This window comes from Polyodon spathula, chromosome 25 (genome assembly GCF_017654505.1).
Source record: "Polyodon spathula isolate WHYD16114869_AA chromosome 25, ASM1765450v1, whole genome shotgun sequence".
Taxonomy (NCBI): domain Eukaryota; kingdom Metazoa; phylum Chordata; class Actinopteri; order Acipenseriformes; family Polyodontidae; genus Polyodon; species Polyodon spathula.
The window spans coordinates 7,931,766-8,074,509 of NC_054558.1; the positions used below are offsets into that span (position 1 = coordinate 7,931,766).

Sequence of the window (142,744 nt, forward strand, 5' to 3'; positions counted from 1 at the left end):
GTACTTAATTTATAAATCTTTTTGCACAATATAACCCTTACCCTATCCCTATCCCCCTAACCCTAGCTCACCAAACCCTATCCCTTTTCTGATACAATTGTGTATTTACATACATCATGCAAAAATATTTACACATTAAGTACATTGTAACTATGCATAATAACATTATAGTAACTACTATGTAAATACACAGTCATTAGAGACACTTTGTGTAACCTTTGCGACCTCCTCCTTAGTTTAACAGGATTATTTATGGCATAGCAGAACTCCCTCTAAAGTAATTCTATTAATTAAAATATCGTTGGATGTTTTAAGTATAACAAGGATGTTAAAAAGCATAGACAATTTCAGGCATCGTTCCATGAATATCATCATTGTGATTTACACATGTGCAACATCTTGCCTAATACAAGAATGTCCTCATGCAGCACTGATGAGCTAAGGTTTTTAGTTCCTAATTTACAGATCAGATGTGTGAAAGAAAAACTACGCTTGCCCTCTGATGAAATTATGCAAATTCTGTAAGGTACCAGGTGAGTACAGGGTGACTTCATTTTACCAGGTAAAGCCCCCCCACCAAACTGGGGATCCTATATAAGGTAGATATCGGCTAGTGTCGTGATCAAGAACAGAGACGAAGGATCCCCTGTCATCAAGAGCCGGTAAGGTGGATTGCTAGTTCATGAATGAGTTATTGTAATATATTGTAATAGTATATTGCAAACAATGTTACACTGTGTTTATAATACCTCTTACTTCAGTTGGTTATTGGCAGTTAAATAAATAAATACAAAGTTTGACTTATGAAGAATTTGAATGAAGTAAATATCCTTGTTTTAAAGCTTAAAGTGGATATTATTCAGTGTCAGTAAGTAAGAATGATAATAACAGTGTTGTGTGATAGACTGCCCTTTCTCCTATTAGAACACAATAACATTGCTTTGGACCACAGATTGTGCCACGCATTGCCCTTTTCTATTAGATTCTGCTTTAGTCAATATGTTTAAGTCAAAATTAAACTTTTATAGTTCAGCTTTTTTAACCTGACTTACAAATATAATTGTCTTTATTTATTTTATTTGTTCGTAATTTTGTTTTGAAGCTCTCATTCTTATCCAGGTGCTGTTTTCCTAACTTGTTTTGTTTCGGTTTAGATTATTGTTATTATTCATTGATATTATTATTAGTATTATTATAATAAGTTATTGCTGTTTTATAATTGTTACCCCTTCTACATACTGCATCCTTTTTTTCTGTTTGAGTTGCTGTGGTATGAAAGGTGCATATAAATAACATTGAAATTGAAAAATAGAATGGATTGATCCAAGGACTGAGCCCTGAGGCAGATCAGACCCAAGTTCATAATGAAAAGCTGAATATATGCATTGCTTTGACAGACTCACCTGTCTGGAAAACAATGAGGACCGTCAGTGCCCTTTGCTGTCTGCTTGCCGTATCCCTTTTCGTTTGTGGGGGGTCTGTCACAGCCAAGCAGATGCACTTTGGAGAATGTGCCTTGAACCTTCACCTGCACAATTTAAGGGAACATTTCAACGAAATGGACAGTTTAATTGTAAGTATGTGATTTAAATATCGATATCAGAACCTAATTGGTAACACACAGTATAACTACACTGTATTTAGACATGTGGTTACATGGTATTTGCATTTTAATGCACAACAACATAGTAATATATGTTATTACACTCCCAAACACCTACACTGTTAATATGTGTGTTATTACACTCCCAAACACCTGAAATGTTAATTTTGTAACTAAACATATAGTAACATTGTAACTTTACTACTAAATGTGTAATTACATTGTTATTACTATCCACTAGACACTAATATTATCTGGCCATGGTTGTTATTAGAGGAAGGTTCAAGATCGTATTCTTCTAAAAGCAAAAGGGGCATATTTTGAAGAAAGTGGAAAAAAAATGTGTGAAATGGTACAACTATTGCTCCTTCCGAACGTGACAGTATTATGTATGTGTTTTATTCTTCCCAGAAAATATGCCCAATTGCTTCTCTTGTCTGCTTTTATGTATTATGAGTTATATAATAAATCAATATTTGCTATAATATTCCTTTTCTCCTATTTCCCCTGTATAACAGCCGCAAGGTGATTCGAGCGTTGCACTTCTGGACAGAGATGCACTGAATGATGTAAAGGTACTGCATTCTTTGGATCTGAAAAGTGGATCGTGTCGGTAACATTGTTATTATTAGGCTGAGCCAGTGATATCCAGCGTAACCCAACATATTTCCTGTGTTTCCCCCACAGCCCGCGGAGAGCTGCTGCTTCTTGCGCCAGGTGCTGGCGTTCTACCAGAGAAGCGTCTTCAGTCACTACACGTCCAAACACCCCATTGTCAAGAGACGATGCAGCAGTCTGGCTAACAGCTTCTCCAGCATTGAGAAACCTCTGACTGAGTGTGTAAGTGCAGCTTGCAGTCAACACCTCCACAGCATGGGGCTATTCCATTGATCTGACAGCTATGCCATTGATCTGACAGCTATCCCATTGATCTATCAGCTATTCCATTGATCTAGCAGCTATTCTATTGATCTGACAGCTATTCCATTGATCTAGCAGCTATTCCATTGATCTAACAGCTATTCCATTGATCTGACAGCTATGCCACATAGAGACACAAGTAAAACTTCTCTCTCTTATTTGTATTTCCTATTCCCGGGGATTAGCACCGACGCATGATGTGTTACTGTGGAGAAGAAACCCGGCTGAAAATGAAAGAGCTTCAGAGCACTTATGACAAGGTATGTCACTTTGAGGACTGTGGATTGGGTGAACAATTGATAATAAACACACAACATTCTCTTTTCATGACTTGTTATAAATGTTTTTTTTTTTTTTTTTTGGTTTTCAGTTGGATGCTCATACAGCTGCAGAGAAAGCAATCAGTGAAATCCAGATTTTATTATCCTGGATGGAAAAACCTCACGACTACTAACAATGCATCTGTTTCCACGGTGACGCTCTAGAGCTTTTCAGAAGCACAATAATATGTTTAAAAAATGATATATTTATATTCCTATGCTGTTTAACTGGTTAACTATATTTATACTAAATTAAGTAAAACATGAATTTATTGTTAACTTATGTTTATATATTTATATATTTATATATGTATGTATTTATTTATTTAATATTTGAATTAAACACGTTACTGTATCATGTATTTGTATGCGGTAAAGTAAGTACACATTGTACACAAGTATTTAAACCCCTCTATGCATTTTGTATTTGGTATTATATATTTTACTGCTGTTTTAAGCAAACTTGGATTACACTATGTGTGTTCAAAAACGAATAAAGATATTCAGCATCCAAGGGTTTCGGTTTTGTCTGCATTCAGTTTTATCTTCTCTCATGTTTAATGTATATCCTCTGTAAGTACCACAAGACCTGACCATAACAATGAAATATCACTTCAGTACATTAAATAGATGAGATGCTTTACAAAAGAGACGTTTCAAGTATTGTCTATGGACGAGCCTGTTGAAGACAAGTTTGAGACCCTTTTCTCCAGTCAATTAAACTCAGTTCACCAGCTGTAAAACAATGTGAAGAACGATACATGCATGAAAATAAAATAGCTCAGAATGAACGGGACACGAGTACAAAACAGTTCACTTTAAAATAACATGTTTTTACAACACAGCATTATTTCCAATGCAATGTTATTACGAATAAGTACAGTGTGCTTAATGTGTACATCTTTTTGCATGTTTTATGTAAGTACACAATTGTATCAGAAAAGGATTAGGGTTAGGGTTGGGTTTAGGGTTAGGGATTGGGTAGAGGTATATCGTGGGAAAAGATTTGCACATTAAGAACATTGTAACTACGCAACTGTTATCATACAAGAAAGAAAACCGATTATACAAAGTTTAAAACAGTGGAAGACATTTGTATTGTACTTTAAACACTGTTAAAGCTGAATGAACCACATGCAAGAGGCAAACCCTCAGGCATATACAGGTGTGACACAGCTGTTTGGCGTTGTCAGTTACAATATAGGAAATTTCACTGAAAAACCAGACAGCTTCCTTGTTGTAAAACTTCTGAGTTTAAAATGAGTTGTCAGCATCACAGGGATTGTCAAATTACACAGGCTCCCCAACCCATTTGCCTAAAGAAATCTGCCAGAAGATAATAATGTTCCGCGCAGTGATTCCCATCAGTCAGGTATTACATTTACAAACATATCCTTCAATTGAGCTCATCAGTCTTAGTTATCACAGCTTGAAAACCATAGACCCCTTTTCCCATTTAAAAGTGAGGAAGGACTGCTTGAATGGATGGTAACCCTTTACATCAAGTGTCTCTAATTACTGAGTATTTACATACAGTGCCTATAGGAAGTATTCACCACCCCACTCCCCCCCCCAGGACGTTTTCGCAGTTTGTTGTGTTACATCCTGAAATCTTGCTGCATTTAAATGGAAAAAAAAAAATCCAATTTAAATGCATCAAGATTTCAGGTTGTAACACAACAAACTGTGAAAACGTCCAAGGGGGGGGTGAATACTTCCTACAGGCACTATAGTAGTTACTTAGTAAATATGTGTGTGCTTACACATAATTACAGTATTACATCTAACAATAGAACCCTAACCCTATCCCTAACCCTTTTCTGATACAATTTTGTACTTACATAAATCAGGCAAAAATATGTACACACTAAGTATATTGTACATATTCATAATAACATTGTAATTACATGTAAGCACACACATATTTACTAAGTAACTACTATGTAAATACACAGTAATTAGAGACACTTGATGTAAAGGGTTACCATCCATTCAAGCAGTCTTTCCTCACCTTTAAATGGGAAAACGGGTCTATGGTTTTCAAGCTGTGATAACTAAGACTGATGAGCTCAATTGAAGGATATGTTTGTAAATGTAATACCTGACTGATGGAAATCGCTGTGTGGGACATTATTATCCTCTGGCTGATTTCTTTAGGCAAACGTGTTGGGAAGCCTGTGTAATTTGACAATCCCTGTGATGCTGACAACTCATTACAAACTTTTAATGTTTTACAACGAGGAAGCTGTCTGGTTTTTCAGTGAAATCTCCTATATTGTAACTGACAACTCCAAAGAGCTGGGGCACACCTGTACATGCCTGAGGGGTTTCCTGTTGCATGTGGTTCATTCAGCTTTAATAGAGCGAACTTTCTAGAATTGGTTTTCTTACTGCTATGACAGCAGCTGGGCTCCAGATATCTATTTGGCATTTTAGAGATAGGGTCAGGAAGGGTATAAACAGGGATCTGGGGCCTGTTTTACTTTTCCTTTTCACTTTTAAAAGATCAAGAAAACTAAATTTCAGAATTTCACATCAGCCCATTTGGCATTTGACTGATGTTATCAGTATGCTTCCTATTTTTCGATATTAATCAGTAAAGCGTGTTAAACGTCGAATTCCCAAAAAATGAGAGTTTGACTGAAATTAAATTATATAGGACAAACGTCGATGAAACCACTCGCTATTTTTTAAAATTTTTGTACCAAAAATAACAATTTACAAATCATCTCTAGTTTGTTTAGTTTTTGTACTTACTGTCTGTCCCGTCTCCGTTCCACTTTGAATGGCTAGGGGTCGCTGTCAATCATCTCAGTGATCTGTTAGTATAGTTTCACGGTCACTGTCATTTCATCCAGTTCTGACAGATCTCGTTGACTGAAGCAGCAAATGACTATCAATCATCAAGGCCTTCACCGACTGTGCACTTTCATTTGCCAGCTCAAGCCTGTCATTCAAAGCGCCTACTTTTGAAATTAGCAGGTTAAAGTGTACGTTGGGTTTTGCTTGGTATGCAGTGACATTTACTAGTTTGATTTGAAAATGGGGCACAAGAGGAAAACACTTAATGAGTATTGTGCACAATCCCCTGATTGGTTAATAAAGACAGCTGTCTCTGTAACTCAGTAGATCAATTCACCAGCTCTCCATAGCTGTGACCTCTGGAGGCCTGGGTTCGAATCAGGTTCAGATCACAGGTAAACTGGTAGGGTTTGTTATGAGGGGAGGGTTGCAAGGCATCAGCTGTCATTGTTCTTCCCTGTGTTCACCAGCACCAGCGTTTTCATAAATAAATGGCTACTTCTAGGTTTGTTGTGTTCCTAAATCTTGCATTATTTAGAACTGTTTGCAACCTCACCACCACTGAGCAGCAATAGAAGTTTGATTTCGGGGTGAAGTCACACCGGGTTCCGTTCGGAGGAATTGTTCTGAATTCAGAGCGAAGTCGTTTGGACAAACTGACCGTACAAAGATTCCCTCTAGACCAGAGGTTCTCAAACTTCTTAATTTGTCAATTAGTCAATGTGTAATGTATATTCACTGTAAGTACCGCAAGGCCTGACCATAACAATGAAATATCACTTCAGTACATTAAATATATGAGTTGCTTTACAAAAGAGATGTTTCAAGTAATTTCATGGTCACGTCGACAGATTTTTCACAATGTGGAAACTGTTTCTGTATTTGCATATTTTTAATTTGGGGAAATTAGCGTACTGGTGTAATCTCTTCATCCTTTCATGTTAGCAGTTCTTAACCGGAAAATCAAGGAAGAAATACAATTCAATTCCAGGATTCTTATTTGGGATGAATGCACTTACAGTATTGCTTTGGGTCTTTGCCATTGCTTCAGGCTTGTATCATAATGATCCCAATGAAATGTTCTAAAGTTGCAGTATCTCTCAGTAAATGTTACATTCAAATACATTCTGCATCAGAAGACAGACCCCTTTGACGGTCCAGTTTATTTACATTGTCCCAAGTGTATTTTTTTACTATCAGGACACAGGCTCTTGAAAATCTTGAAATTTGCTTGCCACTATATCATGAGCCAAATATATATTTCCCTACTACTACTTGCACCAGTGTGATGTTATAAACTGCATCCTGAAACCATGACAGAGTTCAGGGCTCTGTTTTCTCCCTGATGGCCTTCCCAGCGCAATCAGCACGCACAACTTTTGAATTAATTTTGTTTATTCATTTATTTAAATGTTATCTATTTATTGGAGTTAATTATTTCAGTCTTTTCTGTTGAGTCCCGTTGGCATAATCGTGTTCAGTCTATTTATCCATTTACTTTCTTTTATTCTTCTATATGCCGTATTGTCTAATTGTAGCTGTTCTAATGCCACAAACTTTACATCATTTATGTCATGCATTCATTTCATTCATTTTTTTTATTTCTAAATAATGAAAGGTTGTTCTGAATTCTTTTATATAAAGTTGTTCCAGTCTCTCCAACATATTTCATTTCATCACATTTTTCACAGGCTATTCCATAAACTGTATTGCTATTTTTACAGTAGATATTAGTATTTAGCAGATATGTGTTGTTCTTGTGTTTAATTATATTACTTCAATTACTTGTGTCCTTGTATTTACACACTTTAGATGTACCAGTGCAAGTATTTGTAGAGCCTGTTCTGTCAATTATTCTTTTATGTTTACTGTGTGTGCGTGTGTGTGTGTGTGTGTGTATATATATATATATATATATATTATATATATATATATATAAACACATATATGCTAAATAAACTATGTATTATGATTGAGTGTAATTAAACCTTATTCCTAACCCTAAAATGTGACAGGTGTAGTTCAGCTGGTTTTTGATTTTTATTGGAATTTATAATAAATATTAAAAAACATAAATTACTACTTATTTATAGGTACTTCATCATGATACAGTTCAAATGCTCCTTCAAATTTCATTTTGCTAACTCTGGGTTTTTCTCTAACAGTCAGCATCTGTCATCGTGACAGTTACCTGCAGTCAAACTTCCTGAATGAGCCCTGCTAGTGATTTTGGTGATGCAATCCTATTGTCTGGTGTTCAGAGCAGGAACCTGTGGATTCCAAAATTCCAGCAGGCAGCCTTTAAAAGGATGAGGAGGACCATGAGGAGCAAGAAGAAAGCACGACACAGCTGAACCAGGCAAGCTCAAGCAACATCCAGTCTGCTTTCATCACAGGAGGTAAGGACTTCAAATATATACTGCAACAGCTATGTATATCACTCATTGTGTGCTTCATTGTTAAGTTCCCTATTGATGTATCGAATTTCTAAAAATGTAAATAACCAAAAGCACGTTATATATATATATATATATATATATATATATATATATATATATATATATATATATATATATATATATATATATATATATATATATATGTATACTATTTAAGTAGCAACACTTGAAATAGCAGAATATTTTTTATATGTTGCAGTAACTTGTGGTTTATAATTGGAATTCAATCTGGATTGAGACAAGTAGAGTATGACATGTTCAGTCCTATGTAATTACTTTTGAATTGCAGACACATTTTGGCATAGTACATATGTGTATGTTTCTTTTAAATGTATCTGATACCATATATTAAGATTATTTTAAACTGTATACTATATTAGCAATATCTAATAGCATATATAAACCCTGTACATCAGACCCACAGAGCCAGACTGCCCTGTTTCACAGAACAGTCATGTTGACTCTCTAGGCACTGGAGTAACTTGAGCTAACCAGAACAGCGCTCACAATATCCACATACAATATTATCTGTTAGAAGGAACTTCAGCTATATTGCTGTACAATGACTTGGGAGTGAGATACGGTTGCTGAGGTTGTGATTACATTCTGTGCTGTTTGTCTGTCCCGCTCCAGGTTCTAACACTGATAACAGCAATGAAGTTCTCGGGCTCTTTCCTGTACCTGGTTACCTTGGCGCTGCTGGGGCATGGTGTGCCGTCTGCAATGGGACGAAGGCTGCATTTTGGGAAGTGTGTGGTCAGCGTCCAGATTCACGAGCTGAGGGACTATATCAGTGAGATAAGAAAAACAATTGTAAGTCATTATGATTAAAACTGTGTGCACTATACTAAACAAAACCTTTTTTTTTTTAAATTCAAATTCAAATTCCCATGCAAAACTGGAAAGAAATGATATAGAAAAAGTTTAACAAATAGACTACTGGTGCAAATTATATGCACATTGTACTGTACACCAGCATCTGGTTTTGAACTGAAAAAACTAAGAAAGTAAATGGCTCTATGTTTACATCTTAGCTCTCTGCCCACTCAATGTTTTGCCACTCCTATACAGGACCAGCATAAACACTTGTAACTTCCAGTTATAAGTTGAATTGTCTTGTACTTCCTTAATGCTCCTGTTCCGCAGTATGACATGTTGCCCAGCTACCAGAAGGATTAGCCTGGGGGTGTTCAACACAGACAAGCTTAATAGATTCCCCCACTGCAGGGTTTATAACAGAAATCAGCAGTCTATAATGACCAGCTGGCACCTCTTACACACAGTACCACACAGAGCATTGCAGTGACTGGAATTAAAACCCACCAGTGCCTTACTGCGTATTCAGCTGGTATATAAACCCTCAGCACAGGTTTACAACAATTACATTGACTAAGATCTGTTTTATATGGCTTGCTTCAAATGGTTTCTTTAATGAATGCATGTGTTACATTAGGTTGGTGAAGACGGGAATTCAGGTGTTCGACTGCTGAAGGAACATGCATTGATGAATATTAAGGTATGTGGCCCGCCTTAATTGAGTGAATGTGTGTGTGTGTGTGTGTGTGTGTGTGTGTGTGTGTGTGTGTGTGTGTGTTAAACACTAACACCCCCCACCTCCCATCTGAACAGTTCTGTGACATCACACAATGAAAGAGCCATAACGTTTATTGTCTGTAATTATACAGCTGTATACTTGTGGAGAAAAGGGGTAATGTGTTTACTGTCCAGCAGGTGGGGGTAATGTGCTAAAAAAATCCATGTTCAGACAGAAACATTGCACACAGCCACCGTACCACTACTGTCCATTTTACTGTAAGAGCTACAGAAGGTTCCACGTGATAGTAATATACTTTGGGGAGTATTTATTATTAATGCTGTCAATGCACGTTGACTGAGCTTGTACAGAAGTCAAGTGCGGTGTAATTCAACATGATGCGTTTTGCACACAGCCCTTGGAGAGTTGCTGCTTCCTTCGTCAACTCTTGCGGTTCTACATGGAGAGCGTGTTCAACCACTACACCCCGAAGGACTCTCAGATCAGGAGACGCACCAGCAGCCTGGCCAACTCATTCCTCAGCATCAATCGAGACCTGCGCCAATGTGTACGTGCCCTTATACTACTGGAGCAGCTTCCAGTAGAATACACAGCGCCAAGCAGTGAGGGCACACTGTTGGTATTACCTGTCAAAACAATAGTAAAAAAAACAACCTTGAATTGAGAATTTAATTCTTGGACTGCGGGCTGTATTCGACAAGGCATTGCCTGTGATTGCATAGAATTGCAACGCTATAAAGAAGGCCTGGTTTAAAAATAAATAAATAAATAATTAAATAATGTAAATCTAGCAACATCACAATAAAATGGATTTTAACAAGCAATATATACATTATGTCCTGTGTATGTAATATACTGTTTGTAAATGTAACACTTTTTCTTTTTCTGTTTTTGGATTAGCATGCACATCTGCACTGCCAATGCGACGAAGAAACCAAGATGAGAATTGAAGCTATCCAGAGCACTTTTGAAAAGGTACATCGTGATATACATCACTTTGTCTGTATGCATGCACCATATGCATGTAAAACGCAAAGCACTCTCCACTGTACTTCGCTTTATACTGTATGTAGATCAATGCATGCATTCCTCAATGCAAAGACTTATTAGGTACCAGTTCTCTATATAAGTCCATAATATCTATGATGCATTTGCTTAATAGCTAACCTAGAATCAGCTTTAAACAGACTTCTTAAGGCTGATTGCATGGAAGTGTTGCTGGGAAGCATATTACTGCTGCACTGTGCGATACTGATAGGCCTCCCCTCCTGACTTAGTCTTGTTCAATATTAGGAAACTGTTGACAATATAAATAATCCCTTTAAGCTTTTTAGAAACCTGTTTGACTCAGTCTTTTTATTATTATAATTCTAGTTGGATGTCAATGCTGCCACTGTGAAGGCCATTGGTGAGCTGGATTATCTATTGGACTGGATAGAAACACACCACTGAAGAAACTCATGAATAGCCCTTTCCTGGACACTAGATACATAGATAGACAGATAGATAGATATATATATATATATATATATATATATAATATATATATATATTATATATATACTATATATATAGATATATATATATATATATTATATATATATAGGGATCTAGGTAGATATATTTTTTAATTTAATGTTATTTAAAGTATTTTTTGTTGGCGTTCTTATTTTGCTATGGCATGTTAACTTAAACTATTTATTAACTTTTTTTACATATTTATTTAAAGTATTTATATGAAAATGTAAGCTGTTATACAGTTGGGAATTTAAAATTGTACATGTGGATTGAATGGATAGAATTTGGCTTTGCTATTTATTATCAAATAAAATAATTTGAAATATAACTGCAGTATTGATTGAATTTGTATATAACATGGAAGCTTTGGCCTCAGAGCTGTATGGCAAGCCAAATTATCATTCAGAGATATCTCAAGTTCATTTATAGATATCTCTTGAAGTGTTTTTACAGGTATCTCTAAATATTTCAATATATCTTAAAATGCAATTTGAGATATCTCTAAATGATAATTTTACATGCCATACAGATCTCCTTGGGATTCAGGCAATGTTATGGACTGTTTTAATGAATGTTTTTTAGGGTAGTTTATTTATCTATCTATTTATTTATTTATTTATTTTTAAATCCCATTTTTGTTATCCAATCAGATTTTCAGTTCAATTTTGATCAACTGTTCAGAGATGGTTAGAAGTTGATTCACGTTTTCCAATAAACTATTTAACATAAGAGAATGTTTACACACACACACGAAATAACAGACCTAAAAAAAACCCATTGTAAATAGGGAACACAATTTAAAAGGAGTTTGAGCAGCTGTACAGTTCAGTATTCTCTCACCAGATGGCGCCAGTGATCTTTGTCTTGCTGAAACATGTTCGAGTAATTACGCAACTTTAAACACACGCAACACATGAAACCTTTCAAACGTCTCTTTTAAATACGGTACACGGTCTTTTCGCCATATCGAAGCTGTGCTGTGAGGGTCTGTAACCTGATACGAATCTAAAACGAATGCTTAATAAAGGGGCTTGTATCTGGTTCCTCGCGTGGTTGGTTTCCGCAACAGTTCTGTTTGCTTGTCGTTAATGTATTGCATGGCACAGCCACATTCCAGGATCGTTGCTGGTGTTTGTTTGCGTTTCGTGTTTTATTTTAACAACTCAAACGTTCTTGAAATGCAGGTTTTGGGTGTGACTTGCAACACCCACTTCCACAGCCGCGAGAAGAATAATGTGCTGTACAGACCTGACATTAAAGAGACCGCGAATTGTTAGCATTTCTCAAACGCACACGCTGTAGCATATTCTGAATGAAGGACTGGCTTAGGTCAGAAAAGCCATCACGCATCTAGAAACCAACCATTCGGCACACTTGCTGCTGGAGAGAGGCTCAGGGGTGTGAATGTCATGGACGGGGGATGGCTCTGGCCAGGATTCATGAGGTGCCTTTGGCAGAACGAATCCCATAAAAATGCTTGTTACCTGACAAAGGCAATAGTTAGAGTTCCTCTTCTCCCTTCAAGTGCATCAAAAGCAAGGTGTGCCGAGTGCTAGACCAGCCATGGCGCAACTTCAGTTGCTATGAACTTGATGTCATATTCAAAACAGTATGAAGGTAGGCTTACTCAAAACTGTGTCCGTACCACTACGAAACAATCAGATTTGAAACTTGGAGATACGGTAGCCTTATTCCATTGTGACAGAATACATGACATCGTCATCGCCCAGTAAAGAACAGTAAATATTTGGGCCCCAATTGACACGCTTTTTGATAGAATTTTTGAATGACGTTTCAAGTCAAGTGATCCTTATCACGTACCTCGAGCTGGTGGGCAGGCCAGCCATATATCTGATTCACTTAACGCGGTTTCAGACCTTTAAAATAGTTTAGTTTGCTTTTATGAAAAAAAATGGTGAACACTTTTCACTTTATAGGTTGCCGATGGTCATACAATTGCAGAGAGAAAAAATAAAAGACATAACGCAACGAAGATTAGGCAAGTGACTAGCTAATATCAAGGGCAGCCCTGAAGGAGTGTAGCTACTTACCCTCAAGATAATGTTCATTTCATTTTAGGTGTGTTACTTTTACCGCATTAATGAATAGTAGGTAATCGTAGTTATTTGAAATGTTCAATAATGTATAAAATTCACACATGAGCCCACCAACATGGCCGCCGTCTCTGTTAAGAACGGTTGCTAGGTGATTGATGACGTCATCGAAAACGAGCTATTACAGAAACTCACGCGTGTGGAATCAGAGCTGATGTCAGACTAGGGAGCTGTGTCACTTCTGCCTGCCTAAAACAGTGCTTGCTCTTCGTATGGTAGAGGGAGGAAATGCAGTTTGTTTAATTCACTAAAGCTGTGATAGGCTGTTTTCTTCTAATACAAATATGAAGCAGACTTTGGGAATGTGGCATTCCAACTCTTAGGTAAATATGTTTGTTGTCAGCGCTGTACTATAATACTGTGCTTGGTTATTGTAGAGTGCACGGTGGTAGGGGTCAGGGCTGGTTGGTGATGCAATCAAATCATCAAAGCCCGATATTTGCTTCCTGCAAGGGAGCCGGCTCTTGTACAGCGGGTTCACATCCTATCTCCGCTGTTATTTATTGTGTTTGGAATTACACTTAATGTTGACCAATGTATCACAGAAGTAACGGTAAAGGTTTTAAGTAAGCATTTCATTCCACTGCTGCTTGCTAATATTAGCGGGAAAAAGTAAAATACATACAGTAGCAGTTCCTTGTGGAAAGGTCAGGAGATAACAATGATTTATATCAGTAGTGGTGCTGTATAGGTCCGGGAGGCAATCACTGGGTTCTTTGTTAGTGTCACACTTTGAGCGATTGGAGCTAGCATCCCAGCAAGCAGAACATACTATATATAACATGGCAGGTCCCGATATTGAAGTGATACAGCCACCTGATATTTCTTTGTATCAGACAGTTTATATCAGATGGCTTGTGTCCATTAGCTGGCATGGGATTGAAGTGACATCAGGCTACGCTGTTTGTCACCTGATTCCTGCACTCAGCCCTGCACAATGCACCCCTTTCATTGGGAATTTGATTCTTGTTAAAAGCTTGCTGCAATACAAACACATTGGAGTGGCACATTGCTTAACATCTCTTTGTCTGCTGTGCCTGTCTCTGCAACTAATAGCAAAAATTATCATTATTGTCATATGACAGCTGGAATCTCTGCCATTTGTGGTTACATGCTGTCATCCTGTGATAACAAGCCACAGCATTGTTTGGATGCCGATCGCATTTGTATTTAAATCCAGAACTAGAGGATACGGAGTGTAGCATTGCTAGCATCCACTTCTCTGCTCAGTAAATCAGGAGAAAAGCTTGAAGCTCACAGCATTAGAGGAACGGAAACAGCATCTCGAACCACAGATCCCTTTTAGAGACGTTCTTATTAACTTGGGAATGCAGTCTAACAGCAGTGCAGTATCCCACACTTAAAAAACAAAAGACAAAGTGGGATTTATTTATTTAGAGTAGTTTTAAAGGTCTGTTTTGAACGGCTAACAATATAGACAATGGATGAATGCAGTTTCAAACTGATTGTGAATTTGTTTGGCTTTTTTGACAGTGGCAAACTCCCCACTGCACCGAATCAAACACCCTAAAATAGCAGCTGATTGACGCAATGTTTTCACATGGTAGGATTGATTTGATGAAGCCGTGCTTTAATAAGCAGCCCTGCCTTTCTGCAGCATGTTTAACATTAAAAAGAAAGCAGTGGTTGTCAGAAAAGGCGGGGCAATATTTACCAAACACACTGCAACTCCATTCAGTACTCACGAGGGGTGTTAGTAAAAAGAGCTGAGAGCAAACACAAAAACTTCCAGAGTAACAAGGGGGAAAATGAGCTTAGCGGTAAACAGGTCAGTAAGAAACCCAAACCGGTTCCCCTGGTCTATTAGCAGCCCTGAACAGAAAAAAAAGAGATGCTGTCTCAGATACGCATCTTTCCTTCCGTATATGGGTGAAGTTGAGGTTCTCATAGTTCATATTCATTACCCAAACAGGACTTCAGCAGAACACAGGCCTGCTTGTTGATACCTGAGCCCTGCGCTGATAGGAATCCTTCAACTTCCCTTTGCTGTAACCTAAAGACAATTTAAAGGGGAAAGCAGAATAACTGAGAATAACCACAGAGAACAGCTCCGACACCTGAACAATGCACTGAAATCAACCGTTTATACATTCTAGGTTCCACATCAACTTTACATGAAGTGTCTCTAATTACTGTGTATTTACATAGCAGTTCCTTGGTAAATACATGAGCACTTAAACAATGACAATGCTATTGTGCATAGTAACAAATGTACTTAGTGTGAATGTTTTTGCTTGATATAACCCTAACCCATTTCTGATACAGCTTTTTACTTAATGTGTAAATATTTTTGCACATTTTATGAAAGTAGACAAATTGTATCTGAAAAGGGTTAGGATTACGGTTAGGGATAAGGTTCGGGTTAGGGTTATAGCATGCAAAAAGATGTACACATTAACATTGTAACTATGCATAACAACACTGTAATTATGTGTGTATGTGCACGTATGCATTTAACTAAGTAACTACTATGTAACTACACAGTAATTAGAGACACCATGTAAGGTGTTCCCTTAAATTTTTTTTGATGATGTCATAAGCAATGTCTCTCGAGAAAGAGTGTTCTGTTTTCTGAGCATCACAAGTGCATCATCATGCGAACGCAGTTAGAGTTCATGATGTATTAATAACAACACGCCTCTATAACATGACAATGTACCCCTTAGAGTTTAGTCATTGGAACAGTTCATTGTCAATCTTCTGCGCCCCGGATGTTATCAACAAAGGAGCTGCATGCAAACTTGACATTGCAGAGACCCAAACCCACACCTCTCTGTACCCCACACACTCACTCAGTGCGTGTCAACACAGTGGAACTGCAATAAAACCCTTGGGTCAGCTTTGCATTTTCATTGTATCAGCAGCCATGATTATAAAACACTCAATGATGCATTTCCTTAGATGATAAAATGCACTTCTAAACTATCAAAATGTTTGTAGTTGAATTTTACAAGTTTGTTTAAGTGCTTACTTTTATTATGCTGCAAATGTAAAGGCCCAATTTTAGATTTTACTAGGGTATACATACAATGTATTATTGTCTATAGATTATTTTTTGTAGTTAATCCTAAAATCAAATTCACATTATTTCTAATAAATCAAGCTGTGATGTGCTTTGATTTAATCCCAACCCAGATTGTTTTATTATTAGTGTTTTACAATCAAGCTCATTGATCATATACAGCAGGAGAGGCAGGTGTGTACAAGTGCTCATTACAATAATCAGAAATAAACTGCAAGTGCTGGGTTCAAACCCAGCTCATGCCCTTGATCTGGAGGCTGTGTGGTCCACAGGTGAGAGCTTGACAGTCTCTATGGGGATACTTTACAATAGAGTCACAATTCCCTCTTTCAGCGTCTTGCCCTCATTCTCAGAGATGGACTGGAACAGGTTCCATCAGGGATCAGCCTGTTGCTGCAGACACAAAGTCGGGATTCCTGTGCTGTTGCAGGTTTCGGATGGCTGAAAAGGCGTTGCCACTCGACAGGTTGGGTAGCTTTGCCAAACCCAGAGGGAAGGGTGCCGGCCCCATGCTCTTGCTTAAAGGATTGTACAGCCTGCTTTGTTATTCCATTGAGCGAGCTGCTGCTATAACAGGCTCCTTGGACTGATTCATGCAGTTCTATTTATGGATTTTACAGGTTGGGCGTCGATGGAATGCCACTTGGTTCTCAGCCGATAAAAAATGAAAAATGTAATATTCAAGGCAACATTTGTTCAGCTGCTGGTTGCAGCTGCACGATTCATCAAATACTTTAAGATGCCTGCCTCAAAGTAGCATTGTACTAGATTTACAATCTTATTGAGTAATATAAAGTTTGTCAAGATCATTTTCTACCATTTTGTGTAAAAGCAACATTATAAGTTAAAGTTACAAAACTAGTATAAAACACTAATGCACACATTATAATAACACCAGCCTTCAATTTATTCAGGGAAATATTTATTTGCAAAATCTACTTAATATTTAAATGATGTTATACATACATTATACACAATCTTAAACAGTTCTGTAGCTTTAAAATCCCATTGCAAGGTCAAGTTTAAAACACTGATAGAAGTAACAGACAAAAACACAGACAACTTCATATGAAACTTCAAATGGCATCGTCTTCTGAGTACCAGTTAAAGTGGCAATTCACTGATACCTCATATTAAAAGGAGAGTTAATGAAATCATAAAAAGTACATTTAAAAAATGACATAAGCCACAGATCCATAGACAAGCGAGATCTGCTACGATATGGATAAAACGAGCATTTTAGGAATTCAGTTTGAAACATATTTCCTTTCTCTCTCAACACCAAACTACTTCTCAGAAAAAAAACTTTTTTGGTTGATGAATTGGCATTTGACTTGTTATTATTATTACTGTGTGTTCTATGGCATTGCCTGTCTCTTAAAACACTTGAGACACGCATGTTGTAACTCAGACAAGGACATGTATTTTACACGTGCTGATATCCCCAGACCTGCACTTGCTTCTTCCATTCACAGGAAAGCGCCACTCCCTCGCAGACTGGACTTCACAGCACACTGAGCCAGAGTGGCCAGTGTAAATATTAGAAAAGATTAAATAATCTAATTGAGTACAGATACATACAGGGTCATATCGGAAACATTTACTCTTAAAGATCAAGATATCATTTCAAAACACTAACAATGAACACAATAGTACTAAAAATAAACTTCATCTACACACACACACAGAGCTTAGAATACTAAAGTAAGTGTGATAGAGAGAGAGAGATTCTTTGGCAATTACCATACTAATCTGTATCTAGTGTTTTCAGTTTTATAATTAGAAACAAATGTCCACACTGCTGAGAGGATTCCCTTTAGAGATAGCCTTTGGAATTATAGAATATAAGAGTTTTGTTGCAATCTGGGAGTCATTAGCTTAATGCTGGTGATCTCCATAACCCTGAAATGGAAAAGCCACTTGACCTAATAGGTCATTAGGTCAGAGGTCAAGTGAACCGACAATTGTACCCAACTTTGCAAGTATGAAGTCTGTATTTCAAATAGTTCCATGGGGTTTTCATAACACAGCGTTCTCTGGTGAGTTCCTGGTTCGGTTGTGTGAATGCTACTATTAATCCCAAAAGGAAAAACTACTTATCCTTCCTCATCCTGTCTCATCCAAAAACAATGCACAGGAATGTATACACATGGCCTTCGTTATGAAATAGAAAACATTAAGCAGCAACTTTTCAGTTTATTTTTAACATGACAGAAAGTTTCATATAAGCGTGTGAGTGAACAAAACAGTTTTCTTTAACATATATACAGTATATATCTGAATCTCCTTGCACCATCAGGAGGGCTTTCAAGTTTAATATGTTTTTTTTTTGTTTTAGAATCAGTTTTCAGTAAAGGTGGTTTGCCAGAGAAACAAAATACTTCTGCCAAATGTAGTTATTTTGCCTTAAAGTTTTTTGTTCTAAATATTTGCAGAGATGCAAAAGGCATTGCTTTGCCTCAAACATCCCGTTAATTGTATGATTAATAATAATAATAATAATAATAGTAATAATAATAATAATAATAATAATAATAAATAGACTTATACCCTCAACCCTTTGTCGTTTTCAAAAGACCTAAGATAGAGGCATCTATTCCTTGTCAGCCCATTACAGTCTAAGATACAGCATTCCCATTTCCATGACTGTCCGGAGTGCATCACTGACAGCATTGCTAATCCTTCAAGAGCCCCAGCTTCTTCAAGGCCTCCCTCCGGTCCTCCCCAGTTCTAGGTGTGATCTGCACACTGATGCCCTGGGAGCGGGGCAGCTTGTTGGGGCCGTGAGGGGCAGGGAAAGACCTCCTGATGTCTTTGGGGAGCTCAGTCTTCTCTTCCTGTTGGATGTCAGCGAAGTCCTTCCCAGTCCCTAGAGAGAAAGGGCGTGGCCTGGAGTTTCTGATTAAGCTAGGCGATTCCAGGAGGGTGTTGGGCTTCAAGTTGGACTTAACAGATGTGTCGACCACGTAGCTACTCAGCCCCATGCCAGAGCGCTCCAAGGTGGCAGCTTTGAAGCTTGCAGGTCTGGCTGGGGAGCGCTTGTCAATCATGGCAAGCACGTCACTGTCTGCCCGTGGCCGCATGTTGCTGCTCCTGGGCTTGTCCTCGACTTTGGCCGATAAGGGTTTGGCTTGAGTGTCACCTCCTGGAAGCTCCATGGAGCTGTGGTGGTCTGGTAAGTGGAAAGGACTGCTGTGCCAATCCTGCTCAGGCTCACCTTTAAGCAAACCAAGTTTCAGAAGGGCCTCCCTTCTGGATCTCTGGGGGTCACTGATGTGCGATTGATGGTGAACGATCTTCACTGTAGAGGAGGGGGTGTGGTTTGGGCTGCTATGCTCCACAGTCTCTAGGGAATCCTGATTGTGAAAAGTAGTTCCTCCTCTTTTTAAGGACTTCATTACGATGTTGGAAGGCAGTCTCGTGGGTTTAGGAGCAGTCGGCGGGCCATGCTTTGTGTCAGATGGTACTGCTGTTGACGGAGAAGAGTCCAAGCGAAGAAATCTAGATGTTGCAGGATTTGGCTGAATGGTAGGCCGTGCCCCCAGTCCAGTCAGAGAGTGCTCTGGTCTGGTAGAAGATTCAAAAGTTATCTTGTTCCTCTCATGCTGGCCTCCTGAAGGAGATGACCTTTCAGATCCTCTGTGCTGAGCTCTGGCTTTCTCCAGACCATCTCGAAAATCTGCTGGGGGTGTAGTCACCCCCAAGTTGGTCTTGGAGGGGTTCCTGACGTGACCACGGGAAGGCTTGGGATCCAAAGGCATGCTCTTTGGCTTCTCCACTTGCAGGCTTGCCTGCTCTCCCAGCTTCTCCGGATGAATTCCTGAAGCAATCCCACTGGGGTCGGACATGCAGCTCTGGGAGCGGGGAGACAGCTTAATGCTCTCTGGTGCTTGTTTCAGCCCAGCCTTGGGTAAAGTGTTGGGGCCGCTGTTTGCCAGCAGCAGAGGAGCAGGCACGAGGGCTTGTGACATGGGGCGGCTGCCCTTGCTTCTCTGGAGTGCTGGGCTGTCGTTGGCTGACTTATATTCACCTAGAAGAATAAAAAATAATAATTTTAAAACATTCTGGCAAATACACATATACCACCTACATATTTTCGGTTTGGTTAAAGAGCTTGAGTGGTAATAGCCACTCTTTAAAAAATAAATAAATAAAAAAATCTGGTTGTTAAACTCAATATTTGCACTGTGTAATGTTTAACCACACTCTAGGTTTGCAGAGAAACATTAAAAAAAAAAAAAAGTACAGTTCAGTAAAATGTTAATGTTTCACAGAGCACTGTTAATCTTTAATGCAGGGATATTTGCTCTTCTTTGCCATCAGGGACCACGCTGCAAAAGTTCAAAAGTCTACAAAACGTTTTCAATACAGAAATTCAATAAGTTACCCATGACTCGTTTTTTATTAATGCTAGCTTGTTGACTCAGTACACACCCTCCAGTCTGTAGCTCCCGATAGAAGAGGACAGGTACTCTTGCTTCGACGCCACGTTGCCAGTGGACGGTTTGTCAGACCTGGTTGTCTCATCAGTGGACAGCCCACTGTCATTTCCCTCCGTGTCCAACGAGTCTATAGTTTCTTCCAGGAACATGAGACAGGCTCGCTCCTCGGCAGAGAGGTACTCCAGGCTGTCATCACTCTGGTGGGGGTGGAACAATGGAGCTTTATTTAAAACAGGTTCCCCTGATGATGGTTTATTGGGCTCAATTTAATATTAGCAACAGCTGCTACTAGCAAAAAAAGTTAAAATGCTAATGCATTGTAGATCACTGGATTTCAACTCAGAAATCATATTTTAATTCATATATTATTTCTCTCATCTTGGCAAACTTCTCGTACCCCATAGAGTTCACATAACAGTCTTAAACATTTCTAAAAATTACATTTTAAAAATGACTTGGACTAAAAGTCTTATTTGGTGGTTTGATGACATTGAAAACGGCTTTTGATTGAAACATTTAATTTGCCCTCCCTCCTGCCCCTCTCCCCTCCTCCCTTCCTCTCCTCTTTAGAGCTGCTTGTGTTGTGCAGCTTTTTGTAAATGGTAAAAGAAATGTAAATTGAATGACAAACATCTGGACTGGAAGTCTTTTTCAAGGAGTCTGGCGGCTCCCGTGCCAGGGTAGATGTTCCCGCACTGGCCCTGTGGGTCCGGTACTCACCAAGGCGGAGTGGTTGGAGTTGAGGCTGACCACGCTGTCACGGCTCCCCGCGCTGCCCACGCTCGTGATGGAATCCATGGCATCCACGCCGGGCCACGTGTCACTCTTCGGCATCTCACAGAAAGGAAATGAAGGAGGGAAGGGGGCAGCTCCTAACCAGGGGCCTGTGCTGATTGGAGGAGAGCTTCACTGAACACACTCTGCAGAGACACAGAAACAAACACTTGAATTTAATACTGACCTTGGATACGGTTTTAATTCTGGCAATTTTTTTGCGTCACACTCGTTTAACCATCACTGAAATTAAAGTGTTAGAGCGTTGGATATGCGAGTGCTGACTGTGTGTGTGTGTGTGTGTGTGTATATATACACACACACACACACACACACACACACACACACACACACACACACACACACACACAATATATATACATATATTATATACACAAGCATATATATATATATATATATATATATATATATATATATACACACACATACACATATATACATATATATATATATAATATATACACACACACACACACACACATATATATGTATATATATATACACATACACAAGCATATATATATATATATATTATATATATATACACACACACACATTAGGGCTGCGATTAACACTTTCATTTCTTTGGAGATACATTTTGTAGCGCATGTTAATCGCACTCCTCTGTCTTGACCCTCTGGGCAGACCGTAACTCATTCCCTGCATCATCATTTTAATATACTCGAGATGCTGGCAGCGTTTGCATGGGAAGTTAGTTGTATGCACTGTTAACTGCGTTATGGAACAAGGTACTAAAAGTGAAGGACTTGTAAATGGGAAGTATATTTACTGTCAAATCGAAACTTTCAGTATCACAAACACAGGTGACGTCTAATCTGAATCACCACCTGCATGCTAAGCGTGCTTTCACTTCTCAAAATACGCTTTCCAACAACAACACAAGAACTAATGAAACCTGTCCGTTTCAATAGAGTACACTTTCAGAAATTCAGGATCACTGCAAGCCCATGAATCAAGAGAAGTATGATAAGAATAATAAAATAAATGAATTATATATAAATAGTATTCACAATTAAGGCAAAGCTTTTTTTATTTTTTAAACAGCAATGAATAACATCCTTTACCCTGTTTCCTTTAAAGAAAACTGCTAAGAAAATATCCAGTATAATTTGAAATGCATTAAGGTGATAATAAACTGACTCCACTGTGATTCAGCAGTTGGTTCAAACAATTTAACAGCAAATGCTGGGATTTTACTGTAAAATTCTGTGTAAATAAATATAAAACTATAAAGAAGAGACAACAATATGAATCTAGAAATAGGACAATAGGCTTTTTTATGCTGGGTTGTTTTTTGAATAATAATAATAATAATAATAATAATATACAGATATACAAATGTCACTTATATAGCGCTCTGCATGCAAGCATTCCAGGAAGCTTTACAAAAGAAATATATAAAAATGATGTGTCTAATATATAATCCGGCCACAAAACAAACTGACCCAAACAAATACAGTTTTCAGACAGAATTAAAAAAAGATTCAGTTGTGCTAGCATTCCTGATATGAATCAGGAGCAAGCTCCAAAATCGTGTGTGTAGTGTTTAAGATGGCTGGTCATGATTTCACAGTTAAACAAACAAACAAACAAATAAAATAAATAAATAAAATGGGTAGCCTCGTTATTCAGGGAGCTCCAGTGGTCCTCTCTCCGAGGCCCTCCACTTGCTTGATTTCAAAGTGCTGTGTGAGGCAGGGTACGATTGTCACTTTGCGTCAGGGCCGTTGTGAAGGTGCACTGTTTTCCTGTTTATGCTGTTATGACACTGTCAGGGAGCTCAATTACACCCTGGGTATGAGTTTCCAATCCACTAGCTAAGCCCTGCATCAAAAGAAAGCTGATCTCTGGATTTCATGCGTGTGTTTTTTTTTTTTTTTCACTCCCTGGCTACCTTCTGCACAAGCAGGGCAACACAAGGCTTGCATTTTAACAAACCTGAACAAAAGCCCTAGACCAGATGACCTCAAACCTACAAACAGCTGCCAGGTATTGCATGTGTCCAGTCATGATATTATCAGCCTGTGGTTCCTGTAAAGACAGAAAAGCATGCCTATGCCAATTACACTTTAGCTCATTATGACACTGGCATGCTGGTCTGTGTGTTAAAACAAGCTCTCATTACCACAGACTAGCCCATCGCTCTCAGATCATAATAACCTTATTCCTGAAACCTACGCGTATTAAGCAATGACTTTACTTTATGTGAACACAGTACCCAACACCCTCTAAAGATGGAAGCCTCCTTCTCAAAAGCAAAGTGTGAAACTCACCCAGAGAATATTAGCAAGCTGAGGCTACATTTAAATACTGCAATTCCACTTGTGCACATTTCTGAAACACAGATTCAAATTCATGACTTTATGAAGTCAGCCCTTAGTTGTTTATCTGCCTATGAAAAACCGACCCCACCCTGAAACAAACACTGCACAAGGGTCTTTGGCAGCACTCTATCATCATAGTTCAGGATCTAATACGTTTAAACGAATGACCTTGTTAGTCAGCAAGCACAATCTAATCTTAGTGTTGCAACACCACAGTTTTGATGTACAGTATACAGAACAAACAAAGAATATTCAGCAGTGTATACTTTGCATGCATCACTCATTGATACCTAACACATTGCATTAGAATTGCTGCATGTCGTTAAAGATTATCTTCAAATTACATTTTGTTTTTTGTTCCTCTTATTTTGATGGTGTTTTCAATAGCTCATGTCTTGCTTGTTGTCTGTAGTGAAAGGTGCTTTCACCCGAGTTCAGGTGCGGATCTTTAATTCTGCTTTCCTGTCAGACATGTGTAAACCAGGCTAGATCAGCCAGAGCCAGCACTGAGGGAGTACTTTAAGGATCAAGTTTACTTTTGTATTAGGGCAATGCTCAGCCGTGCACTAGATGGCGCTAATTCGTAATGCGTTAACCCTTTCTAGTCTTGAATTATTTTTGTTGCACTGAAGAATGCAAAATTAATTTAAAAAAAGAACTACATGTGAACAGCGTATATGTTAACATACGGTGTTAAGATAAGGCAGGACCTTCAGGACTGAATGGGTTAAACACACTGATCTAGCTTAGGTTACAGATCAACCAAACTAAAAAGGAGTTCCAAAACTGGGATCAAAAGAATCTCGACACGCAAATCACAGCATTTGAACTGCAACAACCTATTGTTGTCTGCAAGAACCAAGCAGAACGCAAACACCATGAAAGTGCAAAAGGACAACAGCAAGTCAAAGCTTTCAAAGTGTAACTGGAAGCTACTTCATCTGACACAGTGAAAAAAACAAAAGGCACAGCAATATAGCTGTGTGTATGTACACAGGACTGTGTGTTTACACTTACCATAAAATCACGACAATTGTTTTCGTGAAACCAGTTGAATGAAAAATGACTGGGTGTGCCTCAAATTAACAAGGAGGTATTGTGTCCCATCTTTCAGTACAAAAATCTGACATTAAAAAAGCCTCAAGGTTTGTACCCAATATTTTCCAGTTCTTGTCACTTTACATGATTGCAAACCAGACTGTCAAGCAGAGGAAAACTATTAGGAGATCAGTCTTGCTTTAAAATGGCAGAATAATCTGCCTAACCCTTGCCGAGCACTGGGGAAGCATTCCTGAAGTTCCAGTTCTATAGCACAGTAGAGCACTGTATAGACAAAAGAACAGTACCATATTAATTCTGGAATGTTACCAGCAGAAGTGAGTGGATCAGGTTAGTTAGCCAGAGACAACCCAGCATTGAGATTTAAATAACATAGAAAGTTTAAAATATAAAAATGCTGGCAAGCCGATTGCATGACACCAAGACTATATGAACACTCCAAATTATTAAGAGAGGCAAGAATATAACTTCCCCTGATGGTCACCATGTGCAATATGTACTTGAATAACGAAATCTTTTGTTCAGTGGTTTCAATTTAGAATAAACAAGAACAGTGGAGGGGGCAGGTTTAACAGAAATCGAACTAAAATTAAAGAAAAAAATGTGCTCATGTTTAGATATAGTCTGAAAAGGCATATTACACTGCCGACTCTGGGAATTCTAGTTTAGTGACTTTATGAAATTACAGAAAGCGAGATTCAACATTTCTGATGGTGGTTTCGAATGAGGAACAGAAATGCATTAAAGCTTAACAGAGTGTACAGTAAATGAACAGAAAAGTTGAATCAAAAGATGAGATTGTTAAAGAACAACCCTGGGAATGAGGTGCGTAATGTTTTTCAGGGATAAAAACCCCAACAATAAATCATGTACACTAACACAATAAAAAGCTTTGGGAAGTAATTGCTATTGTGTTTGCTCACTAAGGTTTAGAGCTGTAGAGCAGTAAGCATGATGATTTCTATTTACAGCAGCACTAGGGGGAAAGGTTACCTGCAGTGTGCAGGGATAAACAAGAATATCGTTCCACTCCTCATAGCAAGACTATAACTTCCCACAATGTCACCATGCACAACGAATAGGAGTCTTATTTCCATTCTTGTTCTGTTGCAAGGTAAAACAAACAACAAATGGTAGAACCTCACAGAAGCACAAACTAGGTCAGTGGTTCTTAGCTGGTAAAGGAAGACCTACAGAGCATCAAAGTGCAGCATATATTTTGCAGCTGGATGCTCTTTAAAACACAGCAATCTTTGCGTGCAGGGATGGAATTAAGATGCATAGCTGTTTCATCCATTCCAGGTTTTAATGCATGCGTGATTAGACAGTGCTTATCTAAAAAGCTCATAGTAAAACTGGGAGTGGATCAAACTGCCATGCAATGGGAGTCTTAGTGCCATCCCTTAATGTGTATGCGCAATGTTAGCAAAATGTATCTGTTCCAGATGCATTGGCAGACCAGCTAAAGAAGCAAAGTAGCATCAGAGACACCAAGGGTTTATATCTTCAGCTTGGACATGGCAGTTGTAAAATACTTAATATTTCTAAATTAGCTAAACATTGCAAACATTTTGATAAAATTGGTTTTTGATGTGGTGCGATAACAAAGGGATGACTGGGAATCATTTGAAATATTTCCACTGCTAATTAATTTCCCTTAAACCGTTAATTTTTTTCATCACGGATTTTTTAAATAACCCCCTTAATTATTATTTTTTTACTAATTAGCAAAGCAGGTATAGATCATAATTAAACGCTATGCACAGCGCAAGTAATATTCGCAATGATTTCTTAAATATATAACAACGATGACACCATCTCCGCAATTTTGTGGAGTGCCTTTGACTCTGATATTCGTATCGTGGATAGCATTCATGAATATTAATATTATTCATATTAATAAAATAACTATTTTACTTTCCTTTCATAATAATAATAATAATAATAATAATAATAATAAGCATTTTTGGTTTTTTTGTAATAAACCAGGTAGTTTTTTTTGGTGCGTGTTTGTATTTATTTTATTTTCTCTCTTGGGGTTTAGCTTCCCAAAATAAGAGAACCCAAATCGAAGTTAATTTCTCGGGTTTTAAGTTACAAAATTCAATGCCATTAATGAGTACTTATAGTTTCATATCAAGTGAGGTGTATATAATATATATATATATATATATATATATATAGATAATATATATATATATATATAGCGAATAATTAGAGCGCTTGCTTAAAACTCGATGTTTTCATGCTCTTGTTGAAACTCTGCTGGTAAAAGTCTTGTTTACCTACCTGGACGCAGTTCCAGCTAGCCCCAAAGACACTGCTGATGGTACACTGTATTCCACAAAACGTCCGAAACACGGTGTCCTTTAAAAGCAACCCTCGTCTTGGCATGGAGCACCTTTGCCAGTCTCTCGGTTTCTGATATGACTCTGTTTCACCTGAGCAGGTAATACTGCATACCACTGACTCGAGCTTGTCTTTCTACACGTCTTCCCGAGAGACCGCTGTGGCCACGCCCACTGGAACAGGTGCAGGCTATCACAAGAATACCTGACTCTTCACTTCGGGGCCTCGCAGATAGACAGATAGACAGCTATATTTCTGTTTTTATTGTTATTGTGTGAAAGGCGAAGAACAACGCATTTTAAACATAACCGTCAGCGTTTCCTTATCAAACCACACGGCCTGCAGTTGATACTCTTGCGTCAATTTAAATCAATTGCTTTACATAGATGTCAATTTGAGATTGCCCAGAGCATGGAATTATACAGTTCCTTTTATTAGATTTTTTGTTTAACCCTTTATTTGTCCAGGGAAAGTCCAGTTGAGATTCGAATCTGATCCAGATCTGGTGTATAACAAAGAAGCACACACATGCATTTACATGAGCACAGCCAATAGACTGATACTAGCACACCGCATAATTCTTTATTAAAAGTCGTGTGTTCAATAAACAAATGAACAGTTTAAAGGAAATGATACTAAGGACCCTGCTGTAAAGTAAAAGCACAATGTAAGAAGTAAAGATTGTTACTGTGAATCAATATGCTGCAATCTGTAAAATAATGTTTATTACTATTCCCTTCATACTATTTTCACTCATTGTAAACCTCTTGCAAGTCTCAGCGCCCCCTTGTGGTAGTGTTGGAAATGACCATTTGAACTTTTTAAACTTTTTGTGCTTGTTAATGATAGACACAGGAATGAGCCCACATTCTTGATACCACCATTTCATTAACTAAAATGTATAAATGATTACCAATTGTATATATGTTGGTAATACACTAGCACTAATCTTGAGCTACATTACTTCAGGTGACAGAGGGTGATCTTAGATTAGGGTTAATCAGAGTCTGTGAAACCAGGTGTTTGTGACATTCATGTCATCTTACAATTAAAATGCAGCAGCCTTACATGTGTCTTTATGCTATGACTGGTTCTCAATTAGTAACTGGCTCACCAAACCTCCCCTCTTATATAATGTCTGTTTCGTTAATTAAATAAGCTTTGATAGCCATGAAATCCCCTTTAGCTGTTCCAACACAACCCCCTCTAATCTGAGACAAAAAACCCTGAATAGAGCGTGTTCTTGTGAAGAAGGGTGCGATCCAGCAAGGGTGACCTGTTTTTTTTTTTTTTCTCACCTGCCTCACGTTTACCTGTTGTTGGAGTAATAAATGCACACATCATCAATTCACACCTATGTATTTAGTGCAGAAAGCCAGAAAACTACCCAGCACGGTTCAGTCTTATTTTATTAACATCATAAATATCACCAGGCATGGGTTCAGTGATTCTTAAAGGCATGGGTGGCTATTGAGAGTTTAATTACATGATACATATTCCACACAACATACGTGCATACAAGTGTTTTACTCTGCAGATAGCACAGCGCCTGGGCTCATCATGCAACGCTGTCGTTTGATTGTCCTTGACAACGACGGCAGTGTGGTTCAAGAGGTACAGTATTTTCCCCAGGGTAAATGCCAATGAGATTGATTTCTGCACCAGCCCAGTTACTGACACCTGGTGTTTGCGGACTAAATCAGCCCCTATGTTGCAGCTTCTTGGTGCTAAAGTCCCATGGTTGGTTTGATGTTTTTCTCCTAGTATTTCCCAGATACTGGTCCATGCAAATACAGCATGTTGTTAATCTTCTGCACGTCCACATGTCCGAGTTCATCCAGGATGTATTTAAGACCCAAACGGTTTACCTTAGCAAATTCCAACTGCTGTTACTGTAACTCTAAAACCACACGTTTTCTCAATTCTCATATTTGCTACACCAGTTATACACACATTACATGTGCAAGAAATTGTTTTTCATACAGAACAACAAACTCAGCAGTCAAAATCCTACACCTAAAACCAACCATTCAGTGGCAGATCGTCATCGGCACCTTGCAATCCTATTAGAAAAAATGCAACAGCTTAGTTATAACTTAAAGGCTAATCCATGTCGATCACCCATTGCTTTAGCTTATTCATAGCAACCCACTCTGGAAACTGAAGGTTACCATTGGAACTAAGAGAGTAAATAAAGAAAAGCTGCTGGATAAGAATACGGTTTTGCAGAGTCAGTATGATATAGCTTAAATTGCAGCATGTGTGTTTACAGCACTTGGTAATTATAGTAGTAATATTGAAAGCAGGTGGCGCTACCTTTTTACAAGCTATTTTCAACAGTCGGTGGAATGCTTCACTGATAAGTGCTTGAGCCAGTTTTCAAAGTAAACAGAAACTATTGTCTGTAAACAACAAAACCTCTTACCGTTGCAAATCAGTGGTGCCCCACTATAGTGGACCTCATCCAAAATAAAGGAATACCAAAAAGGTCTTCCAGTTAGACTTCAGTTAATCCCGTGTCAAGGCACTGTACTCTGAATTGTTTGGGGAGTGTGTTTGCAGCGGTGCCTGTGTTTTATTCAAAGGGCAATTACTGATTTTTGTTTTACTGATGCAATACAAGTAGAAAATCCACAAAACAAAGACTAGGCGTTATCAGAATCAGTACTGGTCAGTTAGAAGAGTACTAAAATCTGAGAGAAAGTCAGACGCCTTTAAAACCACACATTGCTCAATCACGTGCATGCTGTCTCTCTGTCATGGTGCAGTGGGTTGAAACGCAGGCTTTGTGGGCTTGCATCCTAGAGTGATCCCTGATCTAAATCCAGATCAGCTCCAAAGACGCATTGCACGCATGGATTCTGACCTATTTGCATATCATTCCAGTTCATAATGTAACCCCCCCCCCCCCCCCCCTGCCCTGGAACAAAGGCATTAATCTTGATGATCCAGAATGGAGTACCCCTGGATTAGGGGCTGGGGGAGAACACTCACTCCAGATTTCAATAAGAGCTAGGTTGCTGCCCTGAACAAAGGCAATTAATCTTGATGATCCAGATGGAGTACCCCTGGATTAGGGGCTAAAACTCACTAATCAATGTGACACTATGCGAAAGAGTCAAGTGCGAAAAAAGCTGGACTAAGTTTATTCAAATCAATGTGTGTGTGTGTGTGTGTGTGTGTGTTATCAAGTCAGTATTTAAAAACAATAATAAAACCAGCAGCCTTGTTCTTATTTTGCCCTCAAATATTATGGCTATGTAATACGACAGAGTTCACAATATGCAGTGTTATGTACAGTATACATGCGTATAAGAAGATTCACGTGCCAGTTTCAGGAAAGGAGGGCAAATATGATCTTCACAATGAATAACTTTATCAACTTTTTATTTAATTCTATGCAAAATTCATCCATTCACTATGCTACCATTGCTAAAACAAAATCAGCTAAGATAATATCTAGAGGGGTCTATTATATTTAAAAAGGCTCGTTAGGAATCAAACAAAGGCTACTCCAGATGCTGAATTAGAAATGTTTTCTTTCAAGTACAGGTTCACTGTGTCGTACCGGATTCCTTCCATAGTCTCAAAGTGCAGATTAACCTGAGGAAAAGGGAATTGTTTTTTAAACAGTCATTGTGTTTTTGTTTTGCATTCTCCAACCCTGTTCCAGATTGTAGCAATCAACAAGGGTTCCAAAACGCTAGCGTTCTACCAGTTAATGATCCTGCAGAACTCCTGTGAAGTATTCCAATTGACTTACTTACAACTCTGTGTGTGTGTGTGTGTTGGTTTACAATGAATTTGCAACACTTGAACCAAACCAGACTATCACAAAAAATAGGCTGCAGCAATCAGAGATTAAATAAATATTTAGAAAAATAAATAAATCAATAAAAAGCACCTGTGTCTGTACTAGTTCATGGTACTGTAAACGAACGGCTTCTCACACTGCCGGTACAAAGCAATGACAAAATGGTTTCTTACGCAGCAAGCAAGGGAGAACCTGGATTAATTTCTGTATAAACGACTCCTGCTTTAATGCTGGGCTGATTAGCATTCAGGCAAGCCGCAGAAGCTGCTGAAAACATTATAGTGAGCTAGACCGGATTATTAATGAACTTGATGCAGTTGCAGGCACTACATCTTGTTCTACCTGTACCCATGTTATCACAGCGGTAAAGTAATTTTAAGCACATTTCTGCACCTTAGATAGTTGATGTTTCTATGGCACTACATTGGCCAGTTGCAGAAAGGTTTGGTTCAGGTTTGCAACATTTTTTGAAAATAACAATCTAACCCCATTGTCCATAATGTGCTGTTTCAAGACAAAAAAAAAAGAGAAAAAACTGAAAAATCCAGTAAATCCAGTACTAGTTAAATTAATGCTATTTATAAATCTCACAAATGGTCCAAGTTTCGAGTTATCATCTCATGGTAAAGCTAACAGGACTGTGGCTTTGTTTCAAGCACCGTAATGTGATTCAGTACAAAAAGCCATGTCTTTACAGTCAACAACAGTTGTTCAGTTAGTAAAAGCATTAATACCCTCAGCAGAGGGCCTCACTTGCTAGGACACTGGCCTCGTCTTTCGTGAAGTGCCCTTAACTCAAGGGGTTTATTACACTGACTATGTTGTCAGACTATTTCATATGTTACCTGTTTAATATCCTGTTACATGTGTTCTCTATCAGTCCCTATCGCAAATAAGCTTTGCAGCCATTTTCAATATTCAAACCGTCTCACCTCTCTGAAGTTCAGCTTCCGGAAGCAGCTGTACAACCAGTTAGCAACCATGGTAAATAATGATGGAAGTAGAAGCAGTAATATGCAAGGACAAGGGAACACACACACACACAACAGGGTATTTAAACAGGGGTGACATGCATTCAATATTGTGAACACGCACAGGACAGCCTTGACTTTCGTTGTGCTCAGTTATCTAGCTATCCAAGACAAGTGCTTCTCATGCAAACAGTGCAAGTGTAGCTCTCTGCAGTCAAGGTTAGCACTGGCACTCCATCGACTGCAGACTCCACCAATGCAGATCTCAGATTACCGCTGCAAAACTGTATTGTAATTAATACTAAAACGGTGCCAAACTAGCAGCTGTCTTTAAAAAAAACTAACAATAAAAAGCAATATTTTGCAATGCTTGAAGTCTAGTGATTGAAACATCAAAGTTAAAGTAAGCTTGGTAATAAAGTGTATGCTTCAGCACACAGTTCAGAATTGTCGTGCCCCCTGAAAAGAGATTGTAAAGTATGACAGGGAAACTGTAACAGTAAGTTTAGTTTCAATATGGTAACCTCCCATTATTTTGCAAGAGTTGCAAATAACTATCTTGTAAAGAAACTTCTGAATAAATTACAGCAGACATGCATTCAAGTGTCCAACACCAATCCAACTCAGGGGCAAACTTCCCAGTGAGAGCTTGTTAACCACAGAAGGTTACACTGTGTAACAAAAAAAAAAAAAAATGTGTTCCTGGGTAGTAAGTGTTATTTCCCAATTGCTTATGTTATTTCCTAATTGCTTATGCCTCAAAAGTATAGAAAATGGCTATTATTCCCCACAAACTTTGCTTTTGTGACCAGGACAGTGATATTTCAAAATATCACTATTTCCAATGGGAAACGGGCAAATGTGTGTCTTCTCGTTCACATAAAGTCAGAAAAAAACAACATATGAATCCAAATGAACATGTATTTATACAAAAGTAATACAAAAATGACTACAAAAGATTTAGAAATGAGTAGTTTTTCAAGAGTTACGATTATACTGTAAATACCCATAGGAAACTTAGTTGGTAATTTACAGTATAATCGTAAATCTCGAAAAACTACTCGCTTCTAAATCTTCTGTAGTCATTTTTGTATTACTTTAGTATAAATACATGTTAATTTGGATTCATATGTTGTTTTTTTCTGACTTTATGTGAACTATTAATACTATTAGTAAGTATTTTCTATACTTTTGAGGCATAAGCAATTAGGAAATAACACTTACTACCCAGGAACAAAAATTGTGTTACATAGTGTTATCAAAGTGTCAGTGACTAAGCAGAGGTACATTGTTTTTGTGATAAATTCCTAACATGGTTTAAAACACAATATGTCTGGTTTCAAAGACCTTGACTAGCACCAACAACATACAACCTTAAAAAACCATAATTCATGCTAATTGTGGTCTTTGAAACCAGCCAATACTGTAATAACAATCAATAATAAAAACAGTAATAATATATTTTAAAGAGGCTGTCCTGGCTTTGTAACCATGGTGGATTTAGTTTCCTTAACACTGACTAATATCTTTGTTTAGCTTAATTATAACCCCAGAGTACTGCTGGGACTGTGAGGTAGAGGAAGGGGCCTCCTGGACAGGGAGGGTCACACTTCTCCAAAGTTAGCGTGCCCGGTCTCCTTTGCGTGATCGCGGGCCTCTGCCTGTCCCACCAAGCCTTTCTGGCACACCATGCAGTGCAGGGAGAAGCGGTTGACATCTGTAAACTGCCGCATCCTCCTCGCCTCGTCGGCCAGTTCCAAAGCCTGCGCCAGGATGACATCGTCGCTGGTGGAGAAGATGGTCTGGGCTGGTGCGTCCGAACCGGGCACCACCCTTTGAAGGGGGTCGTAGTGGATCCCATTGTAAATCAACAAGACCCTCTTGGAGAAGCCTCCATCCTCCCCAAAGCGGTCCACCCTGACCGTCTGGGTGTCCACCACGCAGATCTCACACTGGTAGAACTTGGACAGGATGGACACCTCGATGGCGCCCCCCCAGGTGTCATCCCTCCTGATCCAGTCGCAGTACTCCTGGTTGGATTTCCCCAGCACTGCCTCCGAGTAAGAGCTGGGATCGCTAGCCACGATCTGTGCAATCAGGCCCCGCATCTCTGGGGCACAGGAGGGGTCGTAGACGCCCCCTTCCACCACGAAGAACACGCTGGTGAAGAGGCAGGAGTTGTCCGCGGGGACCACACGCCTTGCTAGCACAGGAGAGGAATCCTTCGGCAGGCTGGGGGTGGCATTGGACTTCGAAACTCCTAGAGGAGGCTGGGGCTTTGGTTTATTCTTCTCTTCTTCTACAATCAAAGTGTCTCCTGCAACAGAATTCACAATTCCAACAAAAGCATATACATGTACGAAATTTGTAGGCGGTTTTCTAATTCTGTACGCAGTAGTTCTGAAACAAAATGCCATTTATATGTGGAAATGTTTGTCCAAGTTTCTTTTCAGCATTACTATACATCCTTTTAATGAGGGTTGTGGATGATTAAATTATTATTATATTTTTGCAATAATTTAGTGACCAATTATTATTTTTAGTTATTCCCCCCCCCCCCCAATTTGGAATGTCTGGATGATTAAATTCTAATGCAAACAATGTTGTCTCTTCTCGATTTTCACATGAAAGTCCAGAAAACTTTAAGTAACTTCTTCATACAGAATACAGGCTGGCTACTTTGTACTAAGCATTGTTGCAAACTTAATCGTTACTACTGGAACTGAAAACCAGAGAGGGCTAAGCAAACCATTTAGTCTCTATGATGCGCTATGTAACGGATTAAACAAGGGGCAGCACTTCACTCAGCTTCATATGTTTACTAGGGCAGCAGCAGCTGGTTACCTGACTTGATGGGGAAGTCCTGCAGATGGACGTCGCCATTGCTGAGGTCCAGGCTTGATGGGGGGTAGCCGGCCATGATCTTCTGCACCTCGCAGGGGATTCCTGTCAGCTCAGCCACCTTGTCCTTCAGCTCCTGGACACAGGACAGGCTGGTCAGCCCCTGCATGAGGTGAGTCCCATTCTTGGCCTTGCAACGCAGACGCAGCATCCTCGACACACACAATTCTACCAGGCAAAAATAAAGAAGTGATCAGGATACCTCCAATCGACGCAATTGTTTTCTTTAAAATGCAATTGTTTTTCAAGACTTTCGGGTTAACATTGTGTGCGTAACTGTGGCTTGAGTTGTTTTAGCCTCTGCGATACGAACGCTCTGCTCTCATTGGTCCTCCAGTGGGTTCTGTAACAGTCAAGTAACAGTCTTTGAAGGCAGAATGGGAATTTAAATGTTTATGCTGCGCCATGGCAACTGAACAACATACACAGACACGTTAAAGCTCTAACCACAGCAGTGATTTCGTAAGAAAAGAACTTCAGAAATGAGCAATACAAACTGAGCCACGGAACAGGCAAACCCTGTGACAAACGGGCTCCACCCCAGGCTAGCTTAGCATTAAAGACTCATTGCCTCTTCTACAATCACTGACAAACTACCCAAAAAACAGACTCAAGGGTTTTGCATTGCCATCACCACAAACTGTGACCGCTTTTTTTTACAAAAATAAATAAACACTGTAAGCTACACTGCATTCTGCTTTACAGGGTTTGCAAACGAAGAACTGAAAATGTCTTGGTAGTGAAATACTGCTAACATGATATTGACCACTGTTAGATGTGAATATTCTGATAATAAGCAGGTCAAGTTTGGATCTATTAGGTAATTCGAATGTTTTTTTTTTTTTTTTTTTTTTAACATTTCCTGTTCCTACACCAGTCAGTTGAACTGAACTAGATTTAAAAGTTAACACTAACCCCAATCCCCAAAAAATACGAATTCACGATGAGTACCTCGATTTTATGAACCAGTACCAAGGCTGTTTATCTGATAAACAAATACTCTCTACGATCTGAATTTAACTATACCATGGAAACATCTAAGCATGCTTACTCTTTACAACAGCACATGAAACACCAAGCATGGCTTTTTTATTTCAGCAAACCTCCTCTGCTCCACCCAATACCTGAAAGCACTGTATATACACAACCTGCTTTACATTCTACTAATACTGGTGCAGCTGTCCTAGCAAGTGCTTAGCCTGTATAGAGAAACAGGACAGAGAGAGGCATCTGCTGATTAGAACTTGAGAACAAAGAACTCTTGATTTTAAAGCTGATGCAGAAAATCGAACTGGTATACATTTCAGAAGCGCCACAACTCGTTCTACACGAAATAATCACAATACAATTACTCAGAGTGGGATACACCCTGCTTAAAAAAATTTAAAAAAACTATCTTAGTCTTACTAGACGTTACTAATGGTATCTATTCCGCATGGTCTATGAACATTATTATGATCATCATTATCAAAGTGACTAAAGACCGTGTTGGAGTTTCTCAGTTATTACCAGTACAAATTGTACTGCCATCACGAACCACGAGATAGAGAGATGTATTCATGGTTTATTGACATTAGGTTATATAAGAGTTATACAATTATGTGCTTCTCGCACACCAATCAACTGCTTTGATGGCTGCAAACAGTCCTATAAATTATTGGTTGTGACATCTGCCTAGTAATTATTATTATTAAAGTATATTAATTGTTTCACACGTTTTTAAACACGGCACTTAATCTTGAAAACATGGTGACACTTAATTGACAAATTATGAAGCGCGCAAAACATATACTAATAATATATAGTACTCGGTGGTACATTAACAATGAAATATATATTACATTTACAAAACAATATACAAAAACAGGCTAACTCACATTCAAGTTATGTCATGTCACACAGGCAGGTGCAATTGTTTTGTGCACGACATAATAAATCCTTAGATCACCAGTACTGAAATAAATAAATAAATATTGATAAGCAAAGCGATATTCACTAAGTTGACAGCGCACAACAAAGCACCCCACTTAGCTGCTGTTGTCACTTATGCTGCAAACATGCAAGCGCTCAATTTCACAGACACTGGCAATGTGAACCCATGTCTCCGCCACCAGTTATTTTAACACATGTTATATTTATGATTAAAATACAACTGAAGTTTGTTTTCACCTGCAATCTCTCAAACCCGTCTCTACCGGAGACAATGGCTGCGTTTGCAAAGCGCAGACTTTTGAGAGTCAGCGCAGCCTTTGCGTCAAATTACGTGAGTCTGCGCGCACGCCGTGATGAAGGAGGGCAAACTGCCAGACCGCAGCCGGAACTGACGGCAGAGGAGCGCAGAGTCTGCGCAGCCGCTGCAGATTCTCAAAGGGGCTGCGCTGGAGCAGACTCGTCTTCAAAACACAGAGGGGCGCAGAGAACCACATGCAGGATTAGTGATCGTGGTAGCGCCACCTGGAAATGGGAGTGCGAATAACACAGAGAAGGAGCTTGAGAAATCACAATTATTGTTGTGTGAATGACAAGTGCCGGTATAATTATGCTTTTGCATTTCATTTTCAGACGGGACTAGTAAAACTATGGAGGATGTTCCATGCCAAAATTAAAAATAAATAAATACACGAATAAATAAATGAATGAATAAATAAATACATGTCCATGTATTTATTTATTTCAACATGTATTGTACAATTATTTATTTATTTATAATTTTGGAATGGAATATATTCCACGTGAAAACGATGTACATAACTTGAATTGCTTAAACAGATTCCTAATACAAGATGGTCTTGGGTGACTGACATAAGTGACTTTGCATAATTTATTTACCAGTCTAGTTATAATGGAGCTTCATGGGAACAGTGAAAATATAATCTTCTGCAATCAGAAAATCGCTCAAGTCGGTCTCCATGTTTGCTCAGTCGGTGCTGGGAATCCTCCCAAAGCTGCCCGAGCTCCGTCTACGCAGACTCCTGACTGCAACGCAGACTTTCTAACGCGAACGCAGCCACAGGCTCGTTGCCGGCTCAGTGTGTGCGCCGACCTGTGACGTCTACGCATAGTTACTTATGGGCTGAAAAAAAGTAAGCCAACATTGTATATGACTTATTAAATAATACTGTAGCCAGTATTTGGGTTGGTGTAAACAAACTGGACAGCCAACGACGTATGCCTGCATTACCAAGTGTATAGATCATGCTTGACACAAAGTAATAATGCATCATTCACAACTGCAGCTCTGTCCAGACTGTGTTATTTGTCAACAACGACTCTGTTTTTATAGCCCCAGTTATTAGGGTCATATACCCCTTGAGATTATGATTATCCTTCCAAATCAAATGACGTTGAACTCAAGAAGGGTCCGAATCAACGTCACTTGTGACGTTTTGAAAATGGGAGGTCTTAACCTGTGGCTGGGTGTTGAAGATGTCAGTCCCTGCAAGGAGGAAAGGTGAGCTCTGGTTTTAATGGCAGGCTTCATGTTCCCGGTTAACAATGAACAACTCATACATAGCCTAGTAGTTGGAATTGTTCAAACTAGCCACGCAGTCGAGGAACAGCTGAAAATACACGCTATTCATTTGAGTGGTATCGATTCTCATACCGCTTGCAAAATGAAACACAGTTTGTGTTAGTGCTATTGTAAAATATATAAAAGTCTTAGACATGTTGTCTTTTTTCTACTCTGATGCATTATGAGCATCAATAGTTTACTCAAGGCATCCACTAGTGTTTTCTACTGTTATTATAACAACCTTGACTTGCATAAAGAATGAAAAACATTGAGGGAAATAGCTCGCATCACTTGATTTTCAAGGTGTGTTATCCAAAGCATAATCAACAAGTACAGAGAAACGTCATCTGTAATAGACAAACCCAAGACTGAAAGACCCAAAAAAGCTGCCTTACGAGGATGAGCAGTACTTGAAGATAATGTCCTTAAGGAATAAAAAGAAGACAAGGGTTGAATTGATAACAGAACTGGCAGAGGGCACAGTTGTCATTGTCACTCAAATCAACAGTAGGAAGGTCACTTGAAATCAGGATGTAAAGGATGTGTTGCAGTAAGAATACCTCTGTTAAGAAACAGGAACAAGACTAAAAAGCTATAATATGCACAAGAACACAGAAATTGGACTATGGAACAATGGTCAGAGGTGCTTTGGACTGTTGATGGATGGACAATGACACCTGTGCCTTCTGCCAGTTCTGTTTCCAAGTATTGCTCATGCTTGTTAGACAACTTTTTGGGTCTTCCAGTCCTGGATTTGTATATTTATATATATATATATATATATATATATATATATATATATATATATATATATATATATATACAGTGCCTTGCAAAAGTATTCAGACCCCTGACCAATTCTCTCATATTACTGAATTACAAATGGTACATTGAAATTTTGTTCTGTTCGATATTTTATTTTAAAACACTTAAACTCCAGATCAATTATTGTAAGGTGACATTGGTTTTATGTTGGGAAATATTTTTAAGAAAAATAAAAAACTGAAATATCTTGCTTGCATAAGTATTCAACCCCTGTGCTGTGGAAGCTCCCAGTTTGCACCGATGAGAGAAATTGCCCTAACAAGGACACAGTTACCTTACCATTGGCCTCCACCTGTGAACCATTAAAGTTGCTGTCATATTTTCTGGATAAAATGCCCACTGTTGAAGGATCATTGGTAAGGCTGTGAATCTGAAGGAAAATAAAGACCAAAGAGGACCCCCTTGTAAATAAGCATTATGCCTGAATGTGTGCTTGCCTGGTTAAGTCAATAGTAATAAATAGAACAGGATAGGAAAGGAGAAGGGAAGAGGCTTTAAAATACATTTGCAGCACCCAGACAACCAACAGGATCCCCCGCAAGGTGGCTATTTGATAACGTCAATCAACAGTAAACAGGTGCAAGGTCCCAGTTTAAATGTAGGGATTGGTGCTGCTAATTAACAGCTAACCCTCTACTTACTCAGCAATCTGAAAATGCTGACTAGGAACACTCCAGGAGCCCGCACCATATGGCCGCAATATACACACAGGGTGCTGATGCTTGTAGTACGTGAGCAGATGCTGAATCAGCCCTCTGTGAGTAACTGTGTTTGCACGAAGTAGTGTGTACACACCAGGTGTTGATGATCGCATTTTGCTTTTGCACACGCAGGCAGCATGACTCGGCCATCATTTCGCTCCGTTTGCTGCAGGAACTGTTTCTCTGGACATTTTCAGAAACAGCGAGCGGGATGTCTTGTTTTGTGATGGTTCCGTGCTTTTTTTTTTTTTTTTTTTTATATAGCTGACAGAATAGATGCAAAATGCTAATGAGAATAAATATGGAGGCTTTCTGCTGGACCGGAAAATGAAATGACCATTTAGAACGTACAGTAAAACTCTCCAGCCCATGCAATAGACAGAGATGTAATTCTGCTCTTGAGACAGCAGAGTGCGCCCAAACACAGATACTGTACAGTGGGACCTGCACAATTGTGGCTTCCTGTTTTTTTAATGTGTTTTAATGCATTATATTTAAGGTACAATTTACTAAATTAGCATATGTTTAGCCATTTGAAGTGCATTAAGCAGTCTGCACAAACCGGTTCTTATGCATGCATCATTTCTTATTGGTGTAACGTTGCCATTTTTAAGGGAAACCCATTCCTTAACTTTAAAAGGGTTACCGCAGGCATAGTTGTACTGTATGTCAAAATGTGTTGAGGCAAGCTCTGTACTGCTGCACTTCTCAATGTGTGATCCAGGGTACCCTTTCAGAAGAGATGACCCGTTCAGATGTGACTGTCTCCTAGTGCAAATTTCAAACAAACAAACAAGTACACACCAGTATTTATGTAGCATGGCTGGCTGAGCAGGAGCATAACCAGTTGGAGCCAGTATTAGCAGGTTTACGGTAAAAGGCTGTGACGTTGGGATGGCATCTTCACTGTACCTCCTTGTGCAACGCGGACAAGGAAGGTCATGTAGCAGCGCAGAAACAGCTTCCTTACTCTAGATCCTGTTACCGGCACATTGGACTGTCTTGCTGTGCGAGTGACTGGCTGAGATCCACTGGGAGGCCTGAGGAAGGCTTGAGAGGAGAGAAAAGAGTAGAAAGGGAGCTGAAGACTGCTGCAGTAACCACACACAAACAGGGAGAGAGAAAGTCAATTTACCTGTGATGTATCTTTTCATCTCAGAGTACCGCACTGGAGCTCAGTGACCGAGTGAATGTCATAGTGTATGCCGTTCTTGATTTCATTGATCTTCAGATAGACAGAGCTTGATGGAGACTTGAATAGAGACACCCACACCATCCATGGTTTCTATCTGCATATGCTGAAATTAAAAAGGATTTCTGTGGGTCTGTGACAATGAATACTCCCGTTACTGGTGATTTTAACAGCCAGGATGATGTGGGCGACTTCATTTAAGCCAGGACCTTTTGCAATATATTAAAAAAAGCTACTGTACTAATTCTGCAAAATATCCTCCTCAAATGCATGTAGTAAAGGATCATAGGAAGATCTATGCTATAATGAATGATTTCTTTATTAGGATACATATTTTAGCTGTGCAAATAATAACTGATTTATAGACCTTCAATAATAAGTTGCTGGTTGCTGTTGAAAAGCCTTCTGTTAATAATGTGCTAAACTAAGTCTAGCTGTCGATTCTTGTTAGAGTTATGAAGATTCCTCGCTTCTAGAGCTCTCGGTCCCCAGGTGTTCCGTTGGATTGTCAGTCTGTCTGTCCAGCTAGCTGTCAGCGTGGACAGTATCATTAGAGTAGAGACATGGCCACGGATTCATGGCAAGAGGCTGGAAAGACCAGGAAAAGTCACTTCAGATCCTGTGAGAAAAAATCCTGTAAGTATGATTTTTGTACACTCGGAAAGCAGACCTTAGTAACAGTCCGGTTTGTTTACATCATCCAAAGGTTTCTTTTGCTCTAAGCTCTTACTTGAAACCTGCTAAACACATCACTTAGTTAGACAGCATGATCCTACCTGTATAGCTGGAAGTATTGCTGGACATTTCAAGAAGAAAACCTGAAATTTAACAAGTGGATTTGCTTTTTCAGTATTTTTATGTCTCTAGATATCCATTTAAGTGACCTATCACAACCTGAGCAGTAGTTTTTCCAAATGGTAAGCTTGTAATTGAGATGTACTGCATAACCCTAAATAAAGGGGTAATGCACACTGTCAATAGAGGACTGGTGCAGCTCAATGTACCATCAGTATTTACAGAGGCTGAACGAAGACATTGGAAACACCTACAATATGCAGAGCATACTTTTATGTAAATCAGCTGCAGCACACGAGACTGATTCGTTTGCGTAGTTATGCAAATAACATACCTGCCATGCGTGCTGTGTCATATAAAAGCTGCATCTCCCTGTTGCTGTGGCAGCGTTCAAGACTGCAAAGCTGATGGACTTTGATCGAGGGTTGATCGTTGGCATACCTGTGGTCGTAACTTTTAGCTTTTGAAAAATGAAATCTCTAAATTGAAACAGCTCGGAAAGTTTTGATCCTTTTAAACATGAACTTTATTTATTTTTTTTTTTTTGTCAACAGTCGTTTAGCTTTAACTGGGTGTTCATTCACCTTCCAGGGCAGCTGTGTTCTCTGTGTGACCTGCTTATAGAAGAAAGAGTAGCAATTCAAAGTCATCAGATAATGGCCGGGCTTCAGATTGGTACAAGGCTGTATTAACAGGGCTGAGAAGGCAATGGAGCCAGTGAACTCCCTTTAACAAATTGAAACAAAGTTTGTGGCCCAACAGACACCCCTGCTTTTTTCAGGATGTATCATTCATTAAGCAATGAAAAGGGCATTGCTTTGCCCCTATAAGGTTTTAGCATTGTATTGTGCAAGTGCAGCGAGAGAGCTGCTTTGATGCAGCTTGTAACCCTGTGCACAGTGGATTGTTCCCAAAGAGGCCATCCCGTGAGAGTGGCGCACAGGAGCGCTGTCTGCAGTCCGTCCAGGGAAGACGACCCCAGAACGGGTGGATGACCTCACTGCACAGGACACCGTCTGAGAGTTTGTACTCAGCGGCGATTCAGAAAAGTGTAGAGGGGGCTAGAAACAGAATCAGGGCAGGAAATTGAATATGAAAGAAAAGGGAGGAAGCAAAGTTCATCCCATATTACTCTGTGTCTTGGACATTTCATTGAAGGACCATGTTAAAGCAGTTTTCAAGGAGTCATTTCAATACTTGGGTCATTCGAGCTCAAGTGGACCCCATTTTGGGAGGTTATTTTGAGGTCCTGAGATTAGAACTGCTGTACAGGACCAGGTGAGCCAAAAAAGCAGCTCCATTAGGCCAGCCGGTACCATGTCAGCCAGGTTCAATCAGCAGCCAAACCCCTTCACAGACTCAGGTGTGTCTAATTAAGCACACATTAAATTTGTAAAGGCAGTCCCATTCCCTCCTCATGTAAAGGTGCCAGCATGTCTAGCGTGTGTCTCTGCAGCACACCGGGTCACGCTGCTGAATGAATGTCATGTGAAGCTCACATGATGGAAACTGGCACCTCACCCAGGGCGTTAGGTGTCTGAGGCCAGGACTGGCAGCCGAGAGAGAGAGAGAGAGAGAGAGAGGATCCTTGCTGAATTCTGTTCATTCCTGACAGGAGTTTGGAACAATAAGCACCTATCATTCATTTTTTTTTTTTTTTTTTGTGTCTCATTAACCCTTTCATGCACGTCGACCCCCATAAAAAAACCAAAATCTTCTAGTTTTTACATGGGAACACATGTAAGATGCAAATAGCCTCATATGAGGATGCCATTTTCCCCCTCTATAAAGCAATGGGAAGAAAAATCAAGGGTTGATGTTATTTGGAAAATGATCATAGATAGCAGTATTATCAGCGGTAAACATGTTTTCTGTCTAAATCTAAAAATGATAAGTGCCACTGCTACCGAGATGTTTGTAATTCTCTCTCTAACTGTTTAATTTGTCATTATCAACCAACTCTTTGCACAGCTTTCCAAGGCTTATCTAACAAACCAACTAAATAAATAAATAAAAAACATAAACAAATCACCCCCTGGCTGTATCTCTGTGCAGTACCAGTGTACTCTTCTTAATGTAACAGCTCTAATAGCTCAAACACTACCGAGTCACTGAGGAAACACCATGTCTTTCATCTTCTTACTGGCTTCTCTTGAGAGTGATTTACCGGAATACAAGTAGTTCAAAATAACAAGGTTATTTAGCATATACTATATATGATTACATGAGAGTAGCTGTTATTTGCTTCCTGCTAATAACTCTGCTGTCACCAAGATAGCAGTTGCTCTAATATATGAGTCTTCAGTGCTTTTCCTCCACCTAATGTGGATTTATTTTGGGACTGTAGGGGTGTGAACATCAGAAGCAGCTCTGATCTACTGAACAGACCCCATTCTGTCAGGACAACGTGGCTTACTTTTACTCAAGGCAGATGCTCAGGTTTCTGTTTAGCACCCAGCTGTGCAGAATAATCCCTCCGGCATCACCACTGCATTGACACAGCGCACACACAAGCCTGGCTAGCTGGACTGATTGATTTGCAAGTTTGCAGGGCAGGAGTGAACTGCCGTAGACCATATAAACAGCGGCGCCTCTGCAGGTTTTAAGGAGATTGTTCAGGGTGGTGTTGTTAACGGCTAGGTGTGTCTGTCTGTCCAGCATGGGCTTCCTACATGACCAACTCTCCCACCGTGATTGTCATGATTGGCCTCCCGGCGCGAGGGAAGACCTACATGTCGAAGAAGCTCACGCGCTACCTCAACTGGATCGGAGTGCCCACCAAGGGTGAGTGATTCAGACTGCACGGGACTGGGGCAACCCATGCTGCTAGAGGAATAATCCTCATACAGTGCTGTAACTAACACGTTTAATACCATGTCATGTGTGATCCATTTGCAGAGCAGTTTGATCCATACCATATTCTATTTTTATTATTATTATTAGACATGCCTGACCTTGCTATGCACACACAGTGTCTAATTAAACCCACACTGAAACCTGGAATCGACCCAACAGCTGTGCAGTGGCATTCTTATTTCCACTGCAGAATATTAAGTATCTCTTCCTGAATAAGAACTGAATGGAAGGAATGAAGTGAAGTTAATGCTTTTGCATATAAGCTGCAATAGGATACTTCTATAGTTGAGCTAGCTCCCAGTTCATATAGCGCCAATTCTGCCTAATGTACTTGAAATAATCAACTCTGTCTTATAGTTTGTTCTAGGCTTTGATCTCCCCAAAGTCCTGGTAAATGTTTACTGCGATTTAGGATAGGCACCTGTATTTATTATTTTATTAGATAGTGATTTTTTAATTTTTTTTTTTAAATGGAGTGCACGACTTGTAAAACGATCAGAAGGCTGATGATTGATTGTAATAATTCTTTTTTTAGTTTTCAACCTGGGTGCGTATCGCCGAGAGGCTGTCAAAATGTACAAGTCCTACGACTTCTTTCGACACGACAATAAAGAAGCAATGGAAATCAGAAAGTAAGAGGCTGCACCCTGCTCTCACACACACACACACTGACACTAACAGACATGCAAACACATGCACACGAACACATAATTGAAACCCAGCACGAGGCGGTGTTGCAACACGCAAGGGTATACGCATAGCCTGCTGCACTGGTAGAGATGACAGTCCCCATAACAATAGCAAGCTGGGATTAACCCTTTTATACACTGAGCTCTCCATGAAAGAGACTCTTACATGCCTTATTGAAATAGATCTTAATGATGAAAACGTTTGAGATATCTGCCTGCAATGACGATCTGCAGCGTGGAAATAAAATACTTGCTTGCCGTATTTAAAATCTTTATCAGACCTGCATAGCACAGAGTTATTGCAGTGATTAATTGACTGTTATAAAAAATGTGCTATAAAAAAGTTAATCTCTTCCTATGAGGATGTTATCAGTACTGTATTAGAAATGAACATCAAAAAACACATCGGTGATTTACTTTGACAGTCTATAAAGAAACCTATTTGTGTCAACGAGATATCTTTATACAATAATAAATAAAATAATTTAATAGCAGATAAGTCATATACACTGTGCATATATGAAGCATCTTTTAAATGAGAAGCACTACACAATTGAAAGCCATAAAGAGATATATAATGTGCCAGGCTTTACCAGAGTATAAAGGTAATATCCCTAAGAAGAAAGAACTACCTGGTACCCCCCACCTTCCCAACCCAGATAAAAACACAAATACAGCACTATACTGAACTTTGGAACTTACAGCCTGCTGTATTAAATATCTTCAGATTACCTTCAAACACCACTGCTAGGCCTGTCCTACTAATTATTCATTTTCATTGTGTGGTTTTCTTAAAAGGATTTTGTAACATGAAACATGAAACAGAAACATGAGGCGTTTTTCTCCTTGGGAGTTAATTAAAGACAAGAGTGAATACTGCATATCAGCTCAACAGCGGCCCCTAGAGGACACAGTAGAGATGGCATTATGAAGGGTGCAGTGTGCTGCTGAGGCGTTGTCATGGGAACGAGTTGCCTGAGTGCTATTAAAAACACACTGTTTTGAAAGGGAAAAGGTTGTTAACACTTACTCTGCTCTGTACTAGAGACAAGCAGAAATGGGAGCCGTCCCGCACACCCAAACTGTAAAACACAAACCAGCTTCTGTGTGTACATAACACTTGGGTCACTTACTACAGGGGTGGCAATATGACTCCCATATTGCATAGCATTTTGATCTTGTCCTGGTTTTACTATGAGTTTAATCAGACACACCTGCGCTTGTTACCTAGTATATACTGTGGCTAATCAAGCTCGTAGTAAAACCTGGAATGGGTGAAACCCGGTAAAGACTGACACATTATATATCTCTTTATGACTTTCATCTGCAGTAGTGCAATTCATACTGCCATTGCATTGGAGTCTGTGTATTGCATTGCAGTCTATATAAAGTTTGCTGAAGTGATGATTTAAAAACTGTAGCTCCTACACTCCAAGCACAACCTGGCATGGGTGAAACTGCTAAAGACCTAACTGTGTTTTCCATGTAGAATGAATTACAAGGTTCAGACTCCTATTGAAGTTTCCTCTTGTTATCTAGACAGTGTGCCTTGGTAGCTTTAGAAGACGTGCAAGCCTATTTGACGGAGGAAGGGGGGCAGATCGCTGTAAGCTGATCTTGTTGTTTTTTTCCCCCTCCCCTTTTGCAATACCCTCTTATTGTTCTTCATGAAATCTCGTCTCATGGTGCTGTCACTGCATTTCCACTGCAGGTATTTGATGCCACAAACACAACCAGGGAAAGAAGAGATCTAATCCTTAGTTTCGCAAAGGAGAACTCGTACAAGGTAAGTGCCTTGCCATTATAAAGGACAGCGACTGTACTGTGCACACTCATACTACATTGTGAATCATTTTCCCCATGTGTCTCTTTCAAGGTCTTCTTCGTGGAGTCTGTGTGCGACGATCCTGATGTCATTGCTGCTAATATATTGGTATGTACTGTATGCTCTTAACCCCAGAGGAAAAGCATTGCATCCCCCCCATTCTAATGATATACAGCACTAATGTTATTCTTCAACAGGAAGTGAAGGTGTCCAGCCCGGACTATCCTGAAAGACACAGGGAGCGGGTCATGGACGACTTCCTGAAGAGAATCGCGTGCTATGAGGTTACATACCAGCCCCTGGATCCAGATCACGTCGACAAGTAAGAAGGACTCACTTGAATGAGACAAGGAAGCCTTAATAGAGTGTATCATGTAGCTCTGCAAGGAGATTGAAGCAGAATAATTTTACCTGTAGAGAAGGCAGTGGGGACACCCAGTGGCCAGAAGAGGAGGTATACTTATTTTAACCCTCTAATGCCCATCACATGTGAAACAATGCATAGCCACTCCTCTATATTATTATTTAAATCCAGCCTCACAAGCCATCATTTTTCATATGCAGGACATAGTGTCTTTTGTCGTTTCTTGGTGGGTGAGGGGTGCTGTGTTTTTATTTTTCAGGATCTTTTCCCAGATAAACTGACAGATACGTGTGAAAGCTGTACAGTTTGTAGCTGGGTTCATGTCCTGCCTGGTTGTGCTTGTCTAACAGAGGTGTCCATTGAGCTTGCTGTGTGTTTCCGACAGAGACTTGTCCTTCATTAAAGTGATCAACGTGGGCCGGCGCTTCCTCGTGAACAGAGTCCAGGATTACATCCAGAGCAGGATCGTCTACTATCTCATGAACATCCACGTGCACCCACGCACCATCTACCTGTGCCGCCACGGAGAGAGCCAGCACAACGTCCTGGGCAAGATCGGGGGTGACTCGGAGCTGTCAGCGCGCGGCAAGCAGGTCAGAGAGAGAGAGAGAGAAACCTGGGCTTTAGGGGTCCAATCCTTCTAGCAGATCTAGACACTGCTGTAAATGTTTAAAAGAGCTTTGAGTCTCAATGTGGAAACCAGCATCCCGTGTGCCAATTTCATACAGGAAATGCTTATGTAACACGACCAGCTGCACTGTGAAATTTTCAACTCTGGAGACCAGTCACCCCTGCATCACTGGACAGTCTCCCTCAGTGACGGCCACACGATTCAGTTATGTTTAGTGTATTTTTATGTGGTAAAGGATATGTAAAGTAGTGATTTAAATAGTGGTGGTGCTGCTTCCCCTTGTAAAAGTTTATCATGCTGTTTTTGCACAACAGTTGTGCAGTTTTGCCATGCTTTTCCCATGCTTATACTATCGCATTTACCACAGTCTGCTGTGGTCTACCATGTTTTTTTTTAGTATGCTTCTCCATACTTGTCTGGGCTTTAGTCCTTATATATGCTGTTTTACACTTTGCTGTGCTTTTACTGTGGGAACTTTTTGATAGCACTGTATTTTAGTTTGAAAGGTTTTTCTTAAAGAGGTTAGCAGTTTCTTTATCGCTCTGTGATGTGGCGAGTCTTGAGCCTTTTTTACTTCTTCATTGTTTTCTTGGATTAGAACTACACAAATTAACAAAATAAATACAAACTGCCCATTACTGCAGCCATGGAAAACAGATATAGTACATTCTAACAGAGTCATTGGCATAAAGCACTAATCTAACTGACAGCAATATCAAAGACAGCTGTCCACTCACATGGACCCGCCAGGCTAAGCCAGACACAGCAAGACACGGATCTTCATCAGCCAAATGCACACCCGGTTTCTAAATGGATTCACGCTGACAAATGTTTTGACTGCTGCCTGCGTTGGTCTTCCGATACGTCAGATACTGCCTTATTCTGGCAAGCTCCTTTCGCGTGTTCCTATTCATTACTTAATAATGCATTCAATATTATATTTAATGATTCAGTCAACGGCTGTATCCACATCACTCAGGAGACAGTATAGATCACTGGTCCTTCCTTCTCTAAGAGTTCTTTAAGTAATAATTGCATTTTCATTTGAAAATATATTCTTTCTGACACAGCAATGCAGAGTAACCCCTTCAGTCACAGCGTGTATAATTGCACTATTATAAGTTTCCTATCAGTCTATCTATCTCTCTCTTCCCCGCAGTTCGCTCATGCCCTGCGGGATTTCATCAAGCAGCAGAAGCTGGCAGATCTGAAGGTGTGGACGAGCCAGCTGCGGAGGACGATCCAGACCGCCGAGGAGCTGGGCTCCCCGTACGAGCAGTGGAAGATCCTGAACGAGATCGATGCGGTGAGGGGTTCCTAGAGCGTTTACTGTAAACGTGAGCTGACACAATTTCAGATGACACAATTTTCAGTTAGCACAATGTGCCAGCTCCTACAAGTGCCAGTTAACTAGGCGCTAATCAGCATGTGAACTTCATTGCACCTGAAATACTGAAGGGCAGCGCATTCCTGTAGAGAAAACAGAAGAAGCTGAACCCTGTCTCGTTCGAGACCTTGGATCAGCGTGGTATACCAGCCAGTCTGGAACTGCAGATAGGACTGTAAGGGAACAGAAAGATAGCAGGGATGTAAGCATTCTTATCACAAAGGTCTGCCTTCTCCACTTCTTCAGGATAATATTGAAACGTGTTGCGTTTATTTGCCGGGCACAGGGGGTGTGTGAAGAGATGACGTACGAGATGATCCAGGATTCTTTCCCCGAGGAATTCGCCCTGCGAGACCAGGACAAATATCACTACCGCTACCCAGGAGGAGAGGTACGGTATTGGAGAGAGAGAGAAGGTCTGTTTCAGACACTAATCTTCTAATCTTCCATTTGTTTGGAATTCACTTTGTCATTTCCTGTTTCTGTCACCACTTCCTGAGCATGTCAAAAATCAGCTTGGTGACAAACCAAACGGACGTGGTACAGTATTGCGTACGTGCACTGGGGCGTTGCTAGGGGACATGGTCATAGTTTTTAAGACGTCACCAAGATGTGGTGACTGTGACAGAAAATGATACAAAAAAGGAAATCTTAACCCCAAGAGAAAACATTAAAGCAATAATCATCACCAAGCTGCTCTTTAGCAGCAATGTTTATCAAAAATGCAAATTTACACATGTTGTGTGCACACAAAGGTATGCTTTTAGAGACTCGTGACTGCGTACGGATATGTGCTCATACATGCATGAGCGATTAATATAACACATGCCATCCACACATGCAGGCAGATAGGAATTCCTGCATATACTTCTGAATCGGTTCTTTCCAACTGTTTCCAAAACAAACAATATAGCACATACAGTGCTTTTTTAAATAATTTGGTTAAAGACGTCCCCCAACTTTCTTTTGTCTTTTCAATGACTGTATAATTCCTGTGTGAAACTAAACCCCAGGTTATGGTTAGGACTAGAGCAGTGGGCTGTGAGCAGTGGGATTCAGCGTGAACGAAGGGCTGTGGTTAGAGCAAGATCTCCACTGTGGAGGCAGAGATTACCCTGTTGGCCCCCTGTGTGATTGAGGCCAGGGCGATTAGGAAGGGGTCAGCCCCGCCCTGCTCTAACTTGGGTCCCGGTTTCTCTGTGCAGTCCTACCAGGACATGGTGCAGCGTCTGGAGCCCGTGATCATGGAGCTGGAGAGGCAGGGGAATGTGCTGGTCATCTCACACCAGGCCGTCATGCGCTGTCTGCTCGCCTATTTCCTGGACAAGAGCGCAGGTACAGAACGAGCAGCAGCAGGACAAAGCCAGGGCTCCCTCCCAGCCCGGATACTTCTTTATTGCTGCTGTAACAGAGGTTGGGTGTGAACTGGCATCTTAACCGCAATGCTAAAGAGCCGTGCTCGTCTACATTCGTGGTTCCAGAGCTTTTAACCTCAGCTCGCCGACAGGGGATTCAGAACATGGATTTGAAAATGAAAGTTTGATTCGTACCATATTACTGTACAGTTTAAAAAAAAAAAAAAAAAAATTATTCAGTTTTGTATTTTTTTCAGATGAACTTCCTTACCTGAAGTGCCCACTGCATACTGTCCTCAAACTGACCCCTGTTGCTTATGGTAAGGCAAGATGTCCCTGATAGAAGGTATATACACTGGTCTGTACATTATTGAATAAAGGGCTCTAAAGCCCTGCAAACATTGGGAAGCATTTATCACGGAGCAGACCTGGCGTCTACTGTTTGAAACATACCTTTAGCAAACTGGGAGCATGCGACTCGCTGATCGTTCAGATGACCATGCAAGGTTACGTGGTTTGAACAGTTGCTAAGATGGACAATCATATTAATACGTATGCATACAGACCTTGTCTTTGCACCTGTGCCCAGCCAGTCCATGCCAGTGTGCATTCCTAAAGTCACAAAGCCTTGGCTGCAGGCTCTCACAGCAGGCTTTCTAAAACACTGTTCCCTTCCTTGTAGGCTGCAAAGTGGAAACGTTTTACTTGAACATCGAAGCAGTGAACACTCACAGAGACAGACCTCCTGTAAGCAACTTTTCGTATGTTTTTTAATTATTTTTTTTTTATATATATACCATGCATGAACTGTAATATAGCACTTAACTCTGTAGTAGGAGATTGACATCAATACCTAGAGCCAAGTCGTTGTGTTCAAGAGACTAACAGTTAAGTGTCAGGATTGTGGAGAGAAGTCTCCTATCTGTCGTGTTTTTGTGGTGTTGGTTCATTCCACACACTTCCTCTGTCCCTTTGTGTGAAGCATTTTCAACAGTGTTTTTGAGTTTGTTTGTTTTTTTTTTATTCAGAGATGGAAATGATCAAAGAGAAGGAGGTCTGTACGTACTTGTGCACTGCGTTTATTTTAACGTATTTTTTTTAATGCTGTTCAGCGGTGCTTTGAATCAAAGGACTGCTTTAAAGCCGATTTATATGTTGTTCACATGACATTGCCTGTGGAGTTTGTGGGTTTGCTGTGGTAGAGATGGTGGGGTTTGCATCTCTATCTGAAGAATGACCTGGAGTTCATTCGCCCCATGGCAGTTTTTAACTCTTCAACACTGCAGACTTGCATGCTTGAGAGCGACTGATGGGATGTGTACGGTCATTTGTGATAGGTGTTGTTTTGTTTAATCTTGTGTGAATTCAGTCTTACGCCTGTAAAGCAATAATGCGCAGTGACACTGGTGGAGTGTTTTACATGGACAATGCGCTGTGCTGTCTGTGCTACTTCACAGAAAAGGGAACATTTGCATTTTGTACTTTCCATTGCAGTTTCATCAAAACATGCAAATGACTCCTTCCAAACAGGCTCTTGTCCAGGGGGGTGTACCTGGATCACTGGCAGGGTCGGGGGGAATGTTCCTGTTTCACTTCCAGTTCCTTTTCACAATCAATTCCCAATTCCAATGTCTTTGAAGGAATTGATATTTTAGAGACACAATAATTGTTGCGATTGTTCAGCTGCTTTCATTTGAAGCCAATTGAATTCACTAACAGCGACTTTAATTTAAGTAACTTGATAACACTGTGAGGAGCTCATTTGAACTGAATACTGCCGATTGCAATTTTGAGCACTGATGTGTTGGAATTGATTAAAAGGGAACAGGAATTGGAAATTGAACTGAATTGGAACTGAATTGACGCTAACCCTGATCACTGTAGCTCCTCGTCAAGCAGGGGATGCTGAATGAAGATCCAAGCAGGGGAAAGCAGTGGATGCTGAATGAAGCTGTAGGGGGTGCTGTTTAACCCTCCCGGTTTCTCCCGTCTCCAATCAGGATAAAAGCGGAAAGGATCCAGCCCCGACCCTGCAGCGGCGGAATAGTTTCACCCCTCTGGCTAGTCACGACCAGGTCAAGCGGCCACGGCTCTACAGCGCTGGCAACCGGCCACGCCTGCCCCTGACCACGACACTGGGGGCGCTGCACTTCCCTGAGCCGCAGCAGGGGGCGCTGCGTCAGCAAACCCAAGTTAGTGTCACTCACTACATCGCCTCTCCCCCACATCCTCAATCACAACCTGCATCCCATTAATCAACGTTATTTCATTATTCTGCACCAATTAAAGTATTTATCGATTTGTGCTGCAACCGCTAGGCAGATCACCGAACTATTGATCATCTTCTTTTGTAGTTTGAACCGCGCTTCTTCTTTCCTCGGGTTTATGGATCATGCGACTCCATCATATACGCTGAGTTAAAACTGGAAGAAACCAAGCCTGGATAAGTCAGTTAGCGCCATGTCTTTACTCGTGGTTAGAACGCAAGTGCCTTAACCCAGCATGCATGTTGCTATGTAAAAAGTAAACTGCTTCAAATGCCAGTTTATTGTTTGCAACTGTTCTGAGTGATTCTGTCGCGTCAACATTACTGGATTCATTTCTAGCAGGCTTCCCCTATGCTTTTGAAATACTCTGCTATACTATAGGATACACTGAATTCCCCTGTGCTTTTGAAACACCAGTCTGCTATACTAGAGAACGTGGTGATCTGGATTGAGAAAACCAGCATGTAAGAGAACCTAAAAACTCACCCGGAATTTCAAAACAGTTCAATCAAAACTCTCAGAATAAACTGATAAGAAACCTCTTCAGTGTTCTCAGGATCAGAGCTTGAAACCCATTCAAAGGGTTCAACCCTTGTAGGCAAGGGAAAGGCAACCCCACCATTTGAAACACTCAGTTGAATAACGAGGCACTTAGGTCATGATACAGTATGCATCTCTACCTGATATATGATATGCATCGTAGTCTGTGGGTGATGTTCTGGTCCTGATGGGCTACTTTGTGTGATGTGCAACAAGAGAAAAATGATCATTTTAGTTAGACCATTTTTTGGACTAAAAGGTAGCTATGTAGTGCTTCTGGTCATGTATGCAATTCAAATGATACCCATCTGTATTACACTGTCACGCCTCTATTACACTGTCACGCCTCTATTACACTGTCACGCCTCTATTACACTGTCACGTCCTCTATTACACTGTCACACCTGTATTATACTGTCACACCTGTATTATACTGTCACGCCTCTATTACACTGTTACACCTGTATTACACTGTCATGCTTCTATTACTGTCACACCTGTATTACACTGTCACGCCTCTATTACACTGTCACGCCTCTATTACACTATTGCGCCTCTATTACACTGTCACGTCATCTATTACACTGTCATGTCATCTATTACACTGTCACGCCTCTATTACACTGTCACGTCATCTATTAGTATCAGGAGTGATGAAAGCACAGTGAATCAGTGCAGCTCTGGTCCTCCTCCCTGGTGAAGAGTCCCCGTGCACGGCTGTGCTTGCTCTTCATCTGTGCCTCAGCTCTTCTCTCTTTCTCCTCCCCCTTCTTTCTTTCTGCCTCTCCCTCCCTTTCTTTTCACAGCATCGTTTGGGGAATGCCTGCATGTGAGTACTTTCAGAAGGCTGGTAAATTGACTTCACTGATTAAAAATTAATTGCATCAACATTTTAGTTGGACCATTTTAAACATTCATACCATATAAATGTTCATTAACTTTAGTATTTATACCTATCATACACACACACACACACACATATATATATATATATATATATATATATATATATATATATATATATATATATATATACACACACACACACACACACACACACACACACACACACAGGCCAATAATCAGTGAAATTATGCATTAAAAGTAAGTAAGTTCTGTAAGACACGGCTTAGCAATTTTATGATCAATAATAACAATAATTCATTAAAAGAATATTTGTATTAATCTCCCAATAAAGCAATTCACTAATTCATTTTATTAATCGTGAACGTACTGTATGCATTTGTATGCAAAACCTTATGGATAACTTGCAAACACTTAAATCAGAATTCCATCCAAGCCAAGCAGAGAAACGGTTCACCTAGCGCCTTCTTCAGTGTAGTTTCCTATAATGTAAAACCTTACCTGGGAGCCGGTGTGGATGAAAGCTTTCCCTGTGTTCTTCTTTTCAAGGGGTCGTTCCAGCCTGGCTGCCTGTGAGTCTCTAGTCGCTGTCTCTGCTTCTGAGTAGAGCCTGAAGGACACCCTTGCATTGCTCCCACCTGCTTGTAACGTCTGTTCATACGTCTGCTCTTGACGGCTTCAGCGGCAAACATACCTATTTTTTGTAATAAATCCAGTAAGCAATGTGGAAGGAGGCTATCAGTGCAAGCATGTGCTGCTGTTGTAAATAAGTAGCTTTGATAATATAGCAGGCTTGCAGCTGAAGTTGTATGTATGTCAAGTTGTTAAACACAGCCAAACTTCGGCTTCTAGTACAATAACGGTCCCCCAGTACATCTGAATGAGTTTTTCTCGTTTTCAAAAAAGTAAAAATGCATGAAGGGCTTGCACTGATGGTTTCAAATGTTAAGCTCTGGTATGAGATCAGACTACCTAGAAATTATATATATATCCTTTTACTTTAAATTATAGCTGTATGTTTAGTTATTAATCCATTGCAGAAATCTGGGGAAAAGATGCTGGGATGTTTTTTTTTTTTTTTTTTTTAATTCCTGTGATTTGTATTTATTCACTTTTATCAGAGACTGCCGATTTAGTTCTGTGTCAATCTTACTGTTATAATGACAGTGGCAGACTGATCATGCCTTCCTGATGAGACACACAGCAACATGGACTTTGCACTGCACCTCTATTTGTATGTCTGTAGTAAGCGCTGCCTTTGTTTTCTTTTGTGATTGTTGAGAGACCATGGCCATTGGCAGCCCGTTACAGAATGCCATTGTGTGAGTGGAATCTATACTTTTGTAGATCTTGTTTTAAAGAATGTACGTTTCGCAATAGTAACTGTGCAGAAAAGTCCTGTTTTGTGTGTAATGGTTAAGCCTCAGTTGTAACTGTACTGTTCTTAAAGATCCTCGTTTCTTAAAGGGAATGTCGATTTGTCTGTAAAGGGAGAAATAGATCAAGAACATCCCGGACACGTTACACTAATTTGGCTACTGGGTTTCACTCCATACCAGTAAAAGCTGAAGAGATTTTCTTCTGTAAAAAAAAAAAAGGTTTCTTTGAACAGAAATGAAGATTTGGGGTTTGTTTTGACACGAGCAGTGCAGTGGTCTCCTAATTCAAGTTGACTGTGACAGCCCCAGCTGTTTAAACACTGGCATTCAGTGTAAAACTGCACTTCACAGGGTTTTCAGAGAACACAGTGGCAACTTGATTTGAACTATAGTGTAACTATGTTAAGATGGTTAAATAGCATGTCCTTAACTTTCTGAATTTGAATCATTTGCTTGCCTTACAAAGTAGTCAATATATACAGTATGTATGTATAAATATTTGTGAGTTATCTAGATTAGGTATAAAGCGTACTGCGTACCTGTACTGTAACAATCAATAACAAATTACAACTAACTCAGAACCTACTGATTAACTCAGTCGCCTTACCGTCAATGTATTCTAGCTGAATGTATATACAGCACAGTACTGTACACCATTGACCTGGCAAGCCAGTATATTAAATGCATTACAGAGGCATATCTGTTGAGGGTGCATTCAAACACCATTAGGTGGTATTTGGTTAAGACTACAGAATGTTTTTTTTGTTTGTATCTGCAGATTTTCTTGTTTACTGTCATGCAAACACCTCCGAGCCCAAGCAATGGTATCATGACTTCTGCTTTCTATAGCTGAAGTTGCCTTTATTTGAATTGTGTGCAAGGGCGTGCTGGCCTTGCCCATCAGGGGACAACTAATCTCTGTGCTGTCTCATTGCTCTGAACACTACATTCACTTGGATGGATTGCACTGAAACACAGGATTTTTTTAGTTTTTTGTTTGGCACTCCCATATGAAAAACACTTTAGCGTACTAAATTCTTTGGACAACTCGATGATAGTACCTAACTCAGCAACTCTCCCCATGTGTGCTCAGCCATGGTAATGCCCACTGATCTATTAATGGTACCAGGGGGGTGATTTGTTGTAACAGTCTGCAGTTGCGCATGTCTCCCTCTGCTCCGTTGTGAAGGCGTATGCAGGTTTTCAAATCAATGAGTCACTCGTGAAATTTGAGTATCACAGGCAGAAATACCCTAACATCCATACATGGTTTATATACTTTTTTTTTGGTTATTTGCCAAACACTACTCTTTAAAAGAGAAGTATAACCTGGGTATGAGAAATGAAATTCATGCTAGGGAAGATTTATAATTGTTTAGGTTTCTGTGAATACAATCATTATCTAGTCAAAATGGCTGATTAGTTTAATATTTTAAAATAATATTCATAATCCTTGCTTTTAACTGAACTAACAATGCAAAACTTTGTGATACAGCTAGTTTTGCATAGGCATTTAAATAGATGTATTTTTAGGACATACATTAAAATAAGAAATATGCTACCGCCCTAGCTTTTAAAAAGTGTAATTTGTGGCACTAAACATTGTGACTTAATTTAGGCGAGTTCTTAATATTTAATAGTTAGATTATGTATTTCTGTGTCTGATATATTCAATGTTATTTATTGGCAAACTGCAGTGTGTAATCAGGACTGGATTACATTTTCATTTTAAAAAGCTGTGGAAACGCACAATATTTCTGAGCTTGCGCTACTGCTGATTGTATAAAAAATCTGATGTCTTTTGTTTGATAACATTCTTCTGTATGTTGCAAATCATGATGTTAGAGTAATTCAGCAATGAGATTGCACAATCAATAAAAAAAAAAAGGAAAAAAAATTGGCTTGTGCTGGTGTGTTATTAAGAGGTTGCAAAATCAAACTAATTAGTGTTGTTATAGTCACTTCCTAGGTAATGGTAAGTCATGTTGTCCCAAAGTCTGTTTCTATTGATAAAATGCAGTTCTATATTCTTTATTCCGATCCAGACTGTCGCTGGCTTCTTTAACAACTAAGGGTATTTAGACAGCAGGAATTTAAATGTATTCATGAAAACAGATTTCATAAATAAATAAATAAATACAACTTTAAGTAACTTGTAAGCCATTGTGCCTTGTTCACAAGGCTTGACAAAACAGTCCCTAACTGGAATAGTCTTATAAAGGGGTTGGAGTGCTTTTTAAGGGAATGTGAACTATAGACTGGAACTCCAGATATAACATACACCATGTCGAGAGTTGGTGCTTTGATTGAAAAAATATCAATACTAAATGTTCGCAGTACTGTGTACCGTTGGCAGTACATGCTTGATTTGTTCTTCTTCAGCTGAATTCTTTGGTGGAATTTCAGAAGTACTGACAATGATCTTTTTGTGAACTTTTACTGGCTTTAGTGTTGTTTACGACCCACACAAGTGGCGTCTGTCCGCCTGACACTGTGGGAGTTGTTTTCTAGCTTATGTTCAGTAAAGCACTGTTCTGTGACGAGAAAGGTGAACTGCAGTTAATACATAACTGCTCACAGTTCAGACAGCATGTTCATTAAAAGGTACAGAGAGAAAGCAGACTTTTTTCACTGCTATAGACAGGACCAAACTTTTTAGAAAGTCGAAGCTGAGCCCATTGCTGGAATCCTGAACTGATCTAGGCATGAAGTGCCAGATTCTCAAAGCTATTTACTCAAAATCATTATAAGCACAATTGTTTAGTTCCTGCGTAGGGGGAAAAAAACAGTAAATATACATCCAGTCGAAGAGACAACTTAGTACTTCATTCAAGCCCTTGAATTCAAAGTTGTTAGCGGTTTATTTCCAGGTTGGTAACTTTATTTGATACGTTTCTCCTTTCTGAAAGAAGGTCCTCATGACAAATTGAAGTCATATTATAGCTTTGATCATTTAGCTCTGAAACTCATTTGTAAAAACAGAATTCATGGGGTCCGTTTATTCAGTTGATGTAAATCAGGGATGGCCAAGGTTGGCTCTTCCATTCCTGGTCTTTGTTCCAACCCTGTTCTAAATCATTTAATTGAACCAATGAAACCCCCACCCTGACCCTGAAGTACTTCATTATGTTACCTGTTAAACCTGGAGTGGAATTACCCCCCAGGACTGGGATTGCACACCCTTGATCTGAAGGTTAGAGTCTAAACTATCTAATACAGCAGCGGTTTTCAACCCCGGTCCTCTGAGACCCCTGTGTCTTCTGGTTTCCATTCCAACTATGCTCTTAAATACTTAACTAAACCCTTAACTGAAACACAAACTAGCTTAATTAGACCTTTTTAGTTCTCAGCTCCTAAAAAGTTGCAGATTTAAGTTATGTATAACATTTTGCAGTTAAGTTGAAATCCCTAACTGTTTAAGAGCTGAAAACAAAGTTCTAATTAAGCTAATTATTAGTTCAATAAAGGGTTTAGTTAAGTAATTAAGAGCTCAGTTGGAATAGAAACCAGAAGACACAGGTTCCTGAGGACTGGGTTTGAAAAGCACTATAATACAGAGTCCTTCAAGGGTATGTAGGTTCTTCTAATCATGCAGACACGTCTCTTTAGTGTAAAACACCAGGGAGCTCCCTACTTTAATAATTTAGACGTTGGCGACATTTAGATCAGCTGCCATTTATACCAATTGAATAGACTGTAATAGCTGTCATAGACCAAGACAAATGGGCAGTGAAAAAAGCTGTGAAGAAGTCTTGTGCTTGTTAAACAAGTAAATGAAGGTGCATGCTTTATAGCAGCATTATTTCTAATATTTTCTTCAGTGGTTTGAATGATTAACACTAGCCAATGTGTGGGATACTCAATGTATTTCCTTGAAGAATTTCAGCCCTCTGCCAGGTGTGATGCTTTCTCGTGCCCTCCGCACTGTATGTACCCTGCATTGGCTTGTTCTAGCTTCATTCCTGTGTGTATCTCATTTCCAGAACACGTTGGTCATCCGTAGTCGGAAAGAAGCCCTGGAAACTGCCCCCCTGGTCCCATGAGGAGCTGAGGAGAGGAAGGACACTTGTCCAAAGAACGGATGCTCAGGGGAATGAATTTTGTGTGTGCTTGTGTTCAGCAGTAGAGACATCATCACTTAGTGTTTTGTTTGTGGTGTAAGGACAAGGAAATCTGTGGAAAAAACTAAACCCGTACATGCAGACATAGCAATTTTATCATTTTTAAACAGCTACTGTTTTTAATTACACACTGTCCCACTGTTAGCGGTATGTCTGTGTGTCTTATTCTGATCAAGGTCATGCTGACAAGACAGCATTTGAACTAAAACCATTGAAATTTAAATCTCCGTTGTATAGCTAATAAGTGTTGGGAAAGACTGGCAACACTTACTGTCGCTGTGATCTACATATCTTTTCAATCTTTTAAAAGGTTTCAGGGTTGTTTGTTCTATTTATTCACATGTTCTATGCCAGTAATCAACTGGGCAACTCATGTGCTGTAGGTCAACTTATCTGCCACAAACTGACCAGAAAAATTAAGAATTAGCATTCTGTGCACTCTGTAATTACATTGTAAAAACCACGCCGTTTTCTGTGCAAAGTTTTACAGCATAAACGGAATGTGTTTCTACAGTGTATGAGTCTACTAATTTTATTTTACTAGAAAGTTGTAAACATTTGAATGATTTATTTCGTTTTATCATTTCTAAACTTATAAAACACTTCACTTGATCTAAACCATGGCAGATCCAAGCAGGGTTGGGGTCTATTCCTTTTTTGTAATCAATTCCCAATTTTGAACAACAGGAATTGACCCCAACCCTGGATCCAAGTGCCATCATTGTTTAAATAATGAATACATGGCCTGAAGTTCGAAAATGAAACATACCACAGGCAGGCTAGTCTATAGTAAACTCAGGATGGGTCCTATTTTAATGATTTAAATCATGGTGGTATTTAGATTCTCCGCTGAACAGACCTTATGTCTTTACAGAATTGAAGAACTGAAGCCATTTATAAAGACGTCTGTACTGTTATTTCTCTCTCTTAAAACAAAAAACACATTCGATATGTGCCTGGTTTTTAAACAAACTTTAATAGACTTGTTTTGCACAGTGCTGCTGGCTAGGTCGTGGTTATTTGTCACACAAATGCTGTCTGCATTATACGAGTATCACTTATTATAACAGAATGTATACACATTTCATTTTGTTTTTATGATTGCTAATAAAATTAAAACAAATCTTCAGACACGTATTGCTCCTTAAATCAACAAGTGCCTTCTGAGTTTAGTTTATGTGGTTATGTGAAGTGGTGCCTTTCCATTAAAAATAAAAAGGTGAATGTCTGTTTTTATTAGTTTGAACTGCCTTTCCATTTTCTGATACGTATACGGGATACCTAACCACAGTACATCTCATCCCAGGCAAGGCTAACTGCCAGCTTCTTCTCAAACCTGGAACACAGACCCATAGTATACATGGACCAGCTTTCTGGGACCCAGCTTTCCTCTGCTGGACTCTCTTTATAAGCATGTTTGACTGAATGTCAGAAAGTTGTTTCAAACTGTCTGGAAGCTCAACCTCTTAATAAAATCAAATATACTTTGTGAGCGAGCAAAGAGTCTCATTGGGAGGACTGATGAGATTTAATAGCTGTGGCATTTTCAGGGAGATGGGTGTCAGTGGAAATGGAATACTGGGAGTCATCAGCTTCTTTAAATAGGCGTTTAATCAAACAGCGGTATTGTTTATAAGAGCCTTGTTAAATGTTTCCTGCCATGAGCCAACTACATTGTTCTGCCTTGTGTTATGGATCACATTAGTGGGAAGAGGCAGGACAGCCATTACTTCATGTACATGCAAACACAATTCAGACCCCCGTGATTCAACTATTCTTACACGGGTCTTCAAGCTTGCTACACATGAAGCGATACACAGAAACACGCTGAGCTGTGGAGTTGTGGCATGTGAAATTCTAGTTTACACTCGTCGTGCTAAATTAGTTTACACTCGTCCTGTGGTTCAAGCAAGTTACAGTAGCTTACTGGAATTCAGCTCCTGTTCCAACCAATTGCCCCTCTGAGATACGCCGGTGTGCAATTGCTTAAACATCCAGCGGTCTGTTGCACAGTCTTACAAGACTTTCTAGGACCGCTTTGTGGTCAGAATTACAAAGCTGTGCTGAAAAAAAATAACTCTTAATTATTCAAATGTTGTTTTGGAAGCTGACGCAACTTAGCAGTTCTAGTACTGTTACATTCTAGAACAAAGCTAGCAAACGTATATTATCCTTCTGTTCGGAATGTGATCCCAAAGGTTGAAGTGGGCCCTTATTAAAGGTTTAATGCAATAAAACGCGTAGGCATAGCTACATATGCAACAACGAATTGATTCCCATGTGTGTAACGGCTTTTGCTTGCTTCTGAATAATAAAGCGTTCTCAATGCAAGGACTGTTGTCGATTACGTCCTTTCCGATATTCTGTTATGAAATTGTTTTCTGATTATTTATGATTGCACTTCACCCCTTGTGCTTGGTTTACCCTGGTCTCTGCTGGTCTAATTTGTTTCACTGAAACAAAAAAAATAATTTTCTCTGTTGCTGTTCTATAAACAGGACCATGTGCTAAGTATCCAGTAAGCAATGCAGCAGAGTGCTCCTGTAAAAATTAAAGTCTTCCAAATAACCCCTTTCACAGCTGTGTACTGGAGCTCTGTCTAGTCCTAGAATGATGTCTATCCTGACCATCACCACGCAGGGAAGTGGACACAGTCATTACAATTACCAAACAAAACAAAAAAACTGATTAAGAGTTACAACCCCCCCCCCAAACCCTCCCACAGAGTGAGGGATTGCTTCAACGCGGTATAAAAACAAGACAAGCTAATGCAGAGACTGATTTAGTAACATATTTCACGTGACGGAGGAAGACGATTATACTTCAGCAATCCATCGTACAGTACTCTAAATTCTAGTATATAATCAGTCGCTTGTGGGCCAGACCTCTAGTGGAAAAAAAAAAATGTCAGGATGCAAAATGATCAACACAGCTGTATTTTTGGTGTATTATTTGTTTGTCGCAAACGTCTTGGGTAAGAAAAGTACTTTAATTAACTACTGTCAATACTAAGACAAGCTTTGCCTTGCTTTTAAAGAGGGGTTAGTATTTTAAAAACGAGTTCTGTTTTCTTATGGGAATGGCAGCAAATACATTAGTTTAAATTGCTACTGACATCCTCGGGTTTGCATGTTTATATCAAGTTGATTTGTGCATTATTGGTACTGCTTTGCATTTGATTTTATATATTAATTATATATTAATTCGTGCTAAAGACGTTTGATAAAGAGCAAAGGCAGCACACACCGAATAACACGTAGATAGAGAGAGGCAACAAGCAACGGCGCCCACAAAGTCGTACTTACCTGTGCTCTTCTGAAGAGTCCATTCAGCTCTGTGTTTTTTCTGTACAAAGAAAAACACTTCTCTGGCGACTAAGCGCGTATAAAGTATAAAGTAATCGTGTTTTCGTTGGGTGGGCATGAAAAATACGTTTCGGATTTGGACTGGGTTTTTCTCATTACATCCGGACCTCAACCCTTAAAGATATAGCAAACCTAATAGTTTCCCCTTCTTTAACTAGTCTTAAGGGCAGTGAGATATATGCTCTTTCTTCAGGGCACATGTTTAATTATTAAAAACAAAAATAGTTGCACAGTAATATATAACCTTAACATTTAATGTTGATGTTTTTAGAAAGAAAACAAAGAAAACGATATAGGTTCCAGCACATTCGGATGCGATCTGTTTTTGATGCATTCAAAACTTTGCAACAGTGATTTGTGTAGGTGACAGTCAGAATATACTTCTGAGGGTTATTAAAACCACTATGAATTCTACATTCAGTTAAAAAAAAAAACAAAAAAAAAACGGTGTTCTATCAGCAGTTTAACACAAGGGAAATATAGAGAAATGTGTTTAGAGAAAGAGAAATGTGTTCAAAGATAGTAGCGAAATCTGCTACCTAGTAGTGGCACTAAATATTTACACACTGTGGCAGTATCATCTGGCAGTATAGCTCAACTGCAATGCATTTGTTCATTGGGATAATGTCTAATGGCATAACGGTTTCGCTTTTTTTTTTTTTTTAGACAGTTTTGAGACAGCCCGTCCTCTCACTGAACGCTGTACTGTAGATACACTTTGTGTGCATCAGATTATGTGCCACCACCGAGTCTAACACTGCCCTTGAATCAAAGCAAGCGAAGACGGGTTTATCACAAAGCGTATCCTGCCTTCTTTAATGAACTCCTTACATCCATCAAACCAGGTTCAGGAAAAACAAAATTCTGAGAGTGCTGCAGAGAACTGGAAATATATTACTGGGCTGTTTAGTTCTAAATAATAATAATAATAATAATAATAATAATAATAATAATAATAATAATAATAATATAGTTCATTAAAGAGTGGAGTAAACGCTTTGAAAATATGGCACTGTCAATTTCAAAGCATGAAGTCTAATCTGGGCCATTTACTCATGTTTCAGGACAATGTGAATCACCTCCTTCAAAGCCCAATGTCCTCCTTAAAGACGCCTATGTAAAACGATATGAATTCCCGAACGGAGCTGAAGTTGTGTACTCGTGTGCGTGTGGCTATAAACAAACAGCTGGACGGCCTCGGATTATCTGCCATAACAAGGTGTGGTCAGAACTGACGCTGGAGTGTGAAGGTAGGTACAGCATACAACATTTTTTCAAAACGTATGGAGATGCAGGTCCAAGTGCTTGTGTGAGGCTGCTGTATAGCCACTGTCACGTGATTGCTCTGAAGCTTTTTTCCCCACACACTGTTTCAGCCAAGTCCTGCGGCAGCCCAGGGGAGGTACTGAATGGGCACTTTGTGTATGAGGGTGCCCAGTTTGGGGATAAGGCCAGCGTTGTTTGCGATGAGGGGTGAGTATCCCAGCTAATCCAAAAAAGGATAAGCCATAGCCATTATCCCCTCTGTTTTCAAATTCTCAATGTGTTTTTGTTTGCAAAATGAATTAAGCAATATTTACATACCTTTTAAGGTTAGTTGCATAGACCCCGGTAAATGCATAATATAAGCGTGGGGAAGGTTTTGTTTGTAGTGATTGCATGTTCTGTGTGGTTTTAGGTACCAGGTGGCAGGCAGGGACTACAGAATGTGTCTAGACAGGGGCTGGGATGGACAAGTTCCTCTGTGTGAAGGTGAGAAGGGCTGCAGATGTCTAGGGATACATAAATTTAAAGAGCCTGTTATCCAATTGTGATGGAACTCCATTAGGTTATTTCTAAACACAGGCTGTATGAGTGTGCAGAAATGTCACGAGTAAATGGTAATTTAGATTTTTAGTGGATATAAGTCCTGTTTAATCATACCCCTCGTGTTGCTTGCCTGTTGTTGGGTGTGTTCGTTGACTCACTTATTAGATAAGTAGCACACAGCTGAATCTGTCCCTTTTTTCTGATAGCTGTTAAGTGTCCAGACCCTCCAGAGATTGTGGATGGTGAAATCAGGAACCAGCTTTCAGGAAATGTGCAGTATAACGCAGTTGTAATCTACCAGTGTACAAAAGGTTTCTTGATCGGAAGCAGGGAGCTTGTTTGCACCTTGCATGGGAACTACAGCAGCCCGCCACCCCAGTGTAAAGGTACAGTATGGCCGTTATCAACCAATCCCATTGCTAGACAGTTGCCCTGATTTCGCAGTTGAACACAACTGCAGTTTTAATTCAGATTTGTCGTAGTGTTTCGAGCTAAAGACATATTGTCGAATGCATGATGAGAAACAGCAGTAACGCTGAGTCGTTCCAAATACATCATAAATCCAGTTGAAATGGTCATAGGTGCTGCCCCCTCTGTTAGACACATGCAATGCATCTCTTGTCTTTGCAGAGATTAGCTGCCTGAACCCAACACTGCCAAATGGCAGGAAGACGGCAGGATTTGGCTTCGATTATAAATACAAAGATTTTGTTAGTTTTGCTTGCATTGAGGGATTTGAACTCCTTGGAGAAAACACTGTTACCTGTGAAGAAAATAGTGAATGGCACCCAAAAATCCCAACATGCATTCCCCTTAAAAGTAAGTAACCCCCAACACCAATAATGGACTTTGCTTTGTGTTATAGACCTCAATATTATTGAATATTATTGCTCTGATGCACACAGTCTTGACATACAGGGATGTGTGGAGCACCTCCCCATCCACTCACCCCACTATTTATTACCGGTGGATAAAGCAAGAGCATTTCTTACAGTATTTAATAGGTCTTGTGGAAAACCTTTACTCTTATTGTAGAGGTCTACTCTTTAAACACTGACACTTTGAACCTGCCAGGTGCTTTTGTCTAAAATGTCAGCATTCCCTATGAAATCCCACATGCTAAATGCATTTTGAATGGAGTTTTCAAACATCTTGCTGACAAATATTATTTGTTAACTCAGCTGTTTCTTTTAAGGGATGTGTGACGCACCTCCTCCACCTACCAAAAAGACTGCTACATTAAAGCCGGGGTACATTGCAAAGTCGGAATATCGACCAGGTGATCGTGTGTACTACGATTGCAAACACGGATTCAGAAAAGATTTGTCTAAGCGGGACTATATCGAGTGTAGTAGAAAAGATTTGACTTGGACCCCACTCAGATTGCGCTGCATACGTAAGGAGTTTTTTTCTTTATTGATTGAATTGTGATTTCAAACGCCTGCTCTCACTTGTGCATTTTGTATTAGTGCTGTAGTTTATCGCAACTGCAGAGCAATATGTATCTATTTATTGATCTATTTATTTTTTTAATGATTTATGATTTTTAATGATCTGCAGTGAGACGAAGACTCTCTCCTACTGTAATATCATCCTATTTAACTCAATGTAGGAATCATGTATCATGATTTTTCTCCAGGTGTGTTGTGCAAGAGACCTCCAGAGATTAAGATAACAGAGAAGATCAGAGGACATGTGGGAGACCTTGTGTTCTACAACTGTAGTCAAAAGCAACTGTCTAAATACATGCAGTGCGAAGACTCTGGGGAGTGGAGCAACCCTTCCGAGTGCAATGGTATTTGTCACTTTTTAAAATTGTATTCATCTTTTTCCTCTTCTGCTGTATTATTTTTTTTTGTATCCGCTACCAACCACCACCAAGCAGTACATCACTACTATTGGATGAAGAGGGGTTTTGCTAATATTGTGTCACTTAGTGATTCTGGATTAACTTTAAGCCTGACAGGATACTGTATTTATTTTCTTTCAGTGTGGTGCAGAAAGCATCCCCCTGCCGTCCTCAATGCAAAGCCACAGATGACAAAGAAGGTCTTCCACAAGGAGGACAGAGTGCACTACGAATGTGAACCAGGGTACACGAGAGACATCTCCACCCTGGCCTATGTGACCTGCAGTCAGGATTCCAGATGGACCAGACCCACTCTGGTCTGCAGCCCTACAGGTTAGCGTGCTTCTTGTTTTGCTTTTAATCCTGGTGCCTGCGAGTGTTGATGCTCTAGCAAGGGGAAGTGACGGAGAACACAGGTGGGCCAGTGTGTTCTCATGCACCACTGCACGGATTGCTGATCCCTCCAGAACACTTTTCAAAGCCTTACATATGCCGAGCAAGGGTTGTCTATAGTTGTGCCCCTCTCACCTCACTCCCACAGTCCTATGGCATGTGCTTCTAATTGCTGGTCTAGTATTGTATTTTTATTTATTTTTTAACATGGATTTAGATAAATTGCTTCTCTTAATGCTGTAATAACCTCTGTTTCTTTTTATTTTTGTTTTAATGACAAGGATAAATAAGTCATTTACACAGAACTGAAAACTGGCAATGTTGGTCTGTAGAAGGCTAAAGAACGATCGAGTCAAGCTTCAAGATTACACAGAAAAAAAAGCCTGTCCACTGTTTCTCTGCATGGAAATATCATGCAGAAATATGAATCGCATGTTGTTTTACAACTACAGAACATTCTATTTTTTTAAGGCTTAAATGCTTTTATGGCAAAGAAGATGTAGAGAAAGACGATACAAGTTTGACAGTTTACACAACTACAACTGTATGCCTATTTATATTTCCTTATGCATTAAACATTTTCATACTTGCTACATTTTTGCCATGTATCAATTAATGACATTTAATAGTATTTCTCTAAACATTCATCCCTTTGTTCATTTATATGATGTGGTCAAGGATAATTGACAATCATTCATTCAGTTACCACCTGAACACACCTGGCCACACCTGGCCTGAACACACTTTTATATATAATATATATATATATATATATATATATATATATATATATATTATATATATATATATATAGTGAGATAGCAGGGAGGGGGTTAAAATCCTTCCCTGCTAAAACCATGTGAGAATGCACATTTGGGTGTCATGGGGTTTAATTGTGTAATTGCTTTATTGTTTAGTTATCCCCTGCACCTGGTGGTAATTGTAAATTAGAGCCAGGTGCAGGGTATTTAAGAGAGGCAGCCAGTCTGTTCCAGGCTGCTGCTGAGAGAAGAGCCCGCCTGTGTGAGTGAGCAGTCGTATCGAGGTATTGTGTGAGGGTGTGTTTTTGAATGTTTGTGGCAGGTAAACGGTTTAGCCGTCCTGCGTGATAGTTAAGTTCCTGTTTGTTTAGTGAGTGCTCCAAATAGGAGCTAGGTGTTTGTTTTGTGTTTATTGAAAGTGCGCGTGAGCGCTGTTTCAGTACAATCCTGTGTGTTGGGTCGTGATTCAGAAGGGAGAAGAACCCGGTAGAGCCTGTGTGGCGAGCCAAAAGGTGACAATATATATTAGAAATGAAGCCCAGCCCTTCATAGATGTTGTGCATTCTTCAAGTAATGCATTCAAAACACCAGAATCAAACAAATAAAAAATAGCCCTTTGAGCACTAAATTAAACAGACAGAATGCTTCTAAACAGGGACAGGCTGAGCCCGTTTACACCTGTAAACATGTACACTACCTTTTCTTTCAATTGTTTTCATCCATAATGGCTCGCTTTCTTCTTCTCTCTCCCCAACACTCGAGCACAACGCCTCTTTCAAAAGCGCCCACAATTATCAAATTCAATTTTACAATGAAATAATAAGCCCTTTCTGAGGTGGAGTGCATGTTCCTAAACCCACGGTCCTAAAGACTGCAGATTACGGTTAGAAACATATATTCCATTACTATTTTATATATATATATATTGCACACAGCTGTAGTCAAAAGTTTACATACCTCAATGAAAATGTATAATTTCTAGAAATCTCTCAAAAACATATAGGAAAAATATTTTGTAGTAAAAGTTTTGCTTTTGTCTAAGGAAAAAAAAAGAAAGATATTTACAGCAATTTTTTTTGCAAAACTCCAGAAATGCTAATTCAAAAGTATTCATACCCTTTGATGCTATGATAGTATTGTCTTAAGGGGCTAGAAATTTCAACATGAAACTAATTCTAGAAAAGTCTTGGAAATGCTGGATTGTAGCTGAACATTCTTAGAGAGTAAAAAAGGGCTAGGCATAGGATGATTGCTGTCATTACCAATGAGTCAATATGGGAAACAGTAAAGAGCCATCTGAAGACCTTGGGCAGAAAATGATTTATTGTCATAAAGCTGGAGAAGAATACAAGACAATTTTCAAGGATTTGAGTATCCCAATTTCAACTATTATTTCTATTATCAAGAAGTACAAGACTCATGGTACTGTTACAACACTCCCTCGGTCTGTAAGAAAGAAGGTTCTTTCAACAAGAACAAGTAGAAGAATTGTGAGGAAGGTTAATAACAATCTGAGATTGACTGCCAAAGATATTCAAAGTGAACTGGCTGCAACTGGGACTGGGGTTTCCATTTCAATCACAGGTAGAGTATTGCATGGTGAAGGTCTCAATGGTCGCAGGCCAAGGAAAAAGCCACTCTTATGAAAAAAGTCACAAGGACAATCACTTAAAGTTTGCAAAATGGCATTTGAATGATGGATATGAAATAAAAACTGAGCTATTTGGTCACGTTGATAGTCATTACGTTTGGAGAAAGTCTGGTGAGGCATACAAAGAAAAAGACACCATACCTACTGTCAAGCATGGGGTGGTCATATCCTTCTATGGGGATATTTTTCCTCTAATGGCACAGGAAATTTAGTTCCAATACATGATAAAATGGATTCCATAGCATACCAAAAGGCGTTGGCCAATCATCTGAAACTCTCCACTACAAAAATTTTAAAGTGCAACTGGACATTCCAACACAACAACGATCCAAAACACACATCAAAATCTACTTCAGAATGGTTAAAGGAGAACAAAATGAAGGTTCTGGAATGGTCTAGTCAAAGTCCAGATCCAAATCTCATTGAGAATTTTGGTATGACTTGAAGAAAGCTGTGCACAAGAGAAGTCTTTGGAATTTCAATGAACTGGAACATTTTTGCTTTGAAGAATGGTTAAAAATCACAAAACATCATGCCAAAAACTCATTGACAAACATCCTAATCTTTTAAAAGAGGTTATTATTGCTAAAGGTGCCTCAACTAGCTATTAATTTCATTTTTCTTGTCAGGGAATGAATACTTTTGAATTAGCATTTTTGGAGTTTTGCAAAACAAATTGCTGAAATAAATAACTGTAGACATCTATGTCTTGTAACTTTTTGCTCCAAAAGAGGTTTCAAATAATTATTTGTTTTATTTTATATAAGGGTGTGACAGGATGACGCTGAGCTGTGACATCAAGTCAAGTCACAAACACAATAAGAAAATCAGTAATCCAGGTCAGGCTGGGCAAATCACCTTTACTGTTCCTAGATTTATTTTGTATTTTTAGTTTCTCTCTCCTCTCACTCCTCCTCTGAACACCTACAATGAGTGCAGAGAGCTGCAGGTTTATATATAGTGGCCAAAGGGTTTAACGAGCTAGTAATTACTCTATTACCCCTCGACCACAATCTGCACGCGTTTATTAATTCATAACTAACAGAGGACGAGCTACCACCTCGCCTCTGCCAGAAAACATTTAAACAAAACAAAACGCGGCGCTTCATCGTCATATACAAATAAATCAGAATAAACAAATACATACAAAACAATAAATTACACAGGGGCGGAGGGGGAGACACAGTTCTAAAATAAACAAACAAATACATGTACAAGGTTCCTCGCCCTGTTACAAAGGGCATGTAAATTTCCATTAGGGTATGTAAACTTTTTTTTTGCTACTTCAAACTTGTAGATAAACTCAATCAATGTTTAAATGGTTCCGCCGTTTGCAGTTGTTGTTTTCAAATACACACAATATCATGAGTTCAGTTACAGTCTTATCTTGTTTCAATTGTTCATTAAAGTATAAGTATATTTTTAATCTCAGCAGTGTTATGTTGTAGTAAACGTTTTTACTTCTTGTTTGCATGTATCCACCAGGTGTCGCACTTAAGACTTTATAGGAAGAGAAGTGTATGTTGGCTTTCAGACAGACATTCTTAATTAACAGACATGAATCAGCTTTGTTTGTTTAGACCAGTCAGACAGCAAGCAATCTCAACTGTTCCCCAATGCAAACCTTTATGACCCTCTGTTACTAATATCTAGTCCTTTGAAGTAGATCTAGTGAATGTTAAGGGTTGAAGGAAGTAAGGGGATGACGAACTCAATTAACGTCTCAGCATCCAAGTCACACAGTTTAAAATATAATTTATCACAGTACATACAATTTCTTCCACAGGTGTTGTGTCAAATAGTGCCTCTGCCCAGTAGTGGTTCCTAGACAGGAGTTTATTAATGCATATCTTCTTTTGAATAATATTTGTGCAATAAATGCATGTCGTGACTTGTAAACTGCTGAGACCAGTAAACGCTTGTGACCCGGACTGGATTGAAACTCAGGCCTCTAGAAACCACGTAATGTAAAATGTCTAACAAACTCAGTGTTTACAAATCGCTGCGTCCTATTTTGACAAGACCAGTCAAGTTAGGCGTGCCCTCTAACACTGTGTAACAAAAAATTCTATTATAAAAATAATTATTGTATTTACAGTATAATTGTAAATCTCGAAAAACTACTCACTTCTAAATCTTTTGTAGTCATCTTTGTATTACTTTAGTATAAATACATGTTAATTTGGATTCATATGTTGTTTTTTTCTGTCTTTATGTGAACGGAAATTTGTCCATTTTCCCATGGAAATAGTGATATTTTGAAATATCACTGTCCTGGTCACAAAAGCAAAGTTTGTGGGGAATAATAGCCATTTTCTATACTTTTGAGGCATAAGCAATTAGGAAATAACACTTACTACCCAGGAACAAAAATTGTGTTACATAGTGTAATCAAACCAGTGAAATTTCACCCCGGCTATGAAGATAATCACATGGAGATTTATCATCACTGTGGGGATGTGGGGAGGACAACACCAAGAAATGTATCTGTTAGGCTTCAGTTTCTGCTTTTATATTGAGGCGTCATTAAAGTATTTGAAGGGCTGCATTTGTAGAATTAACAGTAACATTAAGACTTTTGCAGTTAACAAAATTAGAGTAAGTTATCATAACAATATAGTTAAAGAGGTAGATGCTAGTTAAAAATGCTCCAAAGAATTACAAAGTAATCTGTCCTCAAATGAGGACTTTGGCACTGAATGGGTTAAGACACGTACTGAAGTTACTGATTACACTGACTGCGATTCCATGGAACTGAACTGTCATTTGACCAGTAATTTAATGACAACATTTAATCAGTAAAACTTGATGCCCTGAAGTAATGTATTATATTGTTCTGATTAAAGGGATAGTAATATCTTGTAACAGCTTCACTGTTGTATCCACAAGTAGTTTTCCCTGAAGAATGATTTTATTTTTTAACTAGTTAATAAAACTGTATAAGACATAACTCTGTGTGAATCGTAAATGACAGTTCTGCCAATTCCATTCTCATCATTTGTTCTTCCTCTGTTTGCACTGTCACTTCCTAATATTTGCAATTACGTTTTTAAGATGAGTTCAGGAGCAGGTTTTACACCATTTCTGTAACACGGGCTAGACCAGCCAATGTGTCTGTGTAGTGAGAGCCATCTCCATTTGATCTCTAGAAGGCAGAGATCAAATGGAGATGGCAGATTTGGCAGATTTATATGGTTCATCTTACTGATAGCTCTAATTTAGAAGGTACAGCCATTGTTTGTGTTAATACTGTAGTTCCCTTTCTCTTTTAATTTATGTATCCTACAGCATATTTCAGAGAAAGAGATCACTACAGTTGAGTGTCGACCTTTTTGTTCCTCTGGAAGTGCGGTTGCAGGGTGATTTGTTCTTCCCTTTGATAATGATTGAGGCAGGTTTACCAATAATATGTGTGCTTGGCCATTGGGCAGTATTAGAAATGAAAGTGAATGCAGTTTGTCTGTAACCGCGTTGCTGTGTGACTGTGTTTATTTCCGTGTAGATTGCATTTACAGATGTGAACTATTGGCTGTCCATACTGTAGCAATGTTGCACCTACAAGCATTTGTGCAGGGCGCAGTGTCCTCTGGTCTACAACCACCACAGTCCTTGTCTTCATTCATTTCAAACCCAGGCCTCCAGAGGTGCTGTAAAGGGTTACTCCAATACAGCCCACTTTGCCGCAAGCTTTCTGGTTTGGAATCTTTTGCATGGTGACAGGCATTTGAGAAAGATTGTCTCCTCACTGCTCTTAGTTACAGGTCTGATCTTCAGCTATTCATTTTGTCCTGCAGCTCAGCACTCAGATGAGAGAGGATGAGATAAAAAAGCTGTTGTCCATTGGGCAAAATAACAAACAGACAAGGTGATCGTGGAATCCCTTCTGTTTGAAATATTTCCATAGCCTAATATTATCAGTTGGGTGTGCCTGTTTCCCTTGCTCTGAACTAATCAATATTTCATTTGTTCCCGCCCTGGTGTTAATCAATAATACCCTAGCCCAGCTTACAAAAATCCAGACCTTAAAAACCACTGTACGCAAAAGCAATTAAATCAGATGAAACTCACGACATCTTGGCAATGCTCAGTTAATGTATAGATACTGTTTGAGCCATTTTCAGTTAATCGTTTTAATGAGGTGGCTTGTTCAGACAGATTTCTTACAGCAGTCGTTCATCAGATATCTGAAAATGTGTCATTGTTAATAACAGCTGTTCATGACTGAATGAATACTGCAAATCTCTAAATCTAGGAAATACCTTGTAACTTACACAAAGGTGTTGGACTGATAATGAATAATGCCTGGAAGGTTAAACTACAATGGTGAACATTACCATAGGCATTGTTTGGCATGTAACGATAACAGATACACTATGTGAACACTGCCCTTAAAAAACGTTTACCGGGGTAAATTTATGTATATGCTTTACAATGCTTACCTATGCTTTACTATGCTTTCACGCTGCATTACTACACTTTGCCATGCTTTTACTATAAGAAATTTTTCTAAGAGCCGAATATCAAAAAGGCAACCGTTGTTTCTTTGCTCACTGCCCATGAAATGCCCAGCTTGCCCACTCACTGTCAAAACAGACCTGGAAACAGATGCAGGGGCCTCGGTTCTCAAAGCTCTTTACTCGATTTTGTCATTGTCATTTTGGTTAGTGTTACAATACATTACATTAGGAAATGTTGCAATGCATGATGACATTAACCTTGATCAACAGACCTCTCTCTGTGTGTGTGTGTGTGTGTCAATCGAACAGTGGGTTGGTTGAAGAGGCGCGGCATCGGTGCCAGCTAAAGATATTACGTGCCATCATGCCTGTTGTCAGAAACAAGGAAATGAAAATAGATACGAACGTGGCTCAAAATATGGGAAACAGTTAATCATAAAGGGTTGAACTGTGTTATTTACTGAAGGTATGACCAAAATTCTTAAGCAATGCATGCATTTCCAGTTTAATCATGGTTCGATTGAAATGGGCTTGGCGGAGTTACGTTTCCTTTCCCACTAAGCACCCCGCAGTTTCCAGTTGAGTGATCTTTAATAGACTTGAGTAGAAATAGCTAAAGCAGGCAATAGTTTAAAGCTGAAGCACCACTCACCCGCCCTTTAAACTGGCAACAAACCGACCCAGCTCCCACAGTGTTGTTGGATACTGAGTTTACTTTCACAGCGTAACTTTGGTGATAATATTGACTACAGTTTTAAATTAGATACCTTTTAAACAAAGTAACAGGAACGAACATGCAAACCGAACGGTTTACTTACTAGCACAGCAACGACGTCAAAGTACCATGGATTATCGCAATACAAAACAATAAGTTTGTGACGTCAGTCTGATACTATGTGCCATGTAAAAAAAAAAAAAAAAAAAAAAAAAAAAAAAAGCATTAATATTTTAACATCTTTTTTTTTTTTTAACAGATTTAACTTAAATCATCTATTTTTTTTATAAATGTTGTGAATATATATATATAATATATATATATATATATATATATATAATATATATATATATTTAAATGTGTACATTCAGATATAATTTATAAATCTAGTTACAAGATTTAACCTTTAACTAAATATTTAACTCAATCTTAAATCTTTTAACAAGGTTTAATATTTAGCTAAATATTTAACTGGCGGGCTGAATCTGGAGTTCGTATGCAAATAACCTCCGCCCGCTTTGTGCTTTCGTGCGATTTTATTGGCTCATGTAATGTTTAAATTTGCATATTCCAAGATTAGTATTACAAGAGCCAATAAAATCGCATGAGAGCTCTTTTGCATACAAATCCAGATTTAGCTGGCCAGTTAACTAGATTTAACATTTAGCTAAATATTTAAGAGATTTAAGATTTAGTTAAATATTTAAGAGATTTAAGATTTAGTTAAATATTTAAGAGATTTAAGATTTAGTTAAATATTTTGCTAAACGTTAGGAAGTGCTCAGGGCTGAAGTGCTCAGATAAATTATCTAATTCAATTCAAATACTCATTATTAATGATTGGTACTAATAAAATGTGTAAATTGAAATATCATCTTGCATATTTTAACAGGTTCCTACGATGATGTGTGCGGTGCATCCTTCAAACTTTGCATATGATTCGCATCAAATTTGCTTTTTACTAGGCTTGTTTGTATCCGAATATCTCATAGGGCGCTCAGATCAACCCATGGAACATCAGTGTGGCTCCACTGGGCTGACAGGCTATCCTGTGAAGTGTATGAACTATCCTTAAGTGTGCAAAAAAAAAAGAAGATTGTGAACAGCTTTCAAGGTAAAGGAATGCCCTTTTGTGGAAAGAATAAATTATACTTTTTTGTATAACTTCTTGTGCTGTGCGCTTCTGTAAAATGTTTTTCTTTTTTTTTAAAAGTTTATTTACCTTGTTGCTTTTGCTGGTCTGATAATAAACCGATTGCTGTTGAAAAGTAAAAAAATGTATCGCTCTCGTTTCAGTTTTACGTTTTTGATTTGTAAATGTTACACTGTGTTTTGAGTACAGCCCTCAGAAAGCCAGCTGATGGGCTTCTCAAGGCATGAGTGTCTGCGGCCCTTCCAGCCGGGCACCCTAAACGCTTCCTCTGCGTCGAAGTGCTTGCGCCACCCCGCCAATGGGTTGCTGTTGCGCTAGTGGGTGGAGGCAATGCGGAAGGATGGAGATGAAGCCGAGTTTGTACTTTAGAAAGCGCTGTCTTAACGGAGAAACCCGTTAAAACAACAACGAATTTATATTCTTTATAATTAACCATTTAGTTTACAACACGCCGTCTTTAAAAAAAAAAAAATGGACAAAAGGCATTTTGTTCAGACGAATCACTAAACCAAGGAGTACCGGTGGAGAACTCGGTTATGCAGTTTTCTTCTTGAACAATTTGAAGAGACTGGCTGGGCGGTTCCGCAGGAATTAAAATGCCTGGACGTAATAATAATAATAATAATAATTCTGAGGACAACGTGTTTATGATTTCACTGTGGCTGGGGCTGGCCTTGTTTATTGGCAGTGTGTCTGGTAAGTCATAAGTGTGTGTGTGTCAGTAACACCTGGCGCAGAGGGCATTGCCAGAGGCATTATTGTGGACCTTTTGGGTAATGGGGCTCGAAACGAAGTGCAGGTACTTCTATATTTCTGTATTATAGTATAATCGTATGGTACAGGACTGGCGTGCCATTCCTATGGCTACCAACATACATACGGCAGGTACGGTGTCTCACTCTTATCACACCGTATGCACCTACGAGTCGAAGCATTCCTGTGTTTGAATAATAACAGCAGCTATTGACAAAACAGTCCACTGGCATCATTATGGCAACGCTGGTATGTTTGTAAAAGGATCGGTACTGTTCTTAGTCACTGATATGGGTGGATTCATCTTTAATTCGTCGTGAACTAGAAATGTACCAAATACGAATCGAATAGCTTTTTAAAATTATTTTTAAACACACCGTGTTGTAACACGCTGTGTTCTGTTAACAGCGACTAGGTAATTATTTTTTTTTTTTTTTGTAATTAAGGCAGATTGTTTTATTTTTTCTTCAAAGGGTGCGGGAATGAAAACGTCCCATGCTGAAACGGTATAGGTCTACACTGTTCTTAAAGACGGGGCAGATTACTGTTATACTTACAAAAAAATAATATGTAACATTGCGTTAAGTATACCATTTCACTTAATTTTATAAAGCAATATGCAGTGGCCTCCAAGCACTGTACAACAATACAGTATACTGTGCACAGAAAATACAGACAATAATAATAATACGTTTTTAATAATACTCGGTAAAATGCCAAACTTAGGCTTTATTAATCGTTGTATGGTCTACCCATGTACAGTTCATATAAGGATCACAGATGGTATGGGGGGGTATGCAGCTATCATTGACAGGCCTCTACCCTGCTGTCTGGCAGGAGGATCATTAATGCCACCTCTTCTAACTCTTCTGACTGTCTGACTCCTAATTTCTTGATACACACCAGATCTCCAGTTCTGCCAGAGTCCCAGGCTGTGCCACCCTATTCCACTGCTAGTGTGAGAATGTATCGCTTTCATTTTCATTGAATTGTTTCAGTCATCTGGGATTCTGCATTACTCTGCATTCAGGGGAAACTCTGTTATATTGTGTGCCATCTAATGGATTTCTAAAGTTTTGTGGCTGCACAGCGGTAGTGGCCACTGAAATCTGTATCTGCGGGATCTAGGCTAAAGGAGGTGCCTGTCCATTCTTATTCGTACATGGGTTTATCATGCTTGTGTTTCTACACATACAGTATGTATCCTCAAGGTGAATGACACCGGAAGTGCAAGGCAGATAACAACTAAGATCCCTTGCATTGTTTATCACAGCAACTTCAAAGAAAAATAGACAAGTTGTAGTGGTGAAATCGCTAAACTGGATTGCTTGCTCTTTTTAGGAGAATGTGACTACCCTCCAGATTATCCCAATGCCGTACTGAAAGAAGAACATCAAACTCAAGGACCACCTGACTTTGTAGAGGGGTTTAAAATCACTTATACATGTCAGAGTGGGTATGTACCGAACGGTGGATCTCCAAAAATCACTTGTACCAGTTCACAGTGGTCACCTCTGACCTTGGTGTGTGAACGTAAGTATGATTTTGGTATTTGTTTTAATGGTGTCTGTTATTGTATTGCTAGACTACTTCAGCACTAATTTGTTGGTGGGGATGGACACATTTAAAAAAACAAAACAAAAAGAAAAACAAAAACAAAACTATTAAATTCTGTTTTAGATTGCCTTTGAAAAAGTAGCTATTAACTGACTGGCTGTTTGACCTTTTTATTCACCCACTAAAGGTTATTTTTACTAAGAGTGTGCTGTCTGCAAGAGGGGTTTGTTCTCTTAAACAATGCTGTTTGTCTCATTGATATTTAATACAAGTGGACATTTTTTAATAAAATAAATCAGGAATTTGGTTTAGTCGAAGTGTTTATAAGTATGGAGATACAGTACGAAGGTGCAGGTGTTGCTAAATACTAATAAATACACATTTATATGAAATGTAGGGAACAGTTAAACTACTGTTTTTCAGAAGCTTTTAGATAATGTTATTTTATCAGGGATGGAAACTTCAATTGAAACCAATTGAAAGTGCACCGTCATGCTGTCGTGTAAAATACTCATTTCAGATTTTTATTGTATTCTTTCTTTCAGGCCGATCATGTGGAAATCCAGGAGAGATACTTAATGGATACTTTAATACTGATGAGGGTGTTCTTTTTGGAGACAAGGCTTATGCTGTTTGTAATGAAGGGTGAGTATGTTGTGGTTGATGCTCAGGATTGTTAAGGTAGGGGTAGTATGTGCATATAATCCAGTAATGAGATGTATTATTACTGTAATAATATTACTGTTCGTGTCCTGGGGAAGCAAGTCCCTGTCATCAGTGATACAGTGCAGGTGCCCATATGTGAATTAAAGTTTAAGATTTGCAAAATTGCAGTGGGCTCTATTTACTTACATTTCTGGAAGTAACAATGATTTAAAAGCTGGCAATAAATAACATAGTTGCAGCTAGATATATATATATATATATATATATATATATAATATATATATATATATATATATATATATATATATATATATATATGTTTCTTTGTTTTAGATACCAGTTGGCAGGCAATGGTGTCAGAAACTGTCGCGCTACTGGCTGGGACGGTGCCATTCCTATATGTGAAAGTAAGTAGGCTTGTGTGTTTTTATTTTCTTTTTTATATACATAATGTTATGTATAGAATATTGTATCAGGTGCTGTACAATGCAAGCTGATAGGCACTCCATAAGGGGTCAGAGTGGGTACTGTCTGCTCTCACTTTGAGGGGGTGAAATCCAGCTTGTATTTAACACAACACCCACTTCAGTAGTTCTCTTAATGTAGAGTTAAGTAAGAATACTTTTAATGGTATTTTTTTTCCTGTATTGAAATTAACTTTATTCTTTATTCTTGAATAGTGTCCGTGCCATATACTGTAAATAAATAAAGCTGTGCATAGATTTAGTCTGCAGTTTGAGTGGAATTATCTTTCCCAGACCTGCATACAGGTTAACAATGTTGAAAGAGTTCAGATGTATTATTTGCACAATGTTTGGTTGTAAGGTGCAGAATAAAATATTAGCACACCTTGCAGACATGGGATGCTTCTTTTAGACTTATCCTAACCAAGTGCAAGTGTGCAAATACCATGCATTATCTATCCATCTCTCTGCTTATTTATGGATTATGTGAAGCAATGTATTAAAGATGCATTTGATATGAACTGTTGTTTTAGCACAGATTTTGAATAGGCTGATATTTGGAATAAAGATTTTATTTATTTTTTCTCTCTTAGGTGTAAAGTGTCCAAACCCTCCATCGATTGTAAATGGTGAAATCACAAACCCACCTCAGGGAACTGTCACGTTTGGCACGTCATTTACCTACATGTGTAGTAAAGGGGTTCTGGTGGGTAATAGGGAGCTTGTTTGCACCAAATATGGAAACTACAGTAGTGATCCTCCAACATGTAAAGGTATGTATTGCTTTGTTTGTTAGTTATGTAACTGTGTGATTTGAGGGATGTGACATTCTAGAAGGGGTAGATTGATCTCTGGTGGACCAGCGGCTGCCACCTCTTCTCACAAACATAAAACATCACTCCCCGCTAAAATATAATGAACTCTCTTATAAAAATTAAAGAACAAACCAAGAAAACCTCAGTTTGAAACAATGATTTCACTATACCAGACGTATTTGTAAGTTTGGTGAAATGTTTACAAATAAAATGCGTATGCAGATAATGGGTTGTTAATTAATTTCTTTGAAAATGTTGCTTTAATTTCAAACTATAGCAGGTTCAGCTTTAAGTATTTTCTAGCTCTGTGCTACAGCTATTTCACTGTAATCTGTTTGACCATTACTTGTTTGTTATTTCAGATCACAAAGGCTGCCCTTCTGTTCAAGTGGAAAATGCCGTTAAGACAGCTGGATTTGGACCAGTTTATAAATATAAGGATTCCATTACCTTTGCTTGTAATCCTGGGTATATTCTTAAAGGCACTGCCACTGTTAACTGTGGAGTAAATGAAACTTGGGAACCTCAACTTCCGACTTGTGAAAAAGGTAAGTACCACACACACATTGAGATAAAACACTAACTTGAAATACAGTAAACATCATGCTGACCAGCAGACCTTCAAGAGAGCTCTTTCCTATTAAAGGTAATATAGGAATTATGTATTTATTGATAACATCTATGTTACCTTATTTAAGTCAGCGTTAGCCTTGTATAAACCTGAATTAAATCAGTGAGTACTGTATACGTGGTGCTTGCCATATAGTTTTAACAACACCTTCCTATAGATCTGTAATACTAGTTTTGACGTTGCTTAAAATGGGTGATTTTCCCTTTTTGATAAGTTCTAAATCTTCATTACAGGAAGGTGATTATGATCTGAATGAGACTGCACCAAAGAGATGAGCTAAAGCCCAATCCTTGTTTCACAGGCACAACATTTAACCCATAAGCTGTTCCACTGTTTGTTTTCAAACACATGCTCATGTGAAGAGCTTGGGTCTTGGTTTGAGGAACACTGTTCAGAAGCACATTCAGTGTGACATTCAGTATATTAGTATATTGAATGCTGTTTAAACAGTCAAGCATCAACCTAATTTGTTTTATTTATTTTATTTTAGCTCCAACCACACCAACAATAACCACCACAAGCACACAAGTGCCTCCAGCGCCCTCTCCTGGTAATGTGTTTAACATTATTAACACCCCTCGCTCGCTAAATCTGCTGATCCAGCTTTTCATTGCAGGCTGCACATTTACAGTACAAGTAGGAATTGTGCATGCAGCCATGGATAAACTATAGGGGGGGACGGGTGGGCATGTCTTTGTCGTGGTCCACCCTGCTGCTCCTGGCATCGTCTGAGGGCGTGGCTTATTCCTATCCCCTTAACAGGAGAGACCAGCGACCAAATAGTCCCTGATCACCTCTCACCCATACAAGCAGGCATGATCCCCACATTGCATTGCCATCCAGTAAAAATGAACAGTCCCCCTGCTGCATTGTTTAAACTACTATCCATATAATCAGTGCTCATATTTCTGATATCAGAGTATATAATTATTCTGTCAGATATGCGATTCCATTTCTATTATACCCCTAGCGTCATTATATATATATATAATAGGAATTTGTTCATAAAACAAAATCAGTGAGATTGAATCAGTCGTACTGGAAGCTGTACCTCGTCAGCTATTTCCACATGTTTCACTGCACAGCTGATGTGACGGGACTGTAGAGCCATGTTAACCACGTAAAAGCAAAAATACAGAGTATTGTTTAATGACCTTCTGTTACAAGTACAACCTATTCTGCTAATTAAAAATAATAATGAAATTAAATAAGAATAATTCCATGCTGCGATGTCACAGGCTTTCTTTCCAGCATAAAGACATGGCTCTTTCATTCAATTGCAAACCGTTCCAGCAACATGCTTCATTATTCATTTGACCCTGAGGATCTGTACCCACGCCCCCTTTCCAGCTCTCCGCAGACGACCTTCCTTCTCTGTATAATAGTCTTGATAGTTGCTTGCTTGAATGCAGTGTGCATACCCAATTGTTCAGACCCCACCTCCCCTGTTATATTTGTTTAACATTTATTTGACCAAAGTTACTATAAACCTCTTCAACATTAAATACCTATGAAATACTGCTGTCCTATGTCTTAAGTACTGGTTCAATTCAAGTAATTGTACATTTTTTTCAATGTCTGCAGTAGTTCTTTATTCTTGTTTTGGGTCTTAACATGCCTGCAAAGATAATGTAAAGGAGTTTCATTTGGGAGCTCAGTGAAGTTTGTGTGCTTTAAAATAAATATTGAAAAAAAATATATTGCTATTACAAAGATTGTATCTTTGTAATAGCAAAAATAATTGCAGATCAAATTGTATGTTGTAGATTATAAAAAACGAATGGAATGCATTGCCAGTTACCCGACTAGTTAAATCTAGATGCTAAAAGCAATTTCCTTTACAAATACTTTTACAGTCATGTTTGTCCGACATGTGCTGTTATCACTTCTTTCTACCTCTACTCTTAACTATTTATTTATTTTGTTTTTGTTTTTAAAGATGACAAGAATGAGCCTCAAGGTAAACAAAAGTTTATGACATCAGTGAAAAATATCAAATGCTAATGCTGCCTCCCCTTTTTTTTAATTACCTTTTTTTTCTTTTTTTTTTTCAGGAGGATGTGGTAAAACATGTGGTAAGTTGGGGTGTAGATGGGGGGGGGGCAAAAGTTAATCTGGTAAATAAAGTTCTCTGAATCTGTGGGAAACCACTGGACATGAGGAGTCCAATTATAAAAATGACATCGGAATACTGAATTGAAAAATTGAAAAGGGTACCTTTTTATTTTAGTACAATTCTAAAGTAATACATTTATAATATAAATATAAAGAACAGTGTTACATTTCGTAAATTCAAATAACTCCTTGACAAAGTTCAGGGGGCTAGGATAGGTGTCCCATCCTTCTCTCCTGGAGGCTTGAGCCCTGAAACCTCTCCGTGCCTAAGAACGTCCATGTCAGGACACGGGGCACCCCTGTGCTGAGTCGGTCCTTACTTTCATCTGACAGACATTGCTCCTGACAACTGAACTCCCCTCTTCTTCTGTTTATGCCTTTAACTGGATTGAAACTGGAAATTAGTATCCTTTTAAGTTGTATTGAGTGGTTTCAAATGTGAAAGTGAACTTCTCCCCAAATAATCAGTTTCTGGCGAGGTGGTGTTAATTCACTAGCCTTTTGCTTTTAAAGACCTCGGCCAGACACGGAGCGATTGTATGTGTTTTGACTTTCATAGTCCTGTAGCAGTGAATCAGTTCAGCGCAATGTGAAACCATGGATGAGCAACAAAACATTTGTTGTGGAAAAGTTTTGCCATAATTTGTCTTTTATCATACTTCTAAATCTTTTGTAGTCATTTTTGTATTACTTTGATATAAATACATGTTAATTTGGATTCATATGTTGTTTTTTTCTGACTTTATGTGAACGAAAAGACACACATTTGCCCGTTTCCCATTGGAAATAGTGATATTTTGAAATATCACTGTCCTGGTCACAAAAGCAAAGTTTATGGGGAATAATAGCCATTTTCTGTACTTTTGAGGCATAAGCAATTAGGAAATAACACTTACTACCCAGGAACAAAAATTGTGTTACATAGTGTCATCTAACCAGCATCAGATACAAGCACTGCCATCGTTTTAATGTATATATTAATCCTGCTTTATTAACATAAAATATAACTTCCACATCCTGAGTGTATTTTACGGATTTACATGGGTGTTTATATCTGCAGTTGCAAAAATGGCCCCCAGTGTGTTTTCTAGCCTTGGATAAGTTTCCTATCTTAGCTTGTACTTTTTTATGCCAGATGCCAAGTTCCTTTATTTCCCCTGCCAGGCATTTCTTATTAACATGCTGTCAGAGTAGCTTGGGGGCCCATCCATTTCATTCATTTATTTTGAGAATCATGTTTTGACGGCTAGAAGTTTGTCGAGAGGACCCTCTATGCCCTTGTAACAGGGAGAGATCTGTGCTGACTCTGCTGGCGTGTTCACGGGCTGCAGGAAGAGGGCGGCAGTCGCCCAACAACCGCCTGTGAGTCATGGCAGTGACACGGGGAGGTGGGAAAGTGTGAGTGTGGACTTTCCCCCTCTCTGAATGGCCGAGAGGCGGGTCTTGGGTGATTGTCGGTCCTATAAAATAACGCTCTGTTGTTTCCTCAGGTCTGCCCACTTAGACGCGCTAAGGGTGCGGACACTTTGATTCGGGACCGGGAATCAGCGAGACAGAGAGAGAGAGCGGGGAACCCTTGGGCAGACCCCGGCGTATTATGAAAGAGCAGGCGAGATAGCCGAGAGAGTAGGACGGTGATCCGGGTCGTGCGGGTAGCGGCGACCGGGATAACGCTGCCGAGTGCAGCACCTTTTATTTGTAGTTTTATTACTGTTTTATTTTCCCTTGTTCTTTTCGCCTTCTGTTTTCATTATTATTTCTTTGAGCACCTGCGAGTGCATTTGCAGTTCGTGTACCAGCTGTGGTATTTCCGTGATGCTGTCTATCATCGTTGATAGGCAGCCCACGGTCAACAGTGCCCTCTGCCGGAGAGAAAAATACAAGAAAAAAAAAAAGAGCCGGTCTAAAATAAAACTGGGCACCTGTGTGGTGTTTCCCAAATACACCTGTCTGTCTCCTGGTCAGTGAATTACCCACACCCCTTCCACAGCCCTCTTCTCTCTAACTTTGGCTGGACTAGCATTTTTGATGCTACAGAATGTAGTTTTCTCTCAGAGCACTGGCTGGCTGCACTAAACTACCTGATATGAAAGTCCAAATTTCATTTCTTATTTAAATATTTTGGGATTGCAGCGCATGTAAGAGTTCTCGAAGGAATTTTCACCCCCAGCACCCCTAGTTCCAGCGCCCTTGTTTGTCATCGATGTTGTGACAGAAGAAACAGAGGTGTTGGTGTTTTTTTTAATATGTATTTATATTTCATCTTGTGCTTGTTGATCAGTCATCTCTTGGCTTTTTTTTTTTATTTCTGGCTTGTGAATATTTATTTTCAACATCTAGCTCATACCATACTACAGAAAAACATGAAATGAATTTGGCTATTAAAGATGACTCTGAGGAACACAAATGATTGAGTTTAAAAAGGTATCTATTAATTATGTGTGTCCGTGTGGTTATTTTATTTATTTATTTATTGCCTGAAGAATCTCTACTCTTTTGCAAGCCTTTAAAACAAGATGATTTAGTGATATTTTTGTTTAGGTTAGTTGACTAATTCTGTATTTGCTGTGGAAACGTTCAAAGCAATGAAAGTTGTATTTGAAGTAACTGAAACACATAGTTCAAATGAACTACTGTCCTAGACGTGTCTAATTTGTAAATTTAGATATCAGGGCTTCTTTCATTAACTGTTCTGCAGCAGGTAAGTCTAGTCATCACTCTGTAGAGAAAGCTGCTAAACTTACGATGAGGGTTCACTATTACAACCATGCAGGTAAATTCATTTTAATGTATGCAGATTCAAATGAGAGACAAATGAATGTTGCATCACTATAGGAGCCACACCCCACCGTGTTTATTTTAATTGCTCATGTACAGCAGTTCGTTTGTCTTGGGTTAAGATTTGCTCCTAAGTTAGTGAACTTCTCAGTTTTGCTGTAGAGTGTGTTTCATCTTGCCAACCACACACACTTCTTGTTAAATGTCTTTTGGTCTTGTAAACTTAATACAATTGTATTTATACATGTACTGAGTAACATAAAACAAAATAGAAATAGTGAGGATTCCAACTGGAAATGTACCAAGTTACCAAGTCGAATTTCAGAGAAACTGAGCATGCAGCATCCGTTCAAGGTTTATTTGAATTGCAGCTTGGGTACATCTTCCACTAGAGTATGTAACTGTATTGTACATTGAAAGTGTGTTAATGTCTGTCTTTGTTTGTTGTGTTTTGCAGGAAATCCTCTTCTCCTCCTCGCAGTGCTGCTGCTTATTAAATTAATGCTGTTCAGCTGAATAGGATTCTGTGGTGTGCATCAGTACAGACACTATGACCTGCTTTTAATTGTATTTCACTGAAAAGTAAATTGTGTGCACAACTAACTTTCAGCAGGACAGTAAGTAGGGGCTGAAGTTTGAAATAAATAGTTTAGTAGCTCTTGCATGTGATACCATCTGAAGATGTTTGTTTTTATATATATATATAATATAATGTAGAATTCCCATCAGTGTTACTCCACATTGTAACTTTTTAGAGAAAAACTTTAAACGGTGTGAAAGGAGTACACTTCCTCATATTATGGCACCATTATATACCGGAAAGTATTTTCAACAAAAGTAATATATATATATATTATATATATATATATATATATATATATATATATATATATATATATATATATATATATATATATATATATATATATATATTAACAAATTTAAACTAACACGTTGTAAAAATTGTATTGGTGTGAACTGAAAAATATTTGTGCAGCTTTATATAAAAAAAGCCTTAAATTATAATTTAATATATATGTGTTGTATAAATTCTTGGAATTTTATAGGAACACTATTCTTGAAAGTTTAGTGAAGTCTATGACAATAGTTTGTAAATTGAGTTGTGTTCTTCTGTTGGCTCAATATCCAATATCCCTGTACGTCGCAACCCAACCTAATGCACTGTGTCGTAATTAATATCGAACAAACAGATCAAATCTGCCTTATTCTGTTTGTGAATGGGGTGGGGGGTGGGGGGGTGGTACAACCACTGGCTAAGGGCATTGGAAATCTCCACTTGGGGATCTTGCATATTCAGCCTTTCATCAAAGCATCACTTTGCTTTTATGGAATCTTTTTATTCTCTGTACTGCTTTAATAAAAATGGGTTTAGAAAAATATTAAAATATTTCTGTCTTTGTTCCTGTAGCAGCCAGTTTAGTCACAGTGATTCTTTAAATGAGTACTAATGAGTCAGTATGTGACAGATGATACTTGAGTTTTTGTCCTCCTGCTGGAATCTATGGTGATATTGTGTGCTGTGTGAGTGGTGTGCTGGTACAGAGACCCACTGGAAAGTGAAAGAAAATCTCTTCCAGCTGCCAGAAAGTATAAAAACAATGAGGAGGTGTAGCAGGGAGAGATGTGAGCTGACTCTGCTGGCGTGTTCACAGTACTGCAGGAAGAGGGCGGCAGCCTTCCAACAACCGCCTGTAAGTCATGGCAGTGGCATGGGGAGGTGGAAAGGTAGGTGTGTAGACTTTCCCCCTCTCTGAGTGGCTAAGAGGTGAGTCTTGGCAGATTGCTAGCCCTATATAGAAAATGCTCTGCTGTTTCCTCAGGTCTGCCTTTGTAGACGCGCTGTGTGTGTGCGGAAGCGCTGGTCGAGGACGGAGAGAGATGTATGGAGTACAGCTGGGTAGCAGGGAAAAACTGCACCTGTACTCTGTTGCAAATCCAACACATCAATGGGTACACTGGTCCCCAAAATATCAGGTCGAGTAGTCCCTAGATTTTCTTATACATTCATTTAATTACTGCAAGTCAATACAGTATAAGTTGTGATCAGACAGAATAAAGAGAATATTAAGTACACTGTGGTTGCACCAATGACACTATTGGTTGATTACTGTACAGATGTATTTGCAGTGTAGAGAAGGACAATTCTAATGTTACCATCATGCCATAGTAAATCAATTAGATGGGCATTTGCACAAAGGGAAAATCTAGGGTGGATAAGGTGTTCTTTAATTTAATTAAAAGTTGAAATAAAGACCTTTAACTTGCTAATATACGAGGTGATCTAAGATCATTTAAAAAGTGTTTTGGAGACATTAAGTTTTGTGTACTACAGTACATTAGCATATCTGACTGTACCGATGGAGTATTATGACAAGAATAAATCCTCCTGTATTTTAATTGGGTCTTGTCTTTATTCTTGTCCGTATGTACACATAGTATATAATTATTTTGTTTTGAGTTATGTTTCTCGCTGTTCGAAAAGGTAATTCAATATTTACAGGTATTTAAATAGTTCACAATTAGCATCCTGGGCTAATTTGTTGCTAATTTAATTGTCCCGTAATTTTTGTTATAGCAACTACACTCTGACCTGTTATACTTGTAAGTGATGCTTAGTTTGTGGTTATGTATACTGTTACCTGCTAGGCCTAGCAGAATTTTTATTGACATTTTATTAAATAATTATATATTTGTGTTAAATATAACTTTCAGTTGTGATTTAACTCAATTACTTTTTAAATACGAAGTGTCTCCAGGTATGGTGCGCTGGCAAAATGCACAGTATTCTAGTTTTCCCGGAGGTGATCACATGGGACGCGGACGTGGGTGGGTTAGGAAGGCCGACTGTGAGTGTGACGAGATGGTGAAGATCAATTATTGAGGGTGGATGTTAGTTTAAGTATTGATCAAGACATGTGTTGGTTTGAAGAGAAAAGAAACGTGTCCTTTATTGGTAATGTGAAATCATTTGATACTTTAACTTAGAGAAAATAGGTTTTTGATTGTTTGTTTTTTTTGGTCCGGAAGGAAATGTCTTGCACTTCCGAAAGATGGAGCATAGCGAAGTTCTTGCTAGTGAGGAGGAAGAAATTCAAGAAATGCCATGCCCAGTGCACGGGGATGTTGCAGGACTGACACAGCAGCAGATGAGAGAACTGAGAGCTTTGCTCATAAAATTAAGATGTCTTCTCGAAAGATGACCAAGATTTTGGTCACACCACTGCAGTGACTCACAGAATTTCGATGATGTTTGCAGAGCCCATTAAAGAGAAGCACAGAAGAGTCCCACCACAGGTTTTCCAAGAAGCCAAGCGGCATAGTGCCCGGCTTTATGAGTTATTACCGACGATATGTCCCTGAGTTCGCCCACCTGGCTCGTCCGCTACACCGGCTGGTTGGGAAGTCCGGTAAGAACAAGGAAAGGATGTCAGCTGTATCATTCATCTGGGACAAAATGTGACAAAGTGTCTTTGATCAACTAAAGGAGTGTTTGCTAGTGGTACCAGTCCTTGTATATCCCGACTTTAGTGTCCCCTTTATAGTAACTACTGATGGGAGTTTCTGTGGATTAGGCGCTGTACTCAGCCAAAAGCAGAGTTGAGCGGGTCATTGCTTACACAAGCCGTGGCCTGAGGGGATTTGAGAAGAATGATGGGATCTACAGTGCGTTCAAGTTGAAGTTGTTGGCTCTTAAGTGGACCATTACAGAAAAATTCAAGGAATATCTTCTGTACTCCCATTTTACTGTGATGATGGATCACAATCACCTGAGATACCTGGAAAGTGCCAACTTGGGAGCCGTAGAACAAAGGTGGGTTGCCCAACATGCTGTTTAACTTCTAAGTGTGCAAGCCAGGCCAACAGAATACAAATGCTGACGTCTTGTCCCAGCTGCCTTCAGAGGAAGAACCAGAACGCGAAGACAATGAAAAGGACTTCTTGATGATCATTTTCTTGAAAGCCTGCCTGTGGTCTCAAACCAAATCAGAAGGTGAGTGGCCAAGAGAACAACAGCTAACACAAAATCAAATACGAGGAAGAATAGCAGGATATTTGTGGAAGGAGATTAGGGGATTGCAACAAGAAGATGCAACTGTAGCACCAATCTTAGCTGCAGTCCAGAATGGAAGACCCGATTGAGATACACTAATTACAAAGGGGCTACAGTATATGAAGCTGGCAGCTTAGTGGGAAAAACTTCTGCTGAAGAAGGGAGTGCTCTTCAGAGTTATATGTGATCCAAGAGATGGAGAAGAAGTGAGGCAACTGATAGTGCCAGGACTCTTGCATTCCCAAGTGTATGAAGCAAAAAACGATCTTCGGGGAGAGAGGCACGCTAGCAGCAGTATGGTGTGAGTACTACTGGCCTACCATGGCTAAAGACATCCAAACGTGGATGAAGCAATGTATGCAATGCTCGTTATCAAAATACGTTTTCCCAAGGACAAGAACTCCAATGACATGTACCAATGTAACCACACCATTGGAAGTGTTGGCAATGGACTACACACTGTTAGAGAGGTCATCAGATGGATGTGAGAATGTGTTAGTCTTGACTGATATGTTGACCAGGTTTACCATAGCAGGTTTACCGACCAAGAACCAGACAGCTAATACCACTACTAAGATGCTGATTAAACACTGGTTTGTGTACTACGGCTGCCCATCTTGGTTGCATTCAGACCAAGGAAGAAGCTTTGAGGTCAACGTAATTTCTGAGTTATGTACATTATATGAGTGTCAAATGCAGAACAACCCCTTATCATCCCCAGGGGAATGGTGACTGTGAGAGATTTAACTGGACAATGCATGACGTTGCGGACATTGCCACCAGAGAAAAAAGAAAGCTTGGAGAGAGCATCTCCCTGAGTCAGTGCTGATGTATAATGGTTGGGTACACTCTTCAATGGGTTATGTGCCATTTTACTTGATGTTTGGTCGAAATCCGAGGTTGCCTTTTGATGTTCCTCTTGAGAAATGCTCAGAGAAAGATGACATCGACAATCTGGATGACTGGGTTCTCAGCTACCATGAGTGGTTGAAGGTAGCCAGTGACATTGCCCAGAAGACAGCTTAAGATGTAGCAAAGTCGCGCAAGAGGACTTATGATTGGAAGTCGAGGGGTGTGCTCTTCAGACCTATTGACCGTATGCTTTTGAGAAACCACAAGCACCGAGGTAGAAATAAAATACAGGATGAATGGAAAGCTGACCCGTACAAAGTGGTGTCCCAGTCAAATCCTGATATACCCATTTTCACTGTACACCTAGAGAAAGGGGGTCCCACTAAGGTAGTGCATAGAGAACTGCTTAAACACTGTACTACTAGCTCACCTAAAAGCAGTACCAGTAATGCCTAGTGCTAAACTCTCAAACCAACAACACGTTTGTGTAGCTCTGTGTTTGTGTGTCGGTATGGGGATGGAAGTAAAAAAAAACATAATAATAATAATAATAATAATAATCTAAGCAGTTGTTGTCATATGGCAGGCACATTAAAAAAAAAAGTTTAAACCTACACATTTGATTTTAGTGTTTAGTGGCTTTATTATTAATTATATAGTAGCCTACAATCGATTTTATAACAACATTTAAACATAGATTTGTAATGGGTAAGTTTTATTTTTAAAGTATTAATCTTTAATCTCTTTTACCTTTTTTTTGTTAAAAGAATCCTGTGATTGAAATACTTGTATATGCCTCTTTGCATATTTCTTTTTGTATAGAATGTTTCCATATAGCACAAGGTGAGTCAGCTGCCCAGTTGTGTTTGGGGAGCAGTGCGATGAGGTTATTAAACACATACCTTGGCAGTACATCATGCTTTCATTAATACACCTGTTCCATGATGATAAAATGTGTACCAGTGTAATCACTTTTGCAATAGTGGAAAACCATCCCTTTTTTTTATAAGAATGCTATTCCACTGTATCTAAACATTGTAACATGGCTATGACATGTTGCTGTGAGAGCCTGGGAAAGTAATCAATGGAGTTACACAATCACATTTTTTTTTTTATTATTCACTGAAAAAATGGCTAATCTCAGTTATCCTGTCAGGCTACATGTGATGTGTAGCTTGTCAGAACATACTGTAAGCAGCTTTATAACAAATCAATTGATATTACAAGACGTTGCATGATGGGACAATTAAATGTCAACACCTAAGCCCTGACCCAATAAAGCTGTTGACTTTGGACCTGTTTACTGCAATGTAGCCAGTAACAACAAGAAGGATTGTTTAATGCATCATTCTGCTTTGGAATAGTCAACACCATGGGTTTCTTATCAGTGTGTAATAAAGCTCGAGTCCTGCCAGTCTGATAGAGGCTGCCACGATGTACTGCAGTTAAGTTCTGTGCTTTACATCAGGATGAATCATGCGCGGCTAGGTTCTATAGCTTACCCTGGTCATGCACACAGTTTTCTGCTTGCAGCAGCAGGAGGTTATCATGTGATTGGAGAAGAATATCACTATCAAACCCCATTCTGCTTTTGAATGTTTTGGATCCCATTGCATTAAAAGGTTGTCTTGCTTTGTTTATTTTGTTTGTTTATTTTGCACTATTGCGACATCTTTTAAACTGGGGGGGGGCCACTGCACCTTTACATTTTCAGGGCTCCATGCCAAGCAGTGTATGCCAGGAAGGCGCTGCCCTGAAGTTGGTGACTTCGAACAAAACACAATCTCTGTTTACCCTTCCTTGTTTTATTTGAAATGAATACCACATTCTGTATTTTGAAGAAGGGTCTAGCTAGGAGTTGCGTTGAAGAAACATCAAAGTTTCCAAAGTGGAATTTGGAGGACCTCCAAGGTCCCACGCTAAGCCTGTAATACCACGAAGGCATACCAGCTCCATTATCTCTTGAGAAATCCACAAGCAACCCAACAGGTAATGACGCATGAATGTATGATAAAAAGTAGTGGTGTAATTTACTGGCATAGCCCTGCTTCGTACCCTGTGTCTGCTGGGTTAGGCTCATCACAACCCAGTAAAGAATTAAACTGTTAATGGATGGATGTTTCAGTAAATATTGCTTTTGAAAACCTTCCTCAAGCAAGGGTTGTTGAGGCACACAGGCTTCAGTGCGGGATGCTTACTGTTGTATATACCATAAATACAGTCTAAAAGAGTTTTTTTTAAACACTCCACTATAGATTTAAAAACACAGGAGTAAACGACTGTACTGCACCCTTACTTAAACACTTCGTCTGTGTGTACGTCCTTATGTAACCCTGCCCCTTGCTGGAGTGGCTGCAAAGGTACCACGAAATGTTTTTGTCGGGACAACTGAGGAAGTCAGCTCCTCCGGTCACTTTTTTTTAAAGTAACAAAAACGCCTATTCGCTGCCAAACAGGTTTAGGGTTTCGGTGCTGGGAGAGGATTATTCATTGTTTTATTAACAATCATTTGATAACCAATCAGAGTGGTGTGTCCTGACAGGAACATTTGGAGCTACCTTTATAAGGACAGTCCAATTGCTTGCTATTGATGAATGGACGGAGGCAGTAAGGAAGAATAAGAAAACATAAGAAAATCTTCCTACTGCTCAGAAGCCGAGTTTGTACTTTAGAAAGCGTTGTCTTAAGGACAACGCCAACGAATTTATATTCTCTGTAATAATCATTTAATTTACAACGCAACGTACTCTAGTGATTTTTTTCCCCCATCTCTTTTCATTTTGTACTGGAATTTCACAGGTACGAAAAGAAGGACTTAAAAGGACAAGGGCATTGTGTTTAATAAAGTCTGCATTTTCAAGGCAGAGCTACAACCACAACCAGGCGAATCACCGAACCAAGGAATATTAGTCGAGAACTTATTGACGCAGTTTTTTTCTTGAATTAAAAAATAATAATAATAAAATGCCTGGACGTAATACAAATTGTGCCGACAACGTTTTTATGATTTCACTATATCTGGGGTTGGCCTTGTTCATTGTCAATGTGTCTGGTAAGTCATAATTTTATATTATCGATACAATATTGTAGCGGGGAAGGAGTCGACTCTTGTACAGCGGTGTCGGGGCTATGCTTTAGTGCGAGTGGTCCCGGGTTCGTTAAAAATGCTTTACAATAGTAGCATACTGCACAGCAGTAGATCAGTCACTTTAGGTAGCAAAATATAGTTCCTGAAAAACAATACCACATTATATGGGCATATTTCTGTCTAATAAAACTAAATACCGTTAAATGGCTAAAAAAACATACGGCAGAACAGCAGCTTGGTAAACCACAGTGAGGCAGGTGTCTCACTCTTATCACACCGTATGCACCTACACGTCGAAGCATTCCTGTGTTTGAATAATAACAGCAGCTATTGACAAAACAATCTACTGGCATCGTTATGGCTACGCTGGTATGTTGATATTTGTGGATTCATCTTTAATTCCTCGTGAACTAGAAATGTACCAAATACGAATCGAATAGCTTTTTAAAATTATTTTTAAACACACCGTGTTGTAACACGCTGTGTTCTGTTAACAGCGACTAGGTTTTTTTTTTTTTGTAATTAATTTAAGGCAGATTGTTTTATTTTTTCTTCAAAGGGTGCGGGAATGAAAACGTCCCTTGCTGAAACGGTATAGGTCTACATTGTTTTTAAAGACGGGGCAGATTACTGCTATACTTACAAAAAAAAAAAACGTAATATTGCGTTAAGATTGAGAGACCGCTAGAATGTCGTGTTTTGTTTCGATGTTCAGTTATATATAGACAACGTCATTTTTAAACGTTGCTCGGGTAACTGCAGTATACCCATTTTTGAGGGCCCCATTTTTATAAATGGAAGCAGAATTTCATTTTATAAAGCAACCCCCATATGGACAATGGGTCAATAAAATGCCAAATGTAAGCTTTTTTTTTATCAGTTGTATGTGTCGTCTACCCATGTACAGTTATTATAATGATCACAGATGGTATGGGGGGGGGTATGCAGCTATCATTGACAGGCCTCTACGCTGCTGTCTGGCAGTCTGCCACCTCTTCTAACTCTTCTGACTGTCTGACTCCTAATTTCTTGATACACACCAGATCTCCAGTTCTACCCCAATCCCGGGCTGTGCCACCCTATTCCACTGCTAGTGTGAGACTGTACAGCTTTCATTTTCATTGAACCGTTTCATTCATGTGGGTTTGTGCATTACTCTGCATTCAGGGGAAACACTGTTATGATACTTGGCGCCATCTAATGGTTTTCTACAGTTGTGGCTGCACAGTGGCAATGTGTGTGCCACTGAAATCTGTATCTGCGGGATATAGGCTAAAGGAGGTGCCAGTCCATTTTTCATACATGCGTTTATCATGCTTGTGTTTTTACACGTACAGTACGTACCCTCAGGGTGAATGACACCGGAAGTGCAAGGCAGATAGCAACTAAGATCCCTTGCATTGTTTATCACAGCAACTTCAAAGAAAAATAGACAAGTTGTAGTGGTGAAATCGCTAAACTGGATTGCTTGCTCTTTTTAGGAGAATGTGACTACCCTCCAGATTATCCCAATGCCGTACTGAAAGAAGAACATCAAACTCAAGGACCACCTGACTTTGTAGAGGGGTTTAAAATCACTTATACATGTCAGAGTGGGTATGTACCGAACGGTGGATCTCCAAAAATCACTTGTACCAGTTCACAGTGGTCACCTCTGACCTTGGTGTGTGAACGTAAGTATGATTTTGGTATTTGTTTTAATGGTGTCTGTTATTGTATTGCTAGACTACTTCAGCACTAATTTGTTGGTGGGGATGGACACATTTAAAAAAACAAAACAAAAAGAAAAACAAAAACAAAACTATTAAATTCTGTTTTAGATTGCCTTTGAAAAAGTAGCTATTAACTGACTGGCTGTTTGACCTTTTTATTCACCCACTAAAGGTTATTTTTACTAAGAGTGTGCTGTCTGCAAGAGGGGTTTGTTCTCTTAAACAATGCTGTTTGTCTCATTGATATTTAATACAAGTGGACATTTTTTAATAAAATAAATCAGGAATTTGGTTTAGTCGAAGTGTTTATAAGTATGGAGATACAGTACGAAGGTGCAGGTGTTGCTAAATACTAATAAAAAATACACATTTGTATGAAATGTAGGGAACAGTTAAACTACTGTTTTTCAGAAGCTTTTAGATAATGTTATTTTATCAGGGATGGAAACTTCAATTGAAAGTGCACCGTCATGCTGTCGTGTAAAATACTCATTTCAGATTTTTATTGTATTCTTTCTTTCAGGCCGATCATGTGGAAATCCAGGAGAGATACTTAATGGACACTTTAATACTGATGAGGGTGTTCTTTTTGGAGACAAGGCTTATGCTGTTTGTAATGAAGGGTAAGTATGTTGTGGTTGATGCTCAGGATTGTTAAGGTTGGGGTAGTATGTGCATATAATCCAGTAATGAGATGTATTATTACTGTAATAATATTACTGTTCGTGTCCTGGGGAAGCAAGTCCCTGTCATCAGTGATACAGTGCAGGTGCCCATATGTGAATTTAAAGTTTAAGATTTGCAAAATTGCAGTGGGCTCTATTTACTTACATTTCTGGAAGTAACAATGATTTAAAAGCTGGCAATAAATAACATAGTTGCAGCTATATATATATATATATATATATATATATATATATATATATATATATATATATATATATATATATATATATATATATATATATATATATATATATATATATATATATATATATATATATATATGTTTCTTTGTTTTAGATACCAGTTGGCAGGCAATGGTGTCAGAAACTGTCGCGCTACTGGCTGGGACGGTGCCATTCCTATATGTGAAAGTAAGTAGGCTTGTGTGTTTTTATTTTCTTTTTTATATACATAATGTTATGTATAGAATATTGTATCAGGTGCTGTACAATGCAAGCTGATAGGCACTCCACGAGGGGTCAGAGTGGGTACTGTCTGCTCTCACGTTGAGGGGGTGAAATCCAGCTTGTATTTAACACAACACCCACTTCAGTAGTTCTCTTAATGTAGAGTTAAGTAAGAATACTTTTAATGGTATTTTTTTTCCTGTATTGAAATTAACTTTATTCTTTATTCTTGAATAGTGTCCGTGCCATATACTGTAAATAAATAAAGCTGTGCATAGATTTAGTCTGCAGTTTGAGTGGAATTATCTTTCCCAGACCTGCATACAGGTTAACAATGTTGAAAGAGTTCAGATGTATTATTTGCACAATGTTTGGTTGTAAGGTGCAGAATAAAATATTAGCACACCTTGCAGACATGGGATGCTTCTTTTAGACTTATCCTAACCAAGTGCAAGTGCAAGTGTGCAAATACCATGCATTATCTATCCATCTCTCTGCTTATTTATGGATTATGTGAAGCAATGTATTAAAGATGCATTTGATATGAACTGTTGTTTTAGCACAGATTTTGAATAGGCTGATATTTGGAATAAAGATTTTATTTATTTTTTCTCTCTTAGGTGTAAAGTGTCCAAACCCTCCATCGATTGTAAATGGTGAAATCACAAACCCACCTCAGGGAACTGTCACGTTTGGCACGTCATTTACCTACATGTGTAGTAAAGGGGTTCTGGTGGGTAATAGTGAGCTTGTTTGCACCAAATATGGAAACTACAGTAGTGATCCTCCAACATGTAAAGGTATGTATTGCTTTGTTTGTTAGTTATGTAACTGTGTGATTTGAGGGATGTGACATTCTAGAAGGGGTAGATTGATCTCTGGTGGACCAGCGGCTGCCACCTCTTCTCACAAACATAAAACATCACTCCCCGCTAAAATATAATGAACTCTCTTATAAAAATTAAAGAACAAACCAAGAAAACCTCAGTTTGAAACAATGATTTCACTATACCAGACGTATTTGTAAGTTTGGTGAAATGTTTACAAATAAAATGCGTATGCAGATAATGGGTTGTTAATTAATTTCTTTGAAAATGTTGCTTTAATTTCAAACTATAGCAGGTTCAGCTTTAAGTATTTTCTAGCTCTGTGCTACAGCTATTTCACTGTAATCTGTTTGACCATTACTTGTTTGTTATTTCAGATCACAAAGGCTGCCCTTCTGTTCAAGTGGAAAATGCCATTAAGACAGCTGGATTTGGACCAGTTTATAAATATAAGGATTCCATTACCTTTGCTTGTAATCCTGGGTATATTCTTAAAGGCACTGCCACTGTTAACTGTGGAGTAAATGAAACTTGGGAACCTCAACTTCCGACTTGTGAAAAAGGTAAGTACCACACACACATTGAGATAAAACACTAACTTGAAATACAGTAAACATCATGCTGACCAGCAGACCTTCAAGAGAGCTCTTATTGTCTGTTTTTTCCTATTAAAGGTAATATAGGAATTATGTATTTATTGATAACATCTATGTTACATTATTTAAGTCAGTATTAGCCTTGTATAAACCTGAATTAAATCAGTGAGTATTGTACACGTGGTGCTTGCCATATAGTTTTAACAACACCTTCCTATAGATCTGTAATACTAGTTTTGACGTTGCTTAAAATAGGTGATTTTCCCTTTTTGATATGTTCTAAATCTTCATTAGAGGAAGGTGATTATGATCTGAATGAGACTGCACCAAAGAGATGAGCTAAAGCCCAATCCTTGTTTCACAGGCACAACATTTAACCCATAAGCTGTTCCACTGTTTGTTTTCAAACACATGCTCATGTGAAGAGCTTGGGTCTTGGTTTGAGGAACACTGTTCAGAAGCACATTCAGTGTGACATTCAGTATATTAGTATATTGAACACTGTTTAAACAGTCAAGCATCAACCTAATTTGTTTTATTTATTTTATTTTAGCTCCAACCACACCAACAATAACCACCACAAGCGCACAAGTGCCTCCAGCGCCCTCTCCTGGTAATGTGTTTAACATTATTAACACCCCTCGCTCGCTAAATCTGCTGATCCAGCTTTTCATTGCAGGCTGCACATTTACAGTACAAGTAGGAATTGTGCATGCAGCCATGGATAAACTATAGGGGGGGACGGGTGGGCATGGCTTCGTCATGGTCCACCCTGCTGCTCCTGGCATCGTCTGAGGGTGTGGCTTATTCTTATCCCCTTAACAGAAGGGACCAGCGACCAAATAGTCCCTGATCACCCCTCACCCATACAAGCAGGCATGATCCCCACATTACATTGCCACCCAGTAAAAATGAACAGTCCCCCTACCGCATTGTTTAAACTACTGTCCATATAATCAATGCTCTTATTTCCGATATCTATTTTACTGCAGTTGTGTGCTACTAATTGTTTTGTCAGATATGCTATTCCACTTCTATTATACCCATAACTTTATTAATAATAATAATGTAAGGAAGAGCAGATTGCCAACAATCACTTGTACAGCACAGTAGTCACTTTTGACCACGGTGTGTGAACAGAAATATGGTTTTGATGTTTGTTTTTCTTGTATTGCTAGGCTACTTGTTCATAAGCACATTCAGTGTGAGATTTAATATATGAATGTATTCCATTTGAACGCTATTTAAACAGTCAAGCATCAATCGAATTGTTGTTTAATTCATTTTAGCTCCAACAACTAGAACCACTACAACTACAAAACTGCCTCCAGCACCCTCTCTTGGTAATGCGTTCTGTTCCAACACAATGAATGTTTATTTACTGTGAAAAGCTCATTTTGACAAGGAATGTATACATGCAAATCATTCGCATAGACGATAATAGGTTTAATGGATTTCTTTAATATGCAGGAATTTCATCAGCTCCTGGACTGACTACGGTAAAGACAACTGCTTCTGGTAAATATAAATACATGTAATCTGTGCTTGATAGTCGCTTGCTTGAATGCAGTGTGCATACCCAATTGTTCAGACCCCACCTCCCCTGTTATATTTGTTTAACATTTATTTGACCAAAGTTACTATAAACCTCTTCAACATTAAATACCTATGAAATACTGCTGAATACTGCAAAAGTTCATCCGGTAAATAAAGTTCTCTGAATCTGTGGGAAACCACTGGGCATAAGGAGACCAATTATATAAATGACTTCAGAATATTGAATTGAAAAAAGTTAAGGGTACCTTTTTTATTTTAGTACAATTCTAAAGTGACACATTTATAATATAAATATAAAGCAGTGTTACAGTTTGTAAATTCAGATAACTCCTTGACAAAGGTCAGGTACCTAAGATAGGTGTCCCATCCTTCTCTCCTGGAGGCTTGGAGCCTTGAAACCTCTCCTTGCCTCAGAACGTCCATGTCAGGACACGGGGCACCCCTGTGCCGAGTCGGTCCTTACCCTCATCTGACAGACATTGCTCCTGACAACTGAACTCCCCTCTTGTTCTGTTTATGCCTTTAGCTAGATTAAAACTGGAAATTGCTATCCTTTTAAGTTGTATTGAATGATTTCAAATGTAGGTTGAAAGTGAACTTCAACCTACATTTGAAAACAAAAAGGAAGTCCATGGGCAGGGCAATGACTTTTTGATTCTTTGGGATGGAAATTTGGGGTCTGGCTTTTAGTGGCTTTAGAGGTTCACAGTCAGTTTTATTTATTTATTTTCTTTCTTGGAATTCCCAGTCAGCTGGGACAAAGCAGTTCAGATTTACACTGAAGGAGAACATGAAAAAAAAAGTAGAATTTGGATATGCACCTATCGCACTCTGCTTTGTGTATAGTGTTTGGGAAAGATGAAACTATAACTCATAAACACAAATCCTTCATTTCTATCTCTTCTCAAATCTGTGATAAACCCCTTATTCCACCTTAATGCAGACAAGTTGGAGAGACCAAAAATACAAAATAAAAGCCTTTCGTCCAAACAGTACCAAAGCACCCTCATACAGTACAACCTCTTACTGTTTTATGGGTTCTGTTGCTGTTTTTCTCTTAATCTGACTTTCCCTGCTTTGAACTTGTCTGGAGAATGCTGAATGCTGGGACAGAGCCGCCTCCCTCATCCTGTTCAAGTCCTGTAACCACACAGCACGTGAGTTCTGCCAGGCCACTACTGTCTGCCGGCTCCACTCGCTTGCATGTTTATGGACAGTTGAAAGGTCACATGGTCACTCGTTATTGAATGGGATGAGGAAGGCTGTTCAGTGCCTAGATAAACTCAAAGCCAGGTAAAGCAGATTTAGAGAAGAGAGACAACTCTGTATTGGAGCAACACAACCCAGAACCACTCGGAGTACACATTCCAATTAAAGCAATGCAATTATATATATATATATATATATATATATATATATATATATATATATATATATATATATATATATATATATATATATACACACAGTGCCTTGCAAAAGTATTCAGACCCCTGACCAATTCTCTCATATTACCGAATTACAAATGGTATATTGATATTTTATTTTTAAACACTGAAACTCAGAATCAGTTATTGTAAGTGACATTGGATTTATGTTGGGGAAATATTTAAGAAAAATAAAAAACTGAAATATCTTGCTTGCATAAGTATTCAACCCCAGGACTATGGAAGCTCCCAGTTTGCACTGATGAAAGAAATTGCCCTAACGATGACACAATTACCTTACCTTTGGCCTCCACCTGTGAACCATTAAAGTTGCTGTCACATTTTCTGGATAAAAACCCCACTGATGAAGGATCATTGGTAAGGCTGTGAATCTGAAGGAAAATGAAGACCAAAGAGCATTCTGCAGAAGTTAGAGATAAAGTAATACAAATGCATAGATTAGGGTAAAGGGTACAAAATAATATTCAAGTGTTTGGATATCCCAGTGAGCACAGTTGGATCAATAATCAGGAAGTGGAAGCTGCATCACACCACCCAGGCACTGCCAAGAAAAGGCCATCCCTCAAAACTCAGTGCTCAAACAAGAAGGAGACTTGTGAGAGAAGCCACAGAGAGGCCAACAATCACTTTGAAGGAGCTACAGAGTTCAGTGGCTGGGAGTGGAGTAATGGTGCACCAGTCAACCATATCAAGAGCTCTGCATAACACTGGCCTGTATGGGAGGGTGGCAAGAAAGAAGCCATTACTCAAAAAGCACCATCTGAAAGCGCGTCTAGAGTTTGCCAGAAAGCATGAGAGTGACCCAGCTGCAATGTGGGAAAAGGTTTTGTGGTCAGATGAGACCAAGATAGAGCTTTTTGGCCAAAACTCAAAGCGCTATGTGTGGCGCAAACCTAACACTGCCCATGCCTCAAGACACACCATCCCTACCGTGAAGTATGGTGGTGGCAGCATCATGCTGTGTGGATGCTTCTCATTAGCAGGGACTGGGCATCTTGTTACAATTGAAGGAAGAATGGATGGAGCAAAATACAGGAAAATACTACGAGAATCTGCTTCCGTCCACTAAAAAACTGAAGCTTGGGAGGAAATTCACCTTTCAGCAGGACAATGATCCCAAGCACAAGGCCAAAGCAACATTGGAGTGCTCAAGAACAAAAAGGTGAATGTCCTACAGTGGCCCAGTCAAAGTCCTGATCTCAATCCCATTGAGAATAAGTGGCACTATTTGAAAATTGCGGTCCACGAGCATCGTCCAACCAACCTGAACAACCTGTAGCAAATCTGCCAAGAAGAATGGGCCAAAATCACTCCGACACTGTGTGCAAAGCTGTTACATGCTTACCCCAAAAGATTTAAAGCTGTTATTGCAGTGAAAGGTGGCTCTAACAAATGTTAATGTGTGGGGGTTGAATACTTATGCAAGCAAGATATTTCAGTTTTTTATTTTTCTTAAATATTTCCCAACATAAAATCAATGTCACCTTACATTAATTGATTTTGAGTTTAAGTGTTTTAAAATAAAATATCAGACAGAATGAAATTTCAATGTAGCTTTTGTAATTCAGTAATATCAGAGAATTGGTCAGGGGTCTGAATATTTTTGCAAGGCACTGTATATGTGTATGTGTGTGTGTATATATATATTGAAGGGACCGAAAAGGATATCAAAGCAACAAACACCCCCGCAGTTTGCAGCTTGTAACTTATCAGTGTGTAGCTAAAAAAAAAAAAAAAAAAAAAAAAAAAAAAAAAAGAGGAAAGGACAGAATGTTCCAGCACACAAATAGGTTGGGCCAGATGTCCAGGGCATAGGGAAGTTAAATAAGAATATGCAATGCTTACTTAATCATAAAAAAACAGTATTAACTAGTTTCTGAAATGGACATAACAAACGCACAGGGAGGGGACAATAGAGCCCCAAAGCCAGTGCTGATTGATTTAAACCAAGGGGTATAGCAATAATTAAGAGGCAGTGACTAATGAATTGTTTGCTGCGTGCTCGATTCTGATAGGGGTAAGGGATGCTATGTAGAAACTATATAACCCATGTACATGCTTTACCCTGGTAGAATACTCTAGTTACTGATGAAGTGACTGATGTTTTCCGGAGATCTCTGTTGTTGATGACCACTGCAGTAAAACTTTGATGCAAAGGTCGGTGCGATCGTTTGTCTTTGAGCAACTTTAGAGCTTCAGCAAATTAACCCTTCAAATTGGCGTAGTCTGCAGGATTCCAGGATGTTCGTTGTGTTCCTGTTGGCGTGTGGACTCGTGACAAGATGTCTGGCGTAAGCAACACCATATCATAGGAAAATATAACGGGTGAACTGGAATCCGAAACCTGTGGGTTGTGAAGTTGTATAAAGTGTGTAAAAAGTAGAAAAGGGCATTGAGTGTGTTCATGGGTGTAACTAGGTAGGAATGTTTGTATGAAAAGGCAGCATCACTACATAAGTTAATACGGTAAAACTGTTGAAAGCTTTAGTCACAGGGCGGCATCTCTGTGACACAGGATAAGTGAGTAAGCAGCAGAAGTAATGGAGAATATCCAAGAAGCATACTCGGACAGTATTGCTCAATAGGTGGGAGGTACCCACCTCTGGAATAAGTGAAATGGCCAGCTCCAAACCTCAGCTGGCAGTATGAGAGTACTTGACTGAGAAATGGGCTGAAAACAAAAAAAAAAGCATTAAAGAAGGGCTGGCAACCAGACAGCCCTGATCAAAAACAAACCAGGTGGTTTCAAGAACAAAGAAATGACAGACAAGAGTATGCTGCAGTAATCATACTGCGAAAGGCAGAGCATGACCTAGATGTAAAATCATGGGGGTAACAAAGGGAGAAGAAAAGCGATAAATAGATTGGGGTTATTTAGAGTGGAAAGCCAGAGAATGGCAGGTATAATAATATTTGGTTTCTAAAAATGCAGAATTAAATCAACGTTTTATTTTCAAGAGTCTGTATATTGATTGTTCAGTTGTTGAATTGAACAGGGTGATAGCATTTTGTTTGAGTATAAAACATTCAATCTACTAATTATTTGCATATATGCGATGTGTTTAGGTTGGTCACAATACATTTTTTACGGCGCTTCTAACAGGAGAGGTGATGATAACTAGATTAATGTGGTAACTGAGACATTAATAAATCATGTATAACGCAATGATAGTATAAGTCAGGGACTAAACCTGAAACAAAATAAGGGATCTAGACGAGAACATTAAAAATATTTTCGTGACAGATACTCGTGTGTGTGTTGTAAAGGATGGTTGTGTTTGTGGGCGCCCATGCTAGCAAACTGTATGGTTGTGAAGATTATACCATACACAAGACTATAGTCATATTTCAAGTAGCAACAGCTGAGCATAATGTGGAGTCTCAGAACTGGGTGTTACATATGTATGTAATATATGTTTGTCTGCTGGCTATTACATGTTCACCTATTTGTGAGTTAGGACGACCTGTTAATAGGAAAGACCTGTTACACAAACCGCCACGAAGTGGGGTGGATGAGGGTATTGGCATAAAACCCTAGTTAAAGTCCATGAGCGCACCAACAGTCAGTAAATTTAAGGTGCAAAGGAAAACGAACTATTAATAAAATCCACCAAGTAGAGTAACTTGTCATATTGGAAAATTATACTGGTAAGAAGTCAGTTTAGAAGGATAACTTTATTAATAAATTGCTTGGGTTAGATTGGTTTTGTTTAAGCAAAAGATAAGCAACATTTTAGAAAAGGCAGGTGTTTAACACTATGTGACTTTTACATAAGTATGAGTGGGAACACGTAAACTGTGTTCATGAAATAGCCGAGTGCAGCTCAGACTCATAGTTTGAGAACGGAAAGCTTTAGTTCAGGAATTGATATAAGAGAGTGGATTAAAATAAAATATAGATCACAACGGCGATGCAATAGGAGTGGAAGCTAGAAGTTTAGCTCAAAGAAGCAGTGCAAGATAAGATTCTGGGTGTGTTACCAGAGAGCAGGCAATATGCAGATAAGGTGCCTGGGCAGTTGTCCAGCAGCAGAGAAGTGTTAATAGTAGATGTTGAAGGCACAGCTCACAGCTGCAAAATCACACCAAGTTTTAGAATGAATACGATTTTAAGCAATGCTCTAATTGTGGGTGTATTGATACTTAAAAGTGATGTGTTGGAAAGTGTCAGTGGCTACAGGAAAGTCTGAAACGGCAGAAGAACCGCAAGGAGATTATAGTGAATACATAAGAATGTTGCGACAGCTGCAGGCGCAGATAGGGGAGTGACGTGCGCTGTTCTTGGTCGGAGTAAAGGGGGGAGGTAATGATGATGGGGATGTAAGAATGTTGACGCGGAGGTAGGAGGCCACCCGTGTAAAATGTTAGTTGATACTGGGGCTGGAATAACCATTACGGATCTGCCAATCCCGGTAACAAGAGTCGCAAATAGCATTTAGAACTGAACCCGTGGAATTTGTAATTGGCTCACAAAACGCGCAAGTCGAAATGTATCATGCTAAAACGCATGAGAAAAGCATTTTAGAGTTAGATGTAATGTACGTCTCATCTTTCCCTCTCACACTCCAGGACTTGACTGAGCAGTACCCAGAAGTGTGGGCTCTGCACAGCAATGGCTGCAGTAAGGCAGTGGGAGTGCTTATCACAATAGGAGACGCCCATCATCCACAACAGCAGTACCTGAAGCAGTGACAGCAGTAAAGGGCATTATTACTGATTTACTAATGCAAGGGATTGTAGTCGAGTGTAACTCCCCCACCAGCAGCCCAATTTGGCCAGTCCCTAAGGGTTCAAGGCCAACCCAAAGAAGGCTCAGCCCCTATAACAAGAGGTAATGTACTTGGGACATATTCTCAGCCATAACAGCAAGACTATGAGTCCAGATAGGAAACTGGCCCTCACCTTGATATACAAGCCTCGAACTGTTACTGAGTTAAGACAGTTTTTGGGTACCACTAACTATGCCAGGGAATACATATAGGACTATGCTGTAGCAGCAGGACCCATGTATTCGCTATTAAAAGACACGCCCGAGAAATATGAAGCTATTGAGTGGACTGAGGAAGCGGAGCAGGGGTTCAACGACCTGAAACAAAAGATCAGTGAGGCCCCTGCACTAGGCATACCCAGTCCAGATAGGGATTTTCATCTCCAAATTACAGAAAAAACACACACTATACATTGTGTACTGAGCCAAGAAGATGGCGGCCGTCTAAGACCGGTGGGGTACTATAGCCAAAAGAAAACTCCAACCGAGTACGGGTACCCCACCTGTAAGACCTACTTGGGGGCCGTATGTTGGGCCATTGACATTACTGAACATTTAGTGGGGTTCACCCCTTTGACAATACATACTAATCATACTAAAAGCCAAAAGGAGATCCTTGAAGATCCCACGTTAAAAGTGCAGTACGATGGGTAGAGTTGTACCCTGAGCGACAGTGGACTTTACTGGAAAATTATGAAAAACATGTTGACTTCGAGTACGGCAGTGGTTTCATATCCCCTATCACCCACAATCCTCTGGAATTGCGGAAAGGGCAATGGGTACACAAAACCCAGACAAAGCTCTACCAAAAACGATTGACACACAAGCCACCCCCACAAAAGGTGGCATGTCTAACCGCAGAAGCGGATGTCCTCCAAATTGACCCCTGCGGGGTACTTGCCCACTAGGGTTTCTCCGATGGCAGCTGGCCTTGATTTATATAGCGCGTATGATTACCTGTTGCCTCCAGGAAGTCAAAGCCTCATTTTGACAGATTTACAAATAAAAGTACCACCTGGGTGCTATGCCAAGGTTGCCCCTCGTTGCATAGGGGTCGGGGTCGTGGACGCAGACTATACCCGAAATGTAGGTATCTTGGTCCAAAATACTGGAACCGGACCCTTTGAAATCAGGCCCGGAGATCGGGTAGCACAGATTGTTTGTGAGCGCATTTGCTATCCATAGGTTAAGGAAGTTCCGGGCGTCCCCTCGACGGACAGAGGGTTCATCTGGAACAAATGTATAACCATAAAATGTTTTGTCTCGGCTCATTGGATCAATCCCTGGGGACAACATATGTGACCGGTGGGGAACACAGGTCGTTCCCCTATATTTAGGGGCAAGAACGCCCTTATCCCCTCGACCAAAACTGTAACGATGTCCCTACCCTCAGTCATATATAGTCTCCCACATGTGTACACTCCTACTGACCCATATGGGATATGGCAGCTAGGCATATACACCATGCACAAAAATACCACCAATCAAACATGCCTAGACCAAATCGCCAGAACCCACACCTGGTGTAACATAAGGACCACTACAGCCACAGGAAAGGGAACATGGCATCGATGGATCCATCGGATCCCCCTTTTTTCCCCCCTATGCCCCCAGACCTTCGCCCCCTCACCACATGGGCTCATAGAAATGGGGGAACCGTTGGGGCTCATTGAGGATGTGGTCTGGCATAGAGTCACAGTGCTTTGTAATTACTCGCTGAAACTGTTCCAGACCAACTGCTCCAGTTTCCCATCTCTAACTAAAATATTCCTAGATCAAATGAAGGATGCCCTACACGATAACAATGTGAATGCCCAATTCCAGAAACGGCAAAATGATGGGACAAACTGGTAGTGAGATCTCTCGGGGATTTAATTACCGCCATAATGTCAGATGTAAATATTACTCAGACTGAAGAAAGGTGTTGTAGAATGGGAACCCTCATGATGGCACACGTTAATCGCGCTATAACTGATCTGTTAAGCAATAGGCTCCCTATTTTGCACAGGTTATCTTTTAAAGAGTAAAAAAGGCGGCCTCGGGATTGAATGGGCAGCTGACATATGGGATGCTGTACTCGCCCACCCAACCCGAGACTCCAGACATACCTCTAATGTTACTTACCAAATTATGATCCCCTCCGGGACACCGATCCAACGCCAGGCGTTGCGCCGGGTACAAGCGTTGGGGATGCCAGAGGGAAACCATGTCTATACCTTGAATAATGTGGGATGGGTGGGTAATGGAAGCATACTTAGTAATGAATGTTGTATATGTACGTGTAATGCTCGAATGAACTTGACTAACCTATCAATGGGTACCCGCCTCTGTGCCACTAACACCAGCTACTGCTTATATGTAAATCATACTGTAACCTTAGGCAGCCATGTAATCCATCCCTTACCCCCTACCAGGACCAGCAGGCTCAAGCGTTCCTACACACAATAGACCACAGACCCTTATAAAATCACTGCAGCTTTAACTGAAATCCAGCACAAAGCGGTGCTGGCCGAGGTCCACGGCAATATGGCTACTGACTTCGCTAAGATCAGTCTGTCCCGGACATCAGGTAAGGACTGGGAGTTCGGCCAGGGCGGACCTGATTGGTTTGGGTGGTGGAACATCTCAGGTAGGATTGCTTCCCTAGGATCCCTCATATGCCTGCTGATCGTGCTCCTCTTGTTCTGGAGAATGAGGCGGAATATGCACACAATACAATGAGAAAGGAGACACCTGCAGGATCAATACACCCCCGAGACCTACAGCACCTGCCTACAACGCCGCCCTGAGCATCTAAAGAGCGGCGTCCCCGACAAGTGCTAGTAACCTCTGTCGTGGACTCAAGAGCCAGCTTCTGTGGTCTATCTGACCTATGGTCATGGACCATAAGGGGGGACTGAAGGGACCGAAAAGGATATCAAAGCAACAAACACCCCTGCAGTTTGCAGCTTGTAACTTATCAGTGCGCAGCTAGTAAAAAAAGGAGGAAAGGACAGAATGTTCCAGCACACAAATAGGTTGGGCCAGCTGTCTGGGGCATAGGGAAGTTAAATAAGAATATGCAATGCTTACTTAATCATAAAAAACCAGTATTAACTAGTTTCTGAAATGGACATAACAAACGCACAGGGAGGGGACAATAGAGCCCCAAAGCCAGTGCTGATTGATTTAAACCAAGGGGTATAGCAATAATTAAGAGGCAGTGACTAATGAATTGTTTGCTGCGTGCTCGGTTCTGATAGGGGTAAGGGATGCTATGTAGAAACTATATAACCCGTGTACATGCTTTACCCTGGTAGAATACTCTAGTTACTGATGAAGTGACTGATGTTCTCCGGAGATCTGGTGACCACTGCAATAAACCTGTGATGCAAAGATCGGTGTGATCGTTTGTCTTTGAGCAACTCAACTTGAGAGCTCGAAGTTCCAAATTTAATTATATATAATTATATATATATATATATTATATATAGATATATATATATATATTAGTAGATATATATATATATATATATATATATATATATATAAATTTTATGTTAGAAATAAAAAAACAATCTTTATCATCGATCTTGTGATGGAAGAAACAGGTGTTGGTGTTTTTGTGAAATTGCAATAATATGTATTTGTATTTATATTTTCAACATCTAGCTCATACCATACTACAGAAACATTAAATTAATTTGGCTATTAAAGATGACTCTGAGGAACACAAAAATGATTGAGATTGAGTTTAAAAAGGTGTGTGGTAATGGTGTGTGTCCGTGTGGTTATTTTTTTTGCCTGAAGAATCTCTACTCTTTTTCAAGCCTTTAAAACAAGATGATTTAGTGATATTTTTGTTTAGGTTAGTCGACTAATTCTGTATTTGCTGTGGAAACGTTCAAAGCAATGAAAGTTGTATTTGAAGTAGCTGAAACACATAGTTCAAATGAACTACTGTCCTAGACGTGTCTAATTTGTAAATTTAGATATCAGGGCTTCTTTCATTAACTGTTCTGCAGCAGGTAAGTCTAGTCATCACTCTGTAGAGAAAGCTGCTAAACTTACGATGAGGGTTCACTATTACAACCATGCAGGTAAATACATTTTAATGTATGCAGATTCAAATGAGAGACAAATGAATGTTGCATCACTATAGGAGCCACACCCCACCATGTTTATTTTAATTGCTCATGTACAGCAGTTCGTTTGTCTTGGGTTAAGATTTGCTCCTAAGTTAGTGAACTTCTCAGTTTTGCTGCAGAGTGTGTTTCATCTTGCCAACCACACACACTTCTTGTTAAATGTCTTTTGGTCTTGTAAACTTAATACAATTGTATTTATACATGTACTGAGTAACATAAAACAAAAAATAGAATATAGCAAGTCTAATTTCAATAAAACTGAACGTGCAATATCCATTCAAGGTTTATTTGAAATTGAACTTTGATACATTTTCCACTAGAGTATGCAACTGTATTGTACATTGAAAGTGTGTTAATGTCTGTCTGTGTTTGTTGTGTTTTGCAGGAAATCCTCTTCTCCTCCTCGCAGTGCTGCTGCTTATTAAATGAATGTTGTTCAGCTGAACAGGATTCTCTCCAGTGGTGTGCATCAGTGCAGGCACTATGATTTTTATTTTTATTTCACTGACAATTAAATTGTGTGCACCACTAACTACATACTGTATAAAGACTGTACAGCAGTAACAGATTTTGTAATCCTGTGAACTGTAAAATGTTCGTACAGCTTTGGCTTAAAAAAAGGCGTAAATTATATGTATATAAATAAATGTATATTGTATAAATTATTGGATTTTTATAGGAACACCTATTCTTGCAAGAGTTTGTAAATTGAATTGTATTCTTCTGTTAGCTCAATGTCCAATATGCATATACATCGCACTCCAACCTAACCCACTGTGCCGTAATTCATATCAAACAAACAGATCAAATGTGCCTTATTCTGTTTGTGAACTGGGGGGGTACAATCGCTGGCTAAGGGCATTGGAAATTTCCACTCAGGGATCTTGCATATTTAGCCTTTCCCTGAATCATCACTTTGCTTTTGTGGAATTTTTTTTTTCTCTGTACTGATTTAATAAAAATGGGTTTAAAAAAAAAAAAAAAGGCTGTATTGTTTAACCTGTACTGGCCAGTTTAGTTTCTGTCACGATGATTCTTTTAAATGAGTACTAATGGGTCAGTATGTGACAGATGATACTTGAGTTTTCGTCCTCCTGAAATCTACAGTGATGTTGTGTGCTGTGCTAGCCATCAAATATGAGAATTGTTGAATATCAACAATAGACTGGAAAAAAAACTTAACTAGCACTCAATTTTTGGTTGCAGAGAGATGTATCTGTCTTTGTACGTAGATCAATATTCCCTCAGTCGTTGTACATCCCCCCCCCAATATTAAGCGCATACATTTTATCATCTTTATAAGTATAAGGCATAAAAAAAAAAACATTAATAAGAAAATCGCAACTAGCAAAAGATTATTCAGAGGGTGGGCTCAAAGTCATTGACTGAATCCCTCATTGGGGACCTTAATCTACACCTCTTAAGGGTCTGTATATACAATAGTGATTCCATGTGGTTTCATATTCCAAATCTTTTATTCAGAGAACTGGGTGGTTAGGCGTTAATGCTTAATGGTGACTGTGATGTTTCAAGACTTCTCATAAAATGATCAGAGTATACAAACAGGCACCGCTATATTGAAAACTGGTCTTTTCTCAGTTTCACACCTCACAACTCAAGGATGTGGAATAATATAGACATCAAAATGAACAAGAAATCGGTGTTTAAAAATGAATGCTTTGCAAAAAAAAAAAGATATTTGGCAGAGATCTATCTTATAATGATGTTCTATACAAATTCAACCTCTTAATTACTAACAATGTAATAAAAGGATTAAAGTCATACCCAATGCTTTAATATTAGAGGAATCACTTCAGTATTATGAAGTTATTCCTCCTTACCCAACCTTATTGATTACTGGTTTACATTTTCTAAATATTAAATGTAATAACAAAAAGCTGCGTGATGTTATTTCTATGGTCATATTTAATGGTTTCAAATCAAACATTTAATGATAACAATATAATTAAAGAGAAAATGTAAAGAACAGATAGACGAGTCAAAAATTACAAACTAGCCTGTCCTCAGATGAGGAGAATGGCCGCTAATGGGTTAATTATACACATCGGAAGCGTGCTCTTTACGTAATTACGTAACCTTGCTTGTTGACGCAACTGTAGCGTTTACTGGAAGAAATGTAGCGGAGTATAAATATCTTCCTACGGTTGTGCTTTAGAAAACGCCCTTAACCCAATAAACCACAACAGCGACGAATGTAGTTTCTTTATAATAATTAACCGCACCGTGAGGAGGCTTACAAGACAGCGTGCTCTAGTGAATTGTTGTCTCCTTTCATTTTGTTCATTCACAGATAAGAAAAGAAGCGACTTAAAAGAAGTACAAAGGGCACTGTGTTTAATAAAGTCTGCATTTTCAAGGCAGAGCTACGACGACAGTCAGGCGAATCACCGAACCAAGGAGTACCGGTGGAGAACTCGGTTACGCAGTTTTCTTCTTGAACAATTTGAAGAGACTGGCTGGGCGGTTCCGCAGGAAGAAAAATGCCTGGACGTAATAATAATAATAATTCTGAGGATAACGTGTTTATGATTTCAATATGTCTGGGGCTGGCCTTGTTTATTGTCAGTGTGACTGGTAAGTCTTTATATATATATATATATATATATATATATATATATATATATATATATATATATACATACACACACACACATACATATATATATATATATATATATATATATATATATATATATATATATATATATATATTATATGATATAATAAAGGAAAAGGATATATCATGTGTATTCCATTACCGGTACGATATTAGGATATGGTACAGGACTGGTGCCAATCAAGGGCTTTTTAAAAGATTATCTTTCGTACAGTACAGGTTTAGGGTTATTTTGTGGTGCTCGTTAAAAATGGTGCACCCTGTACTGGTCTTGCCCAGGCGTGCGCAAATGATCAAGTCGGAAAACAAGGGAACACCCTAGCAAGTACCTACTGTAACTCTATTTAGAAATGTTTACTATTAATAACACTGGCCAGCGGATAACTAGATTTAACTGCTAGTTGGAAAAAAACAGCATGTTGGGCGGATTAAAATCGAATAGGTCGCTTAGTGAGTGAAGAGTATTAAAAAGAATACCAAATGTTATGGCCATATAGACAGGGGTGAAATACCGTTATCTGGCTACCAAGATAGGGCTAGGACGAACAGGGAAGTTAAACCAGCACCGATACAGGTAGCAGGTCTATTTCTATTCATACCTACGAATCAAGCCATTGATGTTATATTCGGATAATACACGTTTAATTTCTAAAGCAGCTATTAGCAAAGCAGCCCACTGGTGGAGTATTGCTAATATTTGAATGCGTTTGTAAAAAAGTAACGGTGGCCCGTACATTATGGGTGGAGTCATATTAGTTCCTTAGTGAAACTAGAAATGTACCACATCCGTAATGAGTCTAAATATCTGTTTTACAGAATACCAACCGTAGCATTAATTATTAATTACGGCAAAATATTTGAGTTAAGCACACCGTGTTGGAAAATATGAGATATTGTGAGTGTTGTTAAGAGCAACAATGATACTTTACTTTCATAAGGGCAGAATTTTAAACGTATTTGTTTTGGCAGGACATCAAAACAAAAACACAAAAACCCATATCCATAGGGTGTGGCAAAGAGAAATCGTTGTCGAAATAATATTGGTCCACATTATTCCTAAATAAAATAATGGTAATTATTGGTTTGTTAGCCCAGCTGTGCCACCCTATTTCACTGCTATTGAGAGAGTGCAATGAAAAGTGAAAGTTGTACAGTTTCAGTAGTCTGGATTTCTGCATCCTGTTATCATATTTGGTGCCAGATAATGGATTTCTTCAGTTCTGTGGATGCACAGTGCCAGTGTGTGTGCCACTGAAATCTGAATCGAGAGCCCCTTTCACCCTGGCACTCCGACCCGGGTTCTGGCTACCCGGGTCACAATGCCGCGTAGGGTGAAACCATGTACCCGCATTGACCCGGGTTGAGCGAGGAAAATGCATAACAGCCGTTCGTAAGCCGACGCAATGACAAACAACCACGCCTGCGTGAAGGTTTCACTTCCTTAAGGAACGTTTCTGTTGCTTGAGACACAGCATGAGCCACAGCATGCTAGTGTGAAAGGGGTTTAGGAGATGCAGGCTAAAGGAGGCGCCTGTCCATTCTTATTCATACATGGGTTTATCATGCTTGTGTTTCTACACGTACAGTACGTACCCTCAGGGTGAATGACACCGGAAGTGCAAGGCAGATAACAACTAAGATCCCTTGCATTGTTTATCACAGCAACTTCAAAGAAAAATAGACAAGTTGTAGTGGTGAAATCACTAAACTGGATTGCTTGCTCTTTTTAGGAGAATGTGACTACCCTCCAGATTATCCCAATGCCGTACTGAAAGAAGAACATCAAACTCAAGGGCCACCTGACTTTGTAGAGGGGTTTAAAATCACTTATACATGTCAGAGTGGGTATGTACCGAACGGTGGATCTCCAAAAATCACTTGTACCAGTTCACAGTGGTCACCTCTGACCTTGGTGTGTGAACGTAAGTATGAGTTTGGTATTTGTACTGTCTGCAAGAGGTGTTTGTTCTCTTAAACAATTCAATTTGTCTCAATGATATTATGTAAGTGGACATTTTTTTAATAAAATAAATCAGGAATTTGGTTTAGTCTAAGTATTTATAAGTATGGAGATACAGAACTAAGGTGCAGGTGTTGCTAAATACTAACAAAAATACACATTTGTGTGAAATGTAGGGAACAATTAAACTAATGTTTTTCAGAAGCTTATAGATAATGTTATTATTTTTTTTATCAGGGATGGAAACTTCCAATTGAAAGTGCACCGTCATGCTGTCGTGTAAAATACTCATTTCAGATTTTTATTGTATTCTTTCTTTCAGGCCGATCATGTGGAAATCCAGGAGAGATACTTAATGGATACTTTAATACTGATGAGGGTGTTCTTTTTGGAGCCAAGGCTTATGCTGTTTGTAATGAAGGGTGAGTATATTGTGGTTGATGCTCAGGATTGTTAAGGTTGGGGTAGTATGTGCATATAATCCAGTAATGAGATGTATTATTACTGTAATAATATTACTGTTCGTGTCCTGGGGAAGCAAGTCCCTGTCATCAGTGATACAGTGCAGGTGCCCATATGTGAATTAAAGTTTAAGATTTGCAAAATTGCAGTGGGCTCTATTTACTTACATTTCTGGAAGTAACAATGATTTAAAAGCTGGCAATAAATAACATAGTTGCAGCTAGAGTTGCGCTAAAAAAATATTTTTATATATAGTTTATATGTTTCTTTGTTTTAGATACCAGTTGGCAGGCAATGGTGTCAGAAACTGTCACGCTACTGGCTGGGACGGTGCCATTCCTATATGTGAAAGTAAGTAGGCTTGTGTGTTTTTATTTTCTTTTTTATATACATAATGTTATGTATAGAATATTGTATCAGGTGCTGTACAATGCAAGCTGATAGGCACTCCACGAGGGGTCAGAGTGGGTACTGTCTGCTCTCACATTGAGGGGGTGAAATCCAGCTTGTATTTAACACAACACCCACTTCAGTAGTTCTCTTAATGTAGAGTTAAGTAAGAATACTTTTAATGGTATTTTTTTTCCTGTATTGAAATTAACTTTATTCTTTATTCTTGAATAGTGTCCGTGCCATATACTGTAAATAAATAAAGCTGTGCATAGATTTAGTCTGCAGTTTGAGTGGAATTATCTTTCCCAGACCTGCATACAGGTTAGCAATGTTGAAAGAGTTCAGATGTATTTGCACAATGTTTGGTTGTAAGGTGCAGAATAAAATATTAGCACACCTTGCAGACATGGGATGCTTCTTTTAGACTTATCCTAACCAAGTGCAAGTGTGCAAATACCATGCATTATCTATCCATCTCTCTGCTTATTTATGGATTATGTGAAGCAATGTATTAAAGATGCATTTGATATGAACTGTTGTTTTAGCACAGATTTTGAATAGGCTGATATTTGGAATAAAGATTTTATTTATTTTTCTCTCTTAGGTGTAAAGTGTCCAAACCCTCCATCGATTGTAAATGGTGAAATCACAAACCCACCTCAGGGAACTGTCACGTTTGGCACGTCATTTACCTACACGTGTAGTAAAGGGGTTCTGGTGGGTAATAGGGAGCTTGTTTGCACCAAATATGGAAACTACAGTAGTGATCCTCCAACATGTAAAGGTATGTATTGCTTTGTTTGTTAGTTATGTAACTGTGTGATTTGAGGGATGTGACATTCTAGAAGGGGTAGATTGATCTCAGGTGGACCAGCGGCTGCCACCTCTTCTCACAAACATAAAACATCACTCCCCGCTAAAATATAATGAACTCTCTTATAAAAATTAAAGAACAAACCAAGAAAACCTCAGTTTGAAACAATGATTTCACTATACCAGACGTATTTGTAAGTTTGGTGAAATGTTTACAAATAAAATGCGTATGCAGATAATGGGTTGTTAATTAATTTCTTTGAAAATGTTGCTTTAATTTCAAACTATAGCAGGTTCAGCTTTAAGTATTTTCTAGCTCTGTGCTACAGCTATTTCACTGTAATCTGTTTGACCATTACTTGTTTGTTATTTCAGATCACAAAGGCTGCCCTTCTGTTCAAGTGGAAAATGCCGTTAAGACAGCTGGATTTGGACCAGTTTATAAATATAAGGATTCCATTACCTTTGCTTGTAATCCTGGGTATATTCTTAAAGGCACTGCCACTGTTAACTGTGGAGTAAATGAAACTTGGGAACCTCAACTTCCGACTTGTGAAAAAGGTAAGTACCATTCACGCTTTGAGATAAAACACTAACTTGAAATACAGTAAACATCATGCTGACCAGCAGACCTTCAAGAGAGCTCTTATTGTCTGTTTTTTCCTATTAAAGGTAATATAGGAATTATGTATTTATTGATAACATCTATGTTACATTATTTAAGTCAGTGTTAGCCTTGTATAAACCTGAATTAAATCAGTGAGTACTGTACACGTGGTGCTTGTCATAATTTTAAGAATGCCTTCCTGTAGATCTGTAATACTAGTTTTGACTTTGCTAAAATGTTCCTTTTTGATTAGGTTTTTTTTTTTAAATCTTCATTACAGGTAAGATAATTCTGATCTGAAAGACTGCATCAAAGAGATAAGCTAAAGCCCAATCCTTGTTTCACAGGCACAACATTTAACCCATAAGCTGTTCCACTGTTTGTTTTCAAACACATGCTCATGTGAAGTGCTTGGGTCTTGGTTTGAGGAACACTAATCAGAAGCACATTCAGTGTGACATTTAATATACAATATTAATGTATTGAACTTGCGTTTGAATGCTATTTATACAGTCAGACATCAACCTAATTGTTTTATTTATTATAGCTCCAACCACACCCACAACAACAACAACAACAACTACAACTACCACCACAGAAGTGCCTCCACCACCCTCTCCTGGTAATGTGTTTAACATTAGAAGCACATTCAGTGTGACGTTCAGTATATTAATGTATTCCATTTGAATGCTATTTAAACAGCAGTCCATCATCAATCAAATTGTTTTATTTCTTTTACTTTAGCTCCAACCACCACAACCACAGAAGTGCCTCCACCACCCTCTCCTGGTAATGTGTTTAATATTAACACCCCCTCGCTAAATCTGCTGTCACGCTTATCATCGCAGGCTGTACATTTAGAAATAGGAATTGTGCATGCAGCCAGGGATAAACAGTAATGTACGTACAGTACTTGAGGGTGACCTGAAACCTCATGCAGGCTTGGGTGCAGGACTTGTGTGAGTTGTATTATTAATATTAATGTCATTATTATTATTATTATTGTTATTATTATTATTATTATTAGTTAGCCATTTAGCAGATGCTTTTATCCAAAGCGACGTACAGAGACTAGGGGGTAAACTATGCGCCATCAGTAACTGTGGATGCCGAGTCACTTACAATAGGGCCTCGGTTTAACATCTCATCCCAGGGACATTATTATTATTATTATTGCTGATGATGTAAGGATTATTGCCCACACTGCCAAACAGGTAACACAGCAGTAGCGATAGTATGGATGTCGTTCAGAAAACAAAAGCCAGAGCACTTTTTGAATGAAAAGAGAAATTTGTTCTAGCAACACATGGGGACGTAGTGCACTATTTTTTGGAACCCCGCTGCTTACTGTTTTAACCTGACTAGTTAAATCTAGATGCTAAAAGCAATATTACAATCGTGTTTGTTCCACACATGCTGTTTTCTCTTCACACAGTTCACATAGTTAGCATTTGAACTCATGGTGTTTTTTTTTTTTTTTTTTTTCAGTAGGATGTGGTAAAACATGTGGTAAGGGGGGGGTGGGGATGGGGGGGGGGGGTGGGGGTGTAGATGGGGGGGGGGCAAAAGTTAATCTGGTAAATAAAGTTCTCTGAATCTGTGGGAAGCCACTGGACATGAGGAGACCAATTATAAAAATGACATCAAAATACTGAATTGAAAAATTAAAAAGGGTACTTTTTTATTTTAGTACAATTCTAAAGTAATACATTTATAATATGAATGTAAAGCACAGTGTTACAGTTCATAAATTTAAATAACTCCTTGACAAAGTTCAGGGGGCTAGGATAGGTGTCCCATCCTTCTCTCCTGGAGGCTTGGAGCCCTGAAACCTCTCCTTGCCTCAGAACGTCCATATCAGGACACGGGGCACCCTGTGCCAAGTCGGTCCTTACTTTCATCTGACAGACATTGCTCGTGTCAACTGAACTCCCCTCTTCTTCTGTTTATGCCTTTAACTGGATTGAAACTGGAAATTAGTATCCTTTTAAGTTGTATTAAATGATTTCAAATGTGAAAGTGAACTTCCCCCCAGATAATCATTTTCTGGCGAGGTGGTGTTAATTCACTAGCCTTTTGCTTTTAAAGACCTCGGCCAGACACGGAGCGATTGTATGTGTTTTGACTTTCGTAGTCCTGTAGTAGTGACTCAGTTCAGTACAATGTGAAACCATGGATGAGCAACAAAACATTTGTTGTGGAAAAGTTTTGCCATAATTTGTCTTTTATCATATTGAATTTAAGATTGTGAGCATTGTTCAATCCTGTCACTGATTGTTTTGTATGACTTGATAATCTTCTTGTTTTTTTTTTCTCTCTCGAAGGAATCATCCTTGGTGTACTTGTTTCTGTCATATTGGTGGTTATTGCTCTTCTGGTCTATTGCCTGTATTTCAGAAATACGAAAGGGTGAGACCAGACACTGTTTTATAATGTTGTCCGTAAACTTGCTTCTGCTGGCCTTTTGAGCTTGCATGCATAAGCCTTTGAACACTCTTACTGTACTCTGCCTAGAAGACTTCTTTATTTTCCTTTTTTAAGCAAGACAAAATGAATGAATAGTTCAGCCTTGATTACACCGTGTAACAATTTTTTTTTTTTTTTTTTTTTTGTTCCTGGGTAGTAAGTGTTATTTCCTAATTGCTTATGCCTCAAAAGTATAGAAAATGGCTATTATTCCCCACAAACTTTGCTTTTGTGACCAGGACAGTGATATTTTAAAATATCACTATTTCCAATGGGAAAACGGGCAAATGTGTGTTTTTTCGTTCACATAAAGTCAGAAAAAAACAACATATGAATCCAAATTAACATGTATTTATACTAAAGTAATACAAAAATGACTACAAAAGATTTAGAATTGAGTAGTTTTTCGAGAGTTACGATTATACTGTAAATTACCAACTAAGTTTCCTATGGGTATTTACTTTTGATTTTATTTTGAAATATCACTGTCCTGGTCACAAAAGCAAAGTCTGTGGGGAATAATAGCCATTTTCTGTACTTTTGAGGCATAAGCAATTAGGAAATAACACTTACTACCCAGGAACAAAAATTGTGTTACATAATGTTATTTCTAGTTTCTTTCCACTTTTGGGAGGTGTACGAGGAGATGCAGTTTTGTCTTGTCTATCAATTTCCTGTGTTCTTGCAGATTAATGTCATTGGGCTTCCATGGCTTTCTCACACAGTTTCGGGTCTGTTTTGATCATCTAACCAGCATCAGATACAAGCACTGCCATCGTTTTAATGTATATATTATTCCTGCTTTATTAACATTAAATATAACATTTCCACATCCCCAGTGTATTTTACAGATTTATATGGGTGTTTATATCTGCAGCTTGTACTAATATTCGTATTAACCCTCTCAACACTGATGTAGTGGTCTTGGAGAGATTACTACACCCAGCATGGCATACCCGGGGTATCTTCTGTATCCACTTCATGCCACTGTATTGTTGAGGGGTTATTCTTCATAGTTACTTTAGTGTTGAAAATAACTTACCTGGAGACTACTGGCCTGCTTTGTTTGTAATGTGCCCCACCCCCCCGAAACATTATCAATGTGTCTAGCAATGTAGACAAACAAGTGTCAGATTTATTTTGTAGAGGCAGATGGTAAACCAACAGTCATGTCTAGCTGTACATTATCTGTTTTTTGTATTTCATGTTATAGGATTAAGAGTCCGTTCGTTGGCGTAAAACATAGTGAACTGTATTAAGAATTGAATGAAGTAGATTTTGAGTTTCTTCAGTTGTAAGTTTTGTTTTGATTATTTTTGGAATTGGGTTTCCAGCATACCTTTGATGCATTATATTTTGTTTAATTGGATTTGAGGGTGTGTGGTCAGCTGTGGCATCATCTGCTATCTGCTGTACGCTGCAAATGAATGCTTGCTTTTTGCCAACGTCTAACTAAATGTTAACTTGTTAAATCAATATGCAATGTGTGTATTAAGTTTCCTGGTAAACAGCATCTGAATGCCAAGATGATTAATTCGCAATATATTTGACCTACTTTACAAATAAAACTAGACATCTATAATGTAGAAAAAACACACTTTAGTATTATTAAATGGTACCTGTGCAGATTAGATCCCAGGGAAGGTCTTTAATGTAAACCTAGCCACTACCCAAAGTGTTTCAATCTTGGAGCCAGATACAATGTTTTTAAATGGTTGTCCCAAACTAATTCAAAGTACGTGTTTGTTTACCTGTCTTTGAGCTTGTCTGGAGAATCCTAAATGTTGGGATGGAGCCATCGCCCTCATTCTGTTTAAATCCTGTGACAACAGCTCTGCCAGGGCCCTCTACTCTCTGTCCATAAACATGTAGGGGCAGTGGGGCTGGCAGAGTTGAAAGGTCATATTGGTGGGGCTTCCGTGGAAAATTCAAAATCTCTCACCTTTTTCTCTCTATTTTGGTAATACCTTTTTGAGTTATTTGTGTTTCTATGTAGTTTTCTTTTAAGAGGTATTCTCCTTCCAGATGCAAATAACCTTATTAATATTACAATCCATGAGTATATTTCAGTGTTTCTGTCTGAGTTCCAATTTGGCCTTGCATGACTACTGATATCGTGCAGCTTTCTTCAGCTGGGTTTTCACTGGAACGGGAAGTTTTTAGGGTGTGTTGAACTGCAAGCCTGCCTCATTTGGCCACCAACCCTTTTTTTTTTTTGTACAAGAGAAAGCACAGGAAACGAAATAAAAACCCTGACATTGCGTTACATAAATAATAAAAAAAATTAAAACCTGACTGCATATTTATTATACACATTTTTGTACAGAACCGTAGCATCAACAATTATCCTTGTGGTAGTCGATGAACAGAGCTAAAATTCCAGCACTTTAGGTTAGTGATATGAAAATGATCCAATCAAAATGTTTAGTGCAGTCCATTGTAAAAATACTGCTAGTAAATCTACAATAGGCTACTGTTCTCGCCCACATTTCCTACTGCATAATATTCTTAATAATAATAATAATAGTAATAATAATAATACCTCTCGCGTGTAGAATGTGGTTTTATATTTTGTTGTTGTTATTGGGGATCCAGTATACCGGGTTGTTAGATTGGCTTGATACAAAAAAAAATGAATTTGGTTTAAGAGATATTACTTCAGCTCTAGGTGCTTGCTCAAGCCTGGTGCTGTCGGTAGCCCATGGCAAAAATACTGGAGACCATTGGCACCAATTCCCAGATATGCAAATTTAAATACATTTTGGGGTACAAACAGCGTGACTTATTTGTGCTAGGCAGTACCCATGATAGATGCTACGTAAAGCTACTGTACAGTGAATTGCATCTTATTGAGAATTTGGAGTTTCTAAGCTGCATGGAAACCCAGCCATTCTCTCATTATTGAGTGGGATGAGGAAGGCTGTTCAGTGCCTGAGATTCTCTAGATAAACTGAAAGCCAGGTAAAGCAGATTTAGAGAAGAGAGACAACTCTGTATTGGAGCAACACAACCCAGAACCACTCGGATTACAAATTCCAGAGGTGTTGGTGTTTTTGTGAATTGGAATATGTATTTTATATTTCATCTTGTGCTTGTTGATCAGTTATCTTTTTGATTATTATTTTTTTTTTATTCTTGACTTATAAACATTTATTTTCAACATCTAGCTCATACCACACTGCAGAAGACAATAAGAGGTTTGCTATTAAAGATGAGCAACATACCATGAATTGCGCTTGAAAAGGTATCTGTCGATTATCCATCCACCCTTTTGTGATTGTCTTTTTGCTTACAGAATCGCTCTACTCATCTCTTCCTGCAAGCCTTTAGTTTGTGATTTGTTTTTTTTGTTGCTTAGGTTATTAAACTAATTATATTTGTTGTGGAAACTTTCAAAGCAGACACTTCCATCCAGGGATAGTCCATCATGAAAGTTGGTACAAATGTATTTGAAGCTGTAGCAGAAAGATATAGTTCAAAACGAACTACTGTCCCAGACGTGTCTAATTTGTAAATTTAGATATCGGGGCTTCTTTCATTAACTGTTCTGTAGCAGGTAAGTCTAGTCATCACTCTGTAGAGAAAGCTGCTAAACTTAGATGAGGGTTCACTATTACAACCATGCAGGTAAATGCAGATTCAAATGAGAGAAAAATGAATGTTGCATCACTATAGGAGCCACACCCCACCGTGTTTATTTTAATTGCTCATGTACAGCAGTTCGTTTGTCTTGGGTTAAGATTTGCTCCTAAGTTAGTGAACTTCTCAGTTTTGTTGCAGAGTGTGTTTCATCATCCCAACCACACACACTTCTTGTTAAATGTCTTTTGGTCTTGTAAACTTATTACAATTGTATTTATACATGTACTGAGTAACATAAAACAAAATAGAAATAGTGAGGATCCCAACTGGAAATGTACCAAGTTACCAAGTCGAATTTCAGAGAAACTGAGCATGCAGCATCCGTTCAAGGTTTATTTGAATTGCAGCTTGGGTACATCTTCCACTAGAGTATGTAACTGTATTGTACATTGAAAGTGTGTTAATGTCTGTTTGTGTTTGTTGTGTTTTGCAGGAAATCTTCTTCTCCTCACACTGATGCTGTTTATTAAATCGATGCTATAGGATTCTCACCAGTGGCTTGCATCAATACAGACACTATGATCTGATTGTTGAATATTTTTTCACTGCAAATTAAATTGTGTGCACCTCTGTTTCAGCAATAGGTAGGGGCTGAAGTTTGCAATAAATCGTTTAAGTAGCCTGTATTGCAATTGCGAGTGTTCGTTTTTTTAATGTAGGTAAGGGCTGCTGTCTCCTCTCTGCATCTGTGCGCTTTACAAGCAAGTTCCGGGTCAGTCCAACTTGATTTTAAAATATAGAACCAGAACATTGTGTCTCAGTTCGAACTTCAGTTATTCCACTTTAGACGTAATTATCTCTATGTGCTTTAAAAAAAAAAAAAAACAACAACAACCTTGCACCTGATCACCGTTTGAGCCCTAGGCAGTTGCCTAGATTGCCTATGAGTGAATCCGGCCGTGGCTGTGGTGAGGGGAAAAGCGATTGGGCATTCCAAATTGAGAGACAATATTATTAACATAATAATGGGACACACTAGAGGAAATATTTTGTAGCACTGAACTTCAGCAGCTGTGATTATTACTACTACTAGAACATGTGCATGCAGCAGATCTATGTCGAACAGAAAGATTTGCTTAGTAAGTTCAGTAGCTCTGCATTTAACTTTATACGGCAACATTGGTCAGTAGTAAAACCCTCCACCTTTTGTGAGCATAAAGACAATCAAGGAAAGTGAAATTTTATTATTAGTGTTGTGCGTCAATAATCTAAAACTGGTTCAGGTTACAAGAATCTCTGTCGCATTGGTTTAAAAAAAAAAAAAGAGTTTTTACTTGCAGACTCATCCACAGCACACATTAGGGAAAACACTCGTATTTCTGTTAGTTCCCTATTCACTTGAAAAGAATAATCACCACACGCAGTTGTCAGAGCGAGGAACTTGTCCAAGTCCATGTCTCAAGAGACCTTAGCGGGGGAACCAAAATCCTGAATTTTTTAATGTGCAAAAACAACGTCCTGGTCTTTTGGACAATAACAGTGACGGTTTGTCTCCTGTTGTTTTGTGCGGTTTCTCATGGTGACCCTTTGTAGTTGTTTTTATTTATTTATTTATTTTTTCCTTCGACACCGAAGACCCTTTATAGAGTTCTCAGAAAACTAGCTACTTATCAGGGAACTAAAATCCTTTAATTATTGATTTATTGATCATTTTAAGCCTGTTAGTTTAAGGCAGGCAAACACAGGCTGTTAGCCACGGTACTTGCTATATGGTTGGCATGAACAGTCTGTGCAAGACAAAACAATGTGTTGAAACACCATTTAACCAGAACTGCTAACATGTCTGTTTCACAGCAGTGGTAACCCAAAATGAAACTGTTACATTGGCACTTTCTCAGTATCAGGGCATATAATAGGTCTGTGTTAATATTTACATAAAGAAGATTGTGCAAGTCAGAGATTGTTTGTAGTCCTGCGAACTGGAAAATTTAGATTTAAAAATAAAATATATAAATATATATATATATATATAGAATCTATATAGATATCTATATATATAACATATATATTATAGATATAATCTATAAATTGTATATTTTTTAGATGTGTTTTAAATTTTTAGCATGCATGATAATTTGTAACCTCTAATCCACTGTAAGGGTTAGTGCACTGAATTCTAGCAGGGTTCTGTTGAATTTCTGCATTTCCGTTCTGTAGGTAACAGGACGCAATGTTGCAGAATAATGTGCATGGAAGAAGCTTGACTGGCTTAGTTTGGTGGAACACTTCCAGCTGGGTTTGCTCTTCCATGTTTTAAGGCTTTCACTCATAGCTTGTATTTAACGAAAACATCTTTCAGTGTCCATGTTATGGGCCTGATTATTCAAAACTTTGTAATTTACATTAATAATAAGTTTCAGATTATTTGTTATGGGGGGAAAAAGAAAATACGTAAAATAGCATAATTACACCAAAGTGCATCAGCAAAGTAAATATGTGTTTCTGTAATTTGCTGTAAGGGGTTAAATGTCCTTTAAAATATACTTACAAAGTTTTAAAAATCAGGCCCAAAAGTCACAGACACACAAAAATGGTATTCCGCTTGTTTTGCAAAAAGTTGTGGTAGCGAAATATGTGAATGTTTCAATGACAAGGTTCTTACAGAATTTAACGTACATAAAAAATAAATAAATAAATAAATAAAAAAGTGGAGCCCTGAGCCATAGACACGAGTCACAAGTTTTGATATGGAAAGAAGTTTTGGAGTTTTATAGGACGATTATTGAAGTATGTGACAAGAGTTTGTCAGTTGAATTGTATTATTCTGTTAGCTCAATATCCAATATCCCTGTACATCACAATCCAGCTTGATGCACTGTGCCATAATTCATATCAAACAAACCGATCAAATGTGCCTTATTCTGTTTGTGACCGGGGGGGGGAGTACAAACGCTGGCTATGGGCATTTTGAAATCTCCACTCAGATCTTGCATATTTAGCCTTTCACTGAATTGTCACTTTATTATTTTCTGTACTGCTTTTAATAAAAAAAAAATTTAAATATCAATTATTGAGTGATAGTGGGTCAATATGTCATGTGATCCTTGAGTTTTCGTCCTGACCAATGACAGGTGGTATTGAAATCTACTGTGATGTTTGCTGTGTTTAGCAATGGAATTGAGCCCAACCCTAGCTTTAAGTGGTATGCTGGCACAGACAGTGGAAAGTTTAAAAAAAAAGTCTTCCAGTTGCCAGGAAGTGCATAAAAACAGTAAGGAGGGCGTCGGTAAGCATAGCCGTGCCACTCCTATCTAGTACTCCGTGCAGAAGGATTTAGAAATCTTTAATAAAGAATTTCTAAAAGGATATGATAGAAAGATGTTCCAGGCAAATGTGCTCACCTTTAGTTAGCTGTGATCAGGTTTTGCTGTTATTTTCTCTAAACTGTGCTTTCTGAAATCCAACCTGCCATGAATCCTGTGACAGCAGGGTGTATGGTGGGTAGCAGGGCTAATGAAAATGACCAGAAAAATGGAAGAAATTCTCAGTGCTGTGGCAAGACTCCCATCCAGTGGATCTTTTGAGGCACTGCAGTGTGAAGATATCTTAAGAACATAAGAAAGTTTACAAACGAGAGGAGGCCATTCGGCCCACGTTGCTTGTTTGGTTGTTAGTAGCTTATTGATCCCAGAATCTCATCAAGCAGCTTCTTGAAGGATCCCAGGGTGTCAGCTTCAACAACATTACTGGGGAGTTGATTCCAGACCCTCACGATTCTCTGTGTAAAAAAAGTCCTATTTTCTATTCTGAATGCCCCTTTGTCTAATCTCCATTTGTGACCCCTGGTCCTTGTTTCTTTTTTTAGGTCGAAAAAGTCCCTTGGGGGTCAACATTGTCAATACCTTTTAGATTTTGAATCAGGTCACCGCGTAGTCGTCTTTGTTCAAGACTGAATAGATTCAATTCTTTTAGCCTGTCTTCATATGACATGCCTTTTAAGCCTAGAATAATTCTGGTCGCTCTTCTTTGCACTCTTTCTACAGCAGCAATATCCTTTTTGTAGTGAGGAGACCAGAACTGAACACAATATTCAAGATGAGGTCTTACTAATGCATTCTACAGTTTTAACATTACTTCCCTTGATTTAAATTCAACACTTTTCACAATATATCCAAGCATCTTGTTGGCCTTTTTTATAGCTTCCCCACATTGTCTAGATGAAGACATTTTTGAGTCAACAAAAACTCCTAGGTCTTTTTCACATGTCATTTGCCATGTGTCTGCCCAGTTCTGAATCTTGTCTAGATCATTTTGAATGACCTTTGCTGCTGCAACAATGTTTGCCACTTCTATTTTTGTGTCGTCTGCAAATGTAAGAAGTTTGCTTACTATACCAGAATCTAAATCATTAATGTAGATTAGGAATAGCAGAGGACCTAATGCTGATCCCTGGTTACCTCACTCCATTCTGAGGTTTCTCCTCTAATCAGTATTCTGTTTTCTACATGTGAACCATGCCCTAATCCATGTACGTGTTTTCTTGAATCCCAGCTGCGTTCAGTTTGAGAATTAATCTTTCATGCAGGACTTATATGGACTGCAGGACCATATCATATGTTTTGCAAGTTTTGCAATTATCCATTACACTATGTAACACAATTTTTGTTCCTGAGTAGTAAGTGTTATTTCCTAATTGCTTATGCCTCAAAAGTATAGAAAATGGCTATTATTCCCCACAAACTTTGCTTTTGTGACCAGGACAGTGATATTTCAAAATATCACTATTTCCAGTGAGAAAACGGGCGCTTTTGTGTCTTTTCATTCACATAGTCAGAAAAAAACAACATATGAATCCAAATTAACATGTATTTATACTAAAGTAATACAAAAATGACTACAAAAGATTTAGAAGTGAGTAGTTTTTCGAGATTTACGATCATACTGTAAATACCCATAGGAAACTTACTTGGTAAAACAGTGACTGGGAAACGAAACCATGTGCTTAACATAGATAATGTTAGTCAGGGTCCCCTGCTGTTCAGCAGCATTAGAAGCGCACTTCTGGCCAGGATCAACGACGGTCCTCAAGTCATGTTACACCAGCATTACGAAACCTTTCATGATGTTATACAAATGCATAAAAACGTTCCCCTGCGCAGATCATCCAAGGCAGGCTGTTTTAGCATGCCTATGAGACAGTGTAGGTCATGGCCAGAATTTGCTAAGGACTATTTATTGAATTTTGAGCAGTCTACATTTTTTTTTTTTTTTTTTAATATAATTTTTATTGAGCTTTTGACATACTGAACAATATCAAAAACACCTAAAAAATAACACATGAATCAGCTCAGCAACAACGAACTACATGCAATGCAATAGATTTGTTTGCAGGTTTTTATTTTTGTTTGTTTGTTTGTTGCTGCTTTACCTCCTACACTGTAACCGATTTCAAATGGTGCTAGAAACTGATGATGACTCTGAACACCAAAAGAAATCGGTCAACCTTGGGAAGAGGGCTCAGAGTAAAGTCCATGGGTGCTGTGGGGTGGGAGAGAGCATGCACAACATGAACAACATCATTATGTGCCGCATATATGGGGCTTCCAGTTATGTCTGCATTGCAAACTGTTTCTCAACCCAGAAAAGACTCAGGACTCTGCACTTACAAAGTTTTGAAACTGAAGCTTGGCAGCATAATAATTTTGATTAAATGATATTTCTGTCTTCCTCCATAAACTTTTAACTACATGTATGGAGTCCCGCCCTCACAATCACATTACCTTAGAAATTAATGTACCTTTGCCAGCTTTTTCAGATGTAAAAGTTCACTACAGAAATATCATGAATAAAGCATAGCTATGTAAGCAACATAAAGCCTAGAGATATGGCAAAACATGACATACTATGGTAAGTGCATAGTATAACCGTGCAAAAGGCATGGGAAAAGTTACTACAAAACTTACTACAAAACAACCTGGCTCTCCTGTATAAAGTGCAGGGCTTCTTGTGACAGCCCGCTCCCATGCATGAGTGTGCAGTTCATCTTCGTTCATCTCAGCCCCTCTCTCGTCAGGCTGACTGATGTTGCAGTTCATCTCAGTCTCCAGCGCTCCTCTCTCCTCAGGCTGATTGATGTTTTTCTTGCTCCAAGAACACTGATTTCAAATGGTGCTAGATTAAAAACATGAAGAACTCTAAGCCACCACCTGAAACCAGCTTCCAGGAGAAGACCAGCAACCTTTTCCCTTTAGTTTGCAAACCTTCAGCCCACTAATCCTCTTACGACAATTGCATCCAAAGATACTGCTGCAGCCGTGGCACACAGGTCAATAGGGGGCTCTCCGTTTTCAATCCGCACCTGTAATTAAACACCAAGAACAAGTACTGTTAATAGATTGCATTCTGGAACCTGCTCACACTGACTTCTTGGTAACTTGCCGTTCGGCTAAGTTTAATTAGGTAAATAGCATGTGCTGTGTATACACCAAGTATCAACCAGAAAGACATCAGCAGATCCTGAAGCCGCTGGTGCAAAAACAGGACAGAAAACTGCTGCACTAAACTAAATATGAATCGGTATGGCATAAAGAAGTTCTACTTTAGCCACAGGATTTGGTTTTAGGGCACAATGCAAGTCATTATTCCCATCCATGCTCTTCTTCGTGCACACAGCAGAAAACTAAATCTAAACCACTTCCATATGAAAATAAGCCATCTGGAGTTCTCTGAAAGAGCCACACAGGCTTATTAATGACACAGGTGTGGCTTTAAAGAACCTTTCCATCACAGCAATGAACCCTGGCAAGCTTGAGCACCAATGCTTTGTCACACTATCACAATGGGTCACAGCACAGCACCGCTCTCTTGTTCAAATAGAAATCTGGAGATATCTCTATAGCAGATGGAGGCTGGGCACGAACTAGCGACCCACACACCGCAAGCAAGTGTCTTAAACACAACACCAAGAGAGCCGGGCGCGTCTGCATTTGTGGTTTTGGAGTAACCTCATCTCATCTCACTGGCGGAGGGCAGAATTTGTAATGGCAGCACATCACACAACACATCTCCCCCCTCTCTCCATTAAGCCCATTTTACTTGGTCCCTTTGGCAATCTTAAAGCGCAGGTAACACCATGCAACTTTTCAAACGGTTTTCCAAGCAAAGTCCCTAAACTGAGATGGTTCAGACATTGCAGCTTGAACTATTCACAAGGGGAAAACTGCTTAAAAATCTGCAGCAAGCTGCTTCGTAAGGTTCCAGAAAAGCCAGAGTTCTTAATGGAGGAGTTCCATGGTGATAGCACATCCCCACCCCCATGCCCCGCCCCTGTCAGCGGCCACAGTTGCGTCTGGACTTCAAACTGCAAATAAACGTGTTTTTTTCTACACAATTATGTTTGTAGTTTTGCAGTTGTAACTACAAAGACTCACGGCAATACTAAAAGAAACTAGTTAAACACGTCTCAAGATGAAGTCTGAAGAATGAACTCATTGGATTGTACCAGTTTCTATTAATATGTCTATATTGCAGTGCAATTTTGTAATACTTTACCAGCAGAGTTAAAAAGATCAGACATCTTGGACTGAGAAAATACTGCTGCTGTGTTGCTGTCCAAAAAAATGGAGATGACTAATCTCTGGGATTTATTAAACTGATGGTCGCACTGAACTGTGGAGCTCCTTTGCTTCTGGCCCACCCCAAGTTCCAAAGAAAAGGCAGTGCTGCGCAGGGCAAACCATGCTGTACACAGAACAGTTTTCTAAAATCATTCTTTGCAGTTCAGTGTAAGATCTCCCAGGGAAGCCATTAGCTCATTGTTCGAACGTCACCCAATGACTGGCCTCCAGACCTCTGAACAACATTATTCCTGGCCATGGCCCTAAGCAGCCCACCCTCACCATAACAAAACTGGGAACTCTTTCAGACTCCTGCTTTTGTAACTTGCCGTCACTAAATAAATCAATCTTGGAGAAAGCAATCTTGATGCGCCAGTCAAGGGCGTAACTTCTAATCTAATTTGCAAAACACTGCTATTTTTAACCAATACAAAAAACATGCAATTTAGAGCACAGGCATAATTGCTAATATTTGCTGGAACTTCAACAGGGTGTGTGGCCGACAGAGAACATAACATTCTGTGATGCTTAATGCCGTAATGTAAATAGAAATATGGAATTTCAGTAAGATTTATACGGCAACTTTACAAGCTCCAAAAGCAGGGCTTGAGTTTCAAGATGGCAAACAAAGTGGCTGTACAGGTTTTCAGTGGGTACCCATTACTGATCTGCAAAAAAATAAAACAACATTATAGCTGAAAAACACTGCAGGGTTACTGACAAACATCTGGCTTGTGCCTTCATCAGTGTCAAGTTTCTTCACTTCTGAAGATGGATGGATTGGTTATGTGTTTCTGTCTGCTTCCCCTTCTTTACTACGGTTGTGTGTACTGTAACGAACCACAGAGAAGTACAGGAAAGCGTAGGAAAATCCGGTATCAACCCTCAGCTCAATAATGTCAACTCCAGTTCTCAAAGTTTTGAAAGTAAGCAGGTATAAACGACAGACGCACGTGTGTTCAGCAAGCTGGGCCTGGGAAGCTCTGTGCATCTGTGGAACAGTTTCCAATCTCATTGTCTGGGCATCACAGAGAACTCCCAATTCCTCTTTTCAGTGGTGCTGCCTGCAGTCGTTTAAACTACAATTATCAAAGGAATATTTGTATGCGTAATTGTTGATTAGCGTTCTTGTTGTTTTGTGCTCACTTGTTCAGCTTCCTGGACGATACAAGGACAACATGAAGGAGTGCTGGCAGGGAACACAAAGTCAGAGAACAGGAACACAGCGCCAATGAACTCTCTTTTAAGCAGATTAACAAAGTCAAATTCAGCTGTTTACATGATTCTTTATATGGTCAAACAAACAAACACATCATGCAGAAAAAAAACAGACTTTCCACATTCTATATATGTCTTCCCTGACGTATACAGCGATGATGCCCCTGCATGTTCGGAATTGTTGGGAATATGCTTAGCAAACTGACCCAAAAACTAGCAAATTCTATCTGTTATTTATGCAACTGCATAATCTATTTCCATCCTTAGATTTACCTACATTTGTGAGCATCTTGTTAAGAATCTTGTATAACAAGATTGTGTCAAAGATCCCAGAAGATCCCTTTTACTTGCACTTGCTGTCAACGTTCCAAATCCATTACAAAAATATACAGCATGGTTTTGAAACAGTACCTAGCACTGTGAAACACTGCGGTGGGCAAAGACAGTCGAAAGAGATCACCACGTGGCATCATAAAAAAAAAAAAAAAAAAAATTAAAATTAAACCGGAGAAGCACATTCCATTCTCAATAGCTTCTAACCAAAGCCACCTACTGATACATACCTGTCTGTTTTGTTCTTTAAGCCCTAAAACAATCACATGAGAAACAGCATTTATAGCAACACGAAACAGTAACCTGCGAGGGTTTTCCTTACTGTTCTCCAACTTTGGCTCTACAGCAGCACCGGGACTGTCCTTTGAGTTGTGTCAAGAATGGCGCAGCAAGAAAGCTGGGGTGTGTGATTGTGTGACTTTGTGTGTGTGTGTGTGCAGGTAGTTGCTAACTTGCAGAAAGCTGGCACTGTGCTTCCTCCCTCCCTACCCACAATCCCATTCTCCCTTTACTTGGCAGGTAAACATACCCACCCCAACCCCCACCCATTCTTGTTTCGATCCCAACTGTCCTTCTGTTTCAGCACAACAACAACATGGTTTGTTATCTGGAAGATTACAGAAAAAAATGAATAGAAAAGAAAAGAAAAGAAAAACAGCTTTTACTCCTGCCAAGGCAGATCACTGTGTTGTTGTTTTTTCGTTTCCTGGGAGGGGAGTGAAGACAGCGTACTTCCTGAGATTCAACAGACTGGACTGATTCAAGCCCCCCCCCCCCCCCCCCCCCCCAAAGAGTGAACCCCCCCCCCCCCCCCCCCCCCCCCCCCCCCCCCCCCCCCCCCCCCCCCAAGTTTAACTGTTTCATCCTGCTGCTCTCTGTTTAATGTTTATAAAAGATTGAAAGCGATGCTGGCCCTTTTTCTGTCTTCAAACTACAGCAAAACAACCTTACTCCACCACAGCCCTCCACAGTTTCACGGTTTCATACAGCCTGGAGTTCTTACATTTAAACATGGATCGTTCTCTAACGTTACCCTTTTCCTTTCAAACAAGCAATGCAAACTTTGCTCAAGCACAACATTAATGGTGATTTCTCTTTAAGTCTACGAATGCCTGATAAAAGCCAAAGGTTACTATGCTGAAAAGGGACAGACAGAAAGCCAGTGACGTCAAAACTGCAGTCTGATGCTGTATCATTTGGCGTTTAAAACAAACAAACAAAAAGAAAAAACCTTTGCGTTTTGATTAATTAAATGGGATCTATGGGAAAACGATTGCTGTCTTTAACTACAGCCTGGATCAGTTTCTTCAATTCAAAACCCTTTGGCGTCCTATTTTAAAACTAAAATAAAACAACATTTCCAAACGCTTATCTTTCGTTTGGAAGTGTGAGGGTGGAGTCTTTTCAGACAATCACTTTCTCATATCACCACCCCTTGAATGTCTGCAGAGGCTTCTGTCAGTGATCTGTTTAACCTTTATCACAATCCACACCCAGCATCCTCAGTTCTTCGCCTCCAGACCTGAAATAATAAAAACAGTAGAAAGTGCCTCTTTTCATCCATGCGATTTGGGACTTTTATCTTGTGCACTAAAGCAGTTTTATTATTGCCTGCAGCAGAAAAACAACTGTATTACTGACCTGCCCAATACTTTATACATGAGTCATGCCAAACTCTGGAATACACCGGAGGAGTGACAGCACAAGTCAGCCCTGTAAAATATCCTTAATGCTTGTGAAGACTGCTGGGAACAATAACATCAATACAGCATGACACTTGTATAGCGTCTTTCAAGATGTATATCTCCCCTATGGATGGCAGACAGACTGTCCTGTCTATAGCTAATGTATTGCATGGACTGAATCAGGCTAAACCAAGGCATGGCGTATTCCTCTCGAAACGTCCAAGTCTGAACAAAAAATAATAATTACAAAATACGGTTAGCCTCTCTGGAAATTGCTAAAAGCCTGCCACTAAAAAGAATGAAATAGACCTGCACGGATCAGACTATAAAAAGGGTTATTTTTAGAACTTGCCAAGTGATTTCTGAACACATTTACGCAATGAGTCTTTTCCAAAGTACAAATCTTCTCCTATTTCAAATGATCACTTCTGTTTTGCCCTGCTAAGTTTCGTTGTTAAAGAAATTAATTACAAAATCGAATCTCTCACCCTAATTAACAGTACCTACGAAGTTTGTTCTAAAATGAAACACAGTTCTCTAACATTACAATATAAAGGAGTGTGGTGATGAAAAAAGCATGCAATGTAAAACGTTGAAGCCTGTCTTCTGATTTATATTCCGATTCACTTCTCCAGGGTGCAGTGTGTTTCGACAGGGCCCTGCATATTTAATGTTTCCTCCCCATTCACGTAAACCTCCATTTATTCATCTGTCGAAACCTGCATGCTCAGCGTAGCCTTGTAATGCCGTTGCCATGGCAATACAGTGGTTGCTAATGATGATTAGGTGTTATTACATCGGGGCAAGAGGAAAAGCAATGGACCTGGCAGATGTGTCTTTAACTCCAGTCACCTCAGAACCACTTAAAATCTATGCGTGGGTGTTATAACATGTGATCCCCACTAGAGGCCAGCACTGAGAAAGCCCTGATGTTGTAACCCTTTGCAGTCAATTTATTCAGTGCTTGTCAGACGCGTCTGGTTCAATTTATTTTCACGCACACGGTTTAAAATATATTTTTTTCAGAGTAAAACAGGTTTAAAAGGCAGTGCATGGCAAACGGACATCAGTCCTGCATCTCCAGCCAGGCCCCTGCCCTTGTTCGCTGTATTTTTCACATACCTCTTTATAGGCATGCATACTGATAAATTCTCTCCTGAACATTCGTTCAAACTCCTAAATAACGCAATCCAAGTCATTATTTTATTACTATAATACTACATACTACATCTCAAAAAGCTCTGAATGTCTGACTTTCTTTGAGCGCTGGAATACGGAAGCAGCTATCTCCTTTGTTTGTGTCCGTGTTATCTCTGTGGTGCATGGGGCTACTGTATTGCTCAGTTACGCCATTTTCTTTTCGGCTTCATTCGGCTCCTATCGGTCTCACTCGGCCATTGAAAGGTTTTCTCTGCTTTTTCCGGAGAAAAAACAACTAGAGACCTGTGCTTTACATCTTTTTGATGATGTCAGACAGGGTCCGACATCAAACTGGAAAGGGAAAATTCTAATGTCGGACCTGGTCCGACACAGGACTTCAAAGGATTAAAAATGCGTGACTGGGGACTGGGGGCATATCTACCTGATCTTGCATTACCAGGACGTCGGGGTTTTTATAATAATAAACGTCAATACTGTTCCTTACTGGGGTTTCCTTGCGGTCTCTGTTTCTTTGCTTTGACAGTGTTTGAAGGATGTTTTTAGATATGAGGTTCAGCTGCGATAGCCGGAACAGAACTTGACTTTGCCAAAGCTTCCCGGACGAGTGCTTGTTATTCCTGGAGTCTATTAGTGTGCTTCGGATTATGTACTATAAGCACCGTCAGTAGCGAACGGTTGACAATATTATATCCCTGCCGTACAGTTGATAAGCATGCAATGGAACAATCGCTCTAGCAGCATGCAGGCTGTCAGTGTGTGTGATGCAAGATGTCCGTAAAAAAAGCATGTTGGGGCTTTTGAGTTTTTAGGAAATTGAATCATTAAAACAGACCCACCAGGAAGGAGAGCCGCAATCCAGTGATTATTAGCGAAGCCAACAGGCAGCACAGAGCACAGCAGCAGATGTGTTCATCCAGGAGATGGGTGGAGTGTCGCACCATCTGATGCACTGCCAAAAAGGGAAAAACACTGGCTGACGAGAGACTGCAAACGCAACGTAAGGATAATCCCAGAAATGCTGCAGACGCCAGGATACGCACATCACAGGGGGAGCTGAAGAGCACTTTTTAATATCTTAGACAAAGCAAACCAGACACTTGCAGACAAGCTAATTGTACCTCTTAACTTTTTTACTAAAAATACAGAAAGCTGTCCTTGCAAAGCTTTACTGTGTGACTCACTGTTCACTTACAGTGCACAAGCTACAGTAGGATAAGGACTTGAGCCCATATTCACATTTGTATATTTTCCCCTTTCACGTAGATTAAAAACAAAATAAACCCATAGGAAGAACCAAGCTTGATGTAAAGGTTAACAAACACTGTTAGTCACATACTACAGCATTATTACTAGTATCATTATTATTATTATTTTTTTTGTTCATCTAGAATTGCAAATACTGTGATTTCTTCTCTATTTATTGACATGCAGGCATCAACCAATAGTACAAGAGCTTTATATATGACAACATTCCCTGGGACCAATCACACGGCCACATCCACCTGCCTGCTTGTTTCTGGCCAATAAGACTGCAAAGCCTCCAGTCCCTGGTAACCTCCCAGTGCTAATGGGAGGTGAGCCCAGCCACTTAGCTGATGATGCAGCTCTAGGAAGTCTGTCACTTGTGAGCTGGCAGTTTGCCAACCTGGAGTCACCAACAGCAAGGTAAACAACAGTCCTGAGCCGGAGTCATGACATTTAGTCCCCTATGCTAGAAGCCACTCTCCTTCTCCTCCCTTTCGTCAGCAGCAAGGGGTGCCTCTCTTGCGCCCCCAAGTCCGGGACAGCCTGTCTGTCTCCCCCTCACCACTCCTAACAGAAAAATAAAGATCACTGCGTCACGGCTTCTGTTTCCACTGACTACGCAGCAACAAATCTCTAAGCTCCAACTCACTTAACCCTCAAAAGCAGCACCAGCATCAGTGGACACCGAGCTGGCTGTGATCAGAGGATCATAAAAACATACTAGGGGACAGAAAGGGGTTCTCTTGATAACACAGATTGAAAGGGCATCTGCTCCTGGGGGCTCCGGCCGTCAGAGGCAGACCCCCAATCAAGCCGTCCCGTGCGTCTTGATTGAGTTAAACCACTGAGGGGGAAAATAAGAACACAAGAAAACAACCCCCAAAAAAACAGCCCCCCCCCCCAATCGTTTCTTTAAAGGAAAACTGCGATTATTACTTACCGATATAACGCAGCGTTCCACCCACGGCAAAACGACATGCCGTCGGGACGAACCGGGATAGACACAAGGACGGGGCAAAGCATTCGTCTCACCGTCTTTGAGGTGAGAAAACTGAAAAGCAATAACTACATTAATAACAATAGTAATAATAGTACTAATACTGGCAACGCTAAGAACAACGCCGGCACTCTGCGTAACCCAGTTTGTTGTCGACGAATCCTCTCCCGACGCGTAGCGTTTCACAAACAGAATCTTCTAGAACGAACGTTCTCACGCTAACTTTTTCCTTTCTTGCCCCCACTCCCCCCCATATCAGTCGAAGTATAGAACATGACATCTACAGCATCCTCATCAGAACAAACCTACACCATTGTCCATGTGGCTACTACACATGCAGATAAGTCAAAGTAAAAAACAAAACAATACCCAAATTTATAAGAGGAAAAACAATCCCAACTCCGTCCGCTTTCAAATCGAACGGTCGAGGACTCCCATCTTCCAGTATCTCAGCTTCTGTTTTGGTCTTCGACGTGAAAAACTGACGTAGCAACTATTTCCAGATCTCTATTTACAAATCTCTCTCTACTTCTCTGCTTGCTGCTGCAGCAATGCTGTTCCTGCAGCTCCATAAACAGAGCCAGCTCTCTCTCTCTCTCTGTCACACACAAGCATAGGCACACACACACACACATGCACACACTCTCACACGATCTCCTCTCTCTCACTGTGACGCAGCACTTAATTCTCCAGCCTGCTCCCTGTGTTGCATATAGAGAACTGCAGCTTCTCGAAAGAGTCAGACAAGCTCAACGCAGGCAGACACACAGAGTGCTGCCAGAACCTTCCAGCCTCCCTCCCTCTCTGTTTCCCTTGTGCTTACTGAATTGACCGTGCTTTCGGAGTCACCTGACAACCTACTGCTTTTTAAAGACACACTGTCCCCTTCTGTGAAGTAAAGCCTTTGATACAGCTTGCTGTTTAACTGCCCTGTCACTTCTAGACACTCCTAGCTGATTGCCACACACGGGTCTTCAGCAGCTCCTATGTGAAGAGTCAAATTCCCTGTGGAAAAAAAAAAAAAAAAAACTGTTTCTCCATCCACCTAGGGATACATAGAAATAAGCTCTAAACAGCGTTTCTAAAAATCTCTTCCCTTTAATTACTGCTTACCCTCGATTCTACTTCATGCTTGGATTGGCCCCACCTAGTGACCAAAAGTTGTAAATACACTAATATTATCTGTTTCTCTCCAACATCAGTTTTTTTTTTTTTTTTTTTTTTTTGGGGGGGGGTTCAGCTTAGCACACAGTGCCTCCCGGTGGTATTATACAGCATAGGTATTATAATCAATTTTGATAAAATTAACATGTGTAGATGAGTAACCTGTTATTATTGAATTAACAAATTAAATATGTTATAAAAAGGTTCTACATCAGTAGGGATGCTGAAGTTTTAGTTTTTTGATTGGTCTTTGATGACAAGCTATAGAGAGCCACTTATTTTGACCTCAACATGTAAACGGACAGTAAAGAGACTTGTTTTCATTGCTCCAGGCCCTCGATATGTTCAGGACAGAACACTGGAAAGTTCCCATTCCAATCTAGTACTTTCAGTGCTGTTTTTTTTGGAATGCACGAGTAGCAAATTCCTTTCTAGAAAGCGCACAAAACCTTTTGTAAAAAAAATCCCACTTCTGTTCTTTATTCTCCAAATGACAGGAAATAAACTCTCTCTCCCTCAGCCAGAAATTCCAAAGAGCGGAACACTTGGAAGCCTTCCTGAAGCCAGGCACAAGCAAAAGCGACCTAAATACTGAAAAAAAAGAAAATGTAGGTTCACAGCACTTTCTTTCTACCTCTCTGACCTCAAGACCACGGCACTCATGATATAAATAAAAACAAGAGTAGGCAGGCTTGGAAATGACTAATTACCACTGTCTGGGATTAACCAGCGAGTTATTGGGTACACTTTGCGTTTATTTGAAGAGCTAAATCCATACACAAAGCCTCCAGCCTGTGTGCCCTGCGATTCCTGCTACTCACTCACGTCTGAATACAAGCTTGTAAAATGCTGTGTAAGGTTCCCTACTCTAATGTAGAGGACGCTATTACACTACGGGTGGACAAAGCTGGCTCTTCCACTCCTGGTCTTCGTTCCAACCCTGTTTCAAACTGTTTAAGTGAACCAATTAAACCTCACCTGGTGTGGAGTGGAATGGCCCTCCAGGACTGTGATTGGACACCCCTGTATTAGACTGATCTGAACTGCCGTTTCTATTAGTTGTTTACATACGCATTTAGGAACTACTGTGCTCAATGAAAGCATTGTGTTTTAATGCTATTTTATTAACTGAACACGTTTACTTTAACATACAGGAGTAGCTCCAGAATTGTTGGAAGCAATTACTGTAAACTTTGGGGTTTCAGTGTTCCGGAAGAGTGCTGGGTTCTGCTTTACTGTTTTTTAAGATCTCAACACACTGACTATGGGATGTATATGAGGTAGAGGCTCCTGGGGTCCTTACAGAGGCTGCTGTTTTAAGATAACGTTGGGGACAAGCTGCAGCAGTTCGACGCACACTTGGCAGTTTTGGTTTGTTTTGCACGATGCGTGATTCTGTTTGCTTTTTATACATCTCCTCGCTGTGGCCTTGAAGCCAATGCTGAGAGAGGGGAGGGCCCCATCGCACACACACTGCGCTGTAACTTGGTTTCCTAGCAACAACATTTTATTATCAAGGAGCTCTACCCAAGATGATGCTCTCAAGTCTCCAGGTTCAGGGAAACTCCTTTGTGTAAGCGCTAAACACTTTGGGGGCGAAAAACAAAGAAACATTGGATTAAACTGTGACTTTCAAACAAAGAATAACAGCTGGCTAATGCGATGGCACCCCACAAGAGACATCAGGAGACAGATTAAGAAAGAGCAGTCCAGGAATGCATTGACTGAACCAGGGGTCCCAGGGTGCACTAGCAAATGCAGCTCACGCCCTCTTTACTGGAGTTAAACAGACTCCAGTGCCAACACAGGGTCTTCCGCAAGTGGTGCTTTGGATCTGCCTGCAGAAGCACTCGCAGGATCAGGTGTGCTGGAGGAGGGGAGGGCCGTGCCACACATGCACACAGACACTCTTAAGCCTCTTACAGATTCCACTTCCCGATGTAATCAATGGGAGCGAACATTCGCTGAGATGAAAATAAATGTAAGTTTGTTTCACTCCGGCCAGAAATCACAGCAAGTTTTCAATGACTAGTTACATTTTTACTCCTCCCATGATCATTGTGTAGTCTTTTTTTTTTTCAATAAGAAGTTTAATAGATAAAATTTGCTACTGCTTATGGGGTAAAAATGATACTAATCAGTCACGTTAGTAAGATACGAAGCTGCATATGGCATTGAAGGTAGGCAAGACTTTCTCTGCATGTAAACACCAGGCACATATAGTTTACTGTGACACTTTCAAGGCTGCATTGGCCTTACATTTTACAAGCCAACATGAATAAAATATACTCTCAGAAAAAACCATTTCTCAAATGTAATAATAATAATAATAATAATAATAATAATAATATGGTAGTTCTAGAAGCGGGAGATGTAAATCAAGCACATTTAACGAGCTATTCTGGAAGCACAAGGATCTCTCTGGATAATAAGCTGCAACAGCTCCCTCGCAGGCTGTTTGTCTGTCGTGGACAGTAGCTCAGAATGTATGCAAGGGGGCGTCTACAGAAACACTGCAATCAAGCAATGCAAAACCATGCAACCCAGATCTGAACGGCGCCTGCTTCAGCATTGCAGCTTGAATACAATGAACAAGGTCAATGAGCACAACAGACAGAGAGTCAGGGTCTGCTGTTATTCATCGTGAAATACAAAATGAATAAACTGCTCATGAAACTGCTGGCTTGCTGAATGAGTGTGCAGAAACTGCACCTGTCTGAGCTTGCAGTTAGCAACATGAAAACGGAGTCAAAGCTTCTTAGAAGCAAGAAGAAGAATTTGGTTAAGGTATTTTATAATGCTCATAGCGTCTCATAAAACTACAGAATTGCACGCATGGAACCAGCCCACTGTCAGAAGGCCTGGCTGTTTAGAAGTGTGATGCCTGCTGTTTAAATTATCAGCTCATTATAAATGTATACATCTGTTCCTCTTATTTTCGTTTCCATTTTGTTTCCTAAGCTGATGTCATTTTAAATTTTATTTTTAAACTTGCAGAACATCTCTGTTTGGTTACACAGTGATGCAGTGACAAGCAAGTTTCACTGGGGAGGGAGGGTAAGCTAAACTAGCTGTAAACACTGGAACTGCTTTGCGTTCGAATGCACACACTAACCTACTGAGGAATGTCGTGTGCATCGCTGTTTTAGAGTAAACTGTAATGGTGGTACTCTGTACATTTAAATTCAGCACAACTGAGACCAAAGCTCTAGTTGTTATTATTATTATTATTCTCCTCCATCATGGGTCTTCTCAAATAAGACATCACAACAACATTACTATAGTGACATCTGCTGGGTGAAGCAGGTACTGCTTTTGCAGTTCAGTCGGCATCAGCTTAATAATGAAGGCTTTCAGCAGACTGAAGACATCCTTCTTAGACCGACCCATTAGAAAAGTATACAGCTGAAACTGCTACTGGTGCAAACTCGTATTTGAAAGAGGGCAGTCAAGGGGTGATGCGCTTTCACACATGACCCAGCTAAAGACAGAGGGGGTATTTAAAGAGGGAGGGGTATTTAAAGACAGAGGGGTAGTTAAAAGATGGGAGGGATATTTAAAAGAGGAGAGGTATTTAAAAGAGGGAGGGGGGTTTGAAAGACGGATGGGGTATTTAAAAGACGGAGGGGGGGGGGTTAAAAGACGGGTATTTAAAAGTCTAGGACCCCTTTTCATTTCTTCTAGTAGCTAGTGTGTATTTTTCATAAAGGGTTAAAAATAAAAGTAAGAAATCCATAACTGCAGTTTAAATAAGTACTCCTTGAGAGACATAATAACAATGTAATAATCTCACATTTAAGAGTCCCTAAACAGAACTTATAAAAGTTTAATACAAATACGTACGCGATATTGTTTTTGGCCAATTAATGCTCTGTTTTCATGGTAACCGATAGTAACCTCTCTAACTGCGTAGTATATATATAGTATATATATATATATATATATATATATATATATATATATATATATATATATA

At 39.3% G+C, this 142,744-nt stretch overlaps 9 protein-coding genes and 1 long non-coding RNA gene across 25 annotated transcripts in view; 7 read left to right on the plus strand and 3 right to left on the minus strand.

Moving 5' to 3' along the window:
- The first annotated feature begins 641 nt into the window (after positions 1–641).
- LOC121300377 (interleukin-20-like) lies at positions 642–3,068 on the plus strand. The gene is made up of 6 exons (XM_041228953.1): positions 642–662; positions 1,398–1,573; positions 2,122–2,178; positions 2,291–2,443; positions 2,710–2,784; positions 2,895–3,068. Exons 2-6 carry the CDS (start codon positions 1,418–1,420, stop codon positions 2,976–2,978), a joined length of 525 nt encoding a protein of 174 aa, XP_041084887.1. The 5' UTR covers positions 642–662; positions 1,398–1,417; the 3' UTR covers positions 2,979–3,068.
- A 4,900-nt stretch (positions 3,069–7,968) lies between these two features.
- Positions 7,969–11,165, plus strand: LOC121300327 (interleukin-20-like). The gene is made up of 6 exons (XM_041228860.1): positions 7,969–8,045; positions 8,739–8,918; positions 9,559–9,621; positions 10,055–10,207; positions 10,561–10,635; positions 11,035–11,165. The coding sequence occupies exons 2-6, from the start codon at positions 8,760–8,762 to the stop codon at positions 11,110–11,112; spliced, it is 528 nt and encodes a 175-aa protein (XP_041084794.1). The 5' UTR covers positions 7,969–8,045; positions 8,739–8,759; the 3' UTR covers positions 11,113–11,165.
- A 7,346-nt stretch (positions 11,166–18,511) lies between these two features.
- Positions 18,512–27,446, minus strand: LOC121300144 (specifically androgen-regulated gene protein-like). 2 transcript variants are annotated; one of them, XM_041228581.1, is made up of 4 exons: positions 27,266–27,446; positions 21,498–21,697; positions 20,770–20,974; positions 18,512–20,365 (listed from the first exon to the last, which is right to left on the minus strand). In XM_041228581.1, the coding sequence occupies exons 2-4, from the start codon at positions 21,609–21,611 to the stop codon at positions 19,011–19,013; spliced, it is 1,674 nt and encodes a 557-aa protein (XP_041084515.1). In that variant the 5' UTR covers positions 21,612–21,697; positions 27,266–27,446; the 3' UTR covers positions 18,512–19,010. The 2 variants fall into 2 exon arrangements, with proteins under 2 accessions (XP_041084515.1, XP_041084516.1); XM_041228582.1 differs by lacking the exon at positions 27,266–27,446 and adding an exon at positions 25,970–26,054.
- A 5,864-nt stretch (positions 27,447–33,310) lies between these two features.
- On the minus strand, positions 33,311–37,269 carry LOC121299577 (ubiquitin thioesterase OTU1-like). 2 transcript variants are annotated; one of them, XM_041227369.1, is made up of 4 exons: positions 37,181–37,263; positions 36,889–36,964; positions 34,955–35,179; positions 33,311–34,427 (listed from the first exon to the last, which is right to left on the minus strand). In XM_041227369.1, the coding sequence occupies exons 3-4, from the start codon at positions 35,160–35,162 to the stop codon at positions 33,715–33,717; spliced, it is 921 nt and encodes a 306-aa protein (XP_041083303.1). In that variant the 5' UTR covers positions 35,163–35,179; positions 36,889–36,964; positions 37,181–37,263; the 3' UTR covers positions 33,311–33,714. The 2 variants fall into 2 exon arrangements, with proteins under 2 accessions (XP_041083303.1, XP_041083302.1); XM_041227368.1 differs by lacking the exon at positions 36,889–36,964 and having other exon boundaries at positions 37,181–37,269.
- Positions 37,270–38,418: 1,149 nt separating this feature from the next.
- Positions 38,419–61,436, plus strand: LOC121299940 (6-phosphofructo-2-kinase/fructose-2,6-bisphosphatase 2-like). Of its 6 annotated transcripts, none has more exons than XM_041228196.1 (16): positions 38,419–38,462; positions 44,697–44,822; positions 45,430–45,526; positions 47,123–47,189; positions 47,295–47,369; positions 47,460–47,516; positions 47,606–47,730; positions 48,158–48,365; positions 49,563–49,709; positions 50,077–50,181; positions 50,996–51,125; positions 51,403–51,465; positions 51,828–51,892; positions 53,146–53,337; positions 54,759–54,781; positions 55,366–58,083. In XM_041228196.1, the coding sequence occupies exons 1-16, from the start codon at positions 38,438–38,440 to the stop codon at positions 55,421–55,423; spliced, it is 1,563 nt and encodes a 520-aa protein (XP_041084130.1). In that variant the 5' UTR covers positions 38,419–38,437; the 3' UTR covers positions 55,424–58,083. The 6 variants fall into 6 exon arrangements, with proteins under 6 accessions (XP_041084130.1, XP_041084132.1, XP_041084133.1 ...); XM_041228194.1 differs by lacking the exon at positions 38,419–38,462 and adding an exon at positions 40,955–41,879; XM_041228195.1 differs by lacking the exons at positions 38,419–38,462; positions 54,759–54,781; positions 55,366–58,083 and adding exons at positions 40,955–41,879; positions 60,179–61,424.
- A 1,682-nt stretch (positions 61,437–63,118) lies between these two features.
- On the plus strand, positions 63,119–68,255 carry LOC121299579 (membrane cofactor protein-like). The gene is made up of 10 exons (XM_041227373.1): positions 63,119–63,290; positions 64,746–64,931; positions 65,058–65,154; positions 65,360–65,433; positions 65,697–65,876; positions 66,121–66,309; positions 66,686–66,886; positions 67,130–67,285; positions 67,481–67,672; positions 68,014–68,255. The coding sequence occupies exons 1-10, from the start codon at positions 63,221–63,223 to the stop codon at positions 68,016–68,018; spliced, it is 1,350 nt and encodes a 449-aa protein (XP_041083307.1). The 5' UTR covers positions 63,119–63,220; the 3' UTR covers positions 68,019–68,255.
- Positions 68,256–76,773: 8,518 nt separating this feature from the next.
- LOC121299897 (membrane cofactor protein-like) lies at positions 76,774–86,984 on the plus strand. Of its 3 annotated transcripts, none has more exons than XM_041228112.1 (10): positions 76,774–77,165; positions 78,564–78,755; positions 79,325–79,424; positions 79,779–79,852; positions 80,503–80,682; positions 81,087–81,272; positions 81,846–81,905; positions 83,295–83,315; positions 83,410–83,430; positions 85,604–85,857. In XM_041228112.1, the coding sequence occupies exons 1-10, from the start codon at positions 77,066–77,068 to the stop codon at positions 85,840–85,842; spliced, it is 1,173 nt and encodes a 390-aa protein (XP_041084046.1). In that variant the 5' UTR covers positions 76,774–77,065; the 3' UTR covers positions 85,843–85,857. The 3 variants fall into 3 exon arrangements, with proteins under 3 accessions (XP_041084046.1, XP_041084047.1, XP_041084048.1); XM_041228113.1 differs by lacking the exon at positions 85,604–85,857 and adding an exon at positions 86,706–86,984 and having other exon boundaries at positions 76,776–77,165; XM_041228114.1 differs by lacking the exon at positions 85,604–85,857 and adding an exon at positions 84,961–85,000 and having other exon boundaries at positions 76,777–77,165.
- A 6,747-nt stretch (positions 86,985–93,731) lies between these two features.
- Positions 93,732–111,412, plus strand: LOC121299900 (membrane cofactor protein-like). 3 transcript variants are annotated; one of them, XR_005947478.1, is made up of 10 exons: positions 93,734–94,224; positions 95,742–95,933; positions 96,496–96,595; positions 96,996–97,069; positions 97,726–97,905; positions 98,310–98,495; positions 99,082–99,141; positions 99,999–100,046; positions 108,716–108,870; positions 110,814–111,412. XR_005947478.1 is itself a non-coding variant. In XM_041228121.1 (9 exons), the coding sequence occupies exons 1-9, from the start codon at positions 94,137–94,139 to the stop codon at positions 110,855–110,857; spliced, it is 972 nt and encodes a 323-aa protein (XP_041084055.1). In that variant the 5' UTR covers positions 93,738–94,136; the 3' UTR covers positions 110,858–111,412. The 3 variants fall into 3 exon arrangements, 2 of the variants coding, with proteins under 2 accessions (XP_041084054.1, XP_041084055.1); XM_041228121.1 differs by lacking the exon at positions 108,716–108,870 and having other exon boundaries at positions 93,738–94,224; XM_041228120.1 differs by lacking the exons at positions 99,999–100,046; positions 108,716–108,870; positions 110,814–111,412 and adding an exon at positions 99,818–99,930 and having other exon boundaries at positions 93,732–94,224.
- Positions 111,413–112,549: 1,137 nt separating this feature from the next.
- Positions 112,550–124,035, plus strand: LOC121299898 (membrane cofactor protein-like). 5 transcript variants are annotated; one of them, XM_041228117.1, is made up of 12 exons: positions 112,550–113,023; positions 114,797–114,988; positions 115,349–115,448; positions 115,766–115,839; positions 116,486–116,665; positions 117,070–117,255; positions 117,849–117,923; positions 118,046–118,090; positions 118,793–118,810; positions 119,626–119,710; positions 122,935–123,011; positions 123,843–124,035. In XM_041228117.1, the coding sequence occupies exons 1-11, from the start codon at positions 112,930–112,932 to the stop codon at positions 123,005–123,007; spliced, it is 1,122 nt and encodes a 373-aa protein (XP_041084051.1). In that variant the 5' UTR covers positions 112,550–112,929; the 3' UTR covers positions 123,008–123,011; positions 123,843–124,035. The 5 variants fall into 5 exon arrangements, with proteins under 5 accessions (XP_041084051.1, XP_041084052.1, XP_041084053.1 ...); XM_041228115.1 differs by having other exon boundaries at positions 112,551–113,023; positions 118,790–118,810; XM_041228118.1 differs by lacking the exon at positions 122,935–123,011 and having other exon boundaries at positions 118,790–118,810.
- A 4,570-nt stretch (positions 124,036–128,605) lies between these two features.
- The window catches only part of LOC121300246, a 14,882-nt gene continuing 743 nt past the window's right edge, over positions 128,606–142,744 (minus strand). The window contains exon 2 of the long non-coding RNA XR_005947505.1: positions 128,606–129,707. This is a non-coding gene — a long non-coding RNA (uncharacterized LOC121300246). The remainder of the gene's footprint in view (positions 129,708–142,744) is intronic.

Bases quoted from the DNA above. Each gene is read 5' to 3' on its own strand.
- LOC121300377 (XM_041228953.1), top strand. From the start codon at position 1,418: ATGAGGACCGTCAGTGCCCTTTGCTGTCTGCTTGCCGTATCCCTTTTC. The intron at 1,574-2,121 runs GTAAGTATGTGA...CCTGTATAACAG, and splicing joins ACGAAATGGACAGTTTAATT to CCGCAAGGTGATTCGAGCGT. The intron at 2,444-2,709 runs GTAAGTGCAGCT...CCCGGGGATTAG, and splicing joins AGAAACCTCTGACTGAGTGT to CACCGACGCATGATGTGTTA.
- LOC121300327 (XM_041228860.1), top strand. From the start codon at position 8,760: ATGAAGTTCTCGGGCTCTTTCCTGTACCTGGTTACCTTGGCGCTGCTG. The intron at 9,622-10,054 runs GTATGTGGCCCG...TTTTGCACACAG, and splicing joins ATGCATTGATGAATATTAAG to CCCTTGGAGAGTTGCTGCTT. The intron at 10,208-10,560 runs GTACGTGCCCTT...TTTTTGGATTAG, and splicing joins ATCGAGACCTGCGCCAATGT to CATGCACATCTGCACTGCCA.
- LOC121300144 (XM_041228581.1), bottom strand. From the start codon at position 21,611: ATGCCGAAGAGTGACACGTGGCCCGGCGTGGATGCCATGGATTCCATC. The intron at 20,975-21,497 runs GTGAGTACCGGA...CACCCCCACCAG, and splicing joins ACTCCAACCACTCCGCCTTG to AGTGATGACAGCCTGGAGTA. The intron at 20,366-20,769 runs GTGTGTACTGAG...TTATTCTTCTAG, and splicing joins CGGGAGCTACAGACTGGAGG to GTGAATATAAGTCAGCCAAC.
- LOC121299577 (XM_041227368.1), bottom strand. From the start codon at position 35,162: ATGCTGCGTCTGCGTTGCAAGGCCAAGAATGGGACTCACCTCATGCAG. The intron at 34,428-34,954 runs GTAACCAGCTGC...ATTCTGTTGCAG, and splicing joins GGACTTCCCCATCAAGTCAG to GAGACACTTTGATTGTAGAA.
- LOC121299940 (XM_041228194.1), top strand. From the start codon at position 41,807: ATGGCCACGGATTCATGGCAAGAGGCTGGAAAGACCAGGAAAAGTCAC. The intron at 47,370-47,459 runs GTAAGTGCCTTG...GTCTCTTTCAAG, and splicing joins CAAAGGAGAACTCGTACAAG to GTCTTCTTCGTGGAGTCTGT. The intron at 54,782-55,365 runs GTGAGTACTTTC...CTTCTTTTCAAG, and splicing joins CGTTTGGGGAATGCCTGCAT to GGGTCGTTCCAGCCTGGCTG.
- LOC121299579 (XM_041227373.1), top strand. From the start codon at position 63,221: ATGTCAGGATGCAAAATGATCAACACAGCTGTATTTTTGGTGTATTAT. The intron at 63,291-64,745 runs GTAAGAAAAGTA...CTCATGTTTCAG, and splicing joins GTTTGTCGCAAACGTCTTGG to GACAATGTGAATCACCTCCT. The intron at 66,887-67,129 runs GTAAGGAGTTTT...ATTTTTCTCCAG, and splicing joins ACTCAGATTGCGCTGCATAC to GTGTGTTGTGCAAGAGACCT.
- LOC121299897 (XM_041228112.1), top strand. From the start codon at position 77,066: ATGCCTGGACGTAATAATAATAATAATAATAATTCTGAGGACAACGTG. The intron at 79,853-80,502 runs GTAAGTAGGCTT...TTTCTCTCTTAG, and splicing joins TGCCATTCCTATATGTGAAA to GTGTAAAGTGTCCAAACCCT. The intron at 83,431-85,603 runs GTAAGTTGGGGT...TTGGGATTGCAG, and splicing joins AGGATGTGGTAAAACATGTG to CGCATGTAAGAGTTCTCGAA.
- LOC121299900 (XM_041228120.1), top strand. From the start codon at position 94,137: ATGCCTGGACGTAATACAAATTGTGCCGACAACGTTTTTATGATTTCA. The intron at 96,596-96,995 runs GTAAGTATGTTG...TCTTTGTTTTAG, and splicing joins TATGCTGTTTGTAATGAAGG to ATACCAGTTGGCAGGCAATG. The intron at 97,070-97,725 runs GTAAGTAGGCTT...TTTCTCTCTTAG, and splicing joins TGCCATTCCTATATGTGAAA to GTGTAAAGTGTCCAAACCCT.
- LOC121299898 (XM_041228116.1), top strand. From the start codon at position 112,930: ATGCCTGGACGTAATAATAATAATAATTCTGAGGATAACGTGTTTATG. The intron at 113,024-114,796 runs GTAAGTCTTTAT...TGCTCTTTTTAG, and splicing joins GTTTATTGTCAGTGTGACTG to GAGAATGTGACTACCCTCCA. The intron at 117,256-117,848 runs GTAAGTACCATT...TATTTATTATAG, and splicing joins ACTTCCGACTTGTGAAAAAG to CTCCAACCACACCCACAACA.